The following is a 128,619-nucleotide window of genomic DNA, read 5'->3' as shown; positions in this document are numbered from 1 at the left end:
TAGCGCCTTAGAGCCTGTGCTCTGCAGCAAGAGAAGCCACCGCAATGAGAAGCCCGTGCACCACAACTAGAAAAAAGCCCGCGTGCAGCAACGAACACCAACGCAGCCAAAAATAAATAAATTTATTTTTTAAAAAAAGAAACTACCAGGGTGTTTTCTAAAATGGTTATACCATTTTACACCCCCACCAGCAGTGTATGTGATTTCCCGTGACTCTACATCTTTGCCAATATTTGATATGGTGAATCTTTTTAGTTTTGGCTATTCTAATAGATGTGTAGTAATATCATGTCATGGCTTTAATTTGTGTTTCCGTGGTGACTATGGAGCAGAGCATATTTTCATGTGCTTATTCAAGGCCATCTTCGTACACCTTTATTGTCATTCGTTTCCCTCTCATTTTATTACAATGAAGTTTAACTGTACAGAAAAGTCACATGACCTTGGTGGGTCCTACATTGTCATTTTTATTTATTTATTTTTGGCTGCATTGCGTCCTTGTTGTGGCACACGAGCTTGCAGGCTCTAGAGCGCAGGCTCAGTAGCACGGGCTTAGTTGCTCCGCGGCATGTGGGATCTTCGCGGACCAGGGCTCGAGCCCGTGTCCCCTGCATTGGCAGGCAGATTCTTAACCACTGCGCCACCAGGGAAGTCCCAGTACATTGTCATATTTAATCACCATGTGGGACCACAATATTGGATCCATCCTTTTAGTTCATCGAGACACTATTGATGGACATCTAGGTTGGCTTTGATTTTTCGCTATTCTCCCTAATGCTGTGATGCACAACCTAGATGTTCATTTCCTTCTGCATTTGTTCATTTCCTTCGTGTGACATCATGGGTAAAAGGGATGTACTTTTTTTTTTTTTTTTTTTTTTTTTTTTTTGGTACGCGGGCCTCTCACTGTTGTGGCCTCTCCCGTTGCGGAGCACAGGCTCTGGACGCACAGGCTCAGTGGCCATGGCTCACGCACCCAGCCGCTCCACGGCATGTGGGACCCTCCCGGACTGGGGCACGAACCCGTGTCCCCTGCATCAGCAGGCGGACTCTCAAGCACTGCACCACCAGGGAAGCCCGGAATGTACATTTTTAAAGCTTTTGAAACACATTGACAAAAAGCTCCCCTGGAAACCTGCACCCATTACAGCCCTGTTGGCAGTGTGTAGGAAACAGTCCTGCTTCCAGTTCAGGCGGAAACCTCCAGAGCCATGACTTGCAGGGTTTGAGGAAGTCTTTCAAGTATGACCCCTTGACTTTTGGCCAACAGCCAGAAATAAGGGTGAATTGGCCACAGGACTCCCTTGGAGCAGACTTGGAAAATCACTAAGATGGTCTGGGGAGGGTGAGACCATTCAGGGAGGGTTGGGGAAGAAGGGAGGAGCTGGGGGTCAGGCCTGGGGGTGAGCCCTGCAATATTCATTTCTTACCTGTGACCTTGGGTCATGCACTTGACCTTTCTAACCACAGTTTTCTCAGATGTGGAGCAAAACAAATACGACTTACCCCCAAGTATGTGAAAGCTCGGTTACCAACTCAAACACATTCCACAAAGGTGTGCTGTTAAGAGCCTTTGTTTCCTCTCTAGAAATGTAGGGAGCACCCACTCCCTCCTGGGTTCCTACCTGGGGGCAACTGCTTTGGGGGCTTGTGGGATCTTAGCTCCCCAACCAGGAATCGAACCCGGGCCCCAGCAGTGAAAACGCCGAGTCCTAACCACTGGACTGCCAGGGAATTTCCACAATGTCCATATTGCAATCCTGTGATTAGTGTGAATACATTAGGTTACCTGGCAAAGTGGAATTAAGGTTGCAAATGGAATTGAAGTTGCTAATCAGCTGACTTTAAAATAGGGAGATTATCCGGGATTATCTGAGTGTGATTACATCCAATGTAATTACAAGGATCCTTCAGTGAGAGAGAGAGAGACTGAAGGAAAAACCAGAGAGATGGCAGCATGAGAAGGACTCAGACCTATACAGCTGACTTTGAAGATGGAGGAAGGGGCCATGAACCAAGGAATGCAGGAAACTTCTAGAAGCTGGAACTGTCTCCTAGAGCCTCCAGAAGGAATTCAGCCTTGCTGACACCTTGATTGTAGCCCAGTGAGACCCATTTTGGACTTCTAACCTCTATAACTGTAAGGTAATAAATTTGTGTTATTTTAAGCTACTAAGTGGTAATTTGTTACAGCAGCCGTAGGAAACTAATATAGGACAGGGGGCCCCCATGGGCTGCAGAAATGACTGGGGAAGAGATTGGAGCACCTGCACTCCCCGAATTCCTGGCGGAGGGACAGCACCAGTGAATGTGGGGCAGCAGGCTCTCGGGCGTCCTCTGGGCAACACTGAACAGTGCCCTTCACTTTGGTGTGGGTTCATGCCAGGGAGAGATAACCCCAAGCAGGGGGCCTTGAGTGCCAGGCTGTGGGCTTTCTGGAGGCAGTGGGGAGCCCTTGAGGGTTTCAAGCAGGGCAGGGAGGTGATGAGAACTTGCTTTTGGCAAAAGCACTGGGCGTCGAGTCGAGAACTGGGTTCCCAACGTTGCCTCCCTGAGTGACCTTGGGGACCAGTTACTGATGCTTTCTGGATTTGGACTCCAATTTCTGAAAACATTAGGGCTATTTCTGGGGTCCTTCCCAGTCAAGGGACACAGCTGACCCAGACTAGTCAGGGCCTTTTGGGATCAAAGAGAATTTTCTGGCCTGATACCCCGGAGGGTGGAGAAAGTTAAAACTAATAATAATAATAACAACATTTATTGTGCCCTAACCGTGGGTTAAGAAATTTACAAGATGTTATCTCGTTTAATCTTCTCACCATCAGTCAATGGCTCCCTAGTGTTCTTAGTTTAAAGGTCAACACTGGTCCATAAGGAGAGTGTGATCCTGTTAACCCCTTGGGTCTTATCTGAGTCCTCTCTCCCCTTCACTCTCTGCACTCGTGTTCTTTCAGTCCCAGAAATGAATGTGACATGCCCCTCCCACCTTGGGGCCTTTGCACAAGGCGTTCCACCCACCAGGAATGCAGTTACCCTGCTCTCCACTCTTTTAGCAGCTTCATCCTATGGTCTCAACTCAATGGCTGTCTCGTTGCCCACCCTCTACCTAAATCAGGTTCCTGCGTACTTGCACTTGATTTCAGATGATATATTCCCCACATACAAGTACATACAAATAGATACCTATGCAGTTACCTGGTCTGGCTCTGCCTCCCATTAGACCATGGGGACCAAGAGACCAGGATGCTTCTTTAGGATGTTTTCAGAAGGAAGAGAGAGAGAGAGAGAGAGAGAGAGAGAGAGAGAGAGAAATGTTTAGTGAAGGAATAAAGAACAGTACCCAAAGACTGGTATTGTTATCATCCACATTTTTTCTTTCTTTTTTGTTTTTTTAATATTTATTTATTTATATATTTGGCTTCGCCGGGTCTTAGTTGCAGCATGAGGGATCTTCAGTTGCAGCATGCAGGATCTTTAGTTGTGGCATGAGGACTCTTAGTTGTGGCATGTGGGATCTAGTTCCCTGACCAGGATTGAACCTGGGCCCCCTGCACTGGGAGTGCAGAGTCTTAACCACTGGACCACCAGGGAAGTCCCCACATTTTTTCAAAAGCAGTTATGGGCTCCGAAAAGATCAGAGATTTGTCCAAAGTCACAGGCAAACCTGGAAAGCTCCTCTCTTTGCAGGAGGTGGGGACTGGGGCTGGGCCCCTTCTGAGCCAGAGGGTCACAGTGAGCAGGGGGTCAAGGCTGGAGGAACTTGAGCCTACCCGTGAAGCCCGTCTGCTGGGGAAGCGCCTTCAAGGGCTGCACTGAAAGAGGATGTGCTGAGCACAGCTGCCCCAGCAGAAGAGGAAGGAACTGAGGTGGGGTTGGGCTGGGGCCCCAGACCCTGCTCCCTGCAGCTGCAACAGAATCTTCCCCACGGTCCGGCACCTCACCGCCCTCCCCCCGCCACTTCTGTGACACTTTCACACACTCATGCTGCCTAATGATGCTGTTTAAGTGGCTTTTCAAGCTTGGATAAGGGCTGGGGACCTGGCCCGCTTACCCACTGTGAGTAGGAACACAAACTGGTACAACCATTCTGGAGGGCAGTTTAACCATATCTGTGAAAACTTTTCAAGTGCATACCATTTGACCTAGCCATTCTGCTTCTGGGAATTTATCCTAAAGACACCCCTGGTGGCGCAGTGGTTAAGAATCCGCCTGTCAAAGCAGGGGACATGGGCTCGAGCCCTGGTCCGGGAAGATCCCACATGCCGTGGAACAACCAAGCCCGTGCGCCACAACTACTGAGCCTGCGCTCTAGAGCTTGCGAGCCTCAACTACTGAGCCCGTGTGCCACAGCTACTGAAGCCCACGCACCTAGAGCCCATGCTCTGCAGCAAGAGAAGCCACCGCAATGAGAAGCCTGCACACCGCAAGGAAGAGTAGCCCCCGCTCGCCACAACTAGAGAAAACCCGTGCACAGCAACGAAGACCCAACGCAGCCAAAAATAAAAATTAATTAATTAAGGAAAAAAAAATAAAGAAATGTCACAAAAAAGAATGAGCTGATCTATATGAACCGACCTAGGAGGATGTTCATAATATATATATGTATTGTCAAGATTTTTTAAAAGTTGCAGAACAATCCATGTTTCTGTCATCTATTGCTTAGTTACCACTCCGAAACAGGGCAGTTCTTCAGCCCCACAAGGCATCAGCAGGGCTCACTCATGTGGATGCCTTCACCTGGGAGCTTAGCTGGGCTGGAACTTCCAAGGTGGCCTCTCATCCTCCAGGGCCTCTCTCCACGTATCTGCTAATCATTCTGCGGTCTAGACTGAGCTTTCTTGCAGCATGGCGGCTGGATCCCAAGAATGAGTATTTCAAAAGGACAAGCCTCAGAGTGCAAGCCCTCATCAAGCCCTTGCTTGCTAATGTCCCTTGGACCTGATCATGATGTCACATGATCAGATCCAAATTCGACATGAGAGGGGCCTACACTAGGGCATGGATGCTGGAAGGCAAGATGCTTTGGGGGCCATTACAATAACAATGTAGCACCATATACGTAATTAGATAATATTTTACGAAACTCTGCATGTTCTTTTTTTTTTTTTTTTTTTGCGGTTCACTGGCCTCTCACTGTTGTGGCCTCTCCCGTTGCGGAGCACAGGCTCTGGGCGCGCAGGCTCAGCGGCCATGGCTCACGGGCCCAGCCGCTCCGCGGCATGTGGGATCTTTCTGGACCGGGGCACGAACCCGTGTCCCCTGCATCGGCAGGAGGACTCTCAACCACCGCACCACCAGGGAAGCCCAGGATTTGAATATTTTAAAAGTGAGATGTGTTATTTTTGCAGTAAAAATTTTTCATAATGTACAATGAAAACCTTTGCATTAGATGAAAATTTTCAGCACCAGTTTTGATAGCATCATGCTCATTTCCCTAATGCAGGACATTTAGGCTGTTTCCAATTTTTCTGCCATCGCAGGCACATTCTGATGAACATCCCATGAGCCAAATCTTTTCACAAATCCTAAATTATTATCTCAGGATAAGTTCTAAGAAAAGGAACTGCTGAGTTGAAGGTTAGGAACATTGTAAGGATATAATTATACATTAAGCCAGATTGTCCTGCCAACCAGCAGACAGACTCTCCCAGCCCATCAGCAGGCTAGGGGAGTGTACATTGTGGTCCAGTCTGGTGTCCACCCTCATAAGAACCCAGTGCCCATTTCACAGATGGAAGAACTGTGACCCAGAAAGAGGAAGCAGCCTTCCCAAAGCCAACACAGCAATATGCAGCCCTGGGGTTGGGGCACCAGCCCAGCTGGGATTTCTTTGCTCCCCACCTAGCCTCTGATGTCCCATCCCAGGCCCTGTCTCCCCTCCTGCTCAGGGCAAAGTCTACCCGCTCCTGACGGTGAGTGGTCTGGGCCCTGCTCACCTGCCTGCCCCCTCCTCCCTCATGATCTCCCGCCCTCACCCTCTCCCTCCACCAAGATTAATCTGCTTTCACTTCCCAGAAGGAATAAAATGCTGCCTGGTCTCCAAACCTTCGTACAGGCTGACTCCTCTGCTTAGAATACCCCCCTCACCACACTCCCACCCCATGCCACTTCCTCCTGGAAGTCTTCCCTGATCACCTGAGAGGAAGTTCAGTAACGAAGTCACATGCACACTGATAGATTTTCCATTCATTCATGCCTGCTTGCATTCATTTATTCACCCAGCGCTTACTGGAGGCTAGTTTGTGCCAGGCACCAGGCTGGACAGAGGGGATGTGGGGTGAACAGACCCTCCCTGCCCTGTAGAGCTCAATCTCAGTCTGGATTGGGGGAGGGGAGAGAATCGGGGATGGGGCACACAATGCCAGACCACACGTGAACAGTGCTGGGCTGGACATGGGCTGTACACTCATGGCAGCCCAAACTTCCTCCAGCTCAAATATTAAAAACATCCATTTAAAGGGGGAAAACCTCAAGAGCCCCAGAGGTGACAGATGACTTCAGTAATTCTCTTCCCTAAATATCTATGAACTTGATAACTGTACTAGCTCACGTTTATTGCGCCCTTGCTCTGTGCCCCTGACATGTATTAACTCACCGAGTTCTTACCACCACCTGCGAGATAGGGATTGTTATTGTCCCCATTATACAGAAGAGAAAACTGAGGCTGAGAGACCTCAGTCATTTGCCCATAATCACCCAGCTGGGAGAACCAGGCTTTGGACATACACAGTCAGGGTCCTGAGTCCTGTATTCTTGGCCACTACACCACACAGCTACAAATCAAGCACAAAACAAACTACAAGAACATCAGCATTCAAGCTACTGGACAAACTGAGTGTGACAGATGATGATGTTTTGTGGAACTGAGGTTGCCCCTCCACCGTGTTAAGTTCAGGCCTTGTGTTCCCCGGGGGCCCTGGCCTGCCCGCTAGATTTTCCTTTCCAAACCACAGGGAAATTGTCAGCTTTTTGTCCTTCACTCGGCATAACAGCAACTTTTTTCTTTTTTTTTTTCTTGGCTGCGTTGGGTCTTCGTTGCTGCGCGCAGGCTTTTTCTAGTTGTGGCGAGTGGGGGCTACTCTTTGTTGCGGTGCGTGGGCTTGACATTGCGGTGGCTTCTCTTGTTGCAGAGCATGGGCTCTAGGCACCCGGGCTTCAGTAATTGTGGCACGTGGACTTCAGTAGTTGTGGCTTGCGGGCTTCAGTAGTTGTGGCTTGCGGGCTTCAGTAGTTGTGGCACGCGGCCTTCAGTAGTTGTCGCTCGTGGGTTCTAGAGCGCAGGCTCAGTAGTTGTGGCACACAGGCTTAGTTGCTCTGCGGCATGTAGGATCTTCCCGGCCCAGGGCTCGAACCCGTGTCCCCTGCATTGGCAGGCAGATTCTTAACCACTGTGCCACCAGGGAAGCCCAAAGCTGGAACTATTTGAGCAACAAAATAAATAACAGTATTGGATTACAACTCAAAGTATAAAATAAGTATACAAGTCCATACTGATATAAGAAATTGATTGAATAATTGAATAAAGAATAAATGGGAGAGAAGGGACAAATCATCTTTACAGAAGAATTCCAACTAATTTACCATACTCCTCCAGCAGGTGGAGTTTAATTCCCCACTCCTTGAGTATGGGCTGGATTTCACTTCCAAAGAATAGAGTACGAGGAAAGAACGGTAACCTTACAGTGGGGAAATATATCAGAAACCAGTTTAACCAAGAGAACCAAGAGATGAAGGTTAATCTCCTAGATGATGTCACATGGGGATCATGCACCCCCCTAATATAATGTAATGAGGAGGGCACTGCATCTACTTCTGTGGTTTCCTACTCCCAAATCCATAACCCCAACATAATCAAAGGAAAAACAAAGACAAACTCGAATTGAGAGACATTCTACGAAATACTTGGCCAGATCTCCTCAAAACTCAAGGTCATGAAAAGCAAGGAAAGACAGAGGAAACAGACCAGGAGAAATCAAGCAGACTTGACAAAATGCAATGTGGTGTCCTGGATTGGACCCTGGAACAGATCCTGTTCATCAGTGTGAACAGGAGTGAAATCCGAATAAAGGCTGGAATTTCGTTAATAACAATGTACCAAAGCAGACTTCTCTTGACAAACATTCCAGGGTAAATTAAGATGATAACGTTAGGGGAACCTGGGTGAGGGATGATAACAGAAACCCTCTGTGTTACCTTGGCAGGTTTTTTTGTAAATTTCACATTATTCCAAAAATTTTTAAGTTTAATAAGAAAATGGGAGTTCCCTGGTGGTCCAGTGGTTAGGACTCTGCACTTTCACTGCCAAGGGCCTGGGTTTGATCCCTGGTCGGGGAACTAGATCCCACATGCCGCAACTAAATTTCCCACACGTGGCAACGAGGATCCTGAGTACCGCAACTAAGACCTGGCACAGCCAAATAAATAAATGTTAAAAAAAGAAAAGAAAAAATGTGATGGGATGTCACTTCTGAGACTAGGTTATAGAAAGACACAGGCTTGCGGACTTCCCTGGTGGTCCAGTACTTAAGAATCCACCTTCCAGTCCAGGGAACGCGGGTTCAATACCTGGTCAGAGAACTAAGATCCCACACGCCGTGGGGCAACTAAGCCCGTGCTCCGCAACTACTGAGCCCACACACTCTGGAGCCCACGTAGCAAAACAAGGAGTCTGCATGCCACAGCAGAGGATCCCGCGTGCCGCAACTAAGACCCAATGCAGCCAAAAATAAAATAAATAAATAAATATTTAAAAAAAGAAAAAGAAAGACACAGCCTTCCATCTTGTTTGCCCTCTCTTGCTTTCTTACTTGCTGGCCCTGATGAAACCACCTGCCATGTTGTGCCGCCCTATGGAGAAGCACACGTGGCAAGGGACTGAGGGAGGCCCTGACCAACAGAACACAAGGAACTGAATGTTGCCAATAAGCAGGTGAGTGAGGTCGGAAGCAAATCCTCCTCCAACTGAGCCTTGAGGTGGGCCCCCAGCCCCTGCTGTTTGCAGTTTTGTAAGGGACCTTGAGTCAAAGATTCCTGGCCCGCAGAAACTCTGGGATAGTAAATGTTTCTTGTTTTAAGATGCTGCATTTTGAGGGGGGGTGATAAGTTACATAGCAGTAGGTAACTAATACAGCTCCCCTCTCCTCTCCGTTATTTTCTCCTTGTCCTTGACATAGCTCTACTTGGCTCAGACACAAGCAGAAATGCTACCACAGGCCAGGCTCCAGCCTCCCCCCTAGTCCAGTATGGAGGCTGGCGATTTTACTGGATTAGTGAAATAAAAATTAATAACTTGAAAATGTGCAGGGACCGCAGTTTGAAAAATACCACTCCTCTGCTTCAGTCCTCCGATATTATCTCACTGTTCTTCAAGAAGAATCCAAAATCCTTACTGTAGCCTGCAAGGCCCTTGGGGTGTCCCCTACCCACTCTCTGAGCTCACTTTCTATGTTTCCCCCTTGCTTCCTAGGCCCCTGATCACCGGCTTCCCTGTCCCTGTCCATGCCTGCCTCAGGACATTTGCACATCCGTGTTCTCTGCCTGGTATGTCTTTCCCCACAACTTCCCATGGCCTCCATTCAAATGTCACCAGCTGGGAGAGACTGACCATGATCGTCTATCTCTCTGTCCCCTGCGTCTCCTGGCGCTCTGAACCACATCTCCCTACGTTCCTTGCTTCATAGCATTGATCACTATCTGAAATTATCTTGTTTATTTATGTGCATGTTTTCTGTGGGTTTTTTTGTTTTGTTTTCATGAGTGTGCTGGTTAAGAGCCTTGGACTCTGGTTGGAACCCTGCCTCCACCACAACCAAGCTCTGACTTGGAACTAGTTATCTAGCCTCTCTGGGTCTCAGCTGCCTCATTGGAGTAATGATAAAAGGACTGTTGGACGAATTTAAAGAATATGTAAAATGCCTGGCCTGTACCTGGCACATCGCAAGTGCCCTGCATATAAGGTATCCCTCACTTTTTGAAAGTTCGCTCTACGCCACTTTGCTTTGGCAAAAGACCTACATTAACTGAAAGAAATCCGAAGAGGATTTTCGTTTTCACAAAAAAGACGAAAGAGAAAATTAAAAATAGCATTCAGTGTTTGTCTTGCAGCAAGCCGCTATAGAGGCAGCGCGCACCCCATGCAGCAAGAGTGGCACCGCCAAGCTCCTTACCGGGGAAATACACTCAGCACCTCAGCGTCAAGCCACCAAAGATTTGAACTGTGTCTGTGAGCATCTGTGCTTTGTCTCGGTTTATTTTGTGCATCCATTAGCAAGACGTGTCCTAAAGTAATTGCTTCTTTGCTTTATGCCGTTTCAGCTTATGAAAGGTTTCACAGGAACACTCTACTTTCTGATAACCTCTTGTTTGCCATTATTTTTATTGTTATTATTCTTCTCTGTCTCCTACCACCCCTGAGCATAAGCTCTATGAAGGAAAGGACTTAGTCAGTTTGGAGTTTTGCTCACTCCTCTATCCTTAACACAGAGCCTGGCACACAGTAGAGGGATGAATGAATGAATGAATGAATGAATGAAGTGGAGTAAGGATGAGGAGCACTGGGTTTGGAGTCAGCAGACCTGCTTTCACTCTCTTCTCAGCCTCATCCCTTAGGAGCTGTGTGACCTTGGGTGAGTGATGTCCCCTCTCTGAGCCTCAGTTTGCCCATCTGGGGCTCCTCAGAGACTTGCGGGAAGGGTCCTGCACATTCCTGCGGGGCGGGCCCTCAGCACAGGGCCTGGGGTGCGGGCAGGGAACAGGGAACAGCAGCCACATGCTTCTTGACCTTGGTGAGCCCGGTGCTGCCGGCTTGCAGATATGTGCGGATGCACATGGCAGTTTGCAAACAATTCCTGGGGCTCCATGACCCCGGGTTCATGCTCAAACAGCCCCACCCTAGGTGATGGGCCCTGCCCCTGGGAGGGGAGGCAGGAGGGGGCACCAGGTCAGAAGGCTGTGCTCCTCACTGATGGACCGGACCACACCGGACAGGCTGGGCCCCCCTCAGAGGAGAGGTAAAGTTCTAGAATGTGGCGCATCAGCACTTCCTTCCTCTGGGTGGCCGGTAGCATCTGGGGGCAGCAGGAGGGCCTTGCCCTGTCATTCCTGTGGCTGAGGTTCTCGGGTGGGACAGCACGATGCAAGTTGACAGTCATCTTGGGCGGCCGAAGGGTAGATGGTCCCGAGGTCACGCACTCGGAGCCACAGCCAGAGGATAACTGAGCTCTGGCTAAAAGGAATGTGGGCAGAAGTGACTGAGCATCATTTCCAGATCTGACCCACGAAAAATTCTCCCACTTCATCCTCTACCCTCTCTTTCCCTGTGAGCCAGCTGGATGTCTGTGCCCAGGGCCGCCTGGGAAGCCACGTGTGAAAACACAGAGCCCCAGGAGCCAGCCAGATCCCCTGACAGCTCCGTGAAGCAAAGTCCTTCCCACCCACCCCTCACTGCTGCTGATTGAACTTTACAAGACTAAGAAATTAACTCCTAATCTGTTCAACACTGATTTCAAGCATTATTTGTTATTGAAGCCAATTTACTCTAATATGTTTTCCTACCAGGCTCATTTTAGGCAAATCTTTAAAAAAAATATTGTTTTTCCACCAGTTTACCAAACTAAGATGGTTACATCATAAAACGTTCAAACATGACGTAAATAATGAGTGAAGGTCTCCTGTGCACCCTCCCTGCTTTTGCAATGAGAGAGAACACCACTATTAGTAGTTTGGATAAATTCCTCCAGATTTTTTGGCTAGGCAATGACAGCATATTTCTATACGAAAAGCATCACATGATACATGATTGTTCTGCAAGATTTCCTTTCACTTAGTGGCATACCTTGGATATCTTTCCATGTTTCAACACAGGAATCCACCTCATTCTTTTTAACATTGGTCTAGCCTTCCGTAACACGTGTACACGAAAATGGATCTAACGGGGCCCTGTGTCAAGTTATTTACTGCTGTATAACAAACTACCCCAAAACTCAGCACCTTAGAAAAACAAACATTTAGGGACTTCCCTGGCGGTCCAGTGGTTAAGACTGCATTTCCACTGCAGGGGACACGGGTTCATCCCTGGTCAGGGAACTAAGATCCCAGTGTGGCCAAAAAAAAAAAGAAAAAACAAACATTACTATCTCAGAGGTCCTAGGGGTCAGGAATCCGGGAGTGGCTCAGCTGGATGGTTCTGGTTCCGGGTCGCTGGGGAGTCAAGCTGCCGTCTTCTGTAGGGACTGGAGAATCGGCTTCCAGGCTCACTCCTGTGATTGCTGCAGGCGTCCGTTTCTTGCTGGCTGTGCCTGGAGACTTCAGTTCTCCCCACAGGCTGTCTGAGTGTCCCCATGATGTGACAGCTGCTTGCCCCCGAGTGAGTAATGAAAGAGCCCGAGATGGAAGCCACAGTGTTTTACAACCTCACCTCGGAAGTGGTTATAATACTGCAAGGGCCGGCCACTCTCCCACCTCTGTCACTCAGAGCAACTCTGGCATGTGGGAGGGGCTTCCCAAGGTGGAACCCCAGGAATCCAGGCGCTCTGAGGCTATATGGGAGATGGAACATGGAGATGCCCCCCTTCTCTCCATCCCAAATCCTGCTGCCACGAACCTCCTTGCTTGTTTCCCTTTGCACGCCTGTGGAGGGGAGGTTTTCCATCGGGTAAGATCCGCTGGGCAATTTACACGTATTAACTCACCAAGTTCTCCCCACACGGCAGTTAGGCAGATACCGTCATTGTGCCCATTTCACAGATGAAGGATTCGATGTTCACAGGGGTCCCTCAGCTCGGTCCCATGAGGATTCCCAGCACCCTCAGGAACAGAAGAGTCTCGGGATGAGGTTTCTAGATGGGCTCTTTTGATGCGAGAAGAGGGTCAATGGAGCTGAACAGTGAAGATGACCGTGAACCACAGTAACATCAGTCTCACCCCTCGACCTGCTATAGGTAAATGATGGGAGGAGCAAGGCCGCCACCCCCATCATACAGATGAGGAAACTGAGGCTCAGAGAGGCAGAGACTTGCCTCCGGCTGCACAGCTGATAAGTGACAGACCCAAGGGTCACACCTATGTCCCCGGACTCCTAGACCCTCCTCCTAGATTCCCACCAGGTGCCGTGCACCACACAGAACACACATCAACCCCTCCAGTCTCTAAAGAAGAACTATGAGGTCAGTTTTACTCTTCCTCCCATTTGACAGAAGAGGAGAATGAGGCTCCGAGACACGAGGTGTGAAAACGCTGCAAAAGCTGCAGGCAGGCCATGGCCATGTGCAGGCTGGGGGCTACCGGGGGTCTGTGCGAAGGGTCAGAGGAGAGAGGAAGGAAAGAGGAGGCAGGGCTTCGCATGAGAGATTAGCTCCTGAGGCACTGTTATCGACAGTTCATATCTTTGAGGCAGAACCGGAAACAGGATGTACGTTGCCCTTTAAGAGGCTGATGCCCCAGATGGACCTGTACCATCAGATATGCAGAAACACCGTGGGAGAGGCAGTGCTGCTAAGGGTTAGAGCACGGGCTCTGGAGTCAGACAGGCTCCTGGCTGTGTGACTGCAGACTCCTGGCTTGACCTCTCTGGGTCTCTGTTAGGAGAGCTGGTGAGACACTCAGTAAATAGTGACAAGGGCTCTTTTTGGTGTTGGGAGGTGGGAGCAATTTCTTTGCCAAAAGAGGAGGCAAAGCCGAAGGACTGCTTGGCCGGTTTTATCCCCCTCCCCATCGTGAGAACCACCAGCAGCCCTGTGACCAGGAGACCTTGAACAAGCACACCATTGCCCAAAAAGAGTGAGCTTGCTACGGAATCCAGACAAGCCCTGGTCTCCGCCCACAATGTCGCTCCCCGTTGGTGCCCCGAGGCTCCTCCTGTGGGGTTGCCTTGTCCTGAGGCCAGCCTGGCCCTGCTGCTGATCCAGGAACTCACTGCCATGTTCATGTGACAAGTTTGTTGAGCCCCTCCAGGTACCAGGCCCTGTTCTGCCCTCCCAGGGATCTCCCTGGGCCCCTTAAATGGTGCCTGCATTTAGGAGCTGCAATCCAAGCTCTCAGTGGGGTCCTGAGTATCAGGGTAACAGTAAGGGAGAGACCAGATTCCAGAGAAGGACACTGGACTGGGGGTTAAAGGCCCAGGTCTAGACCTAACTTGGCTTTGTCTCGCTGTGTGATTTTGAGCCAACCCCTGTCTCTCTCTGGGTCTTACAACTGAAGGGACCATAGCTGGAGCATTTTCAAACTAACCAAAACAGAGGTAACATACTCAGGAGTCAGGCAGCCCCTAATTTTTTTTTTTTTAATTGAAGTATAGTTGATTTACAATGTTGTGTTAGCTTCAGATGTACAGCAAAGTGATTCAGACATATAGATATAGATATAGATAGATATATAGGTATTCTTTTTCAGATTCTGTTCCATTATAGGCTATTACAAGATATTGACTATAATTCCCTGTGCTATACAGTAGGTCCTTGTTGTTTATCTATTTTACATACAGTAGTGTGTATCTGTTAATCCCAAACTCCTAATTTATCCCTCCCCCTGCTTTCCCCTTTGGTAACCATAAGTGTGTTTTCTGTGTCTGTGAGTCTCTTTCTGTTTTGGAAATAAGTTCATTTGCTTTTTTTTTTTTTTTTTTTAGATTCCACATATAAGCGATATCATATGATATTTATCTTTCTATGTCTGGCTTACTTCACTCAGTATGATAATTTCATTTATTCACATTTTAACATCTTTAAAATCAAGATGAATCTTTTCAAAATCAGTGGTGCACCTGACAGCTATAATTGGCAGTGTTTTTTTCTTGATGATGCATAAGTAATGGTGCATGTTACAGTTGGTGATGTCTTAGATTCATTGAAGTATGGCATTATTTTGATAAAATAACAATTATTTTAAATAAAAAAAGAGCTAATTGGAACAGCTGCTGTTTATTGCACTCCTACTGTAGGTCAAGAACTGGGCTTCCTGCCCATGTGCTTACTTAGTATTCTAAACAATTCTGGAGTATTATCACATTTTTTAGGGAAGAATTTGGGCCTCAGAGAGGCTAAGTGACTTCCTTAATGTCACCCAGCCAGTAAGTGATAGATACAAGATATATATATATATATCTGAATCACTGTGCTGTACACCTGAAACTAACACGATATTTTAAATCAACGATACTTCAATTTTTAAACATGTGAATAAATGGGCATCTTAGAATTGATGCAATTCTGTCTGGGCATGGGAAGCAAAACCAACCTGTGCTAAAAGGAAGATAACAACATGCATCAGTTTCCTGTCTGCCCCTCCCTCGTCTTCCCACACCACCCCACTCCAGAAGCAACCACTTCTGAGTCTTTGAGCTCGTTTTTTTTTTCTAGCATTTACACATCTCATATTTCTAAGTAATAAGCACATACCGCTGTCTTTTGATACATTCCTTTTAGCCATTATTTACTACCTACCCCGTTTACCTGTCTACCCTACACTACCTACACTACCTGTTATGATAAAGGAGGAATTAGCTCTCCTGCATCACCACCACCCCATTTCCTGTCCTCCCTCATCTACTGTGGAAGGTCATTGCAATTTGGGGTTAAATCACTAGTCACGCTTCAGATTTATACACTTCTATATGCAACTCACCTAATATATTTAATAGCTCAATTTAAAAAAATCACTCTTCAGGGCTTCCCTGGTGGCGCAGTGGTTGAGAGTCTGCCTGCCGATGCAGGGGACGCGGGTTCGTGCCCCGGTCCGGGAAGATCCCACATGCCGCGGAGCAGCTGGGCCCGTGAGCCATGGCCGCTGAGCCTGCGCGTCCGGAGCCTGTGCTCCGCAACGGAAGAGGCCACACAGTGAGAGGCCCACGTACCGCGAAAAAAAAAAAAAATCACTCTTCAGTGTTTACATGATTTTTTTACTGTAAATATTATTCATAGCTAAGCACTGCTTTACTTTCTTACTGTTTTTCCTGAAGTTAATAATTACTTTTGGGGACTTCCCTGGTGGTCCAGTGGTTAAGACTCCGTGCTCCCAATGCAGGGGGCCTGGGTTTGATTCCAGGTCGGGGAACTACAGTTAGAGTTGCCGCAACTAAGAGTTCGCATGCCGCAACGAAGAGTCCGCATGCCGCAACTAAAAAAAAATCCCACGTGCCGGAACTAAGACACGGTGCAGCCAAAATAAATAAATTTTTAAAATTACTTTTTATTACAGATTTATTGAGATATAATTGATGAACAATAAACTGCACATTTAAAAGGTACGAGTTTCACTATGTGACCACCCGTGAAATCATCACCACAATCCAGACAGTGACTAGATCTGTTACCCCCATGAGCTCCTCACTCCCCTTGGTAACCCTGTTTTTCCCATCCTCCCTGACGCCCCACCCTGTTAGGCAAACACTGATCTACTTTCTGTCACTATAGATTAGTTTGCATTTTCTGGGATTTTATAAAATGGAATCACACAGCGTGGATACTTTTTTGTCTGCCTTCTGTCACTCAGCATCACTATCTTGAGATTCACCCATGTTGTTGCTATGAAGGTCAGCGATTCATTCCTTTTTATTGCCTAGTATTGTGGGATGGACACACCACATGGCCATTTGAGCCATTTTTGCCTATGGTGAATAAAGCTGCTATGAACCTTCCCGAACAAGTCTTCAGGCGGCCATAAGTTTTCATTCCGTTTGTGTAAATACCTAAGAGTGGATTTGCTGGGTGTGTAGTAAGTGTAGGTTTAACTTTACAAGAACTGCAAAATTGTTTTCTAAAGTGGTTTTTCCATTTTACATTCCTACCAGCAGGATATGAGACTTCCAGTCGCTCCCTCACCGGCACTTGGGATTACTGGCCTTTTTAAATTTAGCCATTCCAGTGGGCAAACAGGTTTCAGTTTGTACTTCCCTTACGACTAATGATGTTGAGCTATCTTTTTATATGTTTATTGGCTACTCAAATATCTTCTTTTGTGAAGTAACTTTTCAAATATTTTGCCCATATTTCAGTTGAGCTGATTGTCTTATTATTGAGTTGTAGACATCGTTTTGTATATTCTGGATACAAGTCCTTTGTCAGAGGTATGTATTGCAAATATTTTTCTCTCGGTCTATGGCTTGCCTCTTTATTCTCTCTCTCTTTTTTTTTTTTTTTTTGCGGTACGCGGGCCTCTCCCTGCTGTGGCCTCTCCCGTTGCGGAGCACAGGCTCTGGACGCGCAGGCTCAACGGCCATGGCTCACGGGCCTAGCCGCTCCGCGGCATGTGGGATCTTCCCAGACCAGGGCTCGAACCTGCGTCCCCTGCATCGGCAGGCGGACTCTCAACCACTGCACCACCAGGGAAAGCCCTCTTTATTCTCTTAATGACAACTTTTGAAGGGCAAAGTTTTTAAATTTTAAAAGTCTAATTTATCAAGTTTATTTATTTATTTGGCTGCGCTGGGTCTTAGTTGTGGCCTGCGGGATCTTCGTTGCCACGTGCGGGATCTTTTAGTTGTGGCATGTGAACCCTTAGTTGCTGCGTGCAGGATCTAGTTCCCTGACCAGGGATTGAACCCAGGCCCCCTGCATTGGGAGTGTGGAGTCTTAGCCACTGGACCACCAGGGAAGTCCGAGTTTTTCTTTTATAATTTGTGTTTCTCGTGTCTTTTCTTTAAAAAGATCAATGGCTTAAAAAAAATCTCTTTACTGTAGTTTTAGGAGGGAGACAAATTAGGCATGTACAATTAATCCACCATCTCACCAAGTAACTTCTCTTAGCTCATTTTCTTTGATGGGAAGTTCTCTCCCACCCTGTTCTGCATTCCCTTCCATTGCAAGAGGTCAGACAGATATGGTAGAAGGAGCAAACAGATCTACTTTTCACACATGGCTCCAACCACTCACAGTTCTGTAGTCTTGGGAAAGTCATTTAATATCCTTGGGCCTCTGTTTCCCAATCCAGGGAGTAAGGGAAACATCTTGACCTCAGGGGCAGGTGGCAAGGTCAGACAAGGAGAGGGATGTCACAGGGCTTGGGGCTCTGCAGGTAAGACAGTGGCCTTCTGGGCAGCTGGTGGAGGACTTTCAGCCACCTCAGACCTTTACTGTTAGGGGTCAGATGTGGCAGGCTCTCACATCTCCACTGCGTAGGAGCGAGACTGGGGCCATAAAGGGAAGGGGAGCCAGAATCACACAGCTTGGCCAGGCGACGCAGGGCTGTGGACTTTGTTCCTAAGTTCTCTCCACACCCAGATCTGCCTCTGGGCTAGATGGGCTGGTAGAACTGGCCATGGCTTCTCCCTGGGGTGGCGGAAGAGCCTGTTCCCCTCCGGGATAGGACACTCCTGAGGCCTCCCTCCAGCCTCACCCCTCCCCACCCTCCAGCATGGGACTTCCTCTAGGCTGTGCTCAGGGCTGCGTCTGACTGTCGCTGTCTAGTGCCACCTACAGGAAACACGGAGAACGACATGCCACAAGGCTTCCAGCCCCGATTCCCGAAACTCTGGCCTGGGAAGGCGCCCGTGGATAGAGCGCTCCCCTATGGCCTCCCAGAGCTCTGCGCCCTACAGGGGTCTCTAGCACTGAGTAAAATATGACACACTTCCTTATCACTTAGGAATTTTATTTTTATACTTATTGAATGCATTTTTTAAAATAAATTTATTTACTTATTTTTGGCTGTGTTGGGTCTTCGTTTCTGTGCGAGGACTTTCTCTAGTTGCAGCGAGCCGGAGCCACTCTTCATCGTGGTGCACGGGCCTCTCACTGTCGCGGCCTCTCCTGTTGCAGAGCACAAGCTCCAGACGCGCAGGCTCAGTAGTTGTGGCTCACGGACCCAGTTGCTCCGCGGCATGTGGGATCCTCCCAGACCAAGACTCGAATCCGTGTCCTCTTCATTGGCAGGCAGATTCTCAACCGCTGCGCCACCAGGGAAGCCCCGAATGCATTCTTTTAAACAGACATTTTAATCATATATCACTATTGTGTATACATAAAAAGGAAGCTATGATCAAAATAATTTAGTGAAGATATTCCTGAAACTTTTGCACACGCAGAATCTGCATTTTTTTTTCAGATTTTATTTATTTATTTATTTTTGTTGAAGTATAGTTGATTTAGAATCTGACTTTTCTATGTCACTTTTTTGTTGGGAGTCAGAGGTCTGTGTTGTCCCAGGCAATATTGTCCTGTATCATCAAGAGCACGGGTGATGCAGCCTTTCTTCAGAGTGTGCCACTCTTGTCTCAGGGATGTCCTTCCAAGCTGCAAGTTTTGATGCACACGTGCAGGTATTGGAGAATATGTCTCAGTTGCTACCTGGTCACTGCAGCTATAAAATATTTCCTGATTTCAGAGATGTTAAAATGTGGGGTGAAAACACATCTTAGAATGGATGATAAAGGGCATTAGCACTACTTGTTCAACAGAGTTACTGGGGTGCCTACTCTCTACCTAGCCTGTGTAAAGGGCAGGAGACACGGTCCCAAACAAGACTGTATCGTCCCTGCTCTCAGGGAGCTCCCAGGGCCACAGGGAGACAGGCAACAAACAAATAATCACAGACATCGTTGTTTAATGACCACAGCTGTGCGATGACAGAGATCAGCAGCAGGAGTGACTGTGTCTGGGGTCAGGGAGGGCTGACCCCGAGGAAGCGGCATCTGAGCTCTGATGAATGAGTAGGACCAAGCAGGGGAGAGAGGCTGAAGACAGGCAAGGCAGAGGTAAGAGCTTATGTAAAGGCCCTGGGGTCGGGGGGGAGGAGTTTAGGGGCTCCACTGTGACCGGAGTGTGATGAATGAGGTGGGGGGCACCGGGAGAGTGGCAGGTGGAGCTGGAGAGGAGGGAAGGGGCAGATCATGAGGACCTTTTTCCAAAGCAAATTGAGGAGCCATTGCAGGGTTTTAATTTGATACAGAAACTGAGGTACGTGAATGAAATAATGCTCTTTGCAGCAGCATGGATGGACCTAGAGATGATCACACTCAGTGAAGTAAGTCGGACAGAGAAAGACAAACATCATATGATAGCACTTATATGTGACTCTAAAAAAATGGTACAGGGCTTCCCTGGTGGCGCGGTGGTTGAGAGTCCGCCTGCCGATGCAGGGGACGCGGGTTCGTGCCCCAGTCCGGGAGGATCCCACATGCCGCGGAGCGGCTGGGCCCGTGAGCCATGGCCGCTGAGCCTGCGCGTCCGGAGCCTGTGCTCCGCAATGGGAGAGGCCACAACAGTGAGAGGCCTGCGTACCGCAAAAAAAAAAAAAAAAAAAGATACAAATGAACTTATTTACAAAACAGAAATTGACTCACAGACATAGAAAAGAAACTTATGGTTACCAAAGGGGAAAAGTGGGGGGTGGGATAAATTAGGACTTTGGGATTAAAATATATACACTGCTATATATAAAATATATAACCCACAAGGACCTACTGTATAGCACAGGGAACTCTACCCAATATCTTGTAATGACCTAGAGTGGAAAATAATCCAAAAAAGAATAGATAGATAGATGTATAACTGAATCACTGTGCTGCACACCTGAAACTAACACAACATTGTAAATCAACTGTATTTCAACAAAAAAATTTAAAAAAGAGAAAAAGAAGCTGAGGTATGAAGAGGCTAAATAACATGCCAAGTCACAGAAAATGATGGAGACAGAAATGGAACTCAAGTCTGGAAGATTTCGACACCCATGCTTTCAGTCCTCACTGGAGGGGCCAGAGGGGGAAAAGACTGGGCCAAGTGGCAGAGGAGGAGACAGGTGCTAATCTAGAGACCTGGTCTCCAGGCTCCCAGCTCCCTTCTCCCGCCCGGCTCCAGCAAGTCCTGGCCTGCCTTGACCAAGACCCCACCTCCCTGTGTCCCAGAGAAACCACTGGTATGTGGAGCAAAGCGCTGTCCTTTCTTAGGTCCCAGGTAGCTGTGTCAGCCAAGTGTCCCCTGTTCCTAGTCTGTACTAGGTGGTGGCTGGTTCGAACCTCCGAGGCCAGGCCAGGCTCAGGGTGGACCCAGACTCCTGATGCAGTCAGGCGAGACCTATACTGCACTTTCCTCCGGCCACCCTGCTGGGGGGACCCGTCAAATTTTAGCCTCACTGACCTCCCAGTCCCTCTGAGCCTTCCACCCAGGACTCTGAGCACACAGGGCAGAGTATCAAGCTCCCGGGGAGGCCAGCCAGGCATGTCTGCAGCCCCCTCCTGTCAGCACAAACCCAGGACCAAAGATCCTGGAACAGACAACTTACTGCTACTGTTTATTTACTCTTTCAGGAAGAATTCCTAGGACAGAACTCGCTGAGTCATAGGAACCCATATTTAAAGATTTTGATGAACTATCAGCAAATAGTCTTCTCAGGATTTTGCACCAATTTCCACTCCTGCTAACAGAGTATCAGGAGTGTTCCCGCGACTCCCCATCACCAATGCCTGAGGACCCTCTTTTTTATTTTTGCCAGTCGGATGGGCCAGCACCTCTTACTGCTGTTTGAATTTGTACTGCTTGTCATCGAAGAGAGGTTCTCAGACTCAATGTGTATGAAAGTAATCTAAGGCATTTGTTACAAAAATGAAAAGGCATGCACAGACTGGGAGAAAATATTTGCAAAAATATAGCTGACAAAGGACTTGTATCTAGATAAAGAACTCTCAACACTTATTAATAAGAGGAGGATTTAAATAGAATAGTCACCTCATCAAAGAAGATCTACAGATGGAAAATAACACCACCATGAGTCTTAAGGAAATGCAAATTAAAGCCACAATGAGGTACTACTTCCCACCTACTAGAATGGTTAAAATGAAAACCCCACTAAATGTTGGCAAGAACGTGGAGCCACCAGAGCTCTCATACACCGTCGGTGGGAATGTAAAGTGGAGCGACCGCTTTGAAAAACAGTTAGACAGTTTCTTCCAATGTTAACCATACGCCAGCCATATAACCCAGCCATCCCACTCCTAGTATTTATTCAAGGGAACGTAAGCATTGGTACCCACAAAGACTTGTACACAAGGACAACACAAGGTTCACGGCAGCTTGAGATCCCTCATAGCTAAATATTGGAACAACTGAAATATCCATCAATATGTGATTGAATAGATAAGCAAATTACAGGGTTTCCCTGGTGGCGCAGTGGTTAAGAATCCGCCTGCCAATGCAGGGGTCACGGGTTCGAGACCTGGTCCGAGAAGATCCCACATGCAACAGAGCAACTAAGCCTGTGCTGCACCACAACGACTGAAGCCTGTGCGCCTAGAGCCTGTGCTCCACAAGAGAAGCCACGGCAAGAAGCCCGTGCACCGCAGCGAAGAGCAGCCCCCGCTCACCGCAACTAGAGAAAGCCCTCACGCAGCAACAAAGACCCAACACAGCCAAAATACAATAAATAAATTACAAAAAACCGACAAATTACAGTGTATCCTACTTAGCGATAAAAAGTGAACTACTGCATTGATAAACACATCAACATGGGTGCTTCTCAAAATAATTAGGCTTAGTGAAAAAAGCCAGTCAGAAGAACAGTACACGCTGCGTGATTTCATTTAGGTAAAATTCTGGAAAATGCAAACTCATCTATAGTGACAGAAAGGAGACCCATGATTGTTTGGGGAGAGGGAGCAGGGAGGGAAGGATGATTTTACAGGAGCACCAAGAATCTGCAGGATCCAGGAATCTGCATTTTAAACAGATTCCAGGCAATTTCAATGCACATCAAACTTTGAGAAGCACTGTTGCAGTGAAATCCTTCTGCCACCTATACCCCATGTCACCAAGACCTCTCCTGATGGAAGCAGTGGTTTAAGCAGAGGCTCCTCTGTGAAGACCCGCTGCATACCCGGGAAGGGTATAATGTATCATGGCGCTAGTCATTTTACAGATAAGGAAACTGAGATCTTGAGAAATAAACTACAGCTTAGGTAAAGGTCTCTTGGTTACAAGTAGCAGAAATCACCCGAGTTAGTTACTGCAGAAAGTGGAAGGGGCTATAAAAATACGGGGTCCCGCAGGCAGTGGGAAGGGAGACTTGTGCAGGGGTGTCAGGGTGGGGAAACTTATGGTACCGTGGTCACTTACATTGAACTCTCTCAGCCCCGCCTCCCCTCCTGTGTTCTCTCCTTCCTCTCCCTCCTCTGAGCAACAATTTTTTTTTTTTTTTTTTTTTTGCCGTGCCACGAGGCATGCAGGATCTCAGTTCCCCCACCAGGGATGGAACCATGCCCCCTACAATGGAAGCACACAGCCCTGACCACTGGACCGCCAGGGAATTCCCTGAGCAACCTTTTCTACTTCTTGGAGTGTGAGGTGGAAGAAAGTTCAAACAGCCACAAAAACTGAGCAGGTTTCTGGATCCCAATTCCAAATTTGGGGGAAAGAAAGCCAATTGGCCCAGTTTGGACCAGGTATCCCCTCCTCATCCAATCAGCTGTGGCCAGATTGGTGGAATCACGTGATTCAAACGTGGAGGGAGGAGGGTGGAAAAAGGAGGGACAGAGGCCGCCAGTGTTCTCCACCTTGAGGTTTAGTCAGAGTCAAGTGGGAACTTGCTGAAAATCCACATGCCTACTCCCACTCCAACACCGCCAGTATCTGTTTCAGTTGGTCTCAGGTGGGGCTCAGAAATGTGCGTTAACAGCCCAGATGATCCTAAAGTAAATCTTCTCAGGTCATAGCATGAGAAACTAGTCTAGGCCAGTACTCTGAAGATACTTTGACCTGGTATCTGAATCATAGACCCTTAGGGCTGGCAAAAGCATTAGGACTCTTTCAGCTGCTAATGACAAACACCTGCTTAAAATGACTGGAGATTTGCAGGTGCTGTAGCTGGTACGTCCAGGAGGGTAGATCTAGCTTCAGAAATTACTGGATTCTTGATACAACCACTATGGAAAACAGTATGGAAGTTCCTTAAAAAACTAAAAATAGAACTACCATACGACCCAGCAATCCCACTACTGAGAAAACCATAATTCGAAAAGAGACAGGTACCACAATGTTCATTGCAGCACTCTTTACAATAGCCAGGACAGGGAAGCAACCTAAGTGTCTATCAACAGATGAATGGATAAAGAAGATGTGGCACATATATACAATAGAGTATTACTCAGCCATAAAAAGAAACGAAATTGAGTTATTTGTAGTGAGGTGGATGGACCTAGAGTCTGTCATACAGAGTGAAGTAAGTCAGAAAGAGAAAAACAAATACCATATGCTAACGCATATATATGGAATCTAAAAAAAAAAAAAAGAAAGGAAAAAAAAGGTACTGATGAACCTAGTTGCAGAGCAGGAATAAAGAGGTAGACATAGAAAATGGACTTGAGGACATGGGGTGGGAGGGAGAAGCTGGGACGAAGTGAGAGTAGCATCGACATATATACACTACTGAATGTAAAATAGTTGGCTGGTGGGAAGCAGCAGCATAGCACAGGGAGATCAGCTCAGTGCTTTGTGATGACGTAAAGGGGTGGGATAGGGAGGATGGGAGGGAGGCTCAAGAGGGAAGGGATGTGGGGACATGTGTAGGCATACGGCTGATTCACTTTGTTGTGCAACAGAGACTAACACAGTATTGCAAAGCAATTATACTCCAATAAGGATCTATTAAAAAAGAAAAAAGAAATTGCTGGATTCAAGTACTCAAACCCCAGCTGAAATCTTTCTTAGATTTCAGCTGCTTAGCCTTTCCTTGGTTGGCTTCATTATTAGATAGGCTTAGGTTAGGTGACCTTCCCAGAGCCTCGGGTTTTCATCCCACCAGCTTGGAAACAGCAACGGAAAGAGCCAAAGTCCCAGGGCAGACTCCCATAGGTCCAATTGGGTCACATGCTCACCCTTAACCAATCACTGTGGACAGAGGAATGCTGTTCCTCTCATGGACCAGTCCTGCACCACATCCGTACCACTGCAGCCAGAATTGGGATCTCTCCCTCAAACTGAATGGACTGAGACTGGAGGAGGGATGGTTCCTCAAAGAAAAACCAGAGTGCCACAGCCAGGAGGAGCCCTGGGTGTGGAGCAGGCACTAAAAACAGCCATAAGAGATCATGGAGGCCTTTTGGCCCAAACTCGCACCTGGACAGGACCCTGTTGGAGGCCTGGCTGGAAAGTGGCCAGTCCCCGTCTGTGCTTGGTTCCTGACAGGCAGGTGGCACGTGACTATCACTGCCACATGTGTCATGACTGACTCAGCTCGGAGCCAAGTAAAGAGCCCAGGTCAGACCCTCCCACTGAGTCAGGCCCAGCCTGGGCAAAGGAGGGGTATCCAGGAGGGACCATTCCAGCTAGGATGGCCCACACCCATCATATGGATGGGGAGACTGAGGCGCAAGAGAAAGAGGGATCTGGTGCCCAGACCTCCTGCCTACCAACCTCTGCCTTCCTCTGGCTCCTCCTGAGGGGTACGGACTGGCCCCCAAAGGGTGACGTACAGCTTGCAACCTGACATCCATGGCTTGACTTTAGCCCACAGGTGTGTTTCACTTGCCTTGCACAGGCTTTACAAATATTTAGTAGTTGAAATATTTAAACTGGGAGATTTCTCATAAAAGCCCAGATTTCTGGCTGCTTTTGTAAAAAGGGACTACCTGGAAGGTCGGGCCCACATTCCTGCCTGTCAGGATTGCCTAAAGCCTACAGTACAGCCTCTATCTAGCTAACCTCCTGCAGATGCAGGCAGGAACCTGTTATCTGAGCCAAGGGATTCTTACCTGAGTGGCTGTAGGCTGTAGGTCTCAGGATCCGCAGAATCCTTGGAGAATGTGCCGTCAGGGGTACTCAGGAAGGCACCTTCCTGCCTCTTCCTCTCTTCATATCCATTACCTTTCACAGGCCAGGCTCTGTGTGGAGCTCCTGGGTACAGACAGCCCCTGCATCACCCACCTACTCCGCTTATCTCATTTAATCCTTTCATCAGCTCTCAGCAGAAGGGGGCTGCACAGGAGGGGAAACCCCACAGCCCAGCGGGGAGGTCTGACCCGCCCATAGTCACAACACTCAGGTGGGGCAGGGCCACTCAGGGTGGGGTTCCTGACACATCTGTCACAGGTCCAGGGTCCAGGCCACAGCTCCAGAAGGCTGATTTATGCTCAACCTCTCATGAGAGGCTGACTCATAAGGAGGAGGCTGTGTAGCCAGACACACCTGGGATAGACTCCCAGCTCCGCCTTTTACAAACGTTGTGCCACCAGGTGAGTCCTGGCTTTAGTCTCTTCATCTATCAAATGGGGAAATGCAAAACATCTTATGGGAATGCTGTTGACATTTAATTCAACCCACACCGCAATAAAAAGTGGATTAGGGACTTCCCTCGTGCCTCAGTAGTTAAGAATCTGCCTGCTAATGCAGGGGACACGGGTTTGAGCCCTGGTCCAGGAAGATCCCTCTTGGTGTGGAGCAACTAAGCCCATGTGCCACAACTACTGAGCCTGCGCTCTAGAGCCTGTGCTCCACAACAGGAGAAGCCACTGCAGTGAGAAGCCCATGCATCGCAATGAAGAGTAGTCCCCGCTCTCCACAACTAGAGAGAAAGCCTGCAAGCAGCAATGAAGACCCAACACAGCCAAAACATAAATAAATAAATAGATAGATAAATAAATAAATAAAATTACTTTACAAAAATGTGGATTAAATAGATATCCAGGGACTGTGCCATGTACTTGACAGGAAACTATAAGACAGATATTATTGCTGTAGGACAGTTGTTCTTTTTTATTTTTTGGTTGTTCTGGGCAGCTTGCAGGATCTTAGTTCCCCAACCAGGGATTGAACACAGGCCATGGCAGTGAAAGTGCCGAGTCCTAACCAATGGACTGCCAGGAAATTCCCAGGACAGCTGTTTTTAACTGGGGGTGATTTTGCTCTCCCCACCATGGGACACTTGGCAATGTCTGGATACATTTCTGATTGTCATGACTGGAGCGGGGGGACATGCTACTGGCATCCAGTGTACAGAGGTCAGGATGCCGCTAAATATCTTACAGCGCATAAGACAGCCTCCCACAACACGGAATGACCCAGCCCAATATGACAATTGTGTTGAGCTTGAGAAACCCTCCTATAGCAGGACCCAAACATTTAAAAGTGCGATAAAATTAAAATTTAAAAAGGGGGGAGGGATAAATTGGGAGATTGGGATTGACATATACACACTACTATACATAAAATAGGTAACTAATAAGAACCTACAGCACAGGGAACTCTACTCAATACTCTGTAATGACCTATATGGGAAAAGAGTCTAAAAAAGAGTGGATATATGTATATGTATAACTGATTCACTTTGCTGTACAGCAGAAACTAACACAACACTGTAAATCAACTATACTCCAATAAAAATTAATTTAAAAAAACATAAAATTAAATTAAAAAATAAAAGTGCGATTACAGCACAGTGTGAGGGAGGAAACACAGGGTGTGACCAAATAATGCTCCCTGACGCCCAAGCTGGATGTGAAGGATGAATAGGAATTAGGAAAGGGATGAGCAAGAAAGTTGTTCTGGGCAAGAGGAACAGCAGAGACAAAGGTTTGGAGGGTAGAAGGAGCCCAGCATCTTTAAGGAAGTAAATTTTCTTTTGTTTCTGCCCCCGACCATACCCCCCAGTTTTATTGAGATATAAATGACAAGGAAGTAAACTTTCAGTGTGGCTGGAAAGGAGTACAAAGTAGGAAGCAGCATCAGACCATGTCTGTAGGTTACGTTCAAGAGCTTATACTTCAATTCGAGAGTTAAGGAAAGTCACTGAAGGGATAGAACAGGGAGAAGCCTGGTTAGATTTGCTTCAAAAGACCATCCTCAGAAAGGCCTGGAGGCAGGGAGGCCAGTGAAGAGGCTGCTGTGGGCAACCCAGGTGAGAGAACAGGCAGGGTTGGATTTGGGAAGAGAGAGACAGATTGGACAGATTTAAGGAACGTCCGGAGGACTCTTAACAGATAGTGGATGTGAGGGGTGAGGCAGTAGGAGGAACCAAGGATGTCACCTGGGCAACCAGGGGAAGGACGGTGCCATTCGCAGAGCTAGGCTATAGCTGGTAACAAAGTGGACAAGGTCGCTGAAGCCAAGAGGCTCCCAGTGAGGGGTCAGTTGGAAAACAAGCAAGTCCACGTGGGATGAGAGTTAGGGAGCCGACGGCAGGGGCTATGGGAGTACACAGCAGCAGGGAGCCTACCTGGGCTGGGGGTGGGGTGGGGAAGGGTCTCTTGAGCTAGTGACATCCAGGCTGAGCCCTGAGGAAGAGGCGGGCAGAGAGGGTGACCATCCTGAGTCAGCAGAGAACCAGTACATTGCAGCTCAGCCTCTAGGCCTCTGTCTCTGGACAGGTCATTCTGAGAACCACGTACCCTTTTGTAAATACCACACCAAGTTTAGCTCATCTTCTCTAACCAAGAGAGTGAGTTTGGCCCTGCCTGTTCCTCTCAACAGCCACCTTGCCACCCTCCAAGGCCCTCACCGATTGTCTAGAATGTCTCCCGGAGTCAGGAAGTCTTTTCAGTGAGATTTCCAAGTGGGTCTGCACAGATGGTCCCCACCTTAGCCCCGGACTCCTTTCTAATGTATAAAGATTTCCAGAGTAAAAAGAGTCAAAGTGACCCAGGTCTTGCCAACGTTTTTCTCCTACTTTCTCCTTCTAATGTCTTGACTCAAAGCTACAGGAAATGGAATAAGTTCAATAGATTCCCTTGCAAAACTTGGGGAGCTCCCTTGCCTCCTGATTGGTGCACTGCAAGCAGTCCTCAATGAGGAGGAGAGGTTATCTTTCGTGGGTCTGGAGTCCTGACACCAATTTATAATAAAAGCAGCATGTTAGCTTATTTCCAACGATGGCCACCATCAGGTCCTCCTCTCCCTGTATCAGTAGCCACACCTCCATCAAGAGGTGGAGTCTAGGTACTTCCTTAGTGGTCCAGTGGCTAAGACTCCATGCTCCCAATGCAGAGGGCCCAGGTTCGATCCCTGGTCAGGGAACTAGACCCTGCATGCTGCAACTAAAAAGATCCCGCATGCCGCAACGAAGATCCCACATGCGGCAAACGAAGATCCCACGTGCCGCAACTAAGACCTGGCCCAGCCAAATAAATTTTTTTTTTTAAAAAGAGAGAGATGGAGTCTATTCCTTCGTTCCCCCAAATCTGGGCCAGCCTAGGATTGCATGACCAAGAGAATATGACAAGTGATGCTGGCCAGATCTAAGCCTAACCTTTAAGAGGACCAGCAGTTTCCACTTCTTCATTCTCAGAACCCCCAAGCACCATGCTGTGAGGGAGCCCAAGCAGCTGCATGGAGAGGCCCAGGTAGAGGAGAACTGAGGTGCCTACCCCACCCCTGGCCCCAGATGACAGATTCAGCAGAGTGCCCAGCCCTCATGTAGCATCAGCTTACAAGACGTGTGAGGGAGCCATCTTGAAAGTGGATGGGCCCCCAGGCCCAGTAGAACTGCCCCAGCCGACACTGACAAGACAGTGACAAGCTGTTCTCTCTGGGCCCCGCTCATCCTGAAAAATCATGGGCAAATAAATGATTATTGTTTTAAGCCTCTAAGTTTTAGGGTGATTTGTTACACAGCAATAGCTCACTGAAGCAGTTACCATTATTTAGCACCTACTATGTGCCAGGCACTGTGCTAAGTATTCTGTGAGCATTAACTTGTTAACTTCTCACATCAACCTCGTGAGAGAAGGATTTTTAGATAAGGAAGCCAAGGCTTAGAGAAAGTAAATGACCTCATGCCAGGGCACACAGCCAGTAAGAAGCAGGCTGACTCCAAAGACCTGGGACACACTTGTGAGGAGTTTAGCTCCTGGCCACAAACCAATGTGTGATCTTTCAGGCCCAATCACAGGCCATTTCAAAGGCTTTCTGTGGAAGGCCTCATGTGCTCTTATGCAAAGCTGCATTCCTAGCCCAGGAGCTTCCATTCTGAGGTCTCAGTTGCCTCGGCCAAGACCTTCATATCAGGAGGAGTGGGGAGACACTTTGCTCTGACTCCGTACTTTTTCATTCCTGTCCCTTCCTGCTCTCATTCCCCCAACACACACACAAGTCTGTAAAGCAGGAGCTTCCCTCAACAGTGAAATGATTCCTCATCTGCAACACATCTGACCCTGCCCAGCACTGTCCCATGGGGAAAAATGCAACACTGGGAGAGCTGGCACTTCCCCTCTTGCTTATACCATCACAGTAAGTGATTAAAAACTTGACTGTTGGGCTTCCCTGGTGGCGTAATGTTTGAGAATCTGCCTGCCAATGCAGGGGACATGGGTTCGAGCCCTGGTCCGGGAAGATCCCACATGCCGCGGAGCAACAAAGCCTGTGCACCACAACTACTGAGCCTGAGCTCTAGAGCCCGTGAGCCACAACTACTGAGCCCGTGTGCCACAACTACTGAGCCTGCGTGCCTAGAGCCTGTGCTCTGCAACAAGAGAGGCCACTGCAGTGAGAAGCCCACGCACTGCAACGAAGAGTAGCCCCCACTCACCACAACTAGAGAAAGCCCACGCGCAGCAATGAAGATCCAACACAGCCAAAAATAAAAATTTTAAAATAAATTTAAAAAAAAGAACAGCGGTTAAAGAGATGGGCCACCCCAGGGTATAAGATAGCTGTGCGACTTTAGGCAAATTGTTCAACCTCTCTGATCCTCAGTGACCTTATCTGTCAACTGAGAACAGCATTAGTACCTGATTCATGGGGCTGTTGCAAGAAGTCAATAAGGTAATGCCTATAACACCTGGGCTCGGTAACTGTCAGTTTTTATCATCACTAAATATTGGAGAGAGTGATAACTGTGTCCAGAAAGGCTGGGCTCCCTCTAGAATGAAGGCCAATCTCAAGTGAGAATCTCTGCTTAGCAGGACCGCTCAACTGTTGAACAGAAACTCCTGAGAACCAGCCCTCCCTGGGGCATTATCCTGATTCCATCTGAGTTTGTCTTCCAGTCTCTGAGCCAAAGTTCTTAACCTTCAGAAAATATCAGAATCACCCAGAGAACTTGTTTACCATGCATATTCTTAGAGCTCTCCCTCCAGGAGTCTCTTCTAGGTTTTAGATGAGGCCAGGGATTGGTTATATTAAAAACACCCCATGTAATTCTCATCCAGAGTTTGAGACACTGCCCTAAACCAGGGATAGGCAGCCTTTTGTGGAAAGGACCAAAGAGTAAGTACTTTTGGCTTGTGGGCCAGATGTTCTGTCACAACTACTTAACTCTGCTATTGTAGCAGAAAAACAGCCAGACATTAAGCAGAAGAAGGGGTATGGCTGTGTTCCAATAAAACTTTATTTACAAAAACAGGTGGGCGGGCCGGATTTGACCTGTGAGCCTCTGTTCTGCCAGCCCCTATCTCTTCTATATATAACCAATGAAGACACAGACATGTATATCAAAAAAGGTGATATTTCTTTAATTTAAAATTATGATCTGGAAAGAACCAGTCAGTTGAAGTGATCCAAGCTTCCTCTTTATACCCAGTTGGAACAGACACAATACTGGCTCAGATTGCCAACCCCAGAGAAAAACGAAACCAAGCTGCAAACCCTCAGGAAGTCCCTGAAGCTACCCTGATGGGGCCATCAGGCTCCATGGAGGGAGGGCACCCAGGCTGCCAGGGGCTGCTGCTTTCCAGCCACACTGAGAAGACCTTTCCTTCTGCAACCCAACTCCCTCACCGGCCTGATTCCTCTCCACTGCTCTGTAGCTGGCACTGCACATGTACCCTGCAGAGAGGATGGTGGTAAAGCAGTCACCTCCCAACCATCTTTGGGGGCATCTTCCCGTAATTGCAACAGTGGAGCTGAGCGATTCTTAACGTGCCCAGAAGGGCAGCACCTTTGTTGTTTAGCTGAGATCTGGAGCCTTGAGTTTATTTATTTATTTTTTTTTTTGCGGTACGCGGGCCTCTCACTGCTGTGGCCTCTCCCGTTGCGGGGCACAGGCTCCGGACGCGCAGGCTCAGCGGCTATGGCTCACGGGCCCAGCCGCTCCGCGGCATGTGGGATCTTCCCGGACCGGGGCACGAACCCGTGTACCCTGCATCGCAGGCAGACTCTCAACCAGTGCGCCACCAGGGAAGCCCTGGAGCCTTGAGTTTTAACCATCGGTCATGTGTGGCCAAGGCCTCGACAGCAAAATGGCAAACTTGGGAAATGATCGGGAAAGATGCAAGGGTCTCGGTAATTGATGGCGATTCTGAAAATGAAACAGACAAATGCCATCTGGGTAAAGTCCTTACACATGGGGAGGAAGCGCATCAAGACAGAACAGTGAACACCACCTCCTTCGGCACCCCGAGGTCGGTCTGCTCTTCCCCGAGCACAGAAGTCCAAGGTCCCACTTCTTAGGTCAGTTTCAATTCTCCCACTGCATACATTCAGGGCCAATCAGGCCTTCAGAGTCACCTCACCAGTCAGTGGGAGTCTCACAAGAACACAAGGTGCTGAATACTGTGAGAAGGGAGTCCAGGGTGTGATGCTGAGCAGGCTGTTTTCTGCACTGAGTTTTGGAAATGCACAGTCAGTAGAGAGGAAAGGAGGAAGGGCGTGGCCAGAGCTGCCCTCAGAAGGCTTCCCAGAGGGGTTCATGAACAGAATAAATACAATCGGCTTGCAGCAAGCCTTCTGGAAGGAGCCAACAGGTCACCTCAGACCCACTGCAGTGGGGCAATAAGTAAAATTTACAGCACCCAAAGCCTGATACTCGACCTGAGTCAAAAGCTGTTGGGACAAACCGCCAGAGGGCTGCGCGGGGACGCAGTGGAAGACCAGATGGCGACCAAGCTGTCCCCACCACACACAGAATTCCTGAGCCCGACGGGCTGCAGCCTGGGTGTACAGCAGGGGCAGCCCAGGGCGCTAACAGGGCCCCTGCTGTGCCCGGGTGCAGTGGGGTGGAGGGACAGCACGGCACTAACTAGAGTCCCCTGAGAACTGAGGCACAGTGAGAAGGAGAAAAGGGTGGGGTTTCCTCCTCAGGCCCAGCTGTCACTCTGCCTCCCAAGGGGAGGAAGAAGATGTTTTTGTGCTACTGCCAGCACCACTGATGTTATCTTACTCCAAAGGATGGCACCTGGGTGGGGGGCGGTTATTTCCGCACAGACCCCCAAGCTGTGAGATGGTCCCCAGTGAGGGCCGACAGTTGTCCTAGTCCAAGTCTGGGTCATGTCACAAGCCCTGGCTCATGACAATATGGGTCCCATCACCAGCACCTGACCCCCACCTATCCAATCTTCAGGTTCTTAGCAGGACAGCTCAAGGGGTAGGGGGAAGAGAGTTTGGGTCACAGGAACCCAACAAATTCTTCTTCCCAGTCTGCTTCATTTCTCGGAAACCGTGGACCCCTAAATGTCTGTCAAACTGGGAGCCGTCCACATGGCCAGGCCTAGACTGAGGCCAACCACACAACCCACTTACAAGACCATGTGGTGTCATCCATTCACAGCGGAAGGCTGGCTCGACCCCTGCCCTCACTGGATGATGCTGTCCGGCTGCCCATTCTGGGCCACCTGTCCAGGGTCAGAGGCAGTGGTGGGGTTGGGCATGTTGCTCTGCAGGTAGCGGCGGAAATCTTTGATCATGGGCCGGAGGACCTGGATGAGGACGCTCAGGGCCGCCTGGGTGCCCTCCATGGCCTGAGCCTGGCGCTCTTGGGCACAGGCCTGCACCTCCTGGGAGCGACGGATCATCTGTAGCAAGTCATTCTGCTGCTCCAGGTGCTGGGCAATCTCCTTCACGTGCAGGTTGGTGACCCGCTGCTCCTGGATCAGCTTGGCTGAGTTGAGGGCTATGCGGCTCTTGAGCGCCTGTGGCTTGACTGAGGTGTCGGCATGCTGGGCCATCATCTCCACGGGGGCCTCCGCTGGCAGGGGTGGGGGGGCCTCGGCCGTGCAGTACTCCACCACTCCCTCCTCCAGTGTGTGATAGGCGGTCTCTGCGGGGACTGTGGGGAAGAAAGAGCAAAGGCAGTGGCAGGTCACCTTCTAGAAAGAGGGAGGCTAGCCATGCGGGGTGGGGAGGAGGCCATTAAGCCCTCCCCTGGCTTTACAGCCTTTCATATATAAATCTAGAATCGAAGGGGTTTAGAATCTTAATCTACTTAATAACCAAAGGGCCAGCCCCAGATCTGGCAAAAGCAAAGATGCTAATAGTAAGACTAGCAAAAAATGTAGAGCGCCTACTACGTGCTAACCCTTTGCACTCATGAGCTCCATGAATCCTCATAAGGACACCAAGAGGTAGATACTGTCACATTCATTTTCAGAGAGGAGGTAGACTCAGAAACATGGAATGACTTGCCTAAGGTCAGCTGATTCATCAGGTCCAGGAAGAAATGCAGGTCTCCCCCAATACCAGAGTCCAATGTGTTCATAATCACCCCACTGAGCTGCTTCTGGCTAATAAAGGCAGAGCCACATGCTCCCCGAAGTGCCCCACTGGTCCGGCCTTCTTCAGTGCTTTCTTGACTTCCATGTCTTTTACGGCCAAGCAGAAAAGGAGGTGGGAGTGGGAAGGCACTAGCTAAAGTGCCCAATAAATGCCTCCCTGTCTCCTTGACCACCTTGGTCAATGGAATACCTAAAGGTCCTCCCTCTTCCAGAATAGCAACTGATTTAGACCAGTGTTTGATCCCCTTTCCCACCTCCATATCCTTGAGAAATATGACACTGTGGGGTTATGGCAGTCACACACACACACCCAATTCCCCCAAGCCCCACTGAGAATCACGGATCGAAACAGTTCCCAGCCTATCACAAAGAGCACTTAACAGTCATTGGTGCAAACCTTTATCTAACTAAAAAGTCCAACCAACCAGTTTCATTGTCATTCATAGGCGAGAACCTTTGAAGCCATTCTAGCTGGGCTGTTTGGGCCTCCAAGCATGTGGGAAAGGTCAGTCTTCTCCACCCTTTAATGCCAACATCCACTGTGTGCCCCCAACCCCACCAGGAAGCCCCCTTTCTCTTCTGAGTCCTTAGGTTCTCCCAACTGACAGTGCAGTTATTCATATATTCGTCTTATCTGTCCTACTAGAATATAACCGGCCTATCTCTTAGACACCTTGGTAATCCCAGTGCCGAGCCCAGGGTTTGGCACAGAATTGCCCTAATGGTTGATGAGTGAACAGAAAGGTAGATTAACACCTGGAACCATGAGGTTCCTCAGCTGTGCCTGATGAACGTTCACCACACTGAAAACCGGAATGTCTTTGTCCAGAATCGATGTCCACCTACCTATTTATTCAACAAATATGTCCTGACTGCCTACTAGGTGCTAGGCCCTGTGTTAAGTCCTGTGGAGATATAAACATGGTCTCTGTCTTCAAGGACCACACAGTTCAGTCATGGACATGAATGGTGGCAAAACAGTGGAGAGCAAGCCAGCCCGTCAGAAGTCCAGACTGCGTGCTGAGGAAGTCCCAGAGAGAACAGGATCACTTCTGTCTGGGGATCTCTTGGAAGGCCTCATGGTCTTCCAAGACTCCCATCTGACCTTTGACCCTCGGCAGCCAACCTTCCCTGGGCTGCCCCAGCTCTTGCTGGCCCTTCCCATTTAGGCACGCCAGACTGGGTGGGAGAGGTCACTCACTCTGTGTCAGGGTGACCGTGGCTGCGGCTGCAGTAGCCGTGGGTCCAAGGGCCACGGGGTGGATCTCTGTGGTACTGGGCAAGCTGATGATGGTGGCCTCACCCAGCAGGTTGCAGATGCGCTGTTGCATGGGGGTGAGCAGTACGGGGGCTACAGCTGGGCCACCAGCGCCACTGCCACCACCTGTCCCAGGCCCACCAGCTCCGTCTTCCTCAGTGGGCCCTGGGGCCTCGCCACCCTCCACAGCCGCCCGGACCTGGGCAACCTTGCGACGGACCTCGGTCTTGAGGTCAGACCACTTCTTCTTGACCTCAGGCAGCTCCCTGCGGCAGGTGGCCACGGCGTTGACCCTTCTCAGGATGCCATGCCATGCCGCGCTCTTGGCAGCCAGAGGGACCCCAGCGTTGAAGTGGTTCACCAGCAGGTGCTTCTTCAGTTCCAACTCCTCCACGATGATCTCCACCTCTCGCTCAGAAAAGTTCATTTTCCTTTTCTTGGCTGGGACGGCCATGGCCTCTCCCTACCTTGCTTTTTAAAGAAACTATAATCCCCTAACTGCCCCAATTCCCCTTCTCGCCTTCCTCAGCCTTTCTTCTCACCCACCCCCCCCTACAGGGGATAGGCCGGCCTTGTCCAAGGCCAAGTACCAGGCCTTTGGTAACCCCCCTTGCTACGCAAAGTGCGTAGGGCCCAGCCCCGACCGGCCCAGCTGCTGCCAGCCAGCTGCGTAATGGCTTCCTGAATCTGCCTCTTCCGCCGGGATGTGCGGAGATCCGCCCACTTCCCCTCTTCCCGCCTCGCAGCCCTTCTCCAGGGGGACCCGCCCTCCCGGTTGGTCGCGGCTCAGATATCACGTCGATCACTAGTTCTTTCGATCTGTCGCTCAGCTAAAGAGCATGCCTACTTACTGGAATTGGCCTGATCATTGGTCTAAAGGTGTGTCTGTCGCTACAGAGCGCTCCACCCAACCTAGCCTTTACTCACTTCCATTGGAAAGTTGTCCTGTCGTTCAATCATCAGTATTACGACTTTTACGCCGTTAAATTCAGCTATTTTATTGGTGGTTTTAGGGAGTTAGATTACCAAAACCCGGCTTCCTGAGGATTCCTAGTGCTTTCGGTCTTGAGCCGTTAGCCAGTTAATTTTCAGTTCCACCCAATGGCGCAAACTCTGCCTTGCAACCGCAGCTCACAATTGTTCCTCACGCAAATCCTACTTCCCACCGGAGACTGCGATCTCTCCTTACACGACGGCCCCTCCCATCCTTACGATTTCGCCGTCTAAACAGCGTTTCTCAATGGAAATAGGACGCGGGACCTTCCGCCTGCCAATCACATGACTTATGCCTATCGCACCGTGATTTCCTCTCTCCTGCCCGGCTCAGCCAATCCCCGCCTCCCTCAGTTTGAATTGCCCCACGCTGAGCGGGGATCGCCCCGCCCTCTCCATTGATTCGGGTAGTCAAGGCCTGCGTGGGCAGTCCTCGGTGGGAGGTTCCGCCCCTCCGGGTGGCCCTCCAGGTCTGTGACTGGTCGGCGTCGTGCCTGGGGGTATGGCCATCCAGGCGGCGCGCGGCGGGGCGGGGCTCCCGGAAGCTGCCCATCCCGCCCGCTTGCCGGCACCTCGGAGCCCGCGCTAGTGGACTGAGGTCACCGGCGTGTCTAACGCGCTCTCCCCGCCGGCCCGTCACCCCCGCCTCGCGCCCGATGGTGAGCAGTGTGTTGTGCCGCTGCGTGGCTTCCCCGCCGCCGGACGCCGCCGCCGCCGCCTCGTCGTCCGCCTCATCGCCGGCGTCCGTTGACCCTTGCGGCGGCGCCGTCTGCGGGGGCCCGGACCACCGGCTGCGCCTTTGGAGCCTTTTCCAGACTCTCGACGTCAACCGCGACGGCGGCCTGTGTGTCAACGACCTGGCCGTGGGACTTGGGCGCCTGGGACTGCACCGCACAGAGGGCGAGCTCCAGGTAGGCAACACGCACCGGCCGCATGGGCGGGGAGGGGACCCCTTCGTGCCCCCGGCACCTCCGGGAGGTCCAGGTGACAGGTCTGGTCTGCACGACCGGCTTCTTTGGCAGTACCTTGGAGCTTGGCTGGCTTGGTGGACGACCTCTCGGACTGGCTGGGACCTCCTGAGTGACAGACGGACACCCCATTTATGCCCTGTGGGGAGTAGAGCTCCTTCTTGGCCTCTGTGGGCACTTGGGCCAGGGGGAAAGGCTCTCCCTGGGTACAGGTGGGCACCTTCTGGGCATTCTGATGGTAGCAAAGCCCCTATTTGCTGGGGCTTTCCCCAGAGTAGAAGGCCAAGTCTCAAGAGTCCGGCTTATGTCACCTTCTGACCTCAGGACTAAGCTTTGATGCTCCCCTCTACCCATCATTAATGGTTTCATCCATCCTCCTCCAGGAGCACCCCTCCCTCCCCTCTCGTTTCCTTGCCAGTGGTGGGCCCTGATCTCGTTCCTCTCAGAAGCATGTGGGAGTTGGAAAAAATGGGAACTGAGGTTTCAGGCAGATCGTGACATGTGGGTGGTGACAACTGACAGTTCTCATGGGTTAGATTCATCCCCAATTTGACATGCCTGTCCAGAAAATGGGATCGTGATCTCTTACAGGGTTGCAGATTAGCATGAAAGAATCTAGGGGAAAATTCTTCGTAAAAGTGAAAGTGTGGCCCACCTAGGAGGGGATTTTTTCCCCTTGTCCTAGAGTGGGCACCTGGCCAAGGGGGAAGAGGGGACAGAGATGTGTTGTCCTTTCTGTATAAAGACCTCGAGCAGAGGCTGGTTCTTCCGCTTCTGTCTCTCATGGTATGTTTTCCTATCTGACTTTGTAGCTGTAGCTGCCCTTTTCCAGTATTTTATTTATTGTGGCTTAGCCTGATGTATAGCCTGGAGGAAGACTACTGAGTATTTTAAGTAAATTGTTTCTCTTCTAAGTTAGTTCCTTTGGTCCATTTGTACATACCGCAATTACAGAATCTCATAGCTAAGTGTGAAAAAAAATTTTGTTAAAACGCCAGTGAGTTAAACCAATTAGTTTGTTGGGTAGGTATACATAAAATTTTTAACTCATGTCCAGAATATCTTGGATCAACACCCAAGCTATTTAACCTAGTTAGGATAAGCCTAGGAAGACCAAGGTTAACACTGTGCAAGGTAGAATCATTGGGTTAAGTCCAGCAGGCTTAGAGACAAGTTTTTTTTTTAAGTCTTTTCAAGTGAGTTTTACACAAAATGGTGTTGTGAGCTGGATATTTTCCAACCCATAACTGATGAATAAATCACTTGGAAAGATAGGATGGCTGAACTCAGAGGGTCTGTGTCTTATGGGCTTGGGGAGGTGTGGGCCTAGGAGAGCCTTTCTGCTTTTATGAACCGACCCACCTGGCATATGCCACCAGGAGCATCGAGGGCTCTTGGCTAGGGGAGTGTATTCAGTGTTTATACCATGCTTTGTGCCTCATCTGGAGTCACAGTGTGTTTTCAGTTCATGGCACATCTGATATTGATCCTAATCCTTTTTTTTTTGGCAGTAAATTTCTAAGGGCAAATAAGGAGAAGGTGATCATTTTTCTCTCCAGTATTGAAAGGAAACCTTTTAATTAGCCAAACGGAGCCTAGCCTGTCAGGGTCACATTGGCTCTAAAATCTTTAACTCTGTGACGAAGTTCTACCATCTGAAACAATTCTTTTTCATCCTTTCGTTGTATGGCTTTAGTATGGACTACGTCTACTCTCAGCTTATGAATGTGAAATTATACAGCCTTGAGAGATTGGGAATGACCCATTTTATTTGTTTATTACCTGTGGCGGAGCACAGGCTAGTCTGTGGCGAATGGTTTAAGTATTAGAGAGAGAACCTGCCTTTTTGTGAATAGCTGGGCAACAGGAAGACACCCTGCCTCACGAACCCATACCACTTCCTGTTGCAGTAGTATCAGAATTAGCTACATGCAGAAAAAGTAGTGCTGCAGTTTTGCAGAAGTAGCAAAGGCAAAAGAGAATTTGGGGGCCCTCCAGTTCAAAATGGGTTATCTGCCATGGGAATAGGCATTGAAAAACACAACATCAAACTTCGGTAGCTGCTTCAGATAACCCACAGGACCAGTCTGAGGTGCTAGGGTTTGCACAGGAATCAGCTGTGAGGGCTTTTCAGTGGGTGATGGGCGAACCAAGGCCTTGTGACTACACAAAGCCTCCCACTAGCTAACCACCACTGGGTCAAGTTTTCTTTAGAAAAGACCAGCGATTTTTGGCATCTGCCTTTGTTTCAGAAGAAATTGGGACAGTCGAGAAAAATTTACTTAAAATGGCAGTGGGCAGGCTTCCCTGGTGGCGCAGTGGTTGAGAATCCACCTGCCAATGCAGGGGACACGGGTTCAAGCCCTGGTCTGGGAAGATCCCACATGCCGGGAGCAACTGGGCCCGTGACCCACAACTACTGAGCCTGCGCGTCTGGAGCCCGTGCTCCGCAACAAGAGAGGCCGCGACAGTGAGAGGCCCGCGCACCGCGATGAAGAGTGGCCCCCGCTCGCCGCAACTAGAGAAAGCCCTCGCACAGAAACAAAGACCCAACGCAGCCAAAAATAAATAAATATTTTTTTTAAAAAAATGGCAGTGGACAGAGAAACCGATGGCAGCCAGCCAGAGAAATTTTCTTTGTAAAGAGCATGTGAGCAAGAAGCCTGTCCTGGGACTAAAGAAGGGAAGAGTTTATTAAAGACAGAAAAAAGATGATGACAACAGTAGCAACTTTAGGAGATGAGACTTCAGCTAGAGCTAATTATAGCATTGCCTATTTAAGGCATTTTCATGTGACCAAACAAAATCTCTGTCTGAAAACAAATTTAAAACATAGGTTAGAACTCAGGCAACCAGTTAGGGAAAGAACACAAGCTGTGTTACATGTCATCAGTTGTTCCTTCAGCTGAGGCTTGTGGGGCTCTCATAAGGGGCTGGTGTTTGATGCAGGTGAGGATTCTAGAAGATGGAGGGGTTGAGGTTGCATATGCGCCATCTAGTTTGAGCCTCACAAACTGGGCTTTGGGGAGAACTTGAGGAGCAATCCCTTTAGAACCACATCTGTTATTCCCAAAATAGGTTTCAGGATTATCCAGAGATGATCCTGTCAAAAATGAGAATCTGCCCTGCCCTAATTCTCTCCTTGACCAGAGCAGTATATAGGAGGCAGTCTCTGTTGACCTGAAATAATCGAATGGAAGGTCATTAATATCAAGTTGGTATTGCTTAATCAAACAATACTGTTGAACTCTATACCTTTTCAGTGTTTGGCCATTTGTGGGGCAGGTATTTGCATAAGTAGCTGGACTTAGGTAAGACAGTCTACAGAAAAAGAGCCTTTTCCGTAGAAAAGGGGCAGATATAATTTGGTATGATAGAATGACACATTAGAAAAAGAAGAATGCTGTTTGCAGACTGGATTGAGTTCACATATTAAACTGATTGTGTTGTATTGTAAAATTCCTGGCTTGGAGGAATTATCAAGTCAACTAGAGGATGTTTTAAAAAATTAGTTGATATCTGGACTTCCCTGGCGGTCCAGTGGGTAAGACTCCACACTCCAATGCAGGGGGCCCGGGTTCCATCCCTGGTCAGGGAACTAGATCCCGCATGCATGCCGCAACTAAAAGATCCCGCATACTGCAACTAAGAAGTCTGCATGCCACAACTAAGAATCCCGCATGCCGCAACGAGGATCCCACGTGCCGCAACTAAGATCCGGCGCAACCAAAATAACTAATAAATAAATATTTTTTAAAAAATTAATTGATATCTGCAAAGGTGGAGCCAAGTACCCTGATCCTAAGACTGAGTGATAAATAAGAACCTACCAGAGTGGGCCTGATCTGGACCTTCAGTGGATGAATTCCTTTGATGTTCAAAGAGCCATCAATTGTTGAAGCCTCACAGAAACCACGGGGGAATGAGAAGAACAAATATTTTGCTGGTATTCATTTCTAGTCCAGCTGAGTACACAGCCGCGGGATGAATTCAGTGAACAAAACTGTACTCAGCGAGGACTAGTCTCATTAAACTAAAGCTGAGCAGACTTTTCATTTGTTAACCATTTCTCCTACCAGTGTGAATTTCGCAGAACCGAAGAATTTAGTCTCGGACAGGTCACTGGCCATCATAGGCCAGCCTCCCACCCAGTGTGGGAGGCATTCCTCCTGTGGCATCCTTCCCAGAGGGTCACCCAGCCCATTCCTTTGTGGACCTAGTCGGGGCCCTTGTGAGTTCTTTCTTAGGTCAGACTGAAGTCCGTCTGCTTGCATCTGCTACCCATTTGCCCCAAGGGTACCTTCAGGAGCAGCCCAGAAACATGATCCAGGGGTCCTTGAAAACAGCTGTCTTATCTGAAAACAGCTATCCTCCTGTAATCTCTGCTGCTGCTCAAAGCAGTAGATTTCACCATGCACTTCTTCCATGGTATGCTGTCCACACTCCATGGTCCCTTCCCTGAGGCAGTGTGCCCTGGAGTTTAGACTACAGATTTTCCCTGGAAACATAACACGAAGTGAAGGAAGCCAGTCACAAAAGACCATATGTATTACATGGTCCATTTTCTATGAAAGTCCAGAATAGGGAAAGCTGTAGAGACAGAAAGTAGATTAATGGTTGCCTAGGCCTGGGAGCAGAGGGGAACGGAGAGCTAGGAAGGGGATGACTAATAATAGGTCTGGGGTTTATTTTTTTGGGGGGTGTTTAATTTATTTGTTTATTTTCAGCTGTGTTGGGTCTTTGTTGCTGCGTGTGGGCTTTCTCTAGCTGTGGCGAGCAGGGGGCTGCCCTTCATTGCTGTGCGTGGGCTTCTCATCGTGGTGGCTTCTCTTGTTGCGGAGCACTGGCTCTAGGCCCACGGGCTTCAGTAGTTGCAGCACGCGGGCTTCAGTAGTTGTGGCTCACAGGCTTAGTTGCTCCGCAGCATGTGGGAACTTCCCGGACCAGGGCTCAAACCCGTGTCCCCTGCATTGGCAGGCGGATTCTTAACCACTGTGCCACCAGGGAAGCCCAAGGGTTCTTTTTGAGGTGATGAAAATGGTCTAAAATTGACCATGGTGGTGGTTGCACATATCTATGAATGTACTAAAAGCCATCAAATTGTACACTCAAATGGGTGATTTGTATGGTATGCAAGTTATATCTCAATAAGACTTCTTTAAATAACCCAGTACAGTCTTTGTGGTATAATGTAAACCTGGGTTCAAGTATTGTCTGTGCTGCTTGCGAGCTGTGTGACCTTGAGCAAGTTACCCAACCTCTCCAAGTCTTATCAGCCTCCTTATCTTGGTGGTAGGAATACCTACTTCAGTGGGTTTTTGTGGGATTGAATTAGAAGAAGTACAAAGAACCTGGGACAGGGTTCAATACAAAGTGACTTGTCCCCCCATTGAGTCTGAAAATAAGATGCCCACAGTTGGTCGTATCCTCTACATTTTTTTCTTAGGTTGCTAAGGTGAAAAGTGGGCTAGAGGGCTTCCCTGGTGGCGCAGTGGTTGAGAGTCCGCCTGCCGATGCAGGGGACACGGGTTCGTGCCCCGGTCCGGGAAGATCCCACATGCCGCGGAGCGGCTGGGCCCGTGAGCCATGGCCGCTGAGCCTGCGCGTCCGGAGCCTGTGCTCCGCCACAGCGGGAGAGGCCACAACGGTGAGAGGCCCGCGTACCGCAAAAAAAAAAAAAAAGTGGGCTAGAAAGAAGGAGAAGGTCTGGGGGATGTGGGTAATAAAGGGTGTGTCAGTAATAAAGGGTGTGTAGCACCCAGGGAGAGCACAGTCTCCTGTCAGTTGACAGGGCTGCGGAAAGCCCGGGCCCTATAGCTTTAAGGAAGATTAAAACAGAAAAAAAAAAGAAAAGAAAAAGAAACCCCAGTGGCAGGAGATTTCTAAGAAGTGGTCTTGTCACTCTACACCCAGTGATGTCTTTGGCCCAAATGTTTCCTTGGATGGAAATGGGCCCTCTTGAGCACCGCTCTTGTCAGCCTGTTGCCCGTTTCATGAGCCATAGATGGTCTTTTCTCAAATATAGAGTTCACTTTGAGGTTGTGAAAATGGAAGCTTCAAGTAGAGCTTAATTAAAACCTTTGGAGATTATGTCACTCACCTCATTAGTGTGTAGAAGTGGCACTGAGGCTGGTTGAAAGCAAAGGCAGTGGCAGAACCCAGGATTTGGACTTTGCCCAATTTAGCTCAACATACACTGCCTCCTTCCTTCCGTGGCTGGAGGTACTTAACTAATCCTTAAAACTTTGAGGCCTGGGCTTCCCTGGTGGCGCAGTGGTTAGGAGTCAGCCTGCCAATGCAGGGGACATGGGTTCGATCCCTGGCCTGGGAAGATCCCACATGCCGTGGAACAACCACAACTACTGAGCCTGTGCTCTAGAGCCCGCAAGCCACAACTACTGAGCCTGCATGCCACAACTACTGAAGCCCGCGTGCCTAGAGCCCGTGCTCCACAACAAGAGAAGCCACGACAATGAGAAGTCTGCGCACTTCGACGAAGAGTAGTCCCTGCTCACCGCGACTAGAAAAGCCCGTGCACAGCAACGAAGCCCCAACACAGCCAAAAAAAATAAATAATAATAATAAAACTTTGAGGCCTTTATTTTCACAGTTTGTGACAAGGAAGTATCTGTGCCATGACACCAGCTGAGAGTTTTAAGACCCCCATAGTGCTCAGGAAGCAGGGCCTGAAATGATAGGTATGCTCTGGTCTATAAAAGACTCAACACAATACCTAAAAAAAGAATTTGTTGTCTTAAAGTGCGCCTTCCTTTAAAATAAATGAATAACAAAGGTAGGACAGAAGGAGCTTCTTATCTGCTTTAAACTCTTGGCTGGGAAGCTTGAAAAGGAGGTGAGTCATGGCTTATTTTCCCAGGGTCCTGGGGAAACTGGAGCCGGTGGCTGTCCCTGTTCCTGCTGCTGCTTTGTGAAGCTTTCCACATTCCATCTACCCCTGGCCTCCTGCCTCCTTTCCTCCAGCCCTCCCTCCTCCTGGGCTGGAGTCTGATGTGACTCTTCTTACCAAACACAGGGAAAACCACCTCCATTGTGTGAGAAAACTCGCAAAAAAAGAAATGCCAGTGATGAAAAAAAAGGGGAAAAAAAGGGCAGGTTTTAGAATAGTTTAGATCACCCAGAATAAGCACAAAGTGTTGAATCCTTGTCTTTGGCCTGTAACAGTGAAGATTCCTGTTGGTTAAAACCAACTCACTACTGTGCCCACTTTCACCATCCTGTTGGCCTTTCCCCACTGTCGATTCTGGTTAAATGACTTGTCCAGGGTCTTACAGAAGCACTACAGGGAGAGATTACATTCTTATAAAAGCCTTTAGTGATGCATTTATGGACGTGGTTAACTTTTTTACTTTATGTCTTGGATGTATTTTTTTTGCTAGAGTCTCTTCTTTAACCTATATAAGCAGTAAAAATAGGATCTGGTAAATAGTTCTACAGCTAAAAAAATGCCTTTTCTGAATTGTTTCTAAGTGCTGACGATATAAACCAGTCATTCTTACACAGAATTCTCCCAGCTGCCCTTCACACCCTGAGCAGCTCTGATGTACATTTGCTGAAGGCAGCTGTCCATCCGGTGGGCTTCATGCCTGTGTCTGGGCTCTTCTCTCTGAGGTCCTCCCCCAGGACAGAGCAAGCAGCTGGTGACAGTTCCATTCTCACTCATTCAGATGATCTCAGTTGTAGAGTGTGATCCTGAAGTCAGCTTTAAGAAACCACAAACATTTCGTGTTGCTTTAATAATAAATCTGCTAGTTTGCCTTTTCACATAGGAGCAGAGACAGAGCGAATAAGGAAAGCATGGCTGCCACAAGTGGGCTGAACATGTACCAGTGGTTTGGCTCCCACTGGTCAGTTTTGGGTTGGTTGGGAAATTCTGATTATTTAAGGTGATTGGGTGTTTATATGCCGGCTTCGATACTATAGTCTCCCCCTGCCCCCCTTGGCATCTATCTAATCTGAAAGGAGAATCAGGCTCCTATAAGAGCAGAAAAAGAAGAGAAAGTATGCTGTGTTTCTATGTGGTCTCTTGTTTCTACAGATCTTTAATTTATGTGCTACATCTCAAAATCCTATACTTAAAATCAGGTTAATTTTGTACACCCCTAACTTTCTTTTATTTTTTAAAAGTTTATTTATTTAATTTATTTATTATTTTTGGCTGCCTTTGGTCTTCGTTGCTGCATGCAGTCTTTCTCTAGTTGTGGCGAGCAGGGGGCTACTCTTCATTGCGGTGTGTGGGCTTCTCATTGCAGTGGCTTCTCTTGTTGCAGAGCATGGGCTCTAGGCGCACGGGCTTCAGTAGTTGTGGCACGCAGGCTTCAGTAGTTGTGGCTTGCGGGCTCTAGAGCACAGGCTCAGTAGTTGTGGCGCACGGGCTTAGTTGCTCCGGGGGCTTAGTTGCTCCACGGCATGTGGGATCTTCCCAGACCAGGGCTCTAACTTCTGTTCCCTGCATTGGCAGGCGGATTCTTAACCACTGCACCACCAGGGAAGCCCCTAACTTTCTTTTAGAGAAAAGAAAAAGACATCTTTGTTAGCAGGCATTGACCTTGAACTTGGGACCTCAGTGGAGACTGGCTTTTCACCAGGAATAAATAAGCGTCCAAGAGACTGTTTTCTCGGTGGGGCACTTCTCTTTTCCACAGTCACAGGAGTCCCCTTCAGGGAGTTTTGGCCAAAGCTAGATTTTCTGGTTTTACTTCCTAAAATGGAAATAGATTAGGGGATTTCACCTTTTTCATTACTGCAGTTTTGTCGTCTTCAGTGCCAAATGAGGCTGGTGCCTGGCTCCTCTTCATTGTCTAATTGTGGGCTGAGTCGAGGGCATGAGGCTGTTTAATAGTCCTGCCTGACACCCTGAAACCACTGCTACCATGGGACGGCACAGGACAGCACCCAGGATCTAAGTGTTTAAATTCTCCGGTTGATTCATTTCAGAGAAGGATAGTCACCTGCCACAGTGGTGCCTTTGAAATAACAAATTGTTACTACCAACGTATAAAGAGATCCTTCAAGCTCTTTTGCTCCTGTACCATCCGAAAAGGATTTTATTTTTTATTTCATTCTTTTTTTAAAAAAATATTTATTTATTTATTTATTTATTTGGCTGCGTCAGTGTTCGTTGCGGCACACAGGATCTTTGTTGCGGCTCGCAGGCTTAGTTGCCCCACAGCATGTGGGATCTTAGTTCCCTGACCAGGGATCGGACACGCGTCCCCTGCGTAGCAAGGCAGTTTCTCAACCACTGGACCATCAGGGAAGTCCCCGAAAAGGATTTTAAAAAACAGTGTACCCTGTTGCACGTTAAGTTGACATCTAAACATTTTTGTCATAGGTTTAATAGCTGCAGAGGATGTAATTTCTGGCATACTGTGTATCTGCCTTAAATGTTTTAGTCTGTCGGTTTTGGTTTTGATCAAAACCTTAGAGTTTTGCAGATTTGACTCATCCAATTTATGGAAAATGCCTTCCATGTAACCTATTGGCCAAGCCAGTCTTCATTTTCAAGTCAAATCCATTTGACTCTCTGTCAAATAAAATCTGACTTCATTTTTCAGTTAAAAAAGAAAGTCTTAGTGGTCTTCCCTTTGACAACATCTCTTCTGAATGCTAATTGTAATTCTAAGATAGATAGATGGGTAGTAGGTAGTGAAACTTGTAAACAAGGGACATGGGGAGAGCTCTCTGCCCTGTTATAAGATGCCCTCAGGAATCTGCAGTTGTCCTTTTGTGTGATGTCCCAGGGGCTTTTATACCCTGGGCAATTCATCAGGATAATTTGGAATGGGTTCCCGCCGGGGGTTCATTCCATTAGAATTTGTTTTCTCTGAAAAGTACGGGAGATCTTGTGACACAGTTTTATCCCCAAGTCTCTATTTTCTAGATTCTTGGAAGAGTGGGTTGCTTCTGCAGGTGATTACCCTCAGCTTAACCAGGTTCTGTGGACGTTTATAAGTCTACAGTTACTGGAGCGTTATACTTGCCAGCCCTGTCTCTGGATATGGGTGGTCCCTCATACCCAAGAAAGTTAAGTGAGGTGGAATTGTATTATAGTAATAGCAAAAGAAACTAATGATCTCTACCAGATATTGGTGGTTTAGGCGATGCTGTGGTGTAAGGAAAGAGATGTACTGCATTAACCCACAAGGAGATCAAAGGTGCTTTAAAATAAAAATATTGGCAAAGTATGCAAATTGAACAGATTTTCATTGATCCCTGTCTTAGGTGCTGGTCAAGGGAGATTTTAGGATAAATAAGGCCTGGTCTCTTCCTCGCCTAGTTATTATTTCTTTTCTTCTGCTGACTTTGGGTTTAATTTGTTCTTTTCTGGTTTCTTGTGGTGGAAACTGAGGTCATTGATTTGATACCTCTCTTTTCTGATGTAGGTATTCCCTTCTAAGTCCTGCTCTGGCTGCATCCCACAAGTTTTGCTGTGTTGTGGTTTCACACCATTCAAAATACTTTCCAATTTCTCTTTTGATTTCTTCTTGAGCATGGGCTCTAGGCACGCGGACTTCAGTAGTTGTGGCACATGGGCTCAGTAGTTGTGGCTCACGGGCTGTAGAGCGCAGGCTCAGTAGTTGTGGCTCATGGGCTTAGTTGCTCCATGGCATGTGGGACCTTCCCAGATCAGGGATCGAACTCATGTCCCCTGCATTGGCAGGTGGATCCTTAACCACTGCGCCACCCGCCACCGGGAAGTCTGAACTGTCACTTATCTTTGAAAGAGATTTAAATAATAAGGAAAAAGTTCTTTCTATCTACCCACACAATTACCATTTCTAGTGCTCTTCATTCCTTTCATTCCATTCTTCATCTGGTTATCATTTTTCTCTATCTGAAGGATTCCTTTAACATTTCTTGTAATGCAGATCTGCTGGTGGTAAATTCTTTCAGCTTTTGTATGTCTGAAAAGTGTTTATTTTGTCTTCCTTTTGGAAGGTATTTTTCTAGGTATAAAATTCTGGATTAACAGTTTCTGATGGAAAGCCCCCTGTCATTCTTGTTTTTGTTCTTCTGTAAGTAATGGGTCTTTTTCTCAAGGTGTTTTTAAGATTTTCCTTTATATCACTGGTTTTCAGAAATTTAACTGTGATGTGCCTGAGTGTAGTTTTTAGTTTTGTTTTGTTTTGATGTTTTTTATGCTTGGGGTTTGCTGAGCTTCTTGGATCTGTAGGTTTTAATAAATTTGGAAAAAATCTGGCCATTATTTCTTTAAATATTTGTTCTGTCCCCACCTCCATGAACTTCAGTTGGGTGTATATTAGTCTATTAGCAGTTCTCCCACAGCTCACTAATGCATTTTTCATTTTTTTGTATTGTTTTATTTTTTCTCTCCGTGTTTCATTTTGTAAAGTTTCTATTGCTGTGTCTTCAAGTTCATTAATCTTTTCTTCTGCATTGTCTAATCTGCTATTAAAACCATCCAGTGTGTTTTTCGTCTCAGACATTGTAGTTTTCTTCTAGAGTATCTGCAATGTCTCTGTTTAACGTTCTTGATCTTTCTTGAGCACGTAGGATACAGTTATGACTTGCAGTATCCTTGTGTACTAATTCTGTCATACACGTGATTTCTGGATCAGTTTCAGTGGACTGATTTCTCTTCTCATCATGGGTCATCTTTTCCTGCTTCTTTGCATTAGGCTGTTAATTTTTTATGGGATTTTTATCTTGGATATCTTTGTATTCCTATAAATATTCTTGAGCTTTATCCTGGGATGCAGTTATTCAGAAACAGTTTGACCCTTTCCGAGCCTGCTTTTTTTTTTTTTTTTACGGTACGCGGGCCTCTCACTGTTGTGGCCTCTCCTGTTGCGGAGCAACAGGCTCCGGGCGCGCAGGCTCAGCGGCCATGGCTCATGGGCCCAGCCGCTCCGCGGCACATGGGATCTTCCCAGACCGGGGCACGAACCCGCGTCCCCTGCATCGGCAGGCGGACTCTCAACCACTGCGCCACCAGGGAAGCCCTGAGCCTGCTTTTTAAAGCTTTGTTAGTCAGGCAAGAACAGCATTTAGTCTGGGGCCAGTTTTGCCCCACTATTGAGGCAAAACCCTCTGAGTACCCTTCCGGAACCTTCCTATATTATGAGGTTTTTCCACTCCAGCTGGTGGGAACAGGAACTATTCTTAGCCCTGTGATGCCTTTGGCTGGTTCCTTCCCCACCCACAGGCAGTTTCCTCATACTCACTTGCTCTGATTTTGGGGGGCCCTCAGCAGAGCTCCAGAGCTTGCTCTCTGTGTAGCTCTGTCTTCTCTGGTACTCTGTCCTGCAAACTCTAGCTGTCCTGGCCTCCCAGCTCCTTCTCTTCAACATAGGGAGACTACTGGGCTCTGCTGGGTACCCACTCTCTGTGCCATATCCTGGAAACTCCAGGCAGGAAGCCTGGGCAGTTGAGGGGCTCATGTGTTTAGAAATCTCAGGAATCACTGCCCTTCGTTGCCTAATGTCCAGTGTCTTGAAAATCATTCTCGTATATTTTGTCTTCCTTTTGGAAGGTATTTTTCTAGGTATAAAATTCTGGATTAACAGTTTCTGATGGAAAGCCCCCTGTCATTCTTGTTTTTGTTCTTCTGTAATGGGTCTTTTTCTTAAGGTGCTTTTAAGATTTTCCTTTTTATCACTGGGTTTCAGAAATTTAATTTGTTTTTTTCAGAAATTTAAGTTGTTACAGGCAGGAAGGTGAATTGGTTCCATCTTGGCTAGAACCCCCCCACCCCCCGAGTTCATAACTCAGTTCCGTGGTACAGAGTAGTCCATTAAATGAAAAACCAGTAACCTCCTCAATAAGGGATTTATCTCATGTTTGTAGATGGGGGCCTAAAACATCACTATCTCCCCCAACTCACCAGATTTTCAGTGCCTAAAAAAAGATTAATTTTCACTAAAGGATTACTTATTTATATAGGGATTTTTGCTCTGGACTGGCTCTTCTTTAGTATTCAAGCTATTTATTTCTATGAACTCACAATCATTTTCTTTTTATTTATTTATTTATTCATGGCTGTGTTGGGTCTTTGTTGCTGCGCGTGGGCTTTCTCCAGTTGCTACAAGCAGGGGCTACTCTTCGTTGCAGTGTGCAGGCTTCTCATTGCAGTGGCTTCTCTTGTTGTGGAGCATGGGCTTTAGGCGCCCGGGCTTCAGTAGTTGTGGCACGCAGGCTCAGTAGTTGTGGCACATTGGCTTAGTTGCTCCGTGGCATGTGGGATCTTCCTGGACCAGGGCTTGAACCCATGTCCCCTGCATTGGCAGGTGGATTCTTAACTAACATGCCACCAGGGAAGACCCTGAACTCAATCATTTTCTTTTCTTTTTCTTTCTTTTTTTTTTTGCTGCACCGCACAGCATGTGGGATCTTGGTTTCCCCACCAGGCATCAAACCCATGCCCCTTGCAGTGGAAGCGTGGAGTTTTAACCACTGGATCACCAGGGAAGTCCCTCACAATCATTTTCTAGATAAAATAGCTAATATGTACTGTTCTAAGAGCTTTGTACATTATTTCATTTAGTCTTTAACCGACTCTGTGAAGTAATGATACGGTTCTGTTACTATCCTCATTTTGCACATGAGGCTATTAAAGCACAGAGAGGTAAAGTAACTTGATCAAGATCACACAGCCAGTAAGTGATGGCCAGGAGTGAACCTGGGGTCTGGCTCCAAAGACTAGACATTTAATCAACACACAAAACTGCTTCCAGGTAAAGTTGTTCTGTATATCCAGTGAGAGGGCAACTGATGCGGGTTCCTCAGCTTTCAAACAAGCATGCTGCCTTGCTTTCCCTTGTCGTGTTTTCTTTTTAAATTACGGTTGTACGTATGCACACGTGTGTGCCTGGTCATACATGCACATGATTTGGTTTCACCAGATATAAGAGGATATTCAAAGAAAATAAACCTCCCATCTATCTTTCTTCCTTCAAACCCCCAAGTTCCCCCCCACCCCACCCCAAACCGTCTCTTCAATTTTAGTTCGTCTTTCCAGAGAGATTCTTCACGTACACAAGCTTAGAAACAGATGGCAGCAAACGATCCCCTTTCTTCTGCACCTTGCTCTTTTCATCTAACAAGATATTTTCAAGTCATCCCATAATAGTAGGTGTAGAGCTGCCTTCCTCTTTTTGACAGCTGCCTAGGGCTCCATTGTGGTTGTGCATTAATTTACGACCTACTCCCCTTCTAAAGAATTTTACATTGTTTCCAAACCTGTGCTATTGTAAATCAGGCTGCAAAAAATATCCTTATATTTTATCACACATATGTATCCCATATATATCACATTTATATATGTGATTTCCCACATGTGCAAATATATCTGCAGGATAAATCACTAAAAGTGGAATTGCTGTGTCAGAGCGTTTGTGCTTTTGATCTGTTGGTAGCTGTGACTAAATTGCTCTCCAGAGAGATTATACTGATTTACACTCTCATAGCAGCGTATGAGGGTATATGTTTCTCTATACTCTCCCCAACACAGTCCATTAAACTTTTTTCATGCTGTGTTTGTTTTCAAAATAATGGCTGTGAACACCGTATCAAAGGGTTACCTTTGTGAGGGATGACCCGGCACTGCATTTGTCTGCCAGGAAACTAAGAAACAAATGACCAAAGATGAATTCCCTTTTGTTCATGATCATTGACTCATTTCAGCCCACAGACTTCATCTGTGCCTGGTTCTGGGCAGTAGGGGTAGAAAGATCTGCGACTTGGTCCCTGTCCCCAGGAAGTTCATCTTGTAGAGCGAGACACAGAGAAGTGGCTATGATATGGTGTGCATTGTGTTACACACAGTTGCAGAGAATGGGATAATGGAACAAGGGAAAGTGTTGCTAGATGTCTTAGGAAGTGTTGCCAGGATCTCTTGATTGTGCTAAACTTGATGGGGAATGTCATCCCGGAAACAGCCAGGTGGAGAGAAGGAGTTGGACTCTTGAGGACCAGCCAGCTCAAGGTGGATTCTGTGAGACTGGAAGCTCCTCTGGAGGTTACCGCGGGCACCTCCCTGCAGAACCGCGGGCTGCATGCAGGGAATCGGTCGGCTGTGATTGGAGGGATGTTGCTGGTGGGGATAATGAACTCGGTAGTGTCGGCAGAGGTGATTGGCCGCGCCCTGCTGCAGTGAGAATGCAGGCTGGATGCTCGGGTCCTCACTTGCGTGATGATCATTAATTGAGCGAGGACAGCTGAATAATTGGGAGCTCGAAGTTGCTTCTGCCTCCGGGAGAGGTCTGTTGGGCTATCGCTTTTTTCCTTTTTTCAAAAAGCCAAGCATTTGATCACCGTCCATCTGCAAAAGTGAGTTTTTATTGAAGAAGCTCCAGCTGCTCTCTCGTTGTCAGCGACCCGGCGGGGCTTTCAGAGTGAGCTGCTTCTCAGGCCAGGCACGACAGCAGTGCTAGCAAATTTGAGAAGGCAGGAAACAGCCACTGCATGCAGAGCTACCAGCCTTACAACTCCCCAGGCTAGTCGTCCAAGCAGCTGTGGTGTAGCCAGAGACCCTTGGTACTGTGGTCACATCCCTCCTCAAAAGTGAACGGTCACCGTCGGCGACGTGGGGAGGAAGCCGTGATGTTGCAGATGCTGTGGCATTTTCTGTCTAGCTTCTTCCCCAGGGCCAGGTGCCAAGGCTCCAGAGAGGGGAGCGGGAATGAAGTCAGAGGCACCCCGGCTCCGGCGCGGGGAGCCCAGATGCCAAGCTTTTTGGGGAAACAGGACGGAAGGGCTGAGGCCACGGAAAAGAGACCCACCATCTTGCTGGTGGTCGGACCCGCAGAGCAGTTTCCAAAGGTAATGGCAATGTCGAGAGGACCTCCTCGGTTAGGGGCTAGCCTAGGATCATTTTCCTGGAGAAAGCTGGAGTGTGGGGGAGGAAGAGAGGACTTATGAATGAATCCGTTTGGTCCCGGGGGCCTGGGGAGAGGTGTTAGACAATGAAGAAGCCCAGCTCCAGTCCAGAATCTTTCTGTGGCCACTGCAAAAGCTTTATTACCCAATTGTGACCACTTCAGTGCGGCCATTTGAAGAAGGAAGGTTGAATGCAATGGAAGATTTACCTTAGGATTTGTCTCTTTGGCCCCAGAAAGCCATTTGAAAGGCAGGGACAAACAATTACACCGTGTCTTGGTCTTAGCCTGTTTAAACAGCACAGGGAGGACGGAGCTCAGCGGGCAACAGAGCAAACCTTCCAAGGTGAACCCAGCTGCCGGGAGCTGGGGAGGACCAGCCTGCCCTGCATCCCAAAGGTCAGACCCTCTGCCTTGGTGGGCAGGGGACCCGTCTTGCCTTTCTTTCTGGGAGAAAGGGAGCGATGAGGCAGAGTGGAGGCTGCAGTCTCAGTGCACGGAGGCCGGCACTCCTCACGGGTCTGCGGGTCTGCTGAGCGCTGGGGCCTTCCGTCCATTTCGTGCCCTGAGCGTGGCTTATGTCATCTGATCCTCACAAGAACCAGGGTAAGTGGTAACACCCCCATTTCACAGATGAGGAAACTGAGGTGCAGAAAGGTTAAGTAATTTGCCCGGGATTAAACAGTTAAGAAGGGGTAGAGGTGAGATTTCATTTCAGCCTACCTGGAACTTTGCCATGTACTGCCCTCATCTTCCCTTAAGAAAGCCGTTTTTAATGGGACCAGTCGAGTTCTCAGGCTTAGAACAGAAAGGCTACTTGGCTGTGATTTCTCCTGCCTGTGGTAGGAGAACCTTGTTCACCTCCTGAGGCTTGGTTATTTTGAATCTTTTCTCCTTTCTCAGGATAAAAATGAACTGGAAAAAGGAAGGAGATTCTGCCCTGTGTGTGGCACGCTGTAGAGTCCAAAAAAGGTTCTGCTGAATTGAGCTACTGCATTTAAGAAATGGATGTTCATTTTTCCTTTGCTAAGTGGGAGGGACTTTTGATGCAACAACTTTTGCAGTGGATTCAGGTTAAGCATTGAGGAGAATCCTTAGTCTGTGACGGGCTCATCCGGGGCGACAGGGGTCTCGGCATCTGTACTGTGCCTGAGATGTGACAGGTGTCGCTTTCTACCTTTTGATCATTTTACAGGAGCTCGGAAATGGCCGTGGCGTTATCTATTATGAGGAACTTTTATCTCCAGACCTGCTTGCCTTATGGCCAAGGGCTTAAGGGACTGGCTGGCTCCTTTTAAATTCACCCACTTTTGACTTTAATAATTAACTGCTCCACTTCCCAGACTCACACCGACTGGCAGCTCTTGTCAGCCCTCCCCCTGGGCTGGCCTGGCATCAGGACTGTTCTGAACGGCTTCTTTCCTGGCCTACAGAATCGGGAGCAAGGCGGGCTGAACCTGAGACCCACACCTCTCACTGACACTTCTCCCCAGAAGGGAGATGGATCAGCTGCCTGGGGGTGTGGGGAGCCCCAAGAGGGAGGTGCGTCAGCTGGTTTTGGTTTGAAACAAGCAAGAAAGCGCTTCTGGGCGGTGTGGACCCTTTAAAGGCAGACAAATTAAGAACTGGAAGAGTGTTTCAGCAGCGTGCGTCCTCTTCCAGCACAGCTGCTCTTGAAGGTAGGGGTTGGAGGTTGGGATCGTGGGCCGGTGGGGCCTGGCTCGCCATTTCTCTCCGGCAGACGCTGCCACAGCCTCGTGGGAACCTCGTAGAGACGTCACTTTGGTTCTCAGCCTTCTAAGTTTCCCAGTGGCGCTACTTTGTTCGACTCTCATTTCTCTCTTAAATATGTCTGCTGGTGAGTCAGGTTCCGGCCAGCTTTTATTCTCAGAACTGTTCCAGTTTCCCCCCTTATCTTTGTCTTACAGTCGATCTGCAGTTGGAGAAGAAAGCCATTAGTCTGGAGTGGGAGGTGCCCTGAGCGGCATTCAAGCTTGCAAATCCTGAGGGGCCGTCTTCTCAGAAGCTCAGAGAATTTTGCTCATTGTGTGTCTAATTGCCAAGTGCAGGCAGGTTTCATTGGAAACCGTCTCCACTGGGCTGTCATGGCAACCCGATCATCAAATGACACTACGGCTACAGCAGCAAATGAGGCTCGAGGGCCTTACGGGTGGGTGGGGCTAGAATAGCTGGATGCTGGCAATATATTAATATTTTTGGCTTGGTCTGAGTCATTGGCGGGGCGGTGGAAATACTGTATGAGCTAATGCCACACTCCCAGAGGTACTCTACCTGCCCTGTTGTTACTCATGGTATTCCGGCACTTACGGGGATCTTTGGCATGAAACAGTGGTAGAACAAGGAAAGCTGGTGGGGTGGGGGCATGTGCAGATCTGAGGGTAAGAAGATGCTTGTGAGAGGAACTGCTACTTAGCAGATTAAGGGAAATCGAATGCCACTGAATTCTAAGGCATCTGGAGTGGCTGCCATTGTTTCTGAGTACTGGTTGTTACAGGAATGGACATTGGAAGAAAGGAAACAAAAGTAGATCTGGGTCACAAAATTAGAACAGGTAAAGATAGCAGAGAAGACGTGTCGATGGCAGGAGTGGGAGAGAGCACTTTACTCGGGCCTCCAGAAGCACCGGGAGCTGGTGTGAAACATCAGGAACGGAGCACAAGCCCTGCTTTATGAACTTTTTTTTTTTTTTTGGCCACGCCACGTGACATGCGGGATCTCAGTTCCCCAGCCAGGGATAGAACCCGTGCCCGCTGCAGCGGAAGTGCGGAGTCCTATCCGCTGGGCCGCCAGGGAAGTCCTGAGCCCTGCCATATTCGTCTTCCTTATTTGTATTTCTCACGTATGTGTTCAGAGCTGTAACAGATACATTTTTTGTGTGGTTTTTTTTTTTTAGCTAAGGCTAAAATTACTCCCCCGCATCTGCTGCCTTCCCATGTGAGGTACTGTTCACTGTAATTCTCAGGGTCAGGCTGACAAGTGTTCTTTGGAAGCTGAATTCTAAAATCTCTTTATGGCAGTGTCAGGCTTGGATGCTGTTTTAAGTGGCCATTGTAACAGGAGCCAGGCTCTGGTGAGCCTCCGCCAGCTGGCTCTGGGGCCCGGGCAAACCAGGTGGCCTCTCCTGGTCTGTTTCTTCATCTCGGAGATTCAGAGATGACCCCAGGGCCCCTGTGGGGCCCAGTGTCTGTAATTCCAGGGAGAGAGCATTTGCCTTGGACACCAGGTGCCTGGAGATTGGCTCAACTGGGAAGTAAAGGTTTCTGTGTGACAACAGAGTTCTGCATGACCTATGCAACTCAGGAAGATGGCTGGTTTAAATAAATAAGCAAACGCCAGTTTACGTTTGTCCAATGAAGACATTCTGTTGGACTCAAACACAGTTGCAAAATAGAAATACGTTGGAGCCCTTTAAGATTAACACTGGAATAGAATTAATGTAAGCGTTGTAAAATAACGTCTTGACAAGCACATGCAGAACTTTTCAGAGAACATTTCCTGGCCCTGTGATACCATTGGTCTGGAGAGTAATGAGCTCTGTTATAATCAAGGACATTCCATTCTGTTGATTCTAGAAGATAGTTGCCCTTGTTTGATAATGCTTTAATAATTGTTCCTTATATATTGAATGCTGATTTCACTTTCATTTGGTATTGTTTTCAAATCTCTTCTCAGATTTGTCTTGTAAATACATCATACAACTCAGTGGTACCAAAAAAAACCCCTCAATGGTACAATTATGTTTACCAACATTATTTGAAAAACATAGTTTAGTAGGAAAGGAACATCTCCAGTTGAACAACTTATTTATTCAGTCAAAATATTTGCCATTTTGTATTGGAAGGACTGCAGTTGTCATTGAAATGAGACACTGTGTAATTTATTTTCGTTTCAGAAGCAATCGTGAATAATTTTAAAAAGGAAGATCAGCATTTAAAATTCAGCTCTTTTATTTATAAATGTGAACTTCCTTTAAAATAAAAAAAATAATACAGTATCTTTTTGAGTTGAGGTGGACAAAATACCCTGAGGACTCTATTTGCCGGCACTCGGGAAACCAAACCTAAGGTCTTCATCAAGAGTGGTCGTGTTTGTTTTTTGGGGTCTCAGAGGCCTGCCAAGCACGATTCATTCATTCATTCAGAAACTGCTTATGTCAAGCACCTCCGTGATCAAGGCAAGGGCTCATTCCAGGCAAGGAGGTACAAAGGCCCTGCCTTTAGGACCCCAGCAGTAGAGATAAGATGTACGTAAAAATAGCCGTAAAGCAGAACATTCTGGATTGGGTAGCTTAAGAGACAGCTGAGTATCATGGATTTAGGTGGAGGCTGAGCAGGAATTTGCCTGAATAATCCTGAGCTGCCTCTGGATACCTCATCGGATCCTCCCTAGTGGATGGAGGAAACAGCCCAAGACCTGTTTTTACAGACTCACCATCAGATCTCTTTTAGAAGGGCTGAAATATCATATAAGTTATTAAAATCTGTTTCATAATGATGTATATAAGCATCAACATCTTATTTTCAGAACCTTTTTCAAGTTCTCAACAAAAAGCTTTTTAGTGAATTTAAGAAGTTCCTTTTACTTTGGTGGATCCCCAAATGACATCCATCTGTTTTTAATCCATCCTGGTCACGAGGTTTCGTCTATATTAGGAAGTGGTGCACTGTAGATGGAACATAGCGAGATGGATTCCTTTTTCATCTCTGTGACGTGGGCTCTTCCCCTGCAGCATGAATCTGACATCTTCCTTGGGAAGGAATGAGGTGGAGGTGGCAGGGTGGCTCTTAAATAAAGATCAGATCCTGACTCTCCAAGACCTGAAGTTTCCTCTCATTCTCACCTAAAAGGGACATTCTAGGGCAGCGTTGCTCAGTAGAACTTTCTGTGATGATGGAAATAATGTGTGGCCATGCAACCAAGGAAATGAATTCTTAGTTTCATTGAATTTTCGTTTATTTAAAATTGAGGGCTTCCCTGGCAGTCTAGTGGTTAAGACTCCACTGTTCAGGGGGCGCGGGTTCGATCCCTGGTCAGGGAACTAAGATCCCACATGCTGTGTGGCGTGGCATAATAAAATAAAAGTATTGAGCAGCGCAGTTGTAGACCAGAAAGCTCTGATGCACTGAACGTTAGAGCGTCCTGAATGAATGTGGGCTCTGAAGACCACATCCGTGGATCTTAAGTGAGGCCCAGGCTGACCCCAGATTGGTGCTGCTGAGGAGTGCCCCGGCACCATGACCTGTGGCCTAGAGTGTCCTCTTCCTGCCCCCATCATTTCAGCCTCTCAGTGCTTGTGGGGTCCCCAGGCAAAGCCTACAGGGGAGGGGCTGCTCATGTGCAGGGTGGCCTGGGGAGGGTCACTAGAGCCAGCCAGAGCTGTGCCTGGAAAGCCCTGTGGCCCAGGGAGCCGGCTGAGGGGCAGCTCCCCTGCAAGTGAAAGACCCCTCCCCACCCCCACCGGGGGCTACTTCCAGGACTTCTCCCCCCTCCCCCCCACTGACTTCTACCCTCACAGCGAAACGGGGCCGTTTCAGGTGAGCATTGATTCATTCTCTACCTCCACCCACTTATTTTTCTGCTGGGAATGATTTACCAAGGAGAGAAACGACTGTATTGTGTGACGCGTTTGGGGACCTTGTGGAAAAACAGGCCAAAGGCTGTTTGTTTGGAGGGATTGGCAGCCAGAGGGTGAAGGTTTCTGGGGCAGATCCCAGGGCAGGGCAGAGTGCTCTGCCCGTCTCCGAAGGGTTAACTGGGGAGCAGGTGACGTCAGTCCTGATCTTTATCCCTCTGCACTCGGCCACGCACGCCTCCTTGCCGGGCTCTGTGCTCATTGGCTGTGGGCGGGAGGTACAGTGAGCAGACTTTTTTCAATTAAGTGAAAGGACAGGGTGGAGGCAGCCAATGACAGCTGCGCCCCAGCATACCTTGGGCAAGTGTGCTGGGCCAGGCAGCATTCTCCTGCCTCCACGCCGCCTGAAACAGCTCCCACCAGCATGCTCTGCCTGTGCCTGTACGTGCCCCTCATCGGGGAGGCCCAGACCGAGTTCCAGTACTTCGAGTCCAAGGGGCTTCCCGCCGAGCTGAAGTCCATCTTCAAACTCAGTGTCTTTATCCCGTCCCAGGAGTTCTCCACCTACCGCCAGTGGAAGCAGGTCTGTACCGTGGAAGGCAGTGGGCGTTTCATCAGTGTTGGCTGAGTGAATGGATGAGCTGGTAGAGGGTCCGCATACCTCAAAGGTCCCCACCATTTCTAAGCGTGCCAGTTTTTTCCCCAGCTGTCGCGTAACTATAGGCAGCTAAAGGGCTATTACGTCATGGGAGTGACCGGCTCTCATGTGACTTCCAAGGAAGGCTGGAATTATAGGGAAGGCACTTGTGGGAGACGGAAAGGAATTTTCTTGCGGAGGGCGGGGTTCTAAGCAGTGCAGGGCCAGGAAGTGCAGGGGCACAGTCTAGCTGCTTTATCTGAGCTGGGGGGGCAGGAGGGGAGGGGAGAGGCCCCTCATTGGAGACCCAGGAGTTGGAACCGTGGCTGCGGAGGCTGGAGGTGACAGGGCTGTGCCCTGGGTGAAACAAACCAACGGGCAGGGGTGAGGGGACCTTCCTAGGCGTCTCTTTGGAGCAGGAGGCAGCAGAAATCATTACTAATTTAAATATGGGGAAACAGCTACAGAGTCTGAGGGGGTCGCCTGCCTCCTAAAGGGACACCCCAACTTCTCCGTTAATCAGATCCTGTGCTATCCCCCCGTGCTCACGATGGCAGTGACGGTCAGATGGTGTGCAGGGGGTGGTGATTTGCATATCCTAGGAAGGAGACCGGACTGAGGTGGAAGCAACGACTTAGAATATTTTGAAATCAGCTGCATGAGCATGTCCTTGAGTTGTCTGTGTCACGGGCACCCACCCAACAAGGCACATGGATCGCGTTGGTGCCAGAGCAACCCAGATACCAACGAGCTTCGTGCCTAGCGTTCGCCTCCTCTCTAAGTGACGTGCAGATCCTATTTCCGCTCCTCTCATAAATCTAGGGTGCTTAACCTATATGTAGTCTGCATTTTGGTGGAGAGCACAAACGTCTGCAGGAAGTTAACGTAACTCCAGACAGCTGACAGAACACGTGCCAGCCTGTGTCTCCCATTCCAGCCACACCCTCCCTGAGTCGTTCTTTGGATCATGTTAGGTGACACAGTATCTGGAGAGGACCAGCTAGCCAATGGCCCATCAATTTCCAAACCCACTGGCTCAGAAGACTTTGAAACCCACACTGGTTTGCGGGTAGTGACTGTATTTATTGCTGAGAGAATTGGGCAACACAGGGAGACTCTAACCATTTTCCTTAGGAGATTTTTGGTCCTAGTTTTGGGGTGTTGCTGGGTTGGAGTGACTCATGTATGTTCCCCACTTTCTTGAGATTAACCTTTAGAACGGCAGCAGACACTATACAGAGGTGGCTCTGGAGTCCATCAGGCCTGGCTTGAATCCTGCCCACCGACTTCCCTAACTGTGCGACCTTGGATAAATTACTAAACCTCTGTGAGCTGCTGTTTCCTTCTCTGGAAAATGGGGGAAATGATAGTATCCACCTCCCAGGCCTGTTTGCGAGGATTCAGCGGGTCACTAGAGGTAAAGCATTTAGCAGGACCCCGGGCACAGACCAAGTGCTTGTGCTTTCGTGGAAAAGTTCCAGTTGCTGAGCATCGAAAACGGACTGCAGCTGCTGAACAGAGCTCGTGTCTAAGGGCAGGCGCAGGTTTTTGGAACCTCACTGCCCAGGAAAGGGTCTTTTAAAGCTTCCTTGGGTCACTGAACTATTCCTAAGTGGAGCTGCCCTGCTTTTCAGTGCCTGGTTAAGGGAGCTGAGGTTGGTTATAGCACCTGGCTCCCCTGAGATCAGAGACAGGCAGCGCCATCATGCACAGGCCCAAGAACAGTTCCCATTGCTCTTACCACTTCTCCATCCTCCAGAGTTCTCTCTGGCAGTATTTCTGCCAAGCAGCCATTGGCAGGGGCCGGCTCTGCCCTGTACCTTTACCCTGGTCGCCCCCAATTGTTCTTGGGCCAGTGCCACTTTTAGGGATAAAAAGAGCAAGCTGCAGAGTTTCTGAGGGAATCTGGAGCTCCAGGGCCACCCCACATTTGGGCAGAGAGCATGTGGGGCTGAGGCCTGGCACCAGGGACAGAGCTGCAGGGGAGCCGGGCAGCTGGCCTGGTGGAAGTGCCAAGCCCACCGCTGCCGGCCTCTGTCAGAAGGGCTCCTCTTGCGGCCTCTTTTTCCTCTTTCTCATGAGGGAAACACGGTGGGCCCTTGGCTGGGTTCTGGCCGGCCCTAGGGGATCCAGGTGGTGGCCCTGGGAGTGGAGGAGGGGAAGTGTCTCGGGTCATGGGGCCACCTCTGTTCACGGTTGAGCAGTTGTTTCCTGGGAACGGGACACCACGAGGGACCCGAAAAGCTGAAGGACAAAACCTTACTTTTGTTTTATAGAAAATTGTACAAGCTGGCGACAAAGACCTCGATGGGCAGCTAGACTTTGAAGAGTTTGTCCATTATCTCCAAGACCATGAGAAGAAACTGAGGCTGGTATTCAAGAGCTTGGACAAGAAGAATGATGGTGAGCATTGCCCCCGGGGGCCAGCGGCGGGCCCAGCAGTCCTGGGCCTCTCCGCAGGGCTGGCTTCCGGCTCACAGCCTTTGTTGTTCCAGGACGGATCGACGCGCAGGAGATCATGCAGTCCCTGCGGGACCTGGGAGTCAAGATATCTGAACAGCAGGCAGAAAAAATCCTCAAGAGGTGAGTGCGTAGCCGCCCCTGCGTTTGGTTGAACAAAAGTGTGACGAAAGAAGGTTTCTTGGACTCACTCCTTCGTGCCGTTCACTGTATTGACCCTGTTTCCGTGAACTTTGGCTTCTGGTGGTTGGAAGGGATGAATAAGTAACCCCTCCCAGAGACCAGCTGCTCCCCGGGTTCCTGGTCAGCTCCGGTGGTGGAATCACAGATCACCTGGCAGAGTGCCTGAGCGCCAGCCACCCACTGAGAGAGAAGACTAGTGGGGGATTTTAGTAGGTGAAAGGCCAGCAAGGAACACCCTTCCCTGCCCGGTCGTTCAGGGGCAGGGCTCACGTGGCCGCCCTCCACTGTGGGGAACTTCCTCTTGACACAACGCTCAGGTGTGCTGCCCCGAAAGGCATCCCGCAGGCCAGGGGTGGTCCTGGGGACTGGCATCATTGCTGTGCTGGGAACTCGCACAGAACAGCCCCAGAGCCACTTCCTGTCCTCCGGAGCCTCCCCAAGTCCCAGGGGCCCGAAGCCGGCTGGCCAGGGACGGCAGCCTCTGGCCCTTGCTCCCCTCCGCGTGGAGGGCGCGTCCTCGTGCTGTGCCGTGGCATGTGCTTGCGTCACTAACCTCCGCTCAGAGCACTTATTTGTGTTGTTTCTCCTCTCTCCTCTGCATCTTCCTTTGTCTGTCTGTCAGAATACGAACGGGCCACTTCTGGGGCCCTGTCACCTAGTAAGTATCCGTGTCACTCGCGGGACCGCCTCCCTCCTTGACCTCTGTGCCCGTTCAGGACGGGGTTCTCGTGGGCCATCAGATCCCGTTTTTGGACCAGGTGGGATGTGGAGCCACCTGGCCTTTTCTCCTCCGGGGCAGAGGCGCCTTCTGTGGTTTCCTGGTGGCCACGCGCCTGCCCTCGGCTCCCCTGGAGGTGGGAAGTGCGGCTGACAGATGGGGCCTGTTGACAGTTGGGCGACCCACATATTTGTCTTGCAGCATGGACAAGAATGGCACAATGACCATCGACTGGAACGAGTGGCGAGACTATCACCTCCTGCATCCCGTGGAGAACATCCCTGAGATCATCCTGTACTGGAAGCACTCTACGGTGAGCCCCGCGCTCCCGGGGCCGGAAGGTGGTTTCTCCCTCGTCCGTTCATAGGGTCCCCTTCGCCCAGCATCAGCCCCCATCCTGGTGGGGGTTCCCAGCCCACCTCGCCTTCAGTGGTGGGGCTGTCTGCTTCTCTGCCAGCCTTCCACATGCTCCCTCCATCTCCCTCATGCCGGCCAACCTGAACGGCCCGCCCATGCCCCAAACACGGGGCTCCCTCTGCTAGAAACAATGCCCTCCTGTCCCCACGTGCTGCCTGTTCTTCAGGGTCCACTGTAAGCACCCTCTCCCTGAGCCTCCTTGTTCTTCCAAAGCCTCCTGAGGGCCGCGCTGCAGAGATCCAGTAGCAGAGCTGTTCAGTTTCTCCCCCCGGCCACCCCATTTTTTGTGTCATTTCTCTCTATGGCAAAAGAATACCTCCCCACTGCTCTTTCACCCCCGGTCAGAAACACACAGAGCTCTGCACCCTCACTGGTAGTGGCCCCATTGACCCCTCGCCCGCGAGCCCCCTTCACGCATGAGCGTCCCTTTCTGCTGGTCCTTGCTGAGTATCCCCTGGTGGCAGTCTTATCCATCCTGGACCATCGACTCCAGAAGAGGAGGCCACAGGTCCTCCTCTGTCTCCCGAGGTGCCCTCAGGGGACGCCTGGCATCTTCGTTGGCTGAAATTAGGTGAACGCTCTGCGGGTAGGAGCCGCGGCCCCGTGGGTCTGGCCTGCAGCCCCAAGGTTGGAGCAGAGCTGGCTCTGCCTGCCGAGCCGGGAGGCCGCCTGGGAGAGAGGGCATTGCACAGGCAGCACAACCTCTCGTGTTTGCAGAAGTCTTGCATAATGTTCTGCCAACGTGATCCGGTTACACATCAGGTTTCAGAAGAATTTTTATCCCTGACTTGATCCTTCCAGTACAGCCAACCTGGTGATCCTCAGCTGCAGTGCCTTTGTCAGCTGTTCTTGCAGGAGCCCCTGGCAGTGTCCCGAAGGGCTGTCCGCATGGTTTTCTACCTGCGTTCTTCCAGCTGTGCTCTCAGTTCTAACCTGGGCCTCTCCAAAGCCACAGACAGCTCAGAGCTTTGCTGCCTCCACATAGCGAAGGGGTAGGGGGTCCATTCTAGGCGGCAGAAGGCTGTGGACCTAGCTGTCTGCCGGCAGTTCTGCCACAAGCGTCGGGAGCCTGCTAGATTTATCGTTGTTGGTCTTCCTCACAGATCTTTGATGTGGGTGAGAATCTGACGGTCCCCGACGAGTTCACGGTGGAGGAGAGGCAGACGGGGATGTGGTGGAGACACCTGGTGGCTGGTGGTGGGGCGGGGGCTGTATCGAGAACCTGCACGGCCCCCCTGGACAGACTCAAGGTGCTCATGCAGGTACGCAGGAAAACAGGCCCCAAGCCACCTGGTTTCCACCTTGGGTTTCTTTGGTGGGTTGGTTTCCCCTCCCTTATCTGGGGCCCTGCTTTGGGCCCATACTTTCCTAACCCAGTAAATCAGATTGGAATTATTGCTCAGACAAGGATGACATTAGATCTTGGCCTAGGTGGCCTTTTGCACATTAGATCCTGGCCTAGGTGGCCTGATCTAATTTTATCTGAGGCCCTTAAGCCAGGAGTCACATTACAGGGCCATACCGGAGGCAGATGACCCCAGTGAGAACTGGGGTGTGGCAGGAACCTGTTTCCTTAGGCGCATCTTACATAGGCCACCACGTGGGGGGGCAGTGCGAACAGATCCTCACCTGGCCTGGACACTGTTCCCTTGGCTGGGCACCCAGCTCCACGTCCACAGGGCAGGTTCAGCTCATGCTGAACCCAAGTCAGGAGCAAGGTTGTGAAATCGAGCTGCCTGAGGACACACCAGTGGACTCCAGTGTCTTTTGGACAGTGGCCAGTCACCCCCTTGTCCCCTGACTTGCGTTCTGGCACTTTTCGTGCCAGGAACCCTGCTCAGAAAAGGTGTCATCCTTTCCTTACCCCCTCAGCGCCTCCTGGGCCTGCCTTGGTTTGAGGTCTATGGATGGAAGAATGAGAACTCTCTTCTGGTGCTGAATCAGGGAGGCGAGTGGTTCAGGGAGAGGAGCCCTGGGCCTGGGACCCAACCCGGGGTCCCACTGTCCCAGCTGGGTGACCTCAGGCGAGTCACTTCAGCCCCAGGACTTCTACTGCTCTGGAAACTAAGGGGTTCGAACAAATTGCCTCATCAGTGTGTTTTTCTTAGCCAAATCCCCAGGAATGCTGTAGAGATTAAAAGCTGTCCTTGGGTGAAATGACGAAATGCCAGGGAGGTGCTTTAAATTAATGGGGGTGGGGGAGGGGGTGGGGGGCATCAGTTGGCTGGTTTGATGATGGTTGAAGCTCATTATGGGTTCATGGAAGCTCATTATGTAATCCTCTATACTTTTATATATGTTTGAAAATTTTCCATAATAAAAAGCTCAATTTTTTTTTTTTTTAAATTTATTTTTTGGCTGCGTTGGGTCTTCGTTGCTGCGCGCGGGCTTTCTCTAGTTGCAGTGAGCGGGGGCTACCCTTCGTTGCGGTGCGCGGGCTTCTCACTGTGGTGGCTTCTCTTGTTGCGGAGCCCGTGCTCTAGGCGTGCGGGCTTCAGTAGTTGTAGCACACAGGCTCAGTAGTTGTAGCTCACGGGCTTAGTTGCTCCGCGGCATGTGGGATCTTCCCGGACCAGGGCTGGAACCCATGGCCCCTGCCTTGGCCACCAGGGAAGTCCAAAAAGCTCAACTTTTTTTAAAGCAGTCCTTGTGGAGGTGTTTAGCATGGGGTTGGCGCCAGCAGGTGCACAGCAGAATCTGGTGGGACCTAGCGCAGCCACGTTAGGCTCTCAGGGTACCGAGCTGGCCTCAGAGTGCCACGAGGGCGGAGCCTGCCTCCCGTCGATCTTGGCTGTTTGTCAGGCAGCGGTGGCCCTGTGGCCGCTGAGCTCCTTCTGACCGCTTGTCCTTCCCCCCCCAGGTCCACGCCTCCCGCAGCAACAACATGTGCATCGTGGGTGGCTTCACCCAGATGATTCGAGAAGGAGGGGCCAAATCACTCTGGCGCGGCAATGGCATCAACGTCCTCAAAATTGCCCCCGAGTCGGCCATCAAGTTCATGGCCTATGAACAGGTGAGGACCCAGCTCCCCAGGGAGAGTCGCCCATCAGCAGCTGCTTCCTGAGCTTCCCCTGGAATGAGGTCCCTGCCCTGTCGATTCCCTGGAACCTGGAACCAGTCCTTGTACCTGAGGGACAGCAGGGCTAGGTGGGGGGTGGGAAGGCCTGAGCCTGACCCCAGCTCTGCCAGCAACCAGTTCCACTGGGGGCCAGTTCCTTCCATTTCTGGGCAGCATCAAAAGTGCCAGGGACACCAGGTCTTGGCTAAAGCTGACAGCCCCGGGAGGAAGGGCGGGGCAGGAGCAGGTATGCTGGTCTCTGGGCGGGTATCAGTCTGTGTGCTCCCTGTTCCAGATCAAGCGTCTCGTTGGGAGTGACCAGGAGACTCTGAGGATTCACGAGAGGCTTGTGGCAGGGTCCTTGGCGGGGGCCATCGCCCAGAGCAGCATCTACCCGATGGAGGTGAGGGCCGCGTTGGTCCTGGGGCGGGCCGTGTGCGTGGAGGTGAGGGTGCGGAGTGGGCTGGGCTCACACTTGCGTCACTTCCGTTGGGCTCTGCAGGTCCTGAAGACCCGGATGGCCCTGCGCAAAACAGGCCAGTACTCGGGCATGCTGGACTGCGCCAGGAAGATCCTGGCCAGAGAGGGCATGGCCGCCTTCTACAAAGGCTATGTTCCCAACATGCTGGGGATCATCCCCTACGCTGGGATAGACCTGGCCGTCTACGAGGTGAGGCCCTAGAGGACTCAGGCCCCTTGAGCAGCAGGAGAGATTCAGAAACCCCCTCCTGGCCATGTGTCACCCCTCCACCCCCCTTTGTCTCCTTCCAGGCTCACCTGTCCATTGCAGGGGTGTCCTGTCACACTGCCTGCCCCTGGCAGCCCCCAGGTTCTGTACCCCCAGGGGCTTGGCAGGCAGATCTACAGAGCACGATGCCCTGGGGGCTTCCTGGGCCCCCAGCAGACTCCGGAGCACAGGAGTCCGGCTCTCAGGGGAGGGAAGGGAGGGGCTGCCCCTGCGGCATCCCCATCCTATCCAGAAATCCCCAGTGACAGCAGAAACAAAGGTCAGGCAGGCCGGGAGCCCAGCCAGCCCCAGGCTGGCCCAGGCCAAGTGAATCAGGTTACAGTGGCCTCGCGGATCCCATGTGATGGGGCAACGCCTCCTGTGTGGATCCGGTAACTGTCCCCTCAGCGCCCCAGTCTCTCACTGCCTCACAAGCCCTTTCTTCCTGGGGCCTGCAGGCCCTTTGGCTCATCCCCGCCCCCCTCTGCCTTTTCAGACACTCAAGAATGCCTGGCTGCAGCGCTATGCGGTGAACAGTGCAGACCCCGGCGTGTTTGTGCTCCTGGCCTGTGGCACCATGTCCAGCACCTGTGGCCAGCTGGCCAGCTACCCACTGGCCCTGGTCAGGACCCGGATGCAGGCCCAAGGTAAGGCTGGTCTTAGGCCAGCCAGTCAGTCCCCAGGGGCCCGTCTCCCCGGGCAGGTTGGGACGTAGGGAGGGGCCGGCGAAAGGCCCCTGACGGGCGACCTCGCTCCCTGCAGCCTCCATTGAGGGCGCCCCGGAGGTGACCATGAGCAGCCTCTTCAGACAGATCCTGCGGACCGAGGGGGCCTTCGGCCTGTACCGGGGGCTGGCCCCCAACTTCATGAAGGTGATTCCGGCCGTGAGCATCAGCTACGTGGTGTACGAGAACCTGAAGATCACCCTGGGCGTGCAGTCGCGGTGACGGGAGGGAGGCCAGCCTGCCCGCGGACTCGCTGATCCTGGGCCTGCAGCCCCGGGATGTGTAGCCATCTCATTCTGTGAATGTGCCAACACTAAGCTGACTTAAGCCAAGCTGTGAAGACCCTGGGACGCACCTGCAGGGGTGGGGGCAGAGCCGGCAGGCCCGCTGGGTCTGTCCTGCTGACCCTGGCTGACCCTCGGGTCCATTCCAGGGAAGACCTGTGGGTGTTCCTCAGGGTCCAGGGCTCAGCAGGACACAGGCTCGCGTGCGTGGAGACAGGACATTTCCTGTGCTGCCTGCCGAATAGCTGGGCTGGGAGGCTGGCTTCGTTCTTCCATCGCGTCCTCGCAGCCAGACCATTGGCGCGGGGCGCCTTCGGGCCTGCTGAGCGTCCTCCCCGGGCCCACCTTGCTTCCTTCCTTGCTGCTGTTTTAAATGGTAGGAGGAGGGCCCGCAGCCCACTCCCCCCCGCCACGCTGCTCCTCTCCGCCCAGTCCGTGGGGAAGGGTGGTTCTACCTGACCTAAGGCCGACTTCCCAACCGGCAGCGCAGCCACTGGCAGGGAAGAGGGAGGAGTCTGGCTTCTGAGCTGCCCCGCAGACGGGCACCTGGATGCCCGTGTGCGTGACGAGGGCAAGGCTGCCTGGCGTCCTGGCGCATGGCTTCATGGGTCCTGGGACCAGAGGGCCTCTGCTCCCTGCTGCTGGGGGGCTTGTGGGGCTCCGAGCGGGCCCCGGCCCCTGGCAGGACTGGCACCAGCTCAGAACTAACTCCCTCTCCCTTCCCGCCGGCATGAGGGCAGTGGGCATTGTGTTGAAGCAGTAAGGGCAGTTTCTGCCCTGAGTCTGCACGCCCTGGTGAGAGAAGGAAAAGGTGATCAAGGCCTTAATTATGTATTGTTGGAAAAAGGGTTTTGTTCAGAAAGACAAGCCGGACAAAAGTACAAGTTCTGCTCTTCCAGGGAGAAGAGAAGGAGAGCCAGTGGCTCGGCCGACCGCATTAAAGTCTGTTTCTGGCGCCCCGGGGATTCGTGTCCAATCCCAACTGGGGCAAAGCGGGACCAGCCTCACATTCCACTGACGCAACGTATCACACTGCTGGGAGCCTATTTATTTTGTATTTATTTGAACAGAGTTATGTCCTAACTATTTTTATAGATGTGTTTAATTAATAGCCTGTCATTCTCAAGTTCATTTTTTATTCATATTTATGTTCCTGGTTGACTGCACCTTCCCAACACCTGTGAGGTGGGGTGGGAAGAGGAAGGAGGGGGCCGTGGCAGTGACCCTTCTCGCTGCTGCACCATGTCTGTCCAAAGAAATTTCTTTCGGAACTGGCGACAGAAGAAAGGCAAGAAGGCAGAAGGGCCCTGATCACGGAGAGACGGTCCTTCGGCGGGTCAGGGCAGGGCCAGCACCTAGGAAGCCTTAGGATCTGAGGGTTTGATCAGGGGCCAGGAAGAGGGGGGGAAATCTCAACCCTGTTCAGGATGGAAGTCCAAATCATTTCTTAGACTGGGAGGGATTTCTTTATTCACCCTTTTTGAAAGACAAGGCAGTGAGGTGCCTATCACTGTGAGTTTGGGGTGGGGGCCAGAGGAGAGGGCGGCCGGCTCCCCACCCGTACCTGTGAAGCGGGCCCCCTCTGTCCTGGGCCCCCCGCTACCCCTGCTCAGTAATGCTGGTCAGCGTGCAACTGCACAGCCACACTTCCATTCACCAGAACGGCCTGATGAGGACAATTTAAATAGGATGCAAAGATCAATGCAAGATTTATTGTTATATATAAATAGAGTTATAACTGGAATTGGTGACAAAGCAAATTAAGAAAGAATTGGAAGTTGTCATTTAAAACAGCCTTCTAATAAAGTTGTTTCAGAGCTGATGATGGAGCCGTGGTTTTCCTGACCTGGGCTTGGGCGGCATGGGGCTGTTTACGTGTTAGAATACAAATCCCTTTTTCTCATGAGAGAACGTGAGAAAGCTACCCCTCAGCGTAGCTACCCGCTCTGGGCTTCTGGACGCACCCCCTCTTCAGAATGGATGCTCATTGTGTTTGGGGTGCTCTGACAGGTCTCCAGTGCCCCAGGGGATAGTGAGTCTGGTCCTTCCTCAGCCCTCAGCTGATTCAGCCCATGTCGAGCCGAGCTGACCCCTCGTCTGCTGCTTGAAGCACCTCCAGACACCACTGTGCCTCTCTTCACTTCACTGGGTGCCCCTCCCCAGCCTCAGATTTGGTTCCTACCCATCCTTCTGACGTAGAGATGCTGGAGGGCCCCCCTGGACATTATCCGCCTTCTGGGAACAGGGAATGTGTCTGCAGTTGCACCTCTAGCAGTGCCCAGTGCACAGAGTGCTCAATGAAATGTTCATTAAATAACTCGACACCCCCGTCCCCATCCCCCCACGGACAGCCCTTGGTGCCGCTGGCTGGTGGGGCACTGTATGAAGCAGCCTGGGGAACGTGCCAGGGGACTCTGGCATTCAGAGGCTGTAGGGAGACACAGAAGTGTGCCCTTGCGTGAAACGCATATACCACTTGTGCTGGGTTCAAGTGTCTCCCCAAAATTCTTGTCCACTGGGAAGCTCAGACGTTGCTTGATTTGGAAGTAGGGTTTTTGCAGATGTAATCAAGCCAAGATGGGGTCATCCTGGGTGAGGGTGGGCCCTAAGTCCAATGACTGGTGTCTTTATAAAAGAGGGAAATCTGGACAGGCAAGAGAGCGCCACGCAGGGAGAAGGCCACGTGAGGACAGAGGCAGAGGTTGGAGTGATGCATCGACATGTCAGAAAATGCCAAGGATTGGGACTTCCCTGGTGGTCCAGTGGTTAAGACTCCATGCTTCCACTGCAGGGGGTGCGGGTTCGAGCCCTGGTCAGGGAACTAAGACCCCGCAAGCCTCGGGTGCGGCCAAAAAAAATAGGATTGCAGGCAGCCACCTGAAGCGAGGGGGGAGGCAGGAACGATTTCTCCCTCAGACCCTCCAGAAGGAACCAACCCTGCTGGCACCTGGATTTCTGGCTTCTGGCCTCCTGAACTGTGAGAGAATTCATTTCTATTGTTTGCGGCCATCCAAGTTCATGGCAGCCACAGGAAACAAATATGCCACTTGCGTCAGCTTGTTACCAGGGTAACAGGCATAAACCATTTCCCAACCATTGGTTGGGTCTTGTCAAGCTGGTCGTCCCCGCCCCACCCCCGCCCGCCCCCGTCCAGGCTTCTCCTTGGGACGGTGGCCGGGTCCCAGGTTCCCAGGTCCTCAGTTCCTTCCAGCTGGGAGTGGGGCTTCTCCAGCACAGAAGTTAATTTTGGGAGGTGCTCTGAGGTGGGTGACACTTGATGTGTCACCAAGCCAACCTCCCTCCTTTGTTCCTTCATCCCTCCTTCCGGTCTTTAATTAAATGTCACTTTCTTACAGAGGCTGTCGCTGGCCACCCTGCTTCCTATGGCAGCCCTGTTCCACGCCGTTTGTTCTTCTCCCTTGCACTTCTCCCCGCTAACTAGAGGGTGGGAGTACCGGCTGGCTTTCTCACTGCTGCTCCCAGTAGGTGCCCGGCACCCACTACATGCTTAACGAATAGTTACTAATCGGATAAAACCCATCCAAATGTTCTATGGTGTGGGAAGCAGAACTATACCCCCTCCCAAAGACAGCCACGTCGTAACCCCCACCACCTGTGAATTAGGTGGCATGGCGAAGGCTAATTAAGGTCACGGATGGAATTAAGGTTGCTAATCAGCTGACCTTAAAATAGGGAGAGTAGCCTGGATTATCCAGGGGGATCCAATGGAGTCACAAGATCCTGCCACGTGGGAGACAGAGGCAGGGAGAGGCGGGGAGGCGGGCGAGGACTCAGCCCGAGGTCGCTGGCTTTGAAGATGGAGGAAGGAGGCCCGAGTCAAGGAATGCTGCGGCTTCTAGAAACTGGAAAAGGCAAGGACCAAGTCCTGGAGAGCCTGCGGAAGGAACGCTCCCCTGCTGACAACCCTGATTTTAGCCCAGCCAGACGCATTTCAGACCTCCGTCCTACCTCCAGACGAGCCTGGGAGGGCTGCTGGAAAGTTGAAATGGGACAGGAAACGGAAATGGCTGGTCCTTAATAAAGAGTTTTATCTCGCAGCTCCCCTGCCCCATCCTGGATTCCAAACTCACAGAGTGATTTCCCCTAAATGCTTTTCATTCCAGTCCCCCCTCCCTCCTTCCCGGGGTGAGGAGGCCTGGGATTTCTGGCATGGGATGGGGGTGGGGGCAGCTCCCACCGTGGGATCTGGCCCATCCTCTTCGTGCTTCCTTTCTGAAGCCAGACCTTCTCATCTCTTAGTCATGGGAGCGCCATCGCTGCGCGCCAGCTGGGGCTCTGCAAACACAGGGCACAAGTGCTGCTGCCGCCATGTCCCCATTTTACAGAGGCAGAAACTAAGACTCCAGGAGGGGAAGGGACTCGCCCAAGGCCTCACGGTGAGCAGGTGACGCGTCCTCGAAGGCAGGTCAGAGGACCCCACTCCCGCTGCATGCTTGGGGGGTGAAGATGCCATGGGTTCTGTTGGGGCCCCTGCCCCCAGAGCAGGCCCGGCGGCCTGGAACCACGCCACGACCCACCTGCAGGGACCTTCACTGAGGGGCAGGTGCTCCTTGCCTCACCTCAGGTAGGTGACACCTGGCGTCTGGCTGCTCTCCTGGCCAGGAGGCCACAGAGAGCCGGAGAAAAGTGGGGCAGGCCTGTGCTTGAATCCTGGCACCTGGTGGCGTGATCCTGGGCAAATCTCATGCCTCTCTGAGCCTCAGTTTCCTCACGAGCAAGATGGGCACAATATTTGCCTTACAGCTCAGAGCCGGAAGGGACTCCTCCGGTTCATACAAAGGGCAAATGTTGGGAATTCCCTGGCGGTCCAGTGGTTAGGACTTCTCACTCTCAATGCTGAGGGCCCGGGTTCGATCCCTGTTCAGGGAACTAAGATCCCACAAGCCATAGCGTCCCCCCACCCCCCAGAAAAGGGCACGTGTTGAGCCGGGATTCAAACCACTTTTGCTGACTCTGAAGCCCTGTTCTCAACCTCAGCTCTGGCCACGCTGTCCCCAGTCCGCATCTTGCTGGTCTGGGCAGGTTGGAATGTAGGGGAAGGGTGAGAAGAGGAACAGCCTGCCTGCCGGGCCCCTCTGCCCAGGCGTGGACCTTGGTCCCTGCCCTCCAGGGCCATGAAGCAAGAGCAGACCAGCGAGTCCCAGTTATAGTGGCTGGAGAGGCTGGCCAGTGCTGGGTGGGAAGGCCAGCAGGAGGGGAGTGATGCAGGAGTGCAGGAAGGAAACAAGAAGGCCAGAGGCCCACCCCAGCCCCCAGGGGCCAGGCAAGCCTAAGGCCTCTCCTGCTGTCAGCGTCCCATAACACAGAGGCTGGCGGGGGAGCGGCACAAAGGGACCAAACATTATCTCCCCACGGCAGCTGTGAAAGCCCCATGAGCTGGCTCCACCCACGCCTGCCAGGGTTGGGGGTCCCCTGCTGCACCAAAGAGCCCAACCCCTGCCCCTCATTTTAGGGAGGAGGAAACTGACACAGGGCAAGGGACTTGCCCCCAGGTCACCTGGCTCCCTGTAGCCGCTTCTCTTCCCTGACTACACTGGTCTGTACCATTTGTATTAGTGTCCTACGGCTGCTGCTACAAATCATCACAAACGTGGCATCTTAAAACAACACAAAAGCAGGACTTCCCTGGTAGTCCAGTGGTTAAGACTCCGTGCTTCCATTGCAGGGGACACGGGTTCGATCCCTGGTCAGGGAACTAAGATCCCGCATGCCGCGTGGCACAGCGAAACACACACACACACACACACACACACACACACACACATTTATTCCTTTACAGTTCTAGAGGCCAGAAATCCAAAATCAATCTCACCTGAGCCGAAATCAAGGCGTCCCACAGGGCTGGTTCCTTCCAGAAGCTCTCAAGGAGAATTCATTTCCTTGCCTCTTCTGGCTTCTGGAGGCTGGCTGCTTTCCTTGGCTCTCGACCTCTTCCTGGCGTCATTCCAACCTCTCACTTCTGTTCTCACGTCTCCTCTTCTTTAGTCAAACCTCCCTCAGCCTCCCTCTTATAAAGAGACTGTGATTACATTTAGGGCTCATCTGGATAATCCAGGAAAATCTCTCCATCTCAAAATCATTAATTTAATCACACCTACAGAGTGTCTTTACCACATAAGGTAACGTTCCCAGGTTCCAGGGATTAGGACCTGGATATATTTGGGGGCCATTATTCAGCCCACACCACACCATCCCCCCACTACCACGTCTGTTCCCCATTAGACACTTCTGCCCGTCCACATCCTTCCCATTGGACTGGTTAAAAAAATTAGGGAAGAGTCATCCAGTGGAGCATGGCATACTGTGGAAGTCATTAGAAATGGTGAGGGAGAACAGTTACTGATCTGGAATGTGATTCAGGAGCTACTGTGTGATCTGAATTTTTATTTCAAAAAATATGTATCTAGAGAGAGAGAGAAGTAATGTGACATTGTGATTAAGATCATCGACTCTGGAGCCAGGAGATCTGGGTTCAAATCCTGCCTGTGCCATTTACTGTGTGACACCAGGCAATTCATTTAACCTTTCTGATGCCTCAGCTTCCTCATCTGTAAAATGGGAATATTTGTACTTACCTCATAGGGATGTTGAAAGGATTAAATGAGGTAATATGTATAAAGTGCTTAAAGTGGTGCTTGCCACAAAATAGGCCCCATTTAACTGTTAGATATAAATATTGTACATAAAATATAAATTATATATATAAATATAAAATATTTTATGTGTGTGTGTATATATATATATATATATATATATATACATACACACTATATGCAGATACATAAAAAATAACTAGAAGGCTATTCTCCAAAAAAAAAACTTTTTTTTTTTTTGGCTACGCCGCGCAGCTTGTGGGATCTTAGTTCCCCGACCAGGGATTGAACCTGTGCCCCCTGCATTGAGAGCACGGAGTCTTAACCACTGGACTGCCAGGGAAGTCTCAAAACTTTTTAAATTTTTGATATTTAAATTTTTAAATCTCAGTGATGGGTCTGTGAATAACTGGTATCTTTTTGCTTATCCACAAGCTCTATTTATGCACAATGAACAATTACTTGCATAATCAAAATGAAAATTTTAAATTTAATAATCTAACAAAAATAGTGAACCAGAATCCTAATCCTTAAAGCCCCTGCTGTGGCTTGCTCTTCTGAGGGAGCCCTCCCTGACTCCCAGGGAGGAGGGATCTCGCCATTCTCACGGCTCTCTTCCCTTCTTACTTCCTGGAGCACTTGGCCGTGAACTCCAGGAGCCCAGCAGGAAACAGCAGGGAGTGTGTTCTGAGAAGAGACAGCAGACCCCACCGGCTGCAGAAAAACACCCCTCACACATCAACAATGCACATCAACTTTGTGCAACCTTCCCATCCCTGATTTCAACAACCCCATGAAGGGTAACTGACCTCCGAGAGCTTGCCCACGGATGGGCAAGGATGGGGCTTGCCCAAGGTCACAGCAAACAATTGCAGAGTTCCCACTTCAGGCCTTCTGCTGCTACCAATGCCCACAGGCACAAGCCATAATCTAAGCATTACCAAGATGGGGCAAGGGTTCCTAGCTTGCGGCCTTTTCCCCTGAAAGGTGTGACTCTTCCTACCTACCCATCTTCAGCACTTTGCATGCTAAACCCATTTTACAGATGGGCAAATAGGGTCCCTGGAAAATGAAGATGGCCCAAAGGTGCGATCCCAGAATTGGCCACGAGGTGGCAGCACCAGGTCTTGTGGCCATCCCCTACAGGGCTTTTGCATCCTCTACCGCCCTCTGCTGGTTATGGGAAAAGGTAACTGAGGCAAGGTTGTCACCTCTGGGGGAAATACTCCGTGAGAGAAGCAGGACTCAGTGCCCCGTGGTGGCCTTGCATTGACTGGCCATTCTCCAGCCCGTCACAGGGAATGGGTCTAGTTAGCACAGTCCTTTTCATCAAGGTGACTTTTCATCAAGGTGACCATTTAGTGGAGGTGGGTGAGGAGGGTGTGAGCAGGCTCCTCTCTGCCTGCTGCAGCCCCAGGGATAAAGCCCCAGTCAGGAGTGAGGCCCCTATCCCTGGCATGGCTCTGCCATCAACCATATCCTCCTCTGAGAAATGCAAAAACAGAAGAAAACATCTCTGTGAAAACAAGGAGAGGGGTGGTGATGAGTAGCTGGGGTCTGGCCTGCCCCTGGCACCTCCTTCGCCAGACCAGGCCTCAAGAGGAAGACATGATCACTGGATTTAGCAGGGAGCAGAAAGGGCAGGAAGCACAGGGTGGGACTGTGGGACGTGAGACCCTCCCCAGGCCATGGTGCCATGGACTGAAGGTAGACGCCTCATCCCAAGCAGGTCACATCAAATGCTCCCTTTGGGGAATTTGGGATTGAGACAGAGAAAGGCGAGTCGGCCTCCTTGAGCAGCTGGAAAGCACCAAGTAACCCTGGGGGGTGACAAGGAAAAGCCTGTCTGTGAAGAGCAGGCAAAGTGGGGAGGGGGGCAGGGATGCAGCCCCGAGGTGCTCCTGGCCTAGTGCCTGCCCCGCTGAGGGAGGCTCTGGGGTCCACAGGCCAACGCAGGTCCTTGGAGCAAAGGCGCCTTGGGACTTAAAGGCCGATCAATGAAGGGGGAACTGCATCCTGGACACAGCGGTGACTCGGGAGACCTCAACACCTGTGGGCCCCATGGAGGCAGCTTCCACGGCTCCTCAACCCACAGACTGGTGTGGCCTCAGGCCTCAGCTTCTCTCCTTCCTCCCAGAGGAAGGAGCACTCTGCAGCCATGAAGACCCAGCCAGTGTGACACGGTGACAAGGACAGATGCTCGCCATGGGAACAAAAACAAGCAGGTGGCAGACAGCCCTGCAGAAGCTGAGGCCACTGCTCCCAAAATGACACTGTCTGCCTCCAGAGTGCTTGTCGCTTCTACCTTATTTGAATGTTTGCTAATACAAAAACCATGAATTTTTTTTTTTTTTTTTTTGGCCATGCCGTGCAACTTGTGAGATCTTAGTTCCCCGACCAGGAATCGAACCCGTGCCCCCTGCATTAGGAGCATGGAGTCTTAACCACTGGACTGCCAGGGAAGTCCCCAAAGACCATGAATTGTTTTTATGTTTTAAAAAAATTAACAGGGCTTCCCTGGTGGCACAGTGGTTAAGAATCCGTCTGCCAATGCAGGAGACACGGGTTTGACCCCTGGTCTGGGAAGATCCCACATGCCACGGAACAACTAAGCCCGTGCACCACAACTACTGAGCCTGCGCTCTACAGCCCGCGAGCCACAACTACTGAGCCTGTGTGCCACAACTACTGAACCCCACGGGCCTAGAGTCCATGCTCTGCAACAAGAGAAGCCACCGCAATGAGAAGCCTGTGCATCACAACGAAGAGTGGTCCCCGCTCGCCGCAACTAGAGAAAAGCCCGTGCGCAGCAACGAAGACCCAACGCAGCCAAAAACAAATAGATAAAATAATTTTTTTTAAAAAAAATTAACAAAGAAAAAATTTAAACTCTCCTGAGAGGGTTGCCCAGTCACTGCACAGTAGGGAGGGCCCGGGAGGTAGAATTCAGCTCACTGGCTGCCTGTCGGGCCTCTGCAGGGCCACCTCAGCAGACCAGTGTGCCCCTCATCTGCTGAAACCAGGGGAACAGGGACCCCACAGCCCTGCCTCGTTCCCAGAACCGCTTCTCTCTATAGCCCCCTGTCCCAGCGTCCCCCCCACCCCCACCCCCCACCGTGAAATGCCAGGCCTGGGATATGAAGCCCTGGGTGGCTCTGTGCTGCCAGAGGGGCCCCTGGAAGGCACTGTGTCCTCTGCACCCTCGTCTCCTGGTCTCCAGAGCAAGACTGGAACAACCCCGGCCCCTGCTGCACCAGGCACCCTTCTGCACACGTGACCTGTATCCTGTCATCAAGCCCTCACAACTTCCCCTTGAGGTGGGGACCACCATTGTGCCCATCTGACAGATGAGGAGACTCAGGCCGAGAGGGGTGCCCCTGCCCAGAGCCCCACGGTCAGTGGGGAGCAGAACTGGACCTGCACCCTGGGCCATCTCTGCACCTCCCTGCTGCACATCCCATGTCCGTGTCCCAGGGGTTATGGGACACAAAGCCCACTGAGCCTTTCACCCAGGCCTGACACTTAGTAAGCACTGGACAAACGGTATTTACTGGCTGCGGACCTCCACTATGGTGCCGCCACGCGGGGAGCAGCAAACCTTTTCTTTATTGTGAACATGACACACAGTCCTGGGGACACCTGGGAAGAGCAGAAACCAGGGGGAGCCAGGGATGGGGCCTCCCCAAACCAGATGGTTCCTACTTCCCTTGCCCAGGGCAGGAGCCCAACCTGATTCCCACCCACGGGGTGTAAACAAGGCAGCCTTGAGAGCCCCAGAGAAGGCTAAAGAGCAGGGAGGCCCAGGAAGGGGTCCAGCTGGTGAGGGAGGTAGCCTTCCATGCCCCGGGGGGCGGGGGTACATTTGTGAATGGAAACTGAGCCTGGGCTTTGTCCCCCAGCGCCCCAGGGCTCCAGCAGACGTCCAGTGTTAGAAGCGAGGGGGCAGTTAGGGTGGGTGGGCAAGAGGTCGAATGATCCTGTCCCCTGCTGCACTGTATCACAGCATCAGCAGGTGCTGGCCCAGCGGCCCTGGTCCCCCACAGCCGGTGTCTTCCACTGTTCCCTCCCTCCTCCCGGCAGGGATGCTCAGTTCACTGGGGGGCCTCAGCGATGGCCTTCTCCACCCGCAGGTACCAGGGCTGGATGTGAGTGTGACGCATCAGGTCGTCGAAGGCCTCCAGACCCTCCATCACACGCAGCACACCGTACACTGCCTGGGGGAGGGGGGGCGGGTACAGAGGGGGTGTCCATGCCTGCCCCGCCCTCTGCCCGGTGTGTGCCCTGGGCCCATCACCTCCCCGTTCAGGGAGCCCCGTGACCCACTGACGGGCCAATTTTGCATGCAGGACTTTGAATGAAGCGTGTGGGTTGGCTGTAGGATTCGGGAAGAGCGGACCCCACCACTCGCTCCAAGACCAGAGCCTTGCAATCAACATATTCTACCCTGGCTGTAGGACTGCTTCAAGGATTGGCATTGAAGTCAGGCCAACAAGACACTGTCCCAGGAATCTTGCTGGGCAGAAGCCTGGAGCACTGGTTTTCCTTAAGCCCTTGACAACCAGTGGAGGCAGATGCCTCTGGGATGGAGGAGCTGTGAGACGTAGGTATTGCCTGCCTGGGCCTCCCCCACCCCAAGGACAGACCCTTTGGTCTGTGCACCCTCTGACACCACCACACTCACCAGATCAGCCAGGTTCGGCCTCTGGCCCCCCATGAAGGGCCGGTCTTTGCCCACAGCTGCCACCCACTTGTTGGCAGCCTCGTAGAGATCTTCACGCACGTCGTCCTGGAGGCGGTGCCTGGGTAGGAATGGGGGAAGTCCATCAGGGGAACTCCGAAACCTGGCCCAGGTGGGGGGAGTGAGAAGGCCCAGGGGCCAAGGCTACTTCGGCGGGTGGAGCAGGACAAGAGACCCAACCATGGAGAGGAAAACAGAGGAAGGTATAAGGCAGAGACCCAGCTCTGGACTCCCAGGCCAGCCCTGCTTGCCCTGGGCTGGGGGAGGCAATCAGGGGTTCTGGGTTTGAGTCTCAGCTTGGCTAACGCTGGGGACTTGGGGAGGGCAGGCCCCCAGGTGCACGCGCACATGAGCGCACGCGCACACACGAGCGCACACACACACGTGTGCACCGTCACCTGCTCTTGAGCCGCTTGCTGATGAAGTACATGGCAGCTGCGCCCATGTACTTGGCCATGGCGCCCTCCACGGTCCCGAAATTGCCCTCCTTGACAATGTAGTCAAAGGAGGCCAAGGCTTCGGTCGGCGTGCGGTACACATTGGGGGAGATGAGGTGCACCAGCCAGTCGTCTGCCCACTGCCGCCACTTCATCTCCTCCCTGCGGGCAAGGGGGGACAGAAGGTGGGCCAGGTGGGCTCCCTGAGCCAGGGCCTGGGAGCTGAGGGAGCAGACGCACTATCTCGACAGCCCAGTGTACGGACGGAAGCAGGAGGTCCTCAGGAGAGTCAGTCACGCCCGTGGCTCAGCCCCAGCCCTCGTGGTCTCCCATGCTGCTCCTGGCTCACAGCATCTCGCGCAGCCTGGTCCCCTCTGGGGAAGACCAGCCCCTCCCCACATCCCCAGGGCCGGCCCCGGCCCCACTCACGTCCTGGCCTCCTTCCCACCATACATCCGCTGGGCCTCCTTCTCATCCAGCATGAGCCAGTACTTGTTGCAGAATTCGGTCACCTCCTTGCCCTGGTCGTTCACAGCCTTCATGGGTGGGTAGTAGGTGATGATGTCTTCGAGGGGCTGCCTTTGGGAGATATCCAGAGCCTCACCCTGACTCCCTCTTCCTCCAGGAGACTCAGCCCTCACCTCCTCGGGATGAATATCTACCCCAGCCTGATCCAGCCCCAGGACTGACCCACAAAAGCTTTCCCACCCTCCTGTGGGTGACACAGGAGGTCCTGCAGCAAGAGGGACTTGGGGCAGATACCAGAAGCACTTCCCCAACAGAGGGAGATGCACAGAAGAAGGGGGAGTCTCAGAGTGATGCCCGTGGCCCATCCTGGAAATCTAAGCAGCAGCTCCACCCCACTCCCATGCAGGAACCTAGGGGAGGCCTCCCTGAGATAGGAGACAGGATGAGATGCAGCGCCAGCCTGGGCCTCAGGGGCTCCTTACCCCGACACCAGGTAGGTCTTGAGGGCACTGATGATGACAGAGGAGTCGTTCAGTTGTTGCTGGAGAAGAGGATGGTTTAGATCAAGACTGTGGGGGGCGGGGGGTACTAGCTGACTGGCCACTGGCAGGATCACTAGGGGCTCTTAATCCTGACACCCAAGCACTCTGCAGAAGCTGGTCGTGTGGAACCTGGGCATTGTTTGTCTGTCCCTGGAGGTTCACCCCTAAAATCGATGCCCACTGAGCTTTCCCTTCCCCCAGGACCCACTCCCTGCCCTCAGGGAAGCCTGTCCCGAGTCAGGGAGACCCAAATGTGGCTAATGGGGAGGAGAATGTGGGGAGGACCCAGGATCTGAGCCCCGCCCACTCACCCGCTTGGCCTCCTGGGCACTGAGGGGCCGGGAAGACTCAGAAGCTACGTACTAGGAGCCAAGCCCTACACCCTGGAGAGTATGGTTCTCCGTTGATTAACGAAGCAAACCCAGAGGGGCTAAGTGACTAGCCCCAAGTCACACAGCCAGTGAGTGACAGAGCTCCACCTTGAACCCAGTCCACCCTGACCTCAGAAGCCACGTTGTTAAGCTCTGTGGTCCTCTGCCTCCCTTAGACTCACGGGTTCATAAGCCCCAGCTGAGGCCCGGAGAGCCCAAGTTCCTTCCAGGGCTGCAGGGCAGGGCCCAGCTCAGGACAAGCCTGGACAACGGGGCAGGGAGGGAGCTCCCCAAGGCTCACCAAGCTGTCTCCTTCCTGGGCCAACAGGATGGGCACCTTCCTGTAGGAGGAGAACTTGATCTCGGCCCTGCGCACAGGGTTCACCTCCACCACCTGGTAGGGCAGGGCGTGGAAGTCGAGGAAGGCGCGGACCTTGCTGCAGAAGGGACACGTTTTGTACTGGTACAGAGTCAGCTGCAGGCGGCTGGACAGGGAGAGCTGGATGAGGAGCAGAGGAGGGCGCTTCTGAGGCCCGGTGCCCAGGCCCCGCCCCCAGGTCCAGGCCCCACCCCCAAGCAAAAGTTTCCCAGGAGAGTTTTCTAGGATGACCTGAGAACTTCAGGAGAAATGCGGGATGGGTGACAGGGAGAAAGGGAGGTGAAGGGAGGTGGGCAGCAGGCTCCTGCAGTGGACAGCCAAGCGCCCATCCAGTGGGCTCCCCAGGTAGAAAGTCTGTTCTGTGTAGGAGGAATCTTCTCATCTCTGTCCAACGCTAGACAGACATCTCTCCTCTCCTTCCTGTCCCAAGGGAACTTCAGACATCGCCAGGTGTGCCCCCCCAGATGCAACTGTTTCAACTTGGGAGTGCCCACCCCGACCCCTTCAAGGGGTGTGGAGGCAGAGCCCAGCGTTTCCGAGCGGGGTCTACCTCAAATCTACAAGAGGGGAGCGTTATATCGGGGCCACTGGCCTGCATAGAGCAGGAGAGCCTCACGAGAGCTCGCAGCATATTCATGTTTGAAAGCCACAGCTGCAGTACCGCTCCCCCATTGTTCAGAGATGAGAGACTGAGGCTGGGCCATGGAGGTGGGCGGGCAGGCAGACACGGAATTCCACTCCCCATCTACCGTTCCTGTTCCCATGGGTTCAGGAAAGGAGCGCCTGTGGGGGTGTGTGTGTGGGGGGTGCTGGTGCTGTGTACAAAGCATCGCAAGGGCAGCTGGGCCACCACCCGGCTTGGGGGACATACCCTTGTTCCTCCGTGTCTCAGGGCCTGGAGTCTAAGGGTCATCAGTTCCGTAAAAATACTAATAACAGTACTAATAAATACACAACCTCGGGATTTGGAGACAGTGGCAGGGACACGATAAAATGTTTGTAAAGCCATCCACTGTACAAGAGGCTTTCCCTTTTCAGTGATCTCCAAATCTTTCCATCAAAAAGTCTTAAAACACGTTAGAAAAACGACTTTGAAACAACGAGAATTCTAGTCAGCAGGCATCAGTAGCGCCCCATTTCACAGATGAGGACGCTGAGGGCTCGAGGGCTTAAAACCAAGTCACTGGTCCAAGGTTAAGAGCGGACGGAGGAGGCGATTCCTGACACCGCCGGTTCCCAGAAGTCCCGAAGTTCGGCGCTGACCCGAACGCCCCTACCCAAGGCTTGGTCCGACCCGGGCTTACCTGCGCGGCTGAGAGGTCGGCACGGAGGTTCTGGGCGCGCAGGTGCCACCGTGCAGTGTGGTACAGCCCCAGGGCTCCTCCCAGGGCCAGCGCCGCCGCCCCCAGGAGCCGTGCGCCCCCCTTGCGGGTGGTGGCGGCGGGGCCCGGGCCTCCCGCCGCCCCGGTTAAGCCGGCCCGGCTCTGCGCGGGAAGTCCCAGCGCGGGACGACCGCCCAGCCTCCAGGTCAGAGCGAGCCCGCCGGGCCACAGCGCCCGCACAGCGTGGGCCATGTTTGCTCCGCCGGCGCAGCGGGAGGGCGCGAGAAACAAAGATGGCCCGGGCTCAGGCTCCTCTTAAAGGAGCAGGTCTCCGGCGCCCTGCAGGTTGCCGGAGTGACAGTGATGCCGAGTGGGGAGGGCCAGCTCTCGTGGGACTGGGCGTGAGTCCTCGGAGCCCAGTTCCACACATCCGTCAGAGCCGAAGAAACACACCTAGGGATGTCTGCTAAATGCCCCGGCTTCTAAAGTGTAGATGTAACTGGTCTCGGTGGTGACCCGGAGACGAACGCAGGAACTCGGCCACGTAGCTCGCCATGTGGCCGTCAGCGTCATCCGTAATAAGCACCCAATCGAAAGAGAGTGAACCCTTCAGACTATCAGGGAAAGCGTCACGGCGTCGGGTCCAGGAGAGTCGCAGAAACGGCCCAGCCCGACCCACAATAGGTGGGAATCCTCGAATCGGGCTTTTTCTGCCCTCCCGCACCGCTGCACCGTTTCTTCTGTGGCCCGAACCATAAAATTTTCCATACACACAGGGGGCCTTAGAAACCACGTGTCTCGTATTTATTTCGCCCACCCGAAGGCGCCGAGTAGCCGACCCGCAGGTGCCCAGCGGCAGGATAGGGCGGAGTGGGGATTCCAAGCCCTCCCGCCCCTCTGTCGGGCTCCTTGGCCCAAACTGAGGGCCCGAGGCTCAACTACCTAGGCTTCTCGGCGGGCAGCCCCGGGATGGCCCCTCCCGGCGCCCGGGAGATGGGTGGGGCTCGAGGAGTGGATGGGGATCTGAAGGCTGGACAGATTGTGGGCGGGGCGATGCGGAGTCTGAAGGCCAGGCGGGCACAAAGCTTCGCTCCCGGGGTGAGTCGCAAGAGCTGGGCTGCGACAGGGACCAGGCTCTGAGTGGGGCGGGACGTGGGGCGGAGTCTCACAGCGGGTGGGGGCGGGGCCCGGGCGCGTTCAGTTGTGGCGTTCAGCCCAGCTGGTCCCGAGTTCCACCCATCACCTCCACCTTCCGCCCTGTGCCGGCTTTCTGTGCTACAATCGCTGTGTCCCGTCTTCGCGCTGCCCTTGCGGCGCCCGAGCCCACAATGTCGGGCCCCAACGGGGACCTGGGCATGCCGGTGGAGGCGGGCCCGGAAGGCGAGGACGACGGCTTCGAGGAAGCAGGTGACCCAGGGGGGCTGCTGAAACGACTTTGCTTTCTCTGGGGTGCCCTCCTGGGAAGGGGAATCGGGGCCGGGATAGGGACCGGGAAGGAACCGCAGAGCCCTCCCATCCCCCCGCCCCAGGGTGGTTCCGGAGCAGCAAGCGCCCTCCGGGGGTTTGGGACGAGCACCTGCGAGCGGGTCCCTGGAAACCGCAGCCTTCGAGAACTGTGGGCGACAGGCCCCGTTTTACAGATGGGGAAACTGAGGCCGCTTCAGGTCACTCGCCCTTTGGGGCTGGGATTTGCTCCAGACACTTCTTTCAGCCCATGTGGAGACGGAGACTCCTAAGGGGCCGGGGCCGGGAGTGGACCTTCTTGGCTTGGCAGGAGGGGCTATCTGGGTGGGCGTGCCGCCCTGCTGAGTCAGCAACCCCAGGCACCTTTGCTGGTGTGGCCTGGAGCCCTGGCGAATGTGACTTGCTTACAAAGCGGCCTGTTGCCTACACAGCACTGCAGGGGGTGGAGGTAGGGGGGAAGGAGAGAGAACCATTAGCTCCCTTCTCCCCTTCTGCAGCCTCAGTTTCCCCATCTGTAAAATAACAATAATGGTTAGTGTTTCCTGCAATGAGATCTGTCAGAATTAAATGCGGAAATGAATGGGGAGAGTCTGGAGGCTAGTGAGGCTGGGGTGTTTTAGAGACCCCTATTTTTTGCCTACCTGGCAGCTTGCTCCATCTTTGCCAAATACAGAAAGGAAACCCAATAACCCAATCCTCCACCAAAATACTTGGCAAATTCTCACTTTGTCTTCCTGGCCAAGATTGGGCAGGACGTAAGGGCAGGCCCACGTGTCTTGACCTGCCAGCCGATGCTCACTGCCCTGGGTCCCTATACGGCCTCTTCTTTAGTTCTTTCCAGACAGGAACCTTCTGTCTGTGGCTGAGCTGGATGGATCCCTAGGCCCAAGTCTGAGCAAACCCTAGGGGTAGCTGTGCTGTTCCCTGTTGCTATGGGACATCTGGGGACAGGTGGCCAAGACCCAGGGTTCTCACACGGGAGAGAGGACAGAGCCTCTGTCCAGGCATAGCCCAGATCGTGCCAGCCCAGGAGCCCCATTCTAGGCTGTAGCTTCTGTGACCTCCCATTGGTATGTTACCCTACTAGCCAGTCTCTTGGGCACATGTCCCTCTGAGTCCGTGACCTCACCCTCCTTGTTTTCCTTCACCCTCTCTTATGCGGCCCTGCCTCTTTTTTTTTTTTTTAATAAATGTATTTATTTATTTATTTTTGCTGCATGTGGGTTTTCTCTAGTTGTGGCAAGCAGGGGTTACTCTTCCTTGTGGTGCACAGGCTACTCATTGCAGTGGCTTCTCTTGTTGCAGATCATGGGCTCTAGGTGCGCAGGCTTCAGTAGTTGTGGCTCGCGGGCTTCAGTAGTTGTGGCTCGCAGGCTCTAGACCACAGGCTCAGTAGTTGTGGCACATGGGCTTAGTTGCTCCGCAGCACGTGGGATCTTCCCGGACCAGGGCTCGAACCTGTGTCCCCTGCATTGGCAGGCAGATTCTTAACCACTGCGCCACCAGGGAAGCCCCAGCCCTGCCTCTTAAGAGTTGGGTTCTTCAGGGTTCATTCTTGGACCCACTAGGCCCCATACACGTGGCCTCGGCCACGTCTTCCCTACCCTGGTTTCTGTTACCATCTGTGTCGTGAATGCCCAGCCTATGGTTTCAGGTCAACCCTAGCCTGGGTTTACAGTTGCCTCTGGGTCAGCTGGGATGTCCCACAGGCACCCCACCCTCATCCTGGCATAATCACCCAATTGACTATCTTTCCCACCTAACCATTTTCACCTTTTCTGCTCCTGCCTCCGTCGTCAAGGGAGAACCCAAGAGTCCTGCCAACCGCTTCACCCTCCATGACTGCCCAGCCCCTGCTCTGCCACTCCTCCTGACCCCAGCACTCGCCCCTCTCTAACACCCCAGTGGGTTCTACCCAAATGTCCCACTGCCCCTTCATCTCACCCAAAACCTACTGAAGAGATGAATCTCAAAATAATTGTGCTGAATGAAAGAGGCCAGGCAATAAAGCATATGTACTATTTGGTTCCACTTATATACAACTAGAAAATGCAAACTAATTTATGGTGAGAAAGCAGCCTGGGGGTTGCCTGGGAGTGGGGTAGGGGGTGTGTGATGACGAGGAGCAGGAGGGAAGGGGTATGAGGGGTTTTGGGGGGTGATGAGTATGTTCACTGTCTTGATTGTGGTGGTGGTTCCATGGGTATTTATATATGTCATAACAAATTGCGCGAAAATTACAATGAAAGCGGTATGTCAAAAGGACTTCAGAGGGCTTCCCTGGTGGCATAGTGATTAAGAATCCGCCTGCCAATGCACAGGTTCGAGCCCTGGTCCGGGAAGATCCCACATGCCGCTGAGCGACTAAGCCCATGCGCCACAACTACTGAGCCTGCGCTCTAGAGCCCGCGAGCCACAACTACTGTAGCCTGCGAGCCACAACTACTGAAGCCCGTGCACCTAGAGCCCGTGCTCTGCGACAAGAGAAGCCACTGCCATGAGAAGCCCGTGCACTGCAAAGAAGAGTAGCCCCCCACTCACTGCAACTAGAGAAAGCCTGTGCACAGCAACAAAGACCCAATGTAGCCAAAAATAAAATAAATTAAAAATAAGTAAATGTATATATATAAAACAAAGGACTTCGGAGCTCCAATGGCCAAAGTTGGAACAATTTGATCAACAAAATAAAGTAGTATTGGATTATAACCCAACGTATACAATAAATATTCATGAGCCCATTCTGATATAAATAAATGATTGAATTAATAAGTAAAGGGGGGAGAAGATACAAATCTCTCGTAGAGAAGAATTCCAAATAATTTGTGTAGACATCCTGCCCTCAAGGATGTGGAGCAAAACTCCACCCTCCTTAGGTGTGGGCTGTGCAGAGTGACTTTCTTCCCAAGAGGACAGTGTGGGAAGGGGGAAGAAGGGTAACTGCAATGGAGAAACCTGACAGTCACCCCCCAGCCAGGTGACCAAGGTCAACATCAACATTGATCAGTCATGTTGACAGTATGTGCCCTCGATAGGATGTGATGCAAAAATGGCACTTGACCTCTGCACTCTTTCTCCCCCAAAACCCATAAGCCCAGTCTAACCATGAGGAAAACACCCTACAAATCCCGAGAGGTACGTTCTGCACAATACCTGAGCAGCGCTTCTCCAGACTGTCAAGGTCATCAGAACCAAGGAAAATCTGAGAAACTGTCAAAGCCGAAAGAAACCTAAAGGGACGTGACAATGTATGTATATGCATAGCTGATTCACTTTGTTGTGAAGCAGAAACTAACACACCATTGTAAAACAGTTATACTCCAACAAAGATGTTAAAAAAAAAAAGAGAGACGTGACAACTAAATGTAATGTGGGATCTTGGAACAGGAAAAAGGGCATTATGTACAAACCAAGGAAATCTGAATAAAGCATGGACTTTGGTTAATAAAGTATCATTGATGGTTTGTTAATTGTAACAAATGTATCAAACTAATATAAGATGTTAATAATACAGGAAACTGAGTGCAGGGTATATGGGAGCTCTTTTCACAATTTTTCTGTAACTAAAACTATTTTAAAATTAAACGTTTATTTTTAAAAACTTGTCAGATTGTGTACTCTGAACATGCTTAGTTTATATTGCTCGTCTGGTATTTGTGGGAAGGTTTGTTAATGATTGATTCGATTTCTGTCGTGGCTATAGGGCAGCTCAGATTGAATCCCTTTGGGTAAATTACAATTTACTGGGAAATTTCCCATTTCATTACCCGTAACATTTACCTATCCATTTAATGTCTATAGAATCTATAGTTATATCCTTCTTTTACTTCTGTTTATTTGTGCCTTATATCTTTCTGTTTTGAGAAATTTTTCTAAATTTCTATCTAAATTATAAGTCTTTTCCAAGAGTCAACTTTTGGCTTTGATATTCCTATTGTGTCTTTCTAATTCATTAATTTCTTCTCTTAACTTCATTTTCTCCTTCCTTCTGTTTTCTTTGAAGTTATTCTGTGGTTTATTTTATAAATTTTTATTTTGGACGCCTTGCTCATGACTCTGCAGGCTTTCTAGTTATTCTAAAACACACCCTCAAAGCCATGCGTGTCCCTTGTTTATTGTGAGCCCAGCAGGGCGTTAAGAGTCTATTTCATGCTAGATCTGGTTGTCTGGTGGAGGGAGGGCCCTTCAGAGTTTCTAGACTGCTGTTCACCAGGATTGCTTTTCACATGAGTCCTCCCCAAGGTGTACTCCCCAAGGTCCACTCAGGCCACAGGAAGACTGGGCACCCCTCCGTGCCTACCCTTCAGAGCAACAGCCCTATCTTCCCGATAGCCTCCCTTTCTCTCCTCGCCAGCAGGGGCCAATCTTGACCATCCCTCGCCTTTTGACTTCTCTTGGCAGTAGTCTGACTCCAGTCCACGAGCTCCAAGACCAGAAGTCAGCCCTCCACCTTCCACATCAATTCTCCAAAATAGCCTCACTAGGCAGGAGCTGGAGGAAGCAGCTCCCTGCTCCTAGTGGGGATAATTAGGAGGTAAAAAGGGCAGGGCTCTGATCACGGAAGGGAGGGACCCTGCGGCCCTGGAATACCGGCAAGGCCCTCTGGACGGGCCTCTCCCCCCTCTCCCACCTAATACAGCACACACTCGGAGGAAACACTTGGTGTGCACTGGGAACCTGTGAGAACCTTCAGCCATGTAGGAAGGGGAACATTGGAAGGGAGGATGAAGAGCAGACAGTGGGAGAAGGGCAAGGCTTCCACGCGCCAGCTGTGCAAACTAGAGGCCCTAGCATAGTTTTAATAGTCCAGGAGGCCTAAAAGATCCTTTAGTAACTCTTTAGGAGAGGGAAATGATGGGAAATCTGTCAGTGTATGGTTTCACTCTGTGAAAGTGGACAGAATATTTGGGATGTTTTCTTAGCCCAGTCTTTCAGGAAGGCTCTGAACAAGTGAAATCAATTTTCTTTTCAGAAAGCTAAACTTTAAAAAAAACTAAACTTTTTTTTTAAAGGTTGACCAGGAATGAAGATTATCTAGGAGATTTAGAAACATGACACTTCTAGGAAGATGGGGGATTAGGAATGGATAGGAAATGTGGCAATTTAGGGACAAAAAGAGCAAGCTTAGAAGTTTAGGATTTAGGAGTCAGTAGCTGTGGCTCACGGGCTCTAGAGCGCAGGCTCAGTAGTTGTGGCGCACGGGCTTAGTTGCTCCATGGCATGTGGGATCTTCCCGGACCAGGGATCGAACCCGTGTACCCCACACTGGCAGATGGATTCTTAACCACTGCGCCACCAGGGAAGTCCCAACAACAGAAATTTAATTCTTACAGTTTTAGAGTCTGTGAAGTCCAAGATTAAGGCACTAGAAGATTCGGTGTCTGGTGGGGGCCCATTTCCACCCATTTCCTGGTTCACAGACAGCCATCTTCTCACAGGGTCTGCACATGGTGGAAGGGGCGAGGAGCTCTCTGGGGTCACTTATAAGGACACTAATCCCATTCACGAGGGCTCCACTCTCATGACCTAATTACCTCCCAAAGGCGCCCCTCCTAATACCATTGCATTGTGGGTTAGGATTTCAACATGAATTCTGGGGGGACACAAACATTCAGTTCGTAGCAGTATCCCAGGACAGGGGGCCCCAGAGGTATGGGTAGAGACCAAGGAGCCATGGGTCACTCAATCCTGGCAGACCCAGGTTGGCTCCTAGGGAGAGCACTCGGGCTGCACTGACCCTGGGGGAGGCCAGTGCCCATCTGAGGGTTGAGGGACTCTGGGCCCAGAGGGAGCACCTATACCTATGCCCTGCGTCCTCAGCCTGCCTGTCACACCTCTGTAGAGGGTTCGCACCCCTGAGGTGATTCTGAGAGTCATGAGAAGAGGGAAGGGGGTGGTCCTCCCTCCAGCCCAAGGTCCCCAGAAACTCACACCTCCCCCCGGCCCCTACCTTGTCCCCCTGAGAATTGGACTACAGAGGGGCAGTGGCCAGGCCCAAGGCTTCAATGGGTGTTCTCAGAGTTTTACTCTCCTCTGCTCCCTGCACCAGGCTCCCGGCCCCTCGCCCCACTGTCCACTGGCCCAGGTCGGCCCCTTCTCCTTATGAAAATGGACACACTGCCCCTTTGGAGCCTGACCTTGTCCCCACTGTCACAGTCTTGGTCGTGGCAGGACGGGTGCAGAGCAGGAAGGAGCAGGTCTTGCTGAGTGTCAGGGCCACATACCAGGCAGAGGCCTATGGAAACAGCGACCCCTGCCCAACTCCCCCGGAGCCCAGCATCCACCCACCGCCGGCTGGATGCCTGGTGCCCCCTGCAGACCCTGCTCAGAGCAGTGGCCTCCAGTCCCCTGGACCCCTTGTAATCATCACAGGCCCTCTTGCCTGCATGGCAGTCCAAGCCCTGGAGTGAAAGGCAGGAGCACCCATCTAAGGGGCATGCATGCATGGGCCAGGCACCCAAGGACCAGAAGCAGGACAAGGGCCTGGCCCCAGACCTCATGCTGCTGCTGCCCGGTAGACCCTAAGGATTTCCCCAGAGGGAGGAATCCAGTGGGTGTCTTGTGGGGGGTGTCAGAAGCAGCTGCCTTTCTTTTTCTCTTTTATTCTTTTTTAAAATTAATTTATTAATTAATTTATTTTTTGGCTGCATTGGGTCTTCTTTGCTGTGCGTGGGCTTTCTCCAGTTGCGGCGAGCGGGGGCTACTCTTCATTGCGGTGCACGGGCTTCTCATTGCGGTGGCTTCTCTTGTTGTGGAGCACGGGCTCGAGGCACGCGGGCTGCAGCAGTTGTGACATGCGGGCTCAGTAGTTGTGGCGCACGGGCTTAGTTGCTCCGTGGCATGTGGGACATTCCCGGACTAGGGCTCGAACCCGTGTCCCCTACATTGGCAGGCGGATTCTTAACCACTGCGCCACCAGGGAAGTCCGCAGCTGCCTTTCTAAGCTTTGCCACAGGTAGGCTTTCTGGTAGGTGGAAAGGGCGGGAATCAGGAGATCCTCCAGTGAGCCCTGGCTGAGAGCTGAGCGATGGGGGTTGGAAAGCTGCTTCTGGAAACCTAAGACTCAAGCCAAATCTCTGGAGGAGCAGGCACCTCACACTGAACAGTCCTTCGTTCTTCTGGGTGTTTGGACCCGCAGTGGCCAAGGAGGGCCTATCTGTGGACCCCAAGAGTTGCTGTCGCCACAGCTGGCCTCCTGGGGGCACCTTGCCTGTAGGCTGCTCCCAGGTGTCGCCCTGGCCCCCAGGAGCCTAGTCGCCCCTGCCCCGGGGACCTCCTGCTCAGCCCTTCAAGTAGGGGAGAGAGGGGTGCTTTTGCCCCAAACATCCCAGGCTGGGCTGAACACTGCTCCCAAGCTTCCAGAAACAAGTCCAGGCGGTTAGAGTGGATTCCTGAGATGCAAAAGCTGTCAGAGAGCATTTGACTGCCTTCCTGATTGGATTAGACCAGGGATGAGGCCTGGGTCCTTCCATGGGAGTCAGGCCACTGCAGTCCCTGGGGAGCTTCTCCTCTGGGGCCCGTGGAGGGGGAGAGCACCTGCCAGAACAGATTCAGAGCAGCCACCGTTCTCCTGGCTTCTTGCCACAGAGAGCCACGTGTGGATGATTTTTAAGTTCCTGCCGTTGCTAAAGAGACCCAGAGCAGGACTTGGAAGGTCCAGCCCTGGCTTCTCCCAAGAGGGGCCTGGCCCCAAGACTCCTGTGTGGCTTGTTGCGGCCTGTGGCTTGTTGTGGCCTCACTCAGGACGTCTGCAGCTCCTAGAGAGATAGCGGGGAAAGCCGGCAGGGGTGGCCTGTAAGACCAGCCCAGGGGCCACAGTGGAAACAAAGAGAGGGGCCAAGGGGAGTCAAACAAGCACCTGGGGTGCCCCACATGGCGCCACGAGTGCAGTGCAGAACTTTCTGAAGCCCTGGAGTCCAGGAACTGCTCCCAGCTCTGGGCAGTGTGAACCTGCAAGTGTCTTCCTTGGCCGGGGGCCCAGGCCCAGTGGGAGGGGGCTGGGCAAGGAACGAGGTCTCCAGGGTCCTGTCCTTGGAGTCGGCCCAAGTCTAGACAGGAGGTCTACACCACGGTCCTCACCCAACCCTCCCAGTACCTAGTTCTGCAGCTTGTGCGAGGTGGGTGTGTGTATTGAGCCGACCCTTCCCTGAAGCCCAGCTGGACTCTGAAGAGGGTGGGCAGAGCTTTTCACCTTTATCCCCAGCCCACCCTGCAGGACCTTTTCCCTTCCTAAGGCAGACAGCTGCAAGCACCCTCGGCTGACCTCCTGCCGCCCGGCTCCACACAGCCCCAAACCCACCTCTTGTTGGCTGGGATTGGCCTGACCTCTGCTCCAGCCAAGGCCAGGACCATCCTTGGACCCCCACGAGGTATGGCTGGGACACGGCACACTGCTGAGACTCAAATCCCTGGACAGGCCTCGTCCCCTTCACTCCTCCCTCGGCTCCTGGACCAGGCCAATCTCCAGGGCTGGGCCAGGAAAGAAGGCAGAAGGCAGCCAGCTGAGGAAGGGGTGATGAGATGGCTGTCACCAGGTGTGTCAGCTGAGGCCAAGACCACACGGAGATAAGGACAGAGAGATAGACAAGGCCAGTGGGTCTGAGACAGGCCTGGAGCCAGCACAGAGAGAAGGGGCCCTGCGTGGGTGTGATCAGAAACTCAGAGGTGACGTCCTGTAGAGACCCCCCATGTGTGCACCAGCTGCATGGCCTCGCAGGATCTGCCTGCAGCTCTCTTTACAGACGGGGAGACTGATGGAGTGTGTGTGGGGGGGTGGACAGAGATTTGCAAGCACCCGGAGGCATCAGGACTCCAACAGGGGCCCCTGAGCTGGGCAGCTGGGCCGTCTCCCCTCCTGCACCTGGCCCTGGTTTTCACATGCTGCAGACCTGGCCCAAACACCCGTCCCCAATTCATACCAGGGGAGCATTGGCCACCCTGACTTTATTTTATTTTATTTTATTTTATTTTTATTTTACTATTTTATTTAATTTTATTTTTGGCCACACTGAGCGGCTTGCCGGGATCTAACTTCCCGGACCAGGGATCGAACCTGGGCCCACAGCAGTGAAAGTGCCAAGTCTTAACCACTGGACCGCCAGGGAATTCCCTCACCCTGACTTTCTATTTTTTTTGAGATCGCTCAGTGTGAGCAAAAATGTGAACAGGTCTTCATATTTATTGCTCATCAACATCAATGGGAAATCTTAAAACACGGAAGAGAACAGGCCACTCCTCCTTCTATCTCATTCAGTTAGTGTTTTTCTTAGGACCCATTCCTTTTTGTTTTTCAGAGTAATCCTGACTTTTTTTTTTTTTTTTTTTGGCTGTATTGGGTCTTCGTTGCTGTGCACGGGCTTTCTCTAGTTGCGGCGAGTAGGGGCTACTTTTCGTTGCTGTGCGCGGGTTTCTCATTGTGGTGGCTTCTCTTGTTGCAGAGCACAGGCTCTAGGCGCGTGGGCTTCAGTAGTTGTGACACGCGGGCTCAGTAGTTGTGGCTCACGGGCTCTAAAGCGCAGGCTCAGTAGTTGTGGCGCACAGGCTTAGTTGCTCCGCGGCATGTGGGATCTTCCCAGACCAGGGCTCGAACCCGTGTCCCCTGCATTGGCAGGCGGATTCTTAACCACTGTGCCACCAGGGAAGTCCCAACCCTGACTTTTAGAATCTAGAATATTCCCTGCAGCGGCTCCTTGGTGATCCAGGGTACTGTCCCTCTCCTACTTAAAATTCTTTGAGCCTCCATCCATGAGTTTCCCCAACGTCTAGGAGTCACCACAGACTCGAGGATACCTTTTAAGGTCAAAGAGAATAGCAGGGGTAGAGGCCCTGGGGCTGCGAGCACGGATGAAAGGGGTGGGGTGGGGGTGGCCATGGGTGCCTGCAGAGGGCCCGGCCTTCGGTGGCAACATCCCTGAAGAGGCTTTGCTCATCTCTACTTCCTGTGCTTTCATCACCCGGAAAGGCCGGCAGGTCAGGGCCTGAGAGGGCAGGGGTCCTGTGGGGGCCTCTCTGCCTCAGGATGCGTCCTACCCACCAGCTCAGGACCCCTCCAAAGCCCCTCCCCTCAGGGCTCAGCACCCCAGAGCCTAGGCTGGGGAAGCTGATTCCCAAGCAGCAGGCAGGCAGAGCCATTGAGGTCCCCGTCAGTCTCATGCGAGGCCAGCGGATCCTCAGTTCGGCCACAGATCAGGCATCCAGACAGCCTTGGCCCTCGTGGTAAGCTATCTGGGAGACATTGCCCAGGGCCTGGGACCCACCATTGCCTCCCAAGGACGGCCAGGCCCCCAGTGAGGAAACTGCGCCCCTCCAAGGACAAAGCTGGGATGAGCCATGGCAGGGACAATTCTGGGGTCCCACGCCCAGGGCACTGGGCTCCAAGGCTGTGGCCAGAGACAGCAGCTGGCCTCAAGGACCTCTCAAAGACAAGTCCAAGTCCCTGCATTCCCTGTGCCCCAAAGCACTTGGTGTCCAGAGCAGCTGGGTGGATAGCCCACCTTCAGGCCCCAGGCCCCAGCGCCCCTCACCCGGCACAGACGCATGCCCCATGCTGCCCCCCACAAGCATGGCGCTAGGACCACAACACCTGCTCTCTGCTTTGCCAAGGGTCCACGTGTGGGGCTCTAATGCCCAGCTTGGGGTCTCATCCCCTGGGCCCACAGCAGGGACCAAGTCCTTTAGGGGTTGACTAAGGTCCGAGGCATGGAGGAGGGGAGGGACTCTTCCTTCAGCCTCTGGCCTGGTGTGCGGCCCCCGGGAGGGCCAGGATCTGGGCTCCGAGAGCTCAGGGCACACACCACACTCTCTGTCCTTCCTGGTCAGAAATGTTCACTCTCAGCTGCCCTACCCTTCCCTGTCCCTTCTGAGAACCAGGCCACAGCACATAGGCTGCCAGGGTGAGCAATTGTCTGTGTTCCTCGGATGTGGGAAGGGGGTCTCACCACACATACCCACCCTGGGCTGGGGCTGAGCAGGGGCCCCTGAAAGTCAGAGATGACAGCTTGTCCTGATCGGGGACCACCGACCATATACAGAGCCGACCAGAATGAAGGGAAGGGGCACAGAGAGAGTGGAGGGAGCCCTTGTGCCTGCCAGACGTGCAGAGCTCTGGGCAGTGTCCGCTCCCCACCTTCTGCCCCTGGTCTTGCACAATCCTGACCAGCGGGGAAAGGGGCAGAAATCTTGCCAGGTGTTTCAGCAAGAGTGCTGGCAAATGCCTCAGCCTTCCCGGATATGGCAAAATATGAATGACTCCACCCTGGGAGGGGCTATGAGGCAGGTGGACCATAAATAGGGTTGCCCAGGCAGCCTCCGCAATCACTTCCCCGCTCAGCTGCTGTAGGGAACGCCAGCCAGCTCAGCCCTGAAGCCATGCCCCTAGGTCTCCTGTGGCTGGGCCTCAGCCTGCTGGCGGCCCTGCACACCCAAGCGCAGGATTCCACCCCCAACCTGATCCCAGCCCCACCTCTGTTCAGGGTCCCGCTGCAGCCCAACTTCCAGCCTGACCAGGTAAGGGCCCTGGAGGGAGAGCTGCAGGGGTGCCCAGGGAAGAGTGCAGGCAGAGGGGAAGAGAGGGGAAGAGTCCTAGCAGACAGGTAAAGGCAGGACGCCCAGGCTTCAGCTTAGCCTGCCCTGGCTCCCCCGATGGAAGCCACGCTCCATTGTCCCACACCGACCCCGACCTTGCTGACAAGAGGACCACCTGGGCAGACCTTCCCAGGTCCAGTCTCTCTCCCATAATTGCTGTAGTCCATGCGTGGTGGGGACACCTTTAGTCCCTCTGCGTGAGGAGGAAACTGAGGCACAGGGAGGCCAGCTGGCCACCCTGCCCAGGGTCGCCCCCTCCCTGCCATCCTCGGGGCTCCCTCCTGGCCTGGCTGCCTCCGGCTCCCACTGGCTTCATCAGTGCAGGAACTGAATGCCCAGTCCCAGGCTCTGCTGCTTAGTTACTGGTTCAGGGCCTGGTTCAGGGCCTGGTTCAGGGCAGGGGCCCTAGGGTCGTCCGTGGGCTCTGCCTATTACAGCCCCCTGTAGTTCCAGGGGAAGTGGTACATCGTAGGCTTGGCAGGGAATGCATTTAAGAAGGAAAAACAAGGCCAGTTTAAGATGTACGCCACCACCTACGAGCTGAAAGAAGACCGCAGCTACAATGTCACCTCCACCCTGCTCAGGTGAGAGCTGCCACCTCCTTGGGGAAAGTGGGGGAGACCTGAGGGGCTGCTTGAGGGTCTAGCGGCAGACTGATGTCACAGTCAAGGGCTGACCGAAGGCAAGAGACAGTCATTCATCCTTCTCAGCACCGGATTCAGATATTTGTTCATTTCTTCCTTCATTAGATCAGCATTTATTGGTCCCTTCAGAACAGACACACAGAGGGTGCTGGGGCTGAACAGTCATTCAGAAAACAAGACAGAGACAGCCTGGAACCCCCCACCCCCCGCCACCCAGGGCTTCATCAAGGGCTTACAGGGAGGTAGCCTCTGGAACTGGGCCTTGAACGAGCCACCTGCCTCAGAAGGAGGCATGAGGCGTCCACGGCAGGGGCTGGTGACCCTGAGTCAGAGAGAAGCACTCCTTCAGGAAGCAGCCATCGTACAGCTGTTCTGAGCAGCAGATGAGTGGCTTGGCAGGGGGGCAGCCCTCACACTGCCAGGGGCCTCAGGCACCAGCACAGAAGCGATCTGGTGAGGAGTGGGTCTGAGCAGCGTCCCTCTGGGGGTGGTGGAGAGAGAAATGGTAGGGTGCCAAGGGTCGCCCAGCCCCTATGAGTCTCTGGCTCCGGCACCCAGGGGGATTGAGGCTGGAGCATCTGTGGAGCAAGAAGCAGAAGGATGGGTTTGGGGAGATCAGCTCTGGAATACCAGGAGACAGGGTGGGACTCAGGTCAGGGTTGGCCCAGGAGCTAGAGGAGTCCTTGGCAGGGAGCAGACTGGAACCTTGGAGGGCGAATCCCCCAGGAGAGGTTACAGACAGGGAAGCAGCAGAGGGTAGATAGGAGCAGGGATAAATGCCTGGGATTGGGGGTAGGGGGACAGTGTGTAGGGAAGGCCACCGAGGGGAGACAGCCCTAAAGAGGAAAGGACAGTGGGTGCTGGAGGGAGGGTCTGAGCAGGGTCAGATGTCCCAGGGCAGACCAGGCAGTGACAGACAGGGGTAGGCTTAGAGGGGAAGACCCAGGCCCATCTCAGCTGGGTGGGGTAGGGACCACCTGCTGTGGTGGGGATGGACTGTCTTGGGCTGGGCCAGGCCAGGGGCATCAGAGTCCCACCCCCTCCAGCTACAGCCCTGGCCCCCACCTCGTCCAGCCCAAGGAGTCCAAGCCTGTGTCCACTCCGGTCTCACTCACCCATCTCTCCCTCCCACAGGGACGAGCGCTGTGACCACTGGATCAGAACTTTTGTCCCAAGTTCCCGGCCCGGCCAGTTCACCCTGGGCAATATTAAGGGTGAGTCCTGAATGAGGCGGGCCCTGGGGTTGGGCTTCTGGGGGGGCAGGGTCCTCCAGGAAGGGGTGCAGACCTCCCTGCCCGTCCACACAGATGCTGTTCTGTGGGAGAAGCCCCTGCAGATGGGCCGGGGAGAAAGGAACGGCTCCCTCCTCCCAGCCTGGGCAGGCTGACCCCTCGCCGTCCTCCCCACAGGCTTCCCCGGGGTGCAGAGCTATACCGTGCGAGTGGCGACTACCAACTACAACCAGTTTGCCATAGTGTACTTCAAGAAGGTTTACAAGAACCAGGAGTACTTCAAGACCACCCTCTACGGTGGGTCTCCCCCACTGCCTCGGGGACCCGGCTCCTGGTCACACTGTCAGGGGAGAGGCCCACGCCAACCCAGCCCCCCAAGGTCCTCTCCAGTGTCAGCTTGCAGTCCCTGTGGGCGGCCAGGGAGGGAGGTCCTTCTGCAGACCCTCCATGAGGAAGGGATCAGAGGCCTTGTTCACACATTCAACGATATTTATGGAGTATTTGCCGGCCACTCACTGGCCATCTGGCCACAGGGAGGACCAAGGAGCTGACCCCTCAACTGAAGGAGAACTTCATCCACTTCGCCAAATCCCTGGGCCTCACCGATGAGTACATCCTCTTCCCTGTTCCAATCGGTAATGGCCAGCTGGGGAGAGGAAAAGGCCATGTGGGGACTACCCAGGCCTGATGCTGCCCCACCAGGGAAAGCGGGGGAGCAGGGGCTCGGTCCTCTACTCCAGTCAGTGGAGCCCCTGGGAGCCACTTTGGGTTCAGGAAGACCCTGCCCCACCCAAGGATCCATGGGGCACCCGGGGATCTGGGCCCCAAGGGTTCCTCCCTGACAGATGAGAATTTCAGGCCCAGGTCCAAATTCCCCCAGTCTCCCTGCCCCAGGCCACTTCCCCGACACCCCAGGCCCTACCATCCTAGACCACTTCCTCCTCACACCCCCTCGTCCAGGGCCACTTTCCCCCTCACCTTGAGGCCGGCTCACCACTGACTTGAAAAGTGCCCTTGTCTTCAGGTGGCCTGGACTGGGCAGGGGGCTCCAGCTAGGCCTCTCAGGGAGCCGCTGGCTCCCCAAAGCTGAAGGGCTGCCAGGGTCAGCAGGTAAACATGCAGGAGGCCCGGGTGCCCGAGCAGATGTGTGGCTGGGCCTCACCTGCCTCCTCTGCAGAACGGGAGTCTCCCAGGTCTGCTCGTCCTCAGGCCCTTCTCCCAATCCCCTGCCCCAGCCCCCCAGCCCTGAAGGGAACCCCCAGATATGCCTTTGCTGGGCCAGGCTGGGGCCTGGGGTGCCCAGGGGCAGTGCAGGGGTCCCAGTGGGCAGGGGTCATACACACACACACCTGCCCATTCTGACAGACTCTCTCCCCCACAGACAAGTGCATCGATGACCAGTGAGGGTGCAGTGAGTATGGCTGGGGAGGGGGCTGATGGGAGCCAGGGTGCAGGCCTGCCTTTGCCCCCCCTGCCCAGGACTGCTGTTGTCTCTACTTCCCCGTCTCCCTCTCAGGTGCCTCCTGTCTCTCTGCTCCCATCACCCTCCTGTCAGCCTTTGCCCGGCTTGGTGCCCAGCTGTCCCCACCAGTCCAGACACCGGTGACAGGAGAGAGTCCAGAGACCCTTCTCATGGCACTGCCCACCAGCTGCTCTCCGAAGCCCCACCTTGCCTGCTAAATAAACACATGCCCCGGTCCCCAATCTGTGCTCCTTGATCCCTGGGCCACCTGGGAGGAGGACAGGCAAAGGATGGGCTCACATTAGCATCACTCCTGGACCCCCCTGTGGTCCTCAGCAAGTGATGGCGGCCACAGAACCCATGGCCAGCTACGGCTGGACACTTCCTAGCTCTCCACCCACCCCCACCCCACCCCCAGGCCCGTCCCTGCCTTTGAGGGATGCCTGGTCCAACAGAAACACTGATGGGGCCACACCTCATTCCCACACTCGATTACCTGCAGTGGGTGCCACAGGAGAGGCCCAGCCAGGGCCGGGGAGCTGGATGGGGGATGCGAGGGCTGAGGTGCTGTCACCCCCAACTCACCAGGACTCCCGTGGATGCTGGAAGACAGCAGCCAGGGCAGGAGGGGTGCACGGTGGGTGGGGCAGAGGCATGCCCAGCTTGAGGGTCGCCAGGGGTGGTCCCCTGCCCCTAGGGGGTGGCAGTGTCCATGCTGACCCCATTCAGCATCTCGTCCTCACCCACACCTCTCCTCTATGATGACCTCCAGACCACCAGGGGCAGAGCCGGGGATGGCAGGGAGGGGAATACGCTGCCAGGAATTCAGATTCCAGGAGACTCGAGGGCTCCAGACCTGTACCCTCCGCTTGGCTGGGCCCAGCAAGCCCTTGTTCACCCACAGGCCGCAGCTGGAGCCCCTCCCTGTCTGCACCACACACAGGAACCCCCTCCCTGGCCTCTTCTTCCATTGCAAGGTTAGAGGTCAGAGAGGGTGGGGTTCTGAAGAAACCCAGGCTTCTCCACCCACAAACTTGCACACCTACCCCTTCACCCTCGGCTGGGGGAAGGGGAGATACTGGAGCTGTGATAATCCTGGATAATCTCTCTATCTCAAAGGCTCAGTGTAAGCAAGTCTGCAAAGGCCCCTTTCCCAAATAAGGCACCATTCACTGGTCCCAAGCGCTAGGACCCAGATCTCTTCGGGGACTGTTACTCAGCCTCTTCCACACGGGGCTTGCAGAGGGGGTGATGGCAGCTCACCATCACCATCACTTGTGAGATGAGGGGTGAGAGGCGAACAGCGATGCCAGAGGCGGGGCAGCACCAAAGCACGCCCCCTCCCCCCATCAGGGCTGGCTGGGGTAGTGGCTGTTTTGTCCTGTGGTCTGCTATGTGGACCTTGACCACAGGAGTGGGGTGGGCAGAGTCCAGGTTCGCTTTGGCTTCTGGGAACAGAGAAGGGGCCGGCCAGGTAGGGGCCTCACCACATGTGCCACCCAGCTCTCCATCCTCCCACCCTCACTCAGCCACTTGAGGGATGAGGCTTTGGCCGGGCTCTCCTCTCCTCTCCTCCCGCCTGCCTCCCTCTGCCCACACCGCTAGCCCCAGGCCCCGGGCACACGCTCAGGCCCAGGAGAAAGGCCACTCCTTGAATGCCATGGTGGGGTCCTGCTGGGGGCTGTGCAGCGTCCTGCGGACCCTGCCCAGTTCTCTGTGGAGTCTGACTTTCAACCGGATAAGCTAAGTGACTCCCCTGCCTGGTCCCCACAATGGGACAGGCACCTCGGGGTCAGGGAGGGGGTACTCTCTGGGGCTGCATTGTCTCCTTGAGAAAGAGAGGAGCTGAGCGGGGTCAACACTTGGCAGAGGTGTGAGCAGGGCTGAGAAAGGAGGGCTGGCTGATCAGTGAGAGGCCCTCCCTGAGACCCTGGCATTTCACTAAGACAGAAGAGCCCTGTGTCCTCTGACGGAAGCAGAAACACCTGTGTCTGTGTAGCACACAAGTGCGCAGAGACATGGCAGAAACACAGGTCACATATGTGGACATGCTGACACAATCCAAACATGTTTAACCCTACAAGCATAGGACACCCAAAGAAAAGCACAGGCACATGTTTTCTCCCAGTTATGAAATCACACCTGAGATCACAGGACCCCACAGACGAGGGGAGAAACACAAAGACTCCCAGGCACACAGGGACAGGCAACAGACCCTCAGAGAGACATACAGGTTCTCAGAAACATGCCGAGGCATGTACAGATACACACCACACAGACATAGCAGTTGGATGCGAGCGCTCATGCATGCAGCCTGCACGGGGATGCCTGATGCACGTGTCCACCCATCAGAGCACCTGGCTACCCCCGGGGTGCACTCCCATCACCCTCCCGAAGCCAAAGACTCATCTCTCTCCAGGAATGGCCCAGGTGCTGTCTGCCACCTGTTCCATCCATGGGCCTAGTACCTTTTTTTTTTTTTTTGGCAGAAAATTTCAACTTTATTTGGCCAATGTGTCCAGTTCCAGGTAGTGGGAAGAAATACTAGAAATATTGTGGTTGCCCCAGGTGGTGGGAAGTAAGTAGATGCCTGGCTGGAGGAGGGCAGCTGGGGGGATGGGAGGAAGGGTACCCACCCATTATAGTCAAGGAGGGTCAGCTGACCTGGGTGAGGGTTTTTTCACTGCAATCCTTCCTGCACTGGTTCAGCATGGGCCTCGCCTCCACTCAACCTGCTTCATAGAGAAGGTGGGGCTGCCGTTATCCAAGTCAGTGGTGGCTCACGTTCCTCAGTGAAACAGTAAGGCAGCTCCTGGGACAGAGAGGATCCCTTCCCATTGTCATCATCGGGGAACATGGCTCGGTCTGACCGCCACCCAGGGATGGCCTGCTCTCAGGAACTACCAGTGTGAGACCAGCACCAGGCTGCAGCAGCCATGTGGCCTCCTTCAGGAGGCCCAGCTACAGGAGTCCCAGTAAGTGAGCCCCTCTCCCCTGGATATGGGCCTCACTCAGCGGTATCCCTGGCCAAGATCACACCCCTGGTTCCAGCTCAGGAGCGACACTTTGCGGCTGTGTAACTTTGGGCAGGGCCCCCTTTCCCAGCTGGTAAAAAGGATGGGGTATGACGGCAGCTGGGCAGACTATCCCGAAGCCTTCCTTGACTGACAGCCACAAGCTGCACTCTGCTGACCGTGACTCTCAAGTAGGCTGTGAACGGATATCTTCCCTACACACTGGGGGCCTCAGAAACAACTCGTCTCAGATTTCTCCCATGCAGAGGCGCCGGCTAGCTTACCCGCAGGTCCCCAGCAGCAGGATGGGGCAGAGTGGGGGGGTCCCAGGCTGCCCTGCCCTTGTGCCGGGTTGCTCGACCTGAGGGCCGAGGCCCCGCCGCCTAAGATTCTCATGGGGTGGCCCAACCCTAAGATTCTCATGGGGTGGTCCAACCCGGCCGCCGGGAGAGAGGCGGGCCCGGGGACCGGCGGAAGTGGGCGGAGCTCGACTGTGAGGCAGGGTGTGGGCGGGGCTCGAGTGTGGGGGCGGAGTCTTACGGACGGGAGGGGATGGGGTTCTGGCGGAGGGGCAGGGCGGAGCTCTGGCCGCCGGGCTCCGCCTTGGGGGCGGGGTCCCGGCCTACTGGGCGCGTTCCGCCGCGGCGTTCCGCCCTTCCGGCCCCGAGTTCCATCCACCGCCTCCCTCTTCCGCCCCGCGCCGGTTGTCGGCGCGACCGTTGCCGCGATCAGTCGTCGTGCTGCCCTTGCGGCTCCCGAGCCCACAATGTCGGGCCCCAACGGGGACCTGGGCATGCCGGTGGAGGCGGGCGCGGAAGGCGAGGACGACGGCTTCGAAGAAGCAGGTGACGCAGGGGGGCTGCTGAAACGACTTTGCTTTCTCTGGGGTGCCCTCCTGGGAAGGGGAATCGGGGCCAGGATAGGGACCGGGCAGGAACCGCAGAGCCCTCCCATCCCCCCGCCCCAGGGGGTTCCGGAGCAGCAAGCGCCCTCCGGGGGTTTGGGACGAGCACCTGCGAGCGGGTCCCTGGAAACCGCAGCCTTCGAGAACTGTGGGCGACAGGCCCCGTTTTACAGATGGGGAAACTGAGGCCGCTTCAGGTCACTCGCCCTTTGAGATTGGGATTTGCTCCAGACACTTCTTTCAGCCCATGTGGAGATGGAGACTCCTAAGGGGCCGGGGCCGGGAGTGGACCGTCTTGGCTTGGCAGGAGGGGCTATCTGGGTGGGCGTGCCGCCCTGCTGAGTCAGCAACCCCAGGCACCTTTGCTGGTGTGGCCTGGAGCCCTGGCGAATGTGACTTGCTTACAAAGCGGCCTGTTGCCTACACAGCACTGCAGGGGGTGGGGGTAGGGGGGGAAGGAGAGAGAACCATCAGCTCCCTTCTCCCCTTCTGCAGCCTCAGTTTCCCCATCTGTAAAATAACAATGATGGTTAGTGTCTCCCGCATTGAGATGTATCAGGATTAAATGAGAAAGTGAATGGAAAATAGTAGACTTCAAGCATTCAAGTGTTCTGCATGCAAGTGTTCTGTAAATGGTTATTATTCCCTTTAGTGTAATAAAATTTAGTTTATTAACAGAGGGCAGGACTTAGTAAATGTGGGGTAAGTTTGGAGTCTGCTTTTGGTTTTGTTTTGGGTAACAGCTTTATTAAGCTATAATTCACACACTGTACAATTTACCCATTTAAACTGTACGATTCAGTGGGTTTTAGGATATTCACAGAGTTGTGCAACCATCACCACAATAGTTTTAAAGCACTTCATCACTCAAGGTCTGCATTTAATAAAGAGGTAGAGTAAGTGGGGTAAGTGGTGGGCTGCCCGGTTTGCCTGGGGCACTGCTGGTGAACAAAGGCCAGGTGTGGTAATCACGCTGGCAGCTGTGCTGGGGGCATCTGGAAGGGTCTCCCAGGAGTCACACTGAGTGGAAGTTGGCAGATTCACAGGACTTAGGGCATTGGGGAGGAGGGTGTCCCCGATGGAAGGCAAAAACTTGGAACCGGGAGGTACCCGTGACACTTGACGCAGACAAAGCCTAGCCCCAGTAGCGGAGAGAGCTGCCTCCCCCGTCTTTCTCCCCATTTGTGTCTCTTGACCGGAATGTGAAATGTTGATAATCGCGACCATCTACTAAGTGCTTGCTGTGGCCAGACCCTGAGTTCTTGATATATGTATTTGAATCTTCACAATAACCCAGTTCTCATTCCCTTTTTCCAGAAAGGCGTAGTAACTTGCTGGGACGGGGCAGAGCTGGGACTGAAACCCAAGTGCCCCTGCTCCCCAAGTCTGAATCTTGGCTCTGCCACCAACCAGCTGGAGGACCCTAGGCAGGTCTCTTCCTTCTTGGGCCTCAGTTTCCCCATTTGCACCACAAGGGAGTTGGACTCCAGGATCCAGCAGAGGCTTTCCAGGACTCTGTCCTCTGTGAGTTAGGACAACTCTGGACAATGGGTACCCTTCCCCCAGAATGCAGACACATTTGCACCCTTATCCCAGACACTCTCCTCTAGCCTTGGTCGTTTCTACACACTACCAGCCGCTTCCCCTTTGTCCCAAGCTGGCAGCTGAGTGTATCTGAGTCATGCGCTGGCTCAGAACTGGGTCCCGCAGTGGGCACAGGCCCAGACCTTGGGTCCTAGGGGACATTGTGTGGCTGAGAGAGGCAGGTCAGGAGTGTCTGTGGAGGAGGGAGTGATGGTTTCTGGTGGAGACCAGCGAAGGATTCTTGGAAGAGGAGGCATTTGGAGCTGGTCCTTGAGCGGCTGAGGCATTCTGGATGGCAGGGGCAGTTAAGGAAAGGCAGAAAGCCTGGAAAGTCAGGCTTCATTCATTCATCCATTCATTCATTCAACAGATGCTTACTGTGTGACACTGAGGGCACTGGGGAAACAGCAGTGAACACAAGTGAACACAGTGAACACATTCCACCTCTCACACAGCGCTCACTGTAGTCTGGTGGGGGAGACAGACTAGCACACAGTCACAGCAGCCAAGCCGGCGGTGGGGGCCGTGGAGGTGTGAGAGGGCAAGGGGATCAGGAATAGAGGCCTGATCAGGCTGGGGCGTGGGAGGGCTCCCTGTGGCAACATCCACGCTGACACTTGAAGGATGAGTGGGGCTCATCCAGGAGGAGAGGAGGGAAGGAAGACAGAAGGAGGACACAGCACATTCCAGGCAGAGGCCACAGCATGTTCAAGGGGCCTGAGGTGGACAAAGGCAGGTGTGAGAGAGGAAAGGAAAAGGCAGGGGAGGTGGGGCTAGAGAAGGGGGCAGGGCCTTGGAGTCTGCTAGGAGCTAGGGCAGGGGAGCCAGAAGGGCTGGAGAGGAGGGCCTGCCTGGGGACAGAGGCCGTGACTGCCTGGCTCAGGAGCATGGGCTCTGGCCTCTAGGCAGCTGGTGCAGGAAGTAGAGAGGAGACCTGGCACCTGGCAGGAATTCCCGGGCAGGACACTGTCTGGCTAACCTCCCTGTGACCAACCTAACCCTAGAAAAAGCTGGTACACTAAGGTATTTCTCCAAAGCCTTTCCTCCTTTGATATCCAGCCATTTTCCAGTTGGTGACAGTCAGCCTCAGGAAGGAGTAGGGACTTGCCCAAAGCTCTTTAGAGGCAGGCTGGGGGACAGTGGCGGGGGGGGGGGGGGGGGGGGGGGCCTTTGGTCCCGGGGGGGGGGGGGGGGGGTGTGTGCCTTTGATCCCTGAGGAGATATGGGACCTTGACTCTCTTTCCCCTTCCTCCCAGAATACGCTGCTATCAACTCCATGTTGGACCAGATCAACTCCTGTCTGGACCACCTGGAGGAGAAGAATGACCACCTCCACGCCCGCCTCCAGGAGCTGCTTGAATCCAACCGGCAGACACGCCTTGAGTTCCAGCAGCAGCTCGGGGAGGCCCCCAGCGATGCCAGCCCCTAGGCTCTGGGAGCCCCTGGCCAGGCTCTGGCCTGAGCACTCACTACCTGGCTTAGATACCTTCTCAAGGGCTGGCCTACAGATTTTCCAGGGCAGGGGGAGGTGGTGTCTGCCGGCCTAGGCCACTCTTCTGGTACTTCACTTGGCGTACCTAGGCCCGCCCCACCTCCCGGCACCCCCTCCTCAGGGCTTCCTCCCCACTGCTGGCCAGGTGTGGGCCAGCGACCCACCCACCTTGCCTGTCTGCCCAACTCCTGGACGCTCCCCACGCTGCCCAGGCCTTGAGCGTCCACATTAAACTGGTCTCCAACACCACTGCGCCTCCTCTCTCCTCTGTATCCCGGGATGAGGACCCCAGTGGCCGCCAGAGGTAAACAGGGCAGTGGAGGCATCCCAGGCATAGATCACACACCGGCTCATAGGCATGGTGGTGGGGCCGGGCTTCTTGGCCTTCTTGTATTTCTGGACACAGAGGTGCAGGTGAGGTCAGGGCTTCCTCCCCACCAGGTGTGCTCCTGGCCAGCGGCTGCTTCCCCAGCCCAGCTGAGACAGCATCAGCCATGCTGTGTGACCCTGTGTGATGTGCTCAGCTTCTCTGGGTTCTAGGGCCTTTCACTAAGACAACCAACACCAAGACATGCTGTGCAATATGTATAAAATAGATAAGAACCTGCTGTGTAAAAATAAATAAAATTCAAAAAAAATAAAGACATGCTGTGCAACCTTGGGTTCCACCCTCTTTCTCCTGGCCTCAGTCTCTCCAGCTGGCCAATAATAGGGCTGGTCTGGTTATCTTGTCTCTAAGGGTCTTTCCAAATGGGGAAGTGGAACTAAAGAGCCAGCTCAGCCTGGGCCCCACTCACTAATGATTCATCATAAGGTCTCCTGACAAGAAGGGTGGGGTCCCTGCTAATGAACATGAACTCGGAACCAGAGGGCCTGAGCAGTGAGGGCCCCCACTCCTGCCCTTCAGCTTCCGTAGGGTCCAGCTGGGAGAGGCCAGGACAGGGGTCCAGAGTTCAGGCTCGGGGTCAAATCCTGGCCACTCACCAGATATATGACCTTCAGCAGGCACTTGACCTTGCTAGGCCTCAGTTTCTTCATCTGGGATAATGGGATAATTTGGGGATAACAAGACCTACCTCCTAGGGACACTGTGAAGATTAAATGAGTTCTTACTTGAAGGTAGTACTTTCCTAGCCTGGGTACGTTATTAAGAGGGAAACTGAGGCTCAGGAGGTGAAACACCTCATAATCCCAGAGTCCCTGGTTAGGGAGCCTGTCTTCAGCTTTCCAGTTCTGCCACCACACTACCCGCAGGGGCTGGGTGCTGAGAGCTAGCTGGGGGCCCCCTTTCCCTGTCCACCCAGACGGAAGTGCTGGTGGGGACTATACAGCCAAACTACCTTCTTTTATTGGATTTTGAGTAAAAACACCAACCATGTCACAGTCTCCACACAGACTCCTAAAAAGCGTAGCAGATCTAGACCCAGACGGGGCAGCTGTGGGCCGCTCCCTCCATCAGGTTTTGAGGCGGCTTGAGCGCCGGGGTAGTGGGTGCTGAGCGGGTTGGGCTGTCACCTTGCTGGGCGTTTTGGCTGTGTCCTGGGTGCTGGGCTGCGTGGGTGTGCGGCCGCCGGAGGTGAACAGAGCAGTCAGGGCGTTCCGGGCGTTGATTGCACACCGGCGGCTCACGGGCCTGGTGGTGGGGCTGGGGTTCTTGGCCTTCTTATATTTCTGGACACAGAGAGTGCAGGTGAGGCCAGGCTTCCTCCCCACCTGGTGTGCTCCTGGCCAGAGGCTGTTTCCCCAGCCCAGGTGAGACAGCGTCAGACATGCTGTGTGACCCTGTGTGATGTGCTCAGCCTCTCTGGGCCAGAGCTCTAGAGCTAACAGCCCAGCCCTCAGCACCCACCAGAACAACTGCAGAGAGACATTGGCCCCAACGTGGCTCTGATTCCCTTTGTGGGCAGAGCCTCTCACTGGGGGCTGTACCCAGGGGCTGAGGCCAAACACAGGAGGGAGGTGGCCACTGGCTGTCCCCATCAGCTAGGACACAGTCTTGACTCCCTGGGCAGGGCAGAGCCGGGAAGGGGGCCTGACTCACCTGCAGGTTCTCAAAGTGGGCCAGGGACTTGCAGTGGGAGAGCTGCGCCCCTGAGTTGCTGTGATAGAATTTGTGGCAGATGCGGCAGATGTAGCCCATCACAGGCACCAGGAAGTCCACACCTGTGGGACAGCAGGGTCTGTGCACTCACATGCCTCACCAGCCAGGTGTCCCCCCTTCTCTAGGGGCCCATTTGCTACCCCTCCCCACCCTCCAGATGGGAAAAGAAAAGAGGACGAGGGGACAGGATGCCTGGCCAGAATGCTGTGGCTGGGATCTGGGGGGTTGCCTGGAGGCGACCTGAGGGCTGCAGCTCCTGCAGGTGGGGTCAGGGCTGGGGTCTTACCATATGCCGTGTCAGGGCTGTAGGTCTCCGAGCCTTTCCACTCCTCTATGGATATATCTCTGGATCTCACCTGGAAACACACACAGGTGTGGGCCTCCATTGGTTCTGGCTTCCCCTAGCCTCCTCCTAAACGCAGGCGGGGACTGGAACCCACCCATGCTCTTCAATCAAGGAACCCCGCCTTGGTTTCCAGGAGGTTGTGGGTGGCATGCTCTGAGCCTTTGCACATGCTGATCCTGCCCCCCGAGTGCCTTTCCCAATCTATACTTTCCAGGTTCAGCTCAATCAGTCCCCTCGTCCAGGAAGCCCTCCTGCTCCCACACTGGCCATAATCCATGCCAGGTATGCCCAACACATCACACGTGTCATTTCGCTGAATCCTCATAACAACTTTCTATGGTTTGCCCATTTTACATAAGAGGAAACTGAGTCCCAGGCACATTAACTCACTTGCCCAGGGTCATACAGCAGGTTTATGGAGGTGCAGGGTAGTGAGCCCTGGTGAGCCCCCAGCCCGGTTACGCTCTGCCATGAGCCCCCCGCCAGCTCCCTAATGCTGCAGCAACCACAGTCTTAGGGGGTAGGTTTCAAGTGATCAAGGATCCCTTGTCTCACTGGCTGGACATGAGCCCCTTCCAGACAAGGCCACGCCTAGCAGTGCCTTGCAAACAAATCTGGCTTTTAAGAATAACGACCACCCCCTGGGCTGTGACCCTTCCTTACAGTCTGAGTTGGGACTATTCTAAGCAGAGGAACAGGCTTATAGAGGCCAAGGGGCTTGCCCAGGGTCATGCCACTGCTGACCGCTGAGTAGCAAAGCTGGCAGCTCCCCCAACCTGCTTAGGGCTGGAGGCCACCCATGCAACCTTCCATCCACAGCCCCGTTATGCACCGCCCCCTGTGGCTGCCCCCTCACCACCCTGGACTGTAACAGACAAGTTCTGTGAGGACAGGGGCCAGAACTTCAACCCCAAGTACCCCTGGTATCCAGCACCAGGGCCTGGCCCAGAACAGATGCTCTGGAAACACTTGTTAACCTGCAAAGCTCCTCCAGCTCCTCGCTCATGGGAAGCAGCAGAGCTGGGGTATTTTGAGCACGGGCTCTGCAGTCTCGCCTCCTGGCATCCAAGTGGGTAAGATTCTGCCAGGAAAGTGCTTGGTACACGCGTGGCATATAGTAAGTACTCAAAAAATGTTCACTGCTCTCGCCATCATCCTCATCATCATATTTCACTGACTTTTCCTGTATGCACCACATAGCTCCCCTCTCCATGCCTTTTTTTTTTTTTTTTTTTTTGTGGTACGCGGGCCTCTCACTGCTGTGGCTCTCCCACCGGACGCGCAGGCTCAGCGGCCATGGCTCACGGGCCCAGTCGCTCCACAGCATGTGGGATCCTCCCGGACCGGGGCACGAACCCGTGTCCCCTGCATCGGCAGGCGGACTCTCAACCACTGCGCCACCAGGGAAGCCCTCTCCATGCCTTTATGATGCTGTTCTCTCGCCCTAGGATGCCCTTTCTCTTCCACAACTAAAAACAGCAGCCAGGCTTTGAAGACCTTGCATATTTCACCTGCTACCCTATAGGTGTCATGATGTATATTTACATGTCGTCATATTGAATAGAGTTCTTATTGATACTAAATCGTGGCAGGCCTTAGTGCCCAAAGATGCCAGCACGGTGCCTCCTGGCCCCTGGGAGGCGGGGTGAGGTCTCTCCTGGGCTGGGAGTCCAGCCTCCAGCCTCCGTTCCACACCACCTCCCCCCAAGCACCTGCTTGCAGAATTCCTCCTCAACCTCGATCTCTTCTTCATCATCGTCGTCCTCCTCCTCTTCTTCATCGCCCTCAAAGCAGCCCACGGCGTCCACCGTGATGAAGTGGTCCTCATCTTGGCTGGCAATCTCCTTCTCGAGCATCTTCAGCTTCCCAGGGAGTGGGTGAAGGCTCAAGTCAGCTCTGGGCAGCCAGGGTGCGACACCCCATCCTCCCCACACCCCAGAGAACTCCAGTCCCCCCGGACCTGCTATGAATTTGGACTGGAATACACCTCAACTTGCTGTGTGGCCTTGGCCAAGTCTCTACTTCCCTGGGCCCATGTCCTCTGAGGGAGCTGGGGTTACCTCCTTGGCTTTGTCCTTATGCCCCTGGGACTTCACATGTTCCACAAACTTGCGGGGGGTCTTGAAGTAGCGGTTGCAAACAGTGCAGAAAGGCCGCAGGGACTGTTTGGCGATCTGGGGACAGGAAGGCAGGCCAAGTGGGCGGCAGGCAGCAACCCCAGGCGCAGCCAGGCAGGGCCCAGCGAGACCTCGCCTCCCACTTGCAGGCCCACCATTTCTGTGATCAGCCGGCTGTGCTGCACAGAACAGAGGCAAACACCTCCCGTCCCTGTGCTATAAGGAAGGACGACAGATGGTAACAGAGACAGGACCGTCGGAAGACAGGGAGAGAGGGCAGGCACCTGAGGACCCCACGAGCCCCGAGGCTGAATGCAGGGTGAGATGGTGCCTTGCCCACACTGGACAGATGGGGAAACTGAAGCCCAAAGAGGAAACGTGACTGACTCGTCATGAGTTACGGCCACGCAGTGACAAAGGCTGACGTTTGCTTTCTGCTCCCAACCTGGGCTCCCTCCTCCCCAGCCCTGGGCTTGGGCGCCTTCGCAGCAGGTGGGCCCTCATACCTTGTGGTCCTGCGTCCTCCGGTGCTGGATCAGGTCCCCCATGTAGTAGAGCTGGCAGGTGTTGCACCAGCGCCTGGGTGGAGGCTCTCTAAATGATGACAATCAAAACAAGTACAGTGTGACACCGCATTCTTGCTGGAAAGACAGCAGCTCTTCCAGACGCTCCATAAACGGAATGCAATTCCAACAGAATCGTTTTTTTGGAAACTTAACAAAATGGTCCTGAGGCTCATCTGGAAGAATACTTAAATAGGAATAAGAGAGAAAACTTGGGGGGAGAAATGAGATTTAGAAGCATCTGGGATACCAGGAGGCCACCAGGACGGTGACAGAACTGAGGATATCTGCCCTGGAGATCTCCTCTTATCCTTCAGTTTAGATAAAACCTCCCTTTCCCAGAGCTGTTCTTCCACCTCCCCCCATTTCTGGACCTGTCCCAATCCCAGGTAGCCAGGCCCCCCTCTGGGACCCCAAAGTGCCACTGCTCCAGCATTTTCCACGATGGATCGGGACGACCTGATCCCTTCTCTGCCCTCACTGGACTGCAAGCTCTGGGAAGCCAGGACACCACCCCAGCAACCCCGGGGCCTGGCATGGGATCAGCCCAGAGTTTCTGACTGTGTCAGAAGGACACACAGCCTATCGGAAGGACTGCCACATTCTGCACAGGGCCAAGTCCAGATTCAAGGGCAGACGTCATCAGAAGACAGTGTAATCGGAATCCCCTCCACCTGAAGCTTGTTTATAGCTTGGGCTACAGCCCTGCAGTTTTCTTCCGTCACAAGGTCTTTTTTTTTTAATGAATTAATTAATTAGTTTGTTTCTTTAATTTTTTTGGCTGTGTTGGGTCTTCGTTGCTGCATGTGGGCTTTCTCTAGTTGTGGCGAGCGGAGGCTGCTCTTCGTTGCAGTGCGCGGCTTCTCATTGCAGTGGCTTCTCTCGTTGCGAAGCATGGGCTCTAGGCGCACGGGCTTCAGTAGCTGTGGCACGTGGGCTCAGTAGTTGTGGCGCACGGGCTTAGTTGCTCTGCGGCACGTGGGATCTTCCCAGGCCAGGGCTCAAACCTGTGTTCCTTGCATTGGCAGGCAGATTCTTAACCACTGCCCTACCAGGGAAGCCCAAGATCTATTTTTATATTGAATATAATCAAACTCATTCTGCAAACGCTATTTTGGATCCTGTTCTAACTTGACACTGCATCACACATATGTTTCCACATTATCAGAAATTCCCTAGAATTAGTTCTACCACCAAGTGGATAAGACTTAAACTGATCTGACTAATCCCCTAGTTTTGAAAAGATCATTTCCAACTAAATTTTTTCACCATTGCATTAACTCTGCAAGGAGCAACTCTGTGAGTCACCTTTCTCCTGTCTTTATGATGATTTGGCCTAAGTATAACTCCTAGGTCAGCAAGCAAAGGGAGCCTTAAGGCTGGAGAACATCCTACAAAGCCACAGGGAAGCTCTTCTCTTAGTGAGAACTGCCTAACAGAGACACAGAAGCCTTTGGAGAGAGTGCTTCCCGTCACGCAGGAGATGCAAGCTGAAGCTACCCGAGGGCCCTTCCTGTCCCCTCACCCCATGCAGGGAGCTTCAAGCTGTGACCCTCTATAAATGCTCATGGCACAGTCCCCGACCATTGACCCAAGGCCTATCTAGCCTCTGAAAGGGTCTGATTTGGCCTCCACAGGACTTGTTTCATCTTGTTTTAATTCTGAACTAGCTGTTAACATTTTGAAATTGGGAGATTCACATACAAATCTAGGTTTCTAGATGCCTCTGAAAAACCAGGAGGTCTGGAGCTGAGTGGCAGCTGTCCTGTGAGACACAGCCCATATCCCGCAGGGTGTCCCGAGCCAGCACCATCCTGTTTCTTTCACTGATGATGCCTCGCAGCCCCTGCAGGCCTCAGTGATTGCCCACAGAGCACCCCAAGAGCCAGTCCCAGACTCTGGGAGGGCTGACATTTCTGATGGGCCAAGTCCCCACGACAAAGAAAAGGGGTGACCCAGGGAAGCTCTAACCTCAAGCCACAAGATGAGCAGATCCTGACCTTCAGGCCCCCGTGGTTGGGGTCAGCATATATGCCAGGGGAGCAGGATGTCCCACAACCCACTTCCCTCCCACATACATGGTCACACTGTTCCTGCCTGGATGTAACCTTAAGAGACTGTCTAGCTCATGAGTTCCTGCATTACACCCCTCGTGAGGCCATTTTACAGATAAGGAAAACTGAGGTCCAAGGCCACACAGTTAGTGGTGTGACGAGGTGTCTCAGGTTGGGCAATGCTTAACCCAAAAGCAGACCTTGTGGATGGTAGATTCAGGGTCCCTTTCTGCCGGGGCTGGCTTGCGAGGCCGCCTACCCCCCCTACAGCGGCTCTGAGATCCCCCACTCACTGGTCCTCTCGCTCCAGGACATCCCGGGGCACAGGCAGCAGGGACAGGAGGCAGGCTTGGCTCATGTGCTGGATGTCTCCGAGCCGCTGCTGGTGCTGGGCCCCCGACATGTGGTCCTGGAACTCCTGCGGCAGGCGAGAGGGAGGAAGGGGCATGAGGAGTGAGCCCCAGAATGGTGGGCAAGAGTGCGGCCCGGGGAAGAGGCCTTCAACCTTAGCTTCATGCTCACCCCACCTCCGCTGGGAGGCCGTTTCTCTTACAACCCTGTGTGGGCCAGAGAAGGATGGTGAACGGAGGCACGGAGTGAGTACACGCCAGCCAGAGCCTCTGCTCCCCCTGGAGACTGAGCGCCTCCAAGGCGAGGAGCAGTCTGATCAAATTCCAGGTTCCCATGACTCTGCTCAGGGGAGGCACAGAGGGACGAAGGTAACAGTAGCGATAGTAATAATCATACCAGTATGATGCTGTTATTAATGCTGGACTCGCTCTGGGCCGGGCCTGGGGCTTATGACTTCAGTGTCAAGTCGCTGAATCCCCAGAACTTGCCAGTGAGGTGGGTTCTATTTTTTTTTCTAGAGGCGGGTTCTAAATGTTTCCTCCTCTGACACATGCGGAAACCGAGGCACAAAGGGTGGAATTCACCTTCCGAAACCCACATGGCCAGTCAGGGCTGATTTGAACCAGGTCCACCCAACTCTAAAATCCTGCCCCCTTGGCTGGTCAGGAAATGTTTTGTGAGCAAATGTACAGCTGCTGGGGGTGGGGCTTGAGGGCCCACGTGGCCACAGAGGCAGCCGTGGGAAGGGCAGGCTAGGCATCACATACAGACCCCAAACCCTCCGCCCGCCCACGTGACCTCCCCACCCACCCGCTGGGGGCAGTACCTGCTGGCTGCTGCAGCCGGCCTTGCAGATGTAGCAGAAGAACTGAAGGGCCTGCTTAGAGGGCACGCTGGCCGCCGCAGGGGTGGCAGAGGTAGAGTCGCCGGACCAGGGCCCAGGTGTGAGGGGTACGGTGCTAAAGGCCCGGCTGTCACTGCTCTGCAGGATGGTGACCTTCAGGGAGCCCCCAGCACCCCACACCTACACCGGAAGCAGGAGCAGAGCTACCACCAGCTGGGCGCTTACAGTGGGCCAGCCCCATGCTAAACATCTAGGAGCCGTCCTGACAGCCCACTTTACAAGTGGGGAAACTGAGGCTCTGAGTGGTCAGGTGATTGCCCAAGCTCACTCAGCCAGGAAGCACCACAGTTAGGATTCAAACCCAGGTCCGCCTCACTCTAAAAGTCTACCCACCCCACCCCCCACATGACAGATGGAGACGCCTGAAGAAGGGAGGGGGTTTGGCCAGGAGGCAGGGCTGGGCCCCAGCCCCAGGCACAGGTTTCCAGCTGCGCTCCCTCCGCTGGAGAAACGTTACCTGTAGGGGGCTCTGGGGGCTCTAGTTTCAGGGTGAGCCGGCTGGAAGGGACCCTTATCACTAAAAGTACTTCCAGGTCATCAGAGCAAAGGCATGTGAAGGCTGAACCACTGTCACTGAACCACTGTCAAACCCAGTCTGGTCTGCCCACGAACCCAGGTGGAGGGCTGCTGTCACATTTCACAGGAGGGGAAACCCGAGGGGGCGCTGAGGGGGTGCACCATGTGGTCCTCATCAGCATCTCTACCCACCCCCAGCATCTCTCTTGCTCTTTCTTCACATTCTCCCACATCCAGGCCACTGGTCAACTCTTCCTGGCTCTCCTCCAGGCCAACCTGGGCGCCCAGTGGCTCCGGCGAGGCCTCCTCCAGGCCTGAAATGACAGACGTGCTCTGCTTCCCCAGGGTCCATCTCCCACCTGGGCCCTGAGGGACCCAGGCCCAAGAGCCACCTTCTCTGCCCACATCCAGGACCTTGAAGCCTCCAGTGCAGACGGCCCCGAACCCTAGATCCAGGCCCAACCCTCAGTCCCAGGCAGCACCCAGTCAGGGTTGGACAGTGCCAGGGCAGGACTGAAGGGTTCAGGCAGAGCTGTCCCATCACCAGGCCGGCTGGGAGCCACTGCTCACTTACCTGCTCCAGCTTCCACTGTATCGGGCGGCGTCTCCAGCACTGCAGAGGGAACCGGAACTGGGGCTTTCTCCAGTGCCGGCACCGACACCTGTGGCTGAGTCTGAGGCTGTCTCTGGTTTGGCTCCAGTGGCTGCACTGGCAACTGCACTGGACGTTGCTCCAGTGGCAGCTCGAGCGGCTGGACCCTCGGCTGCGCTTCTGTCTGGACCTGTGGATACGTCTGCGTCTGTGCCTGCTTCTGCAGCAGTGGCTGCACCTGCCTTGGGGACTGTGAATGTGCCTGTGGCTGCACCTGTTTCTGTGGCTCTGCCTCCTTCTGCAGCTGCAGATGCTCCTGTTGTGGTACTAAGTGCTCTGGAGAGGTCTGTGTCTGTGCCTGCTTCTGCAGCTTTGGCTGCACCTGGGCCTTCAATGGTAGCATCTGTGGCTGAGTCTCTGGCTGAGTCTGTGGCTGCACCTGGGCTTGGATCTGCAGAACTCGTGGCTGAAATCGTGGCAGCACTCGAGCTTCCAGTGGCTCAGGCAGCAGCTCGGTTGTCTGTGTCTGCTTTGGTGCCATCAACCGGGCCTGTGGCTGGACCTTTGCCTGCAGCTGCCCTGGGGTTCCCTTCTCTGTGGGCTCCTCTGAGCTAGGAAGGATCAAAAGAAGATCAAATTCAATTGGCCCCAGGGGCTCCCAAGAAAGGCCATGACCTAGGCTCCAGTCCTAGCTATGCCACATACAAAGCTAGGGATTTGGACAAGCCCCCTCGGCTCTCTGGGTCCCAGTTGCACCTAAATAAATTGGATCACTTGCTCCCACCTCCCACAGCTTGCTAATATGTATCCGAGGTCCTGTAAGCCTGCCTACCCTCTGCCCACTCTCTGAGGTTCCAGGCTCACGTCTTCACCCCTCCAAGCTGGCCACCTCACCTGCCTCCAGGTGATTCAGTCACAGTGAAGATGCCAGAGTCCGTCTGGCTGAGAGCCTTCCCAGGTAAGGTGAAGAATTAGGTTTGACATTCCTCCAAGCCAGAAACCAAGGCCCTTTCCTTGAAGGATCTCACCCCACCAACCCCCTACCCTCTGCCTTTGCAGGAATCAGGGTACAGGGTACCTGGGCCCCAGGCAGGTTTTCAGCATCAGTTACCTCTTTGACCTTTTAGCTGGTGGCTCAGACGCCACACAAGACTCAGGCTCAGGTGCTGCAGTGCGTTTCTCCTTAGTGATGCAATCTAGGCAGTGGGGAGATTCTTGGTCTAGAATGGAGGGCAGGTGAATGACTGCCATACTGGATATAGCACGTATGAGCTCCAGGAGATGGGGCCTGGGCTCACCCCCCCCCCCCCCCTGCAAGATCCCTGCCTCCATGACCCCCCCTGCACCCCACTGCCCTAACCCGCGTCCCCTCTGAAGGGCCAGCAACCTCCCTCCCTCACCTTCAGGTGTGTCTGTTCGGGGCTCTGCAGCTTCCTCAGACCCCTCTGGGGGGTCTGACTTGTCCTCCACAGGCATCGTCTGAGAAGAAGAATCCTGCTTCCTTTCAGAAACCATTTATGATACCTGCCACCCACCCCAGTAAATACTCCCTTGCCCAAGAGCGGCTGCAACACGTCCCCCAGAGGATGACGGGGCCTGGCCCCAGAGAAGATCTTAAACATCCCAGGAATTCTGTCCAGGGGGTTCCATCTAGCTGCCTGATGGTTAAGTAAATGCAGGTTTGGGGTATGCAATGCCTTCACGTGGTCCACGGTGCTGCCTCCTGATTCCCCACCCTGTTCTCCACAAAGCAGCCAGAAGGATCCTTCTCTCTTTTCTTTTTCTGTTGGTCATGCTGCTTGGCTTGCGGGATCTTAGCTCCCGGACCAGGGATGGAACCCAGGCCACGGCAGTGAAAGCGCAGAGTCCTAACCACTGGACCACCAGGGAATTCCTGAGGGACCCTTCTCAAACCTGATCATGTCTCTCATCTCTGTCAGGCTGCGACCCTCCCGTGATTTCCCGTAGCCCTGGATGACTCCTTCCTTACCCCAAGCCTGAAACTACCCACCCGCCCCACCCCCCTGCACAATCTGGCCCGTACCCCATGCCCACCCCTGCAGCCTCAGCTCTCCCCACGCTCCCCCTCCCCCTCCCTATGTCCACACTGGCCTTCTCTCTGTTTCCCCAAAGCCCCAGGCCTTCTCCCAGAGCCTCAAAGGCACTTCTTGCAGGAAGCCTTCCTAACCCATAGTACAGGCCCCCAGGGGCCCCAGGCTTCCTTTCTGTGGCATTTTTCATAGTCATAATTCATTGGCTGGAGCATTATTTGCATTAAGGTCTCACCACTACCACCACCCCCTCCCCAGCCCAAGATCTCCAGGAGAGCATCTCCAGATGCCTTCTCTGCACCAGTGAGTCCTCCGCAGGACTTAACAGACATCTGTGAAATGAGCACACAGCTCCACATGGTTCCAGGGCACCCCAGGAAGCCTCAGGAATCCACATGCAGCTTCCCTCCCTCCTACTAAGCCTGAGGAACCAGGGCTGAGTGCAAACATGCACCACATCAGGACTCCACACCCTTCAGAAACTACCCAGCTCTCACCCTGCACGACATGGGCACTGGCCTGTGAGTCAGGAGGGCTGGACTCTGGGTCTGTCGTGACAGCTGTGCAGTCCAGGGCAACCTCCACCCCACTGCCTCGGTTTTCCCATATGTAAAATGGGGCCAAGGAGGTAAACACTAGGCCAGACTGTGTTAGGACAAGCCCGACTGTAAAGTCAGAGGCCGCCTGGACCCCCCTCTGGAGGGAAATGCCTCCCCTCCCGATGTGGGCTGGCGCCAGAGCAGCCAGAAAAGGAGGGTGTTCCAGCCCTCCACCGCCAGGTGCTCTCAGGAGTGTGGTGTGTGTGAGGAGCTGCCAGGACGTTCAGGGACAGGACAGGCTCAGGGAGGATATTATTCCCTTTGAAAATCTCTCTGAGGCTTCCTGCTTTTGTCAGGGAAAGGCCTGTAGAGGCTGAGAACCTTCGGCTGGCAACGGGGTAGAGTTGAGGATTTTAGAACATTGCTTTACCCCCAGTCACTTTTCTTTTACTTCTATGTATGGCAATTAATTTAGCTTTTTTTTTTTTTTAACTTTCAGACAGTGATATAATGTTTCCTTTTTAACTAAATGTAGCAGAGAAGCAGCTACTTCATTTAAAGCTGTGCTATCCCAGACCGTAGATACTAGTCACATGTACCTGGCTTTCGAGCCCTGGAAATGTTGGAAGCCGAATTGAGACGTAAGCATAAAATATACACCGGAATTTAAAGACTTACTACAAAAAACAAAAAAAACCGGAATGTAAAATGCCGTGTTCATTTTTTATATTGATTACAGGTTGAAATCATTTTTTAAATATATTAAGTTGAATAAAATATGCTAGTAAAATTAATTTCACCTGTTTCTTTTTACTTTGTTACTGTGATTACTAGAAATTTTTAAATTACATGTATGGCTCACACTATTTCCACTGGACAGAGCTGATTTAAAGAAAATTGGTAGAATACACCTAAAATGAATACAATGTTATATGTCAGTCACATATCAGTTTTTTCAAAGAGAGAGAGATATTAGTAAATAATATAAATAGTAATTAAAAAGGGAATAAATAATAGTACTGGTGTTTGGATATAGCAAAAATTACATCGGGGTTCAGGAATATTTAAAGTTTGGGAAACACTAAGCGAGTCTAACTCCTGCCCCCTTCCCCATTTTACAGATGAGGAAACTGATGTACAAAGAGGGGTATGACCTGCCCAAAGGCCAATGTGAGCCAGAGAGGGCAGAGCTGGGCTGATCCCCAGATACACCCTCTCCCATTCCCATCCTCGCCTGCTCCAGTCCAGATACCACTCACCTTGCGACTGGGGGTTGTAGAGGAGAACCGGGCCTGTTTCTGGGTGTTCCGCCCTGAAAGGTTGAGCTGCGAGGGGTTTATGGGGACCCCAACAGGAGGAGGGCCCAGCAGGGACTGCCGAGTGGCCTGGGGAAAGAACTGCTGTAGATTTGGGGTGGCCAGCTGCGGGGGTGTGAGGCTGGGAGCTGTCAGGTTTGGGGTTGCCAGGTTGTAGCCACGGAGGTTACCTGTGTGTGAAAAGAGGGGAGAAAAGGGATTACAACTGTGGTTGGGTGGTAGAGGCTAGGGTCAGGGGTCAGTTCCCCAAAGCATCATCACAGTTAACTTCCAAGGGGACCCTCCCCACCCAAGGGCAGCCAGACGGGAGAGATGACAGCTGAAGACGCAGTCCCACCTGGACCACTGGTGGAGAGGGGGTTTTAGGGCTAGCGTTTTCTGCTCCAGCTGGGGAGAGAAGGGGGCCTTTTCCCACCCCAAATGCCTCCCTGGTCAGTGGCTTAAGCACCCCCAGCAACTCCGCTCACCCTCAGGCATGCTTTAGTGTACACCTTAAGGTATGTGAAAGATTCAGCACAGGACCCAAAGGGAGAACCAGCAAGATGACTGGTCCCTGGAATAAGACGACACTCTCCTACCAATAGAAGCTACCCTTCATCAAGTTTCCTGGGAAGCAGCCACTTGCTAAGCACTTTCTATGCATGGTTTCACTCACCCCGCCCAGCCACCATCAGAATAAGCATTATCCTCTCTACTGATGACAAAATAGAGACACAAAGCGAAGGAGTGGCTTGTCCAGGGTCTCTGGGAGTGGCACTGCTGTCCACAGCTGGCTACCTGAGAGGATTCAGGGCATCTTCCTGACTCCTCCCTCTCTTCACCCTCCCCCATCCAAGCCGACACCAGATTCTATTAACACTGACTCCTACTCCTCTCCTCAGTCTAGCCTGACCCCTCTTCAAATCTCCACTCCTACCACCCCCCTTCCTCCAAAGCCACTTCATCCCCTGTATGAATTTCAGCCACAGATTTTGCACTGGATAGCAGCAAACAGTGATCTTTCAAAAACCACATTCTGACTTGGCCCCTCCCCCTGCCTAAGCCCTTCCATAGCTCCCTGATACTCAGGAACAAAGCCCATTCTTCACCGTGCAAGGTCCAGTCCTGCGCTCCTCCCTGACCTCCTTTCTCGCAATTCTCCCCACACACGTGCCCACTTTATTCCAGCTACATGCTCCCATGCATCCCTCAAACAAGCCTGGTCTCTGCCTGCCTCTGGGCCTTTGCAAATGCTGTTTCTTCTGTCTGGACTGTTCTACATCCCAATCATCCTTCATTCCTCTCTTTAGGTGATCTCCTTTGGGTGGCCTTCCCAGACCCTCTCTGTATCCCCAGAGGCCCCAGCTTCCCTGTTCTAGGACCACCTGCACAATTTCCTTGTCTGCTTCCCATTGCCCACCACCTAACCACCCTGCGAACTCCTTAAGGGCAGGCACCTCATCTGACTCAGAGATCCAGCACTGGGAATTGTGTGACCCAATAAAGGACAGTTTAAATCCCTGACCCAGTGCTGGGATGGGAGGCACAGGGGTTAAGGGCGTGCATGGGTCAGATGTGCTGGGAGAACTGGTTCAAATGCAGACTCCACAGTACAAGACCTGTGACCTTGAGCAAATCAGTTTCCCCTTCTTAGCCTCAGTTCCCTCATCTGTAAAATGGGGATAGTAAGAGTGCTTGACTCACAATGTTCTATGAGGATTCAATGAGATATACAAGTGTGCCTGGTATTTACTAAGGGTTTAATTAACATTAACTTAAAACAAATACATATACACATATGTGCAGAGAGAATGCTAACAAGCTCTTAAAAACAGTAAGATAAAAGGTGGCACACTCTAAAAGAAAAATAGACAAAGCACATGGACAAGTCACAAAAGGAATTACAAATGTTTAACAGACAAATATAAAATGTTCAACCGCACTAGCACTCCAAGAAATGTAAACTAAAACATTAATGATATAGCTTTTGCCAAGCAAATTAGTAGATTAGATGTATATATACATATATATATATATCAAGAGTATAATACCCAATGTTGCCGTGGGCATGGTGAGACCGGCACTGTCATATGTGGCTGGTGGCATTGCAAACTGGTCCAGTCCTTTGGGAAAGCAATTTGGCAATACTTATCAAAAGCCATAAAATACCCATCCCCCCGACCCAGTCATTCTACTTTTGGGAATCCATTCTAAGAGAAAATTCTGAAACATGATATTCATTCCATTATTTAAAGCAAAAAAAAAAAAAAAAAGAAAAGAAAAGAAGTAGAAGAAAACAGCTGAGAAAGTTTAGGGACACAAGGGCACACACCTCCAGCAGAATATTAAACAGCTGTTCAAAAACAATCTTTACAGAGACTTTCAAATCATTTGGTAAATGATCATGCCACTATATTCAGTGAAAAAGAAACAAGATACAGCCTTTCACTTATATCAATAACCACAATCATATACAAGTCCCCAGGTTTGTGCCTAGAAAAAAAGGGGAGGAAATACACCAACACTTTAAAGGGTGGTTTTTTCTTTAGGAGTGAATCTGCATATGACAATTTGGGTTTTCTTATCCTCTTTTTAAAATATTTCTTTCACTCTTCTTTGAAGAGTATGACTTTTTATTTTGTTTCTGTTTTTTTTGTTTGTTTGTTTCTTTTTGCGATACACGGGCCTCTCACTGTTGTGGCCTCTCCCATTGCGGAGCACAGGCTCCGGACTCGCAGGCTCAGTGGCCATGGCTCACGGGCCCAGCCGCTCTGCGGCATGTGGGATCTTCCCGGACCGGAGCACGAACCCGCGTCCCCTGCATCGGCAGGCGGACTCTCAACCACTGCGCCACCAGGGAAGCCTGAAGAGTATGACTTTTAAAATGAGTAAGAAAAAGTGAAAAAATATATATACATTGTGGGTCCCTGTGTGTGGTTTTATCTCTCTACTCATCATCTATCATTTATAAGCCAGCTCTCAGGACCATCCACACCCATGTGGCCCCAGGAGGGCTGAAGAGTGATGACCATCACATCTTCTGACCTGACTGCATACCCTGCTGGGAGGCAGGATAGCCTGGTGTCTCAGAACATAGCTCTGTAGTAAGACCACTAATCAACACCTGGGCCTCAGTTTCTTCATCTGTAAAATGGGATCATGAGTGTATCTCCCCTTAGGGTTGTCAGCAGAGTCAAGGAATTGGGTTTGTCAGGGCCTCAGCACAGTGCCCAGCCCTGAGGAACCAGCCAGCAAGCCACAGCTACCGTGCGGGAGAGGCTGGGTCTGAAGATGAGCTGGCCCCACGTCTCTGGACCCCTGGATTACTCCTGCAGGGGCTAAGGTATCGGGAGCAGCTTCTTGTAAGGAAGAGATGAAAGACTGCTCTCCACGTGGGGAAACTCAGGTAAGGACACAGGCTTAACGCAGAGGGCTAGAGACACCCACTCAGAGACCCAGGGGGTCAGGAGGCCCAGGCCTCTGTCTAGCTCAGCCACTGCTGATGCTATGTGACCCAGGGCAAATGACTTCCCTTCTCTGACATCCTCGGCATCCTCATCTGTCAAATAGGATGCAAAGAAAGGAGGGTGGTCAAAATAGATCTTGCCATCCATCATATCATCTAATCTGAATGTCAGCAAACTGTGCTGAGTAGCACCCACAGAGCTAACACCATGGCCAAGGGTACACCTCTGTGATCAGATAGACCTGCATTCAGTTGAGCAACTTAGGGACTTCCACCTCCTGGAGCCTCAGTGTCCTCATCTGTAAACCAGGACGCTGACACAGCTCCCTCTCAGGGTTACTGTGTGGATTTGATGAGATTCAGTGCCGTGGGGCTGCTGGGGATCTCCCGCTAAGATGGAGCGAGACAGGGCCCGCAGTCATACCTTGCAACTGCTGCAGAAGCAAAGCTCTCTGCAGCACAGAGCCGTTGAGGAGGGAGGCTGAGTTGGTGCCCTGGAGATTCAGGAGCTGCTGCTGTGGCTGCTGCTGGGGGAGCCCCCTGTGTGTTGAGAGCAGTGTCAGAGGGCTCTGGGGAGAGTCAAACCCTCCCTCTTCCCTGAGACCCCTCACCTCCATTCTCTGCCCCCCTCTACTGCAGACAGAGCATCCCCTTAGGGTGGGAATTGATGACCTCCAGGACTCAGACAGGGCTGCTCCTGAGAGAAAGGGCTGGGAGGAGGTCTCCAAGGCATGGGTCAGAGGGGCAGGTCTAGAGCCGCCCACCCCTCCAGTGGGGAGCTTACCTGCTGACGGCCATGGGCAGTGGGGCCTGCGGTGGGGACTGCTGGAGCAGCTGCTGGAGCTGCAGCAATTGCTGCTGCTGGAGCTGCTGGAGCTGCTGCTGCTGCTGCTGGTTGAACATAGCGGCTGCGGGAAGGGAAGGAGTCAGGCCGGGTCCCCTTCGCCCAGCCCCAGCCCGCGGTCCTCACACGCTGCCGACCGAGTTTCACGGCTACCCTCCCGGTCCTGCCCAGAGCGTGCCACGCGTGCGCCCCATCCTTTCCATACACCTCCAATTCCACCAGCAGCAGAGTTCAACCACCCTCCCGCCAATTTCCCCCATATCTTCCCAATAGTCCCTCCTCCAAATGCCCAAGCGCACCCTCCATCCCTCCGACTCCCTCCGCTCCGCAGCTCCAGGACGAGCGTCCGACAGAAATACACCTCCCACCCCACCCTTCAGCCTTTCTCTGCGCCAATCACGTAGCGAAGCCAGCCCCTGTCCACTCACACCCCTCTGATACGCCCACCCTGTCCCTTGCGCACATGTTGTCAATAACATCAGCGCCGCCCCACCCCCACCTTTCCCTTTCTTCCACGAACAAAGTAGGAGGAAGGCTTCCCTCCACCCTAATCCCCCCCATTCCGCTGAACCCCTTCCTCTACAGACAGAGCCAGCACTACACGTCAAAACCGGTGTCCCCACCTGTCAACGAAGCCCTCGGCCTCCATTCAAGTGGCCCCTAAGGCTTCCGGCGTCCCCCCAGCCGCGCTCGGCCCGCTCACTTCGCCTCCCAGCGCGGCTTTGGCCTCGGGAACCACACAGCCTCCTCCCCGAACCCCCTCCTCAGTCGCGCAGCCCCCACCGTGGGGGGTGGGCCGCGAGCTCCGGATCGCGGCTCCAACGGTCCCCGCAGCTCCCGGGGTCCCCGCTGCTCCGCCACGGCCTGTCCGCTCCGAAGGCCAGTCTGCAGGCCAGGGCAGGGCAGCGCCCTCTGGAGGACGGGAGGCCCGGGTGCCCACGGCCGCGCCGCGAGATCCCTCCCCGTGCACCCTTCGCGCTGCAGGGGCGGCACCTGCTCGCCCAGCTGCTGGGCGGCGCTGGGAGTGGTTCCGAGCTGCTAGGGGACCCTGGGCAGCGCAGACCCTCTGCCCCGCGTCCTCCGCATCGGTAAGGGGCGGCTCTGAGCCCCAGGTCCGTCTGTCGCCCAGAGGGGTCTCTCGTCTGGCAGGGACATCGCGGGCGACTTTGAGAGGGACCATCCCCAGCGGACCTTGCTGCGGCCGCCACTGTCCCGCGATCCGGAGACCCCGCGCGGGGCTGGGGTGGGAGGGGGCGTGCAGCCGCCGGCTGTACATTCGGGGACCGAGACCCAGCGAGAGGACGACCGGCACAACGGGGCAGAAGAATTAGCCCTGGAAGGAGTGGGGAGATCGGTTTGAAAGTGTTTTTTTGTTTGTTTGTTTCTCCTGTTTGGCTGGGGAGCGGGTGAGGAGGGCAGAGTTTAATGGTAAAAACGGCGCTCATCCTGCCCCTGAACGGTCCTGCCCGCAAGGACCCTTTAATTTCGACTCTGTCCCACGTCCCGGTGCGCCTCTCCTCGGTCCCCACACAAGCACTGAGGCGAACAATCCGCAGTTAGTAAGAACAATTCCCTTTGCTTTTTCTGTTGCTCAGAGCCTACCAGAGCTGTAACAGCCCTAGGCAATGCGCTCACTTTGCATTAAGCGCCGACTGTGTGCCACACGGCGCACGGTGGCGCTAGGGACGCGCAGACTTAAGGTCGGCCCAGCGGAGACCCGAGTGTCAACCAGTTACTGCAGTCATGTGACTGCAGTCATGTGACTTTAGCGCTGCCCTAAAGCTAGGGACCGGCTCTACTACAGCCCCGGGCGGCAGCACAGGTGTCTAACTCTGTCTGGACTTGGAGGCGCGAACGCCGCTTGGCGTGGCCGGAGGGCGGGGCGGGCTCGGGCTCAGGGGACTTTGCGCCTTTGGGTGGAAGGGAAGCCCGGACTATGCGGGCTTTGAAGGCGGGCTTGAAGAGTTGGGCTTTACCCCTGAGGGGCAGGGAGTGGCTAGGGAAGAGTGTGACAGCATCATATCCGCCCAGATTAGATCACTCGGCTCTGGTGAGAACCAAGACAGAGGCAATGGTGAAGGAGGGGTGGGTTGAGTCAAGATCGCCTAGGCTTGCAACCAATAGATCTGGGTGCTAGCCTTGGAGAGGTCCGGTGTTGAATTGAGGCTCCACTGCCTTCTGGCTAGGCGACCCTGGCTGATGCAGGAGTCCTCTCTGAGCCTGTTTCTTCGTCTGTAAAATGAGTACCCCCTGCCGGGGATTTTTTGTGTGTGTGTCTGTGTGTGTGTGTCTGTGTATGATATTACATAATGTTTAGCACTGGGGAGCTTAGCAAATTGCCAAAGTAAAAAAATAATAATAATGCTCATGCTGGTGAAGGTAGGGAAGGCAGCGGTGGCTTCCTGTGTTAATTCATCTTTCTGGAAAGCAATCTGAAAATTCTCTATCAAGACTCTTGAACGTGTTCTGACCCTTGACCTGGTCCCCACTTGTAGGAATCTAGCCCAAGAAAATAATCAGAAACAAGCCTTTTAAAAGACAGCAGGGGGCTTCCCTGGTGGCGCAGTGGCTGAGAGTCCGCCTGCCGATGCAGGGGACGGGGGTTCGTGCTCCGGTCCGGGAAGATCCCACATGCCGCGGAGTGGCTGGGCCCGTGAGCCATGGCCGCTGAGCCTGCGAGTCCGGAGCCTGTGCTCCGCAATGGGAGAGGCTGCAACAGTGAGAGGCCCGCGTACCGCAAAAAAAAAAAAAAAAAAAAAGAGCAGGTTTTGGGCTTCCCTGGTGGCACAGTGGTTAAGAATCCACCTGCCAATACAGGGGACACAGGGTCGAGCCCTGGTCCGGGAAGATATCACATGCCACGAAACAACTAAGCCCATGTGCCACAACTACTGAGCCTGCACACCTAGAGCCCGTGCTCCGCGACAAGAGAAGCCACTACAATGAAGAGCCCGCGCACCGCGACAAAGAATAGCCCCTGCTTGCCGCAGGTAGAGAAAGCCCACGCGCAGCAACAAAGACCCAATGCAGCCAAAAATAAATTAATTAAATAAATTTATTTTTTAAAAAGACAGCAGGTTTCTGTGATAACCTATATGAGAAAAGCATCTAGAAAAGAATGAATATATGTATACGTATAACTGAATCAATTTGCTCTATACCTGAAACTAACACATTATAAATCAACTATACTCCAATAAAATTAAAGTATACTTTTTTTAAAAAGCCAGCAGGTCGCTCACAGAAACATTATTTATAATAGCTGTCTGGAAAATAATCAACTTGGAGAACAGCTAAATAAATCATGGTGTCTGCCTCTTAAGGAATAGCACACAGCCTTCAGAAAGTATGTCTTCAAAGGATATTTAAACACTCATGATATGATATGAATTGAACCCAGTAGGTTACAAAAGTGCATACACACTATGACCCCAGTTTTGGAAAGAATAAATGTGTGTAGTAGGCTCATGGGTGGGGGGCTGCGGGGGATTCGCTTTCTCTCCTTTTTTACTAATTTGCTGTGACCAGTTGGATGACTTTATCATGGGGAGGGAGTGAACATTTTTTTTTTTGAATGTATATGACCTTGTGCTGCCTCCTTGAAGACCAGACTAGATTGTGGATGGAAACACTCTGGGGACACTGTTTGGGGCTAGACTCATGTTAATTGCTTTTAATCAGTCCCTTACAGGCAAAGCCCCCCAGTGAAGTATGTTCCGAGGGAGAAGAAAGGCCCCATCTCTCTGCATCCCAAATGAAGTCTGACGATGTAGCATCACCTGGAGGCCTCATTCCTGCCTCCACTTTGAGATGCACCTTTATCATGAAGTAGACTCATGCTCATGTGGCTCTATGTCCAGACCTATTTGCTCCAGGAATCTACTTGTCTCTTCCCGTGATGATATCACATAGTATGATTGTTATAGTTTTGGAATATATTTTAATGCCTAACCACACAAGCCCCTGATACTGTTATGTTTTTTTTAAATTTGCCAATTCCCAATCATGTAGATTTTGGGGGGTAAGTTACAGAATGATTTTTGTCAAACCTTCTCCCTCCGCCACCCATGCCAAAATCCCATCAGAATTTCGACTGGTGTTGCATGAAATGTGTTTAAGTTGGAGAAACACAGCCAACTTTATCCCAGGTTTTTCAGTTTAAGAATGAGGTGAACATCTCCATCTATTCAAGCACTGCGTTATGTTATGGTTTTGCAGACTTCTTGATCTAGCATCTGTGCAGTTTCTATAGTGGCTCTTGTCGCTATTTTCCCAGTACACTTTCTAACCAGCTATTGATGATGGTGTCCTTATCCTGTAACCTGCTACTTCCTCCTCTTATTTCTGCCCTCAGTAATGTCACGTGCCCTTTGACAGTAGAAGGCAGCTGCTGAGTTGTCCCCATGTCCTTGGGACACC

The 128,619-nt window shown here is 52.4% G+C and overlaps 6 protein-coding genes and 1 long non-coding RNA gene across 24 annotated transcripts; 4 read left to right on the top strand and 3 right to left on the bottom strand.

Annotated features, from left to right (window-relative positions):
- Positions 1-32,268: 32,268 nt before the first annotated feature.
- NAIF1 (nuclear apoptosis inducing factor 1) lies at positions 32,269-36,849 on the bottom strand. The gene is made up of 2 exons (XM_027104736.1): positions 35,538-36,849; positions 32,269-33,891 (listed from the first exon to the last, which is right to left on the bottom strand). Exons 1-2 carry the CDS (start codon positions 36,046-36,048, stop codon positions 33,419-33,421), a joined length of 984 nt encoding a protein of 327 aa, XP_026960537.1. The 5' UTR covers positions 36,049-36,849; the 3' UTR covers positions 32,269-33,418.
- A 257-nt stretch (positions 36,850-37,106) lies between these two features.
- SLC25A25 (solute carrier family 25 member 25) lies at positions 37,107-70,036 on the top strand. 8 transcript variants are annotated; one of them, XM_027104725.1, is made up of 12 exons: positions 37,107-37,498; positions 61,919-62,045; positions 62,138-62,225; positions 62,908-62,943; positions 63,205-63,316; positions 64,524-64,682; positions 66,281-66,433; positions 66,774-66,881; positions 66,981-67,148; positions 67,702-67,852; positions 67,968-68,077; positions 69,114-70,036. In XM_027104725.1, exons 1-12 carry the CDS (start codon positions 37,244-37,246, stop codon positions 69,153-69,155), a joined length of 1,509 nt encoding a protein of 502 aa, XP_026960526.1. In that variant the 5' UTR covers positions 37,107-37,243; the 3' UTR covers positions 69,156-70,036. The 8 variants fall into 8 exon arrangements, with proteins under 8 accessions (XP_026960526.1, XP_026960528.1, XP_026960525.1 ...); XM_027104727.1 differs by lacking the exon at positions 67,968-68,077 and having other exon boundaries at positions 37,108-37,498; XM_027104724.1 differs by lacking the exon at positions 69,114-70,036 and having other exon boundaries at positions 37,108-37,498; positions 67,968-68,482.
- Positions 70,037-77,666: 7,630 nt separating this feature from the next.
- Positions 77,667-84,173, bottom strand: PTGES2 (prostaglandin E synthase 2). 3 transcript variants are annotated; one of them, XM_027104734.1, is made up of 7 exons: positions 83,068-84,173; positions 81,686-81,883; positions 80,954-81,012; positions 80,433-80,582; positions 79,965-80,165; positions 79,510-79,627; positions 77,667-79,042 (listed from the first exon to the last, which is right to left on the bottom strand). In XM_027104734.1, exons 1-7 carry the CDS (start codon positions 83,335-83,337, stop codon positions 78,920-78,922), a joined length of 1,119 nt encoding a protein of 372 aa, XP_026960535.1. In that variant the 5' UTR covers positions 83,338-84,173; the 3' UTR covers positions 77,667-78,919. The 3 variants fall into 3 exon arrangements, with proteins under 3 accessions (XP_026960535.1, XP_026960533.1, XP_026960536.1); XM_027104732.1 differs by lacking the exon at positions 77,667-79,042 and having other exon boundaries at positions 79,049-79,627; positions 83,068-84,172; XM_027104735.1 differs by lacking the exons at positions 77,667-79,042; positions 79,965-80,165 and having other exon boundaries at positions 79,049-79,627.
- A 141-nt stretch (positions 84,174-84,314) lies between these two features.
- LOC113619653 (uncharacterized) lies at positions 84,315-88,154 on the top strand. Its single transcript, XR_003432485.1, has 2 exons — positions 84,315-84,492; positions 87,640-88,154. It is a non-coding gene; the product is annotated as an uncharacterized LOC113619653 (long non-coding RNA).
- Positions 88,155-95,858: 7,704 nt separating this feature from the next.
- On the top strand, positions 95,859-99,704 carry LCN2 (lipocalin 2). 2 transcript variants are annotated; one of them, XM_027104738.1, is made up of 7 exons: positions 95,860-96,051; positions 96,577-96,713; positions 97,908-97,987; positions 98,183-98,302; positions 98,539-98,640; positions 99,387-99,416; positions 99,522-99,704. In XM_027104738.1, exons 1-6 carry the CDS (start codon positions 95,914-95,916, stop codon positions 99,407-99,409), a joined length of 600 nt encoding a protein of 199 aa, XP_026960539.1. In that variant the 5' UTR covers positions 95,860-95,913; the 3' UTR covers positions 99,410-99,416; positions 99,522-99,704. The 2 variants fall into 2 exon arrangements, with proteins under 2 accessions (XP_026960540.1, XP_026960539.1); XM_027104739.1 differs by having other exon boundaries at positions 95,859-96,051; positions 99,387-99,704.
- Positions 99,705-103,103: 3,399 nt separating this feature from the next.
- On the top strand, positions 103,104-107,129 carry BBLN (bublin coiled coil protein). The gene is made up of 2 exons (XM_027104737.1): positions 103,104-103,326; positions 106,226-107,129. Exons 1-2 carry the CDS (start codon positions 103,248-103,250, stop codon positions 106,396-106,398), a joined length of 252 nt encoding a protein of 83 aa, XP_026960538.1. The 5' UTR covers positions 103,104-103,247; the 3' UTR covers positions 106,399-107,129.
- A 658-nt stretch (positions 107,130-107,787) lies between these two features.
- Positions 107,788-125,080, bottom strand: CIZ1 (CDKN1A interacting zinc finger protein 1). Of its 8 annotated transcripts, XM_027104720.1 has the most exons (18): positions 124,824-125,079; positions 124,141-124,264; positions 123,781-123,896; positions 121,942-122,013; positions 119,855-120,081; positions 117,406-117,499; positions 117,117-117,225; positions 116,280-116,616; positions 115,988-116,195; positions 115,606-115,727; positions 114,820-115,017; positions 113,936-114,060; positions 111,532-111,619; positions 110,969-111,082; positions 110,621-110,770; positions 108,849-108,918; positions 108,503-108,624; positions 107,788-108,132 (listed from the first exon to the last, which is right to left on the bottom strand). In XM_027104720.1, exons 2-18 carry the CDS (start codon positions 124,257-124,259, stop codon positions 107,917-107,919), a joined length of 2,487 nt encoding a protein of 828 aa, XP_026960521.1. In that variant the 5' UTR covers positions 124,260-124,264; positions 124,824-125,079; the 3' UTR covers positions 107,788-107,916. The 8 variants fall into 8 exon arrangements, with proteins under 8 accessions (XP_026960521.1, XP_026960517.1, XP_026960519.1 ...); XM_027104716.1 differs by having other exon boundaries at positions 115,988-116,616; XM_027104718.1 differs by having other exon boundaries at positions 110,645-110,770; positions 115,988-116,616.
- Positions 125,081-128,619: the final 3,539 nt, after the last annotated feature.

Source organism: Aethalodelphis obliquidens, unplaced genomic scaffold (genome assembly GCF_003676395.1).
Source record: "Aethalodelphis obliquidens isolate GAN/ISIS:26980383/991018 unplaced genomic scaffold, ASM367639v1 scaffold7, whole genome shotgun sequence".
NCBI classification, from domain to species: Eukaryota; Metazoa; Chordata; class Mammalia; order Artiodactyla; family Delphinidae; genus Aethalodelphis; species Aethalodelphis obliquidens.
The sequence above is the reverse complement of the archived record's forward strand: the minus strand, read 5'-3'. Positions and strand labels throughout refer to the sequence as shown.

Bases quoted from the DNA above. Each gene is read 5' to 3' on its own strand.
- LCN2 (XM_027104739.1), top strand. From the start codon at position 95,914: ATGCCCCTAGGTCTCCTGTGGCTGGGCCTCAGCCTGCTGGCGGCCCTG. The intron at 96,052-96,576 runs GTAAGGGCCCTG...AGCCCCCTGTAG, and splicing joins CCAACTTCCAGCCTGACCAG to TTCCAGGGGAAGTGGTACAT. The intron at 96,714-97,907 runs GTGAGAGCTGCC...TCCCTCCCACAG, and splicing joins GTCACCTCCACCCTGCTCAG to GGACGAGCGCTGTGACCACT.
- CIZ1 (XM_027104716.1), bottom strand. From the start codon at position 124,259: ATGTTCAACCAGCAGCAGCAGCAGCAGCTCCAGCAGCTCCAGCAGCAG. The intron at 123,897-124,140 runs GTAAGCTCCCCA...CTCAACACACAG, and splicing joins CTGCCCATGGCCGTCAGCAG to GGGGCTCCCCCAGCAGCAGC. The intron at 108,919-110,620 runs GTGCTTGGGGGG...GTGTGTTTCCAG, and splicing joins AGGAGGAATTCTGCAAGCAG to GTGAGATCCAGAGATATATC.
- PTGES2 (XM_027104732.1), bottom strand. From the start codon at position 83,337: ATGGCCCACGCTGTGCGGGCGCTGTGGCCCGGCGGGCTCGCTCTGACC. The intron at 81,884-83,067 runs GTAAGCCCGGGT...CTCCTCATCCAG, and splicing joins CCGACCTCTCAGCCGCGCAG to CTCTCCCTGTCCAGCCGCCT. The intron at 80,583-80,953 runs GTAAGGAGCCCC...TATCTCCCAAAG, and splicing joins AAGACCTACCTGGTGTCGGG to GCAGCCCCTCGAAGACATCA.
- SLC25A25 (XM_027104724.1), top strand. From the start codon at position 37,244: ATGGTGAGCAGTGTGTTGTGCCGCTGCGTGGCTTCCCCGCCGCCGGAC. The intron at 37,499-61,918 runs GTAGGCAACACG...TTTGTTTTATAG, and splicing joins GCACAGAGGGCGAGCTCCAG to AAAATTGTACAAGCTGGCGA. The intron at 63,317-64,523 runs GTGAGCCCCGCG...TCTTCCTCACAG, and splicing joins TGTACTGGAAGCACTCTACG to ATCTTTGATGTGGGTGAGAA.
- NAIF1 (XM_027104736.1), bottom strand. From the start codon at position 36,048: ATGGCCGTCCCAGCCAAGAAAAGGAAAATGAACTTTTCTGAGCGAGAG. The intron at 33,892-35,537 runs GTGAGTGACCTC...TCTTCCCCACAG, and splicing joins CACGGTCACCCTGACACAGA to TCCCCGCAGAGACCGCCTAT.
- BBLN (XM_027104737.1), top strand. From the start codon at position 103,248: ATGTCGGGCCCCAACGGGGACCTGGGCATGCCGGTGGAGGCGGGCGCG. The intron at 103,327-106,225 runs GTGACGCAGGGG...CCTTCCTCCCAG, and splicing joins CGACGGCTTCGAAGAAGCAG to AATACGCTGCTATCAACTCC.